Genomic DNA, 133,350 nt, shown 5'->3' with positions numbered 1-133,350 from the left:
TGTTGCTATTCAACAGTGCATTAATGCATTTATTCATTAATTTGATAGAGCAATGAACAAATATCTGCAATAGTGCTACATGGTATCTTGAGGGATTTGACTGTTATATTTAGGGATAATCATAATGTGGTTCTTAACCATAACCTAAAGATATGCTGCTTATGAAGAGTCCATGATGTGATCGTAGTATTATAAAAAATACAGGATCAGCACTATCTCACAGTTTGGATACCTTGCCACCATGATCAAACATTTCAAAAATGATCTCCGGTGTAGTCAAGATTTCCTGATGAAGGGCTTTTGCCCGAAACGTCGATTTCGCTGCTTGTTGGATGCTGCCTGAACTGCTGTGCTCTTCCAGCACCACGAATCCAGTACCAAGATTTTACCCTTCTTGGCCATGTTTTAACCAAGTTTCCCATCTGTACAACGAGTTAAAAATCCAGAGAGGTAAATTCCATTACTCTAGTCCTTTCCATTTTGCTTCAGAAACGCAGAGTCAAATCTTGGAGCCGTATGTGATCTGAATCTAAATAGAAGTGACACAGGGATTTAGTTTATTGGCTAGTCACAGGTTTTACATACTGCAATCTGTTTTTGTAAGGCTTCATTACCAACCAGTCATTTTCATAGTTGTTTCAGTTCCTAAAATGCAATGCTTACTGCTTTCTTTCTGTACAAGCAGCTGGCTAAAGCAACAGAAATAAAGAGAGATAATTATCTAGTCATAAGACAAAATAATTATGCTTTTGTTTAGTATATTTTTGCTGTTTTAACAGAGCAAGAAAGCCATTAGCCCAAATTGAGCTAGAACATGGTATTTCACCCCATTGCCTTCCTGTTTCTCTCAAAGTATTTTGCCCTGGAAGTGTGAACTGAAACAATGTGACAAGAATAAGAGGTAATTGGGGATCTTAGGTAGATGGCACCAACAGTCTATCTCCTTCATCAATGAGACTTAAAGATTGAGAAATGGGCAAGGAACAATGGAAAACAAAATAGAGTTAATTGAGTTGAATTAGGCATAAAAAAAGAAGAAAGAAAGATCCAAAAGAGTGGGAAATAAAAAAGACAAAGATAAAGCAATTAACAAGTTAAACATCCAAAGTTTTAAATACCAAAGAAATCTAAGAATAATTTACTACCTATAGAAATGAGACACCACAGTCTGAGTTATTCCTGTTCTGGGTTAAAGAAGCTGAGTAGAAGAGCTGAGAGAAGCTGGACAGAAATTTCATAATTAAATGGTTCCTTCTGCTGTTAAGAACTAGTCCTAATTTTATGTAGCAATATTATTTGGAAACTAATGTGCGAGGGAAACAATTTCTTGAAAATCACATGGCTGGTATTTTTGCAAGGCTAACAGTGGAGTGGTGCAAATCATTCAGTACCTTATGGTGTTTCACAATTCATAGGGTGACTCCTCCGTGTCATACGTTGCTGGGTGCCCTTAAACTCATGATTACTTTGGCAGCAAAATCAAGCAGGAGAAAGTGAGGACTGCAGTTGCTGGAGATCAGAGCTGAAGAATGTGTTGCTGGAAAAGCGCAGCAGGTCAGGCAGCATCCAAGGAGCAGGAGAATCGATGTTTCGGGCATAAGCCCTTCTTCAGGAATGAGGAGGGTGTGCCAAGCAGGCTAAGATAAATGGTAGGGAGGAGGGACTTGGGGGAGGGGTGTTGGGAATGCGATAGATGGAAGGAGGTTAAGGTGAGGGTGATAGGCCGGAGAGGGGGTGATGGCTGAGAGGTCGGGAAGAAGATTGCAGGTCAAGAAGGCGGTGCTGAGTCTGAGGGTTGGGACTGAGATAAGGTGGGGGTAGGGGAAATGAGGAAGGTGGAGAAATCTGCATTCATCCCTTGTGGTTGGAGGGTTCCTAGGCAGAAGATGAGGCGCTCTTCCTCCAGGCGTCGTGTTGCCATGGTCTGGCAATGGAGGAACCCAAGGACCTGCGTGTCCTTGGCAGAGTGGGAGGGGGAGTTAAAGTGTTCAGCCACGGGGCGGTTGGGTTGGTTGGTGTGGGTGTCCCAGAGGTATTCTCTGAAACGTTCCGCAAGTAGGCAGCCTGTCTCCCCAATGTAGAGGAGGCCTCATCGGGTGCAGCGGATGCAATAAATGATGTGTGTGGATGTGCAGGTGAATTTGTGGCGAATATGGAAGGATCCCTTGGGGCCTTGGAGAGAAGTGAGGGGGGAGAAAGGGGCGCAAGTTTTGCATTTCTTGCAATTGCAGGGGAAGGTGTTGGGAGTAGAGGTTGGGTTGGTGGGGGGTGTGGACCTGACGAGGGAGTTGCGGATGGGAGCAGTCTTTCCAGAACACTGATAGGAGAGGGGAGGGAAATATATCCTTGGTGGTGGGGTCTGTTTGGAGGTGGCGGAAATGACGAAGGATGATACGATGTATCTGGAGGTTGGTGGGTGGTGGGTGAGGACCAGTGGGGTTCTGTCCTGGTGGTGATTGGAGGGGCGGGGTTCAGGGGCGGAGGAGCGGGAAGTGGAGGAGATACGGTGGAGTGTTGAAGGTGTTCAACATATTGTCTAGCTATCACTATTCTTAACAGCTAACCCGAGAATGCAACTTTTTTTTAAAAAGGTTTTGTGATTTACACATGAAAGAAGTGAAACTATCACTGTATTCTAACAGATGAAAGGCTTAACAGACAATCGATTTTTCAATGTATAATTTCAGTTACATCACACTGTAAATTTTTGCTATAAATTCTGTGTTAGGATTGAGCCCTCCACTATCACCTGATGAAGGAGCGTTGCTCCAAAAGCTATTGTGCTTCCAATTAAACCTGTTGGACTATAACCTGGTGTTGTGTGATTTTTAAACTTGGCAGAATGGGAGGGGGAGTTAAAGTGTTCAGCCACGGGGCGGTTGGGTTGGTTGGTGCGGGTGTCCCAGAGGTGTTCTCTGAAACGTTCCGCAAGTAGGCGGCCTGTATCCCCAATGTATAGGAGGCCACATCGGGTGCAGGGGATGTAGTAAATGATGTGTGAGGAGGTGCAGGTGAATTTGTGATGGATATGGAAGGATCCTTTGGGCCCTTGGAGGGAAGTGAGGGGGGAGGTGTGGGCACAAGTTTTGCATTTCTTGCGGTTGCAGGGGAAGGTGCCGGGAGTGGAGGTTGGGTTGGGTGTGGACCTGACGAGGGAGTCGCGGAGGGAGTGGTCTTTCCGGAACGCTGATAGGGGAGGGGAGGGAAATATATCCTTGGTGGTGGGGTCTGTTTTGAGGTGGCGGAAATGACGGAGGATGGTACGATGTATCTGGAGGTTGGTAGGGAAGTAGGTGAGGACCAGTGGGGTTCTGTCCTGGTGGTGACTGGAGGGGCGGATTCAAGGGCGGAGGGGTGGGAAGTGGAGGAGATGTGGTGGATTGCATCGTCAACCATGTCTGAGGGGAAATTGCGGTCTTTGAAGAAGGAGGCCATCTGGGTTGTTCAGTACTGGAATTGGTCCTCCTGGGAGCAGATGCGGCGGAGTCAAAGGAATTGGGAATATGGGATGGCGTTTTTACAGGGGGCAGGGTGGGAGGAGGTGTAATCTAGGTGGCTGTGGGAGTCAGTCAGTTTATAATAAATGTCCATGTTGAGTTGGTCATCCGAGATAGAAATGGAGAGGTCTAGGAAGGGGAGGGAGGAGTCTGAGACGGTCCAGATAAATTTGAGGTCGGGGTGGAAGGTGTTGGTAAAGTGGATGAACTGTTCAACCTCCTCGTGGGAGCACGAGGTAGCACCGATATAGTCATCAATGTAGCAGAGGAAAAGGTGGTACCAGGGTAGCTGCGGAAGATGGACTGTTCCACATATCCGACGATGAGGCAGGCATAGCTGGGGCCCATGCGGGTGCCCATGGCTACTCCTTTGGTTAAGATAACTGATAAATCTATATCAAAATAACTCAAGTAGGGCTGCCATGTCTTATAAAAATTGTTGTTGTGTGGTGCACCATGTTTGTGAAAAAGTCCAAGAGAATGTTGTCCATAATTAATTTCTGCCATCCCAGCAAGCCCGGCGGGTTCTCAGACACCCAATTCATCAGAATATTCTTCCGTGCACAGTGTGCAAGAATATTAAATAGATTCTTCCCATGCCTGTCTAAAGATGCTAAATTTGGTAGTCCTAAGAGGAGAGATATCTGGTCTACTTTGACTTCAGTTCTCAATATCCTCCCTATCTCTTCTGCCACAGCACTCCAATAAACACGGAGCCTGTGGCATGTCCAGAAGCAATGGGTAAGAGTACCTACACTTATTTTATTGAAGATGCCCCTTTTTTAAACTTCACTAGACGGTCTGATGCCAAATGAGTCCTGTGCAGAACTTTTAACTGTGTAGCGCATGTCCTGTTACAGATTGAGATCATTCGAGTATTCTCCCATATGTTCTCCCATGTTTCAGAAGAGATCTCCACTCCCAGCTCTTGCTCCCAGACCTCACATAACCGGTTAATATCCTGCCAGGCCCTGCCACTCAGCAGGCGATAAAGGGCACTAACTGAAAGGGTGCATATGGAGCATAGCAACATCCTCTCTATATCGGGCTTATAGGGCTTAGTGAGAAGCGTAGTCGTCTTCTGGATGAAATCCCTAACCTGAAAAAAACAGAAAAGATCTCTGCTGGGCAACTCGTATTTGCGGCTCAGTTGTTCAAAGACATCATAAACTTCCCCTCAAACAAGTCTCCTGAACTAGAAACTCCTCTCACTGTCCATAGTTTGAACGCTGAGTCCATCATCCCTGGTCAGAACCCTGGCATGTCAATTATAGGTGCAAGTGGCGAAGTCTTGGATAAACAACCCTCCATGCCTTGACTGTACTAATGACAATGGGGTTCTGGCAGTGGTCCATAACTGTCCTCATCTTATCCATGAACAATAGGTTAATAAGAGAGCACTTTGTTTGGAGGCCTCAATATCCAGCCATATTGAGTTTGGACTGTTACCTAGCCAATCACAGACAAAGGACAGTAGGGAACTCAACTGATACCTTCTGATGTCTGGGAAATCAACTCCTCCCCCTCCTTGAGGCAACTGCAATTTAGTAAGTTTGATGAGGGGCTGCCCATGATGCCAGACAAAGGAACCAAACCACCCCATAAGCTTCCGCAGCATTGACCTAGGAAACATTATAGGGAGCATACATATGGGATAAAGCAAACGAGGAAGAACATTCATCTTAATGAGAGATATTCGGCCTAGCCATGAAATTGGAAGAGCCTCCCATCCCTGGAGATCTTGACGAATATTGTCGTGCAAATGAGCAAAGTTAGTCCGAAATAACAGATCAAACTTGGGGGTAATAAAAATGCCTAGGTACCGGAACCCTGCCCGTGACCAATTAAAAGGGAACTTAGAGCCACCTTCAACTTCTGGCACATCCTTAAGGTTCCCCAAAGGCATAGCCTCCGATTTTGAAAAGTTAATCTTATATCCTGAAATAGCCCCAAATGAATTGATACATTGTATCAAATGGGGTACAAAGGTGATCGGGTTCGAAAAAAACAGAAGGACATCCTCCTCTCATTGCCCATAGTTTGAACCCTGAGTCCATCATCCCTGGTTGGAACCCTGGCATGCCAACTATAGGTATAAGTGGCGAAGTCTTGGATAAACAACCCTCAATCTGACGCATCGCCCTTCATGCCTTGACTGTACTAATGACAATGGGGTTCCAGCAGTGGTCCATAACTGTCCTCATCTTATCCATGAACAACAGGTTAATAAGAGGGCACTTTGTTTGGGAGGCCTCAATATCCAGCCATATTGAATTTGGATCGTTACCTACCCAATCACAGACAAAGGACAGCAGTGAACTCAATTGATACCTTCTGATGTCTGGGAAATCAACTCCAGAGGGTGGCGATATAAAACCTCCACCTACCGAGCAAAGACTCCACCCAACCCAAACTGTTCTAAGACATAAAAAAGATACAGCCATTCCACCCGGTCAAATGCTTTCTCTGCATCTAAGGAAATTACCAACCCCTGAATCGATCATTGCTGACAAACTTGGACCACATTCAGCAACCTTCTAATATTATTAGAGGACCTACGGCTCTTTATAAAGCCTGTCTGGTCCTCTTTAATAATATGGGGTAACACCCTTTCCAATCTCAGTGCCAGGATCTTGGATAGAATCTTGAAATCTGAATTTAATAGAGAGATGGGCCTGTATGAGGCACAATCCTCAGGAACCTTCCCTTTCTTAAGAATTAAGGAAATATTAGCTTCTCTCAAAGATGGTGGTAGGCATTCATGCATATAGGAGTGATTGTACATCTCCAACATCGGCCCTGACAGAATCCCTATAAACTCCTTATAAAACTCACCTGGAAGACCATCAGGGCCAGGTGCTTTCCCACTCTGAAGTTACCTAGCTGTCTCCTGTATTTCCTGAACTGTCAAGGGGGCATTAAGGGGAGAGGCCTGTTCCAAGGTTACCCCTGGGAGGTCCAGGTTCTTAAAAAAGGTCTCCATTTTAGCACTCCTGTCTTCGCAACCTTTAAACCGATACAATACAGAGTACAAGCCCCGAAAAGCCTCATTAATCTTTTTAGCATCGTATGTAAGGACCCCGGCGCTGTCTCTGATTGCAGTAATGGATTGGGGAGCACGCCTTTTCCTCGTCAGGTATGCTAAATACTTCCCTGGCCTATCCCCATATTCGAACAGCCTCTGTCTAGCAAAACCAAGTTCTCTCTTTGCGTTTTGTGTCAGTATTGAATTCAAGGCAGCCCGAAGGGCTGTGATCTGCTGTAGCTTAGTCACCGAAGGCCGTGCAAAATGTGCTGCCTCCGCGGCTTTCAACTGCATCTCAAGTAGACGCTGCTGTTCCTCCTTCTGACGTTTCCGGCTAGCCGAATAGGAAATAGCAAAGGCCTTAGCAGTCTCCCATAGCATGGACGGACTGCTAGCCGTGCCTGAGTTGATAGTCAAGAATTCCTGAAACCCCTTCAAAAGGTATTCCAAACATTTGGAATCCTTAAGGAGAAAGGGGTCCAAATGCCAGTGCCGCAAACCTAGCCCTTCACTCTTGGCCTTAACCTTCAAATATACTGCCACATGATCAGAGATAGCTATATTCCCAATTTTACAACCCATAATCGAATCCAGAAGGGCCGAGGGAGCCAGAAAGAGGTCAATCCTCATGTGACATTTATGTGGGTTTGAAAAAAGGTGAAGTCCCTGCTGGTAGGGTGAACACATCTCCAAATATCCACCAGCCCCAACTCCTTGCATAAGTCAACCACCTGCTTGGCCTGCGAAGAAATAGTTGGGGGCCCACAAGGCATCCTGTCCACTGTCGGATCCAAAAGACAATTAAAATCCCCCCTTACAATAATATGCTGTGTTCCAAAAGCACTCAACTTAGAGAAAGCACTAATCTAAAATTTGAGGGGATGTGCCAGAGGATAGTAGATGTTTATAATACCATATTCCTCCCCATGTATCAGGGCTTTAAGTATCACAAACCGTCCCTGCTCATATTTCACCTGCTCTAATAATGTGAATGGAAGATTTTTCTGGATAAGTACCGCCACTCCCCTTTTTAGTAGTAAATGATGAAAAGAATACCCGGTCATAACCCCCCTGTTGTAATTTCAGGTGTTCCCCATCATCAAGATGGGTTTCCTGCAACAAAGCGACATCAACCCTTTCCCTCTTAAGACTAGAAAGCACTTTTTTCCTTTTAATTGGCGAATGACTTCCCTTATGTTCCAGGTGCACCATTTAATAAGACACTTAGCCATATCCCCTTTCAGACACCCTTGAACCCCTCGGAGGGAGAACCCTGCTTACAAAGCGCTGAACATAAGTAAATAAAGACCCACAGGATCGAAAAACCATATATACAAAAATTACTCTATCATAACTATAAACAACTATTACTACCAAATAACTACAAAGAAAACCAACTATAGAACCTTGAATAGAAGACTCTTCCCCCTGCCCAAAGGGGGCACTCACCCTACCCATCCCCTTCTTCACAGCTCCTTCAAACCTGGACAGTGCCCCAGCCTTAGGCCAGAAAAAAAACAAGGAGATGATCCTTAAATCAAAAGACAAAGTCAGGATGAGTACTCCAACCATCCCTGGTTTCATGATACCCCTACTTGTGACTAAAAGAAAAGCAGAACAACAAAAAAAAAGGAGAGAGACAACAAAGAACATCCACAAAACTTCCCATCAGAAAATCCAGTTATTAAAAAAAAGGAACAACTTATTCCAAAGTCTTTTCCCCCCTTTCCAAAAAGGAAATTATTAGGGAGAAAGAAAGGAATAAAAAAGGAAGGGAAAACATGGGGAAATATAGAAAAGAGAATAAACATGAACCATATTCTTCAGGCCAACCCGGCTATTTTAAAGTGTCCACAAAGTTTTTAGCCTTATCCGCCAAGTCAAATGTATAAACTGGGTCCTCGTGGCTGAAACGAAGTACTGTGGGGTGTCTCATGGAGTACTGGATGCTCAGGTTCCTCAGCCTCTTTTTAACTTCATTGAAGGACTTCCACTTTTGGATTACAGCTACTGAAAAGCCCTGGAAAAACATGATTTTTGACCCCTTGTACAGCAGCGCCTGCGTATCTTTTCCCAGGGATCTGGAAGCTTCTATGACTTTTTGCTTGTCCTTAAATGAGTGGAAGCGCACTAGGACCGGGTGGGGATGCTGCACCGGCCCTAACCTGTGCACTGTAACCCGATTCGCCCTTTCAATCTGAAGCCTGCTGGACTCCATGTGAAGGCCCCAAAACTTTGGCAGCCAGTTTTCAAAGAAACTGACTGGCTGCTCACCTTCCTCACCTTCAGGGAACCCGACAATTCAGAGATTTATCCTCCAACCTCGATTTTCGAGGTCATCGATATTGTTTCGCAAGGCCCACATCTCTCGCTCCCGCACCTGAATCCGACTGGATGAGGACTCCATCGCAGCTTCCGTCTGAGGTCTTAGTTTGACCCTCCACCTCCTCCAGCCTCTCCCCAAGGCCCTGGATCTCCTGCTCATGCTTCTGCAGCATGGATGCAATAGGTTGGACCTGGGCACAAATCTCCCCACGGATTTCCTCAATCCCAGCCGTAACCTTCAAAGGTAAGTCTCTCCATCGCCGCTGCCAATTCCTGTGAGTCTGTCAGGTCCCCGGGAGGGTTCAGGAGAGGCTGCTGCTGCTGCAGTCTCTGGTGTGGTAGGTGCTGCAGGGGAGTGTCCTCCCTGCTGCTGTTTGCTTGCTCCTTTTCCCTTTGGCATCCTTCCCACTCCCAAATATTAACAAATATGTGTTCTGTAAGGTTTTAAACTAATATTTCCACCACATAAGTTGGCCAAGGATGGCAAAAAACATCAGTTTGCCTTGGCTGTTAGGCAGAGCTGTCCACAGCAGTCCTACAGAATCGCCACCATCTTGCTGAGTCGGTTCAAAAGTGAAGGATATTTGAAGGAAAAGGTTGTTTCCTTGCAGAGATGTTAACAACGATATGGCATAAATTTAAAATAATTGACAGAAGGATTAACGAGAGCTAAAGATAAATTCTTACACCAAAAATGGTGGAGACCTGGAATGCACTACCTAAGTCACATTTTAAAAATATTGCAATGTAGTTAAAGTATTGTATCTTACAGGATTACAGACCAAAAACTAGAAATTGGGATTCAGCTGGATTTGCCTTTTTCTTTAAATTGGCACTTACAAGATGGACAGAATGGGTTTCTTCTGTGCTCTACTAAGGGCTGGATAATCTAATTTATTTGGCAATCATGGTGGATGGTGCGTTATGGCCTATGTTGACTTATCCCACACAATCTTGCACTTTACGTCTCATTCATTATCCAACCAGCCACTAATAATACTGATGGAATCAAGTGGCAGGACAGGTGGTATTGCTAGTTGCTACCAAGCGTTGGCAACCTTTCCACTGCTGGTGCTATATTCAAACACCTGTCTCTAGCATTTTAGATGCTGCAAGCCAGGAACTGCCCCTTACATGATGCTCCTGCACTTTTATAACCTAACCAATGGCTCAGAAAGGGAAGCTAGCACCCATTCATAGACAGGGACTGAGTGGTGCCAGTAGACAGGATGATTGAGAGAAGGGCAGTGCTTTGTCCAGCAAACCGCCAAAGGAGGCTATGCCACCTGTTCCAGCCAATCTGATCAAAGATAGTAGCCTGGGACAGTGTGGCATCCAAGGTAAAAGATACTCCACAACAGTGCCGAAAGAAGGGTAATAAACTTCTGTATTCCAATCAGGGGATATCCTAAAATGGAGTTAAGGAAACACAGACCTGAAGAATGAGTGTCTGAAATCCCTGTTGGAAATATCAGAACTCCTACTGAGGCTATTGATTTTAGAAGTGGATCAAACTTCAGTGCCAGAGAAGGACAGTGTTACATTTGAAGACAGTAACATTCTTCCCAAAGATATCAACCAGACTATGATTAATCACTAAAAATAGCCAAGTATGATGTTTTGCTACTATATTATTTAATCTTTCTTGTGTTTCAATGTGTAACAATATGTTTCATAGTCTGACTCACATAAAGATTGATATGAGGCCAGAAAGCATTTACAGGAAAGGGCAAGGGATACCACATCAATCCTGCACATTAGAGGACATTATTAATGCAGTTCAAAGAAATATTACCATAAGTTCTGTTTTAATTGATTAATATATATCTTTAGTGATAGATTGGAATTAATCAAACCCTGGGGTTCTAATATTCCAAGTAAATAATTATGGTCATTTTGAGGTTATGTTATTCAGAAATGTTTGTCTGTGTGACATGGTAACACGAGAAAGCTTTCAGTCCAATGTTTACATTTGTGGTTGAGTACTGAAAACTATGTATATTTAAAAATATAAAAAACACATTACAGTATCACTCCTCTTGGCTAAGATAAGTTGTCCAGCATGCAACATATACTAGTCATTTTGGATACTTGGCCACAATGGTGAGGAACTAGTCCATCTAAGTGGCTAGGGCAACAGAATAATTGCATTATTCTCTTTATGGCATATCTCACAGTATATCATGTGATGGCAATTTGTTACTTACTGCTACGTAGCTGTAGCTGAAAATTAGACTCATTAACTTTTGTGTCTTCAAATACAATAAGCATCATATACACTTCTTGGATAAACATGTGGGTAGACATCAGTGAACATTCATGGAGTGATTACTTTCTTTTCATTGTTATTTTCCATTTCATTACAAATGATATTTGGATATCTGATGGTTGTGTGGTTTTTATCTATTCCATAGGACGTTTGGGTGGCAAGTGGTTAGCACTGCTGCCTCACAGCACCAGGGTTTGAGTTCAATTCCAGCCTTGGGCAACTATCTGTGTGGAGGTTGACGTTCTCCCCATGTCTGTGTGGGTTTCCTCCAAGTGCTCTGGTTTCTTCCCACAATCCAAGATGTGCAGTTTAGGTGAATTGGCCAAGTTAAATTGCGCCATTGTGTTCAGGGATTTGTAGGTTAGGTGCATTAGTCAGGGGAAATGTAGAATAATAGGGGAGGGGAATGGGTCTGGGTGGTATACTCTTCAAAGGGTCAGTGTGGACTTGTTGGGTGAAATGGATTGTTTCCACACTGTAGGGATTCTATGACATATGAGTAGAAGTAGGTCATTCAGCTCATTGAGTCTGCTCCACCAATTAATGAGACTTTTGGCTAGGTTGTAAAATGTAGCCTATCATCTTATTGCTATCAAGAATCACACAATTTAAATGAGATTCCTGCTTCATCCTACCCAGCAAAATTCTGCCTCTCAAAATTATGCTGTACTGTGAATTAGGTACTTGAAGATGTGTTCAGTTACCAATGGGTATCAATTAGGTTTCATAATGCCAGAAAAGCATTGTAATATTGTGTTTATAGATTACTGATATTGTGATTCCATTGCTAAGGTATTTCTGTTAGTGGATGGTCCTTATACCTTACAATGGACATTTTAAAAATACTTCTCTGAAGAAATCAACTGTGGGGAACATACTGGAAAAAAAGTGTCTAAAATTAAGTGTGGCATGTGGAAAATGTGGTGGGCTAGAACTGTACATACATGTCCAGTTTTATTTTAAATTGAATTTTTCACAAAGTTTTATGAGGACAGAATTGCTAGATGTTGCTTCTCCTGCAAAACATTTGCACCTTGATTAAATTAAAAATCTATATGTCCCTCAACTAGCAACTGTGGCAAGATAAGGTGCTTCTCAAATAAGAGCCCTCAGTATTGGTGCATCAAGCTTTCTTTTCATTTGTGTATAACTACAAGTAAAACAATGATCTGGATTTTGCAGTCAGCACTAAATTGAGGATAATCACTAATGACCCAAACAAAGCTGCCCACAAAGTCTAAGGATCTCGGGTCCAGTTTATATCTGGCACTGAATCAAGGGATGTCTCAGTGAAACAATTTTGATAACTGCAAGCAGAAAAGGAGCCAATCAGATTGAGATTTTCACACATGGCAAACCAGCAAGTTAACAAGAGTAGCCTTCACTTTTAAAGTCAGTTTTTAGACAGATAAATACACTATTCATATTAAGATATATATTAAATTAAACAAACTTTAAAAGCTGAGAGGAAACTTCTAAAAAAATGTGGAATTTTAATGTTGGGTTGAAGTTTAGTCCTCCACAAATTTTTCAGGGTCTGTGAGAGTGTGAATCAATAATTATGGATTCTGCATAATGTTAAAAATCCAGTTATATATCACTTAACAAAATGTAATTGTTTTGAAGTGCAGAGTGAAAGAGTTGAAGATTTTGTTAATTCTCTGATTTCTAAGTGATTACATTCTGAGAGGGAGCATCTTATGGAGAAGTATGATGCAACTGATGCAATTTGTGGTTTTCTGACATTCTGCACATGTATGAACTCCAGACGTTGCTGATAGTTTTGGTGAAGTAATGATGGCAAATAGTGACAGTTTCAATATCAAACTCTGGGCTACAGTTATACAAAATGGATCATTCGGGAGGCTGAGGGGGTAATTGAGAGGAGTTACCGGGAGTTGGTCACTCCTAAGGCTCAGGACAAATATAAATGGGTTACAGTTAGGGGGAGGAAAGGGGACAGTCAGACAGTGCAGAGATCCCCTGTGGACATTCCCCTCAGCAATAAGTATACCGTTTTGGATACTGCTGGGGGAGATGACCTTCCAGAGGAAAGCCATAGCAGTCAGATCTCTGGCACTGAGCCTGACACTGTGGCAAAGAAGTGAAGGGGGCAGAATAGAAAAGCACTTGTGGTAGGGGACTCGATAGTTAGGGGAATCGACAGGAGATTTTGTGGTCAGGATCGGGATTCCCGGAAGGTATGTTGCCTCCCTGGTGCCAGGGTCCGGGAGTCTCCGATCGGGTGTATAAGGTTCTAAAAGGGGACGGCGGACAATCAGAAATCTTGTTACATGTTGGCACTAATGATATAGCCAGGAAAAGGATCGAAGATATAAAAAGTAATTTCAGGGAGTTAGGATGGAAGCTGCAAAGCAGGACGAACAGAGTAGTGTTCTCTAGTTTACTACCGGTGCCACGAGATAGCAAGGTGAGGAACAGGGAGCGGGCGCAGCTTAATACATGGTTGCGCAGCTGGTGTAGGAGGGAGGGCTTCAGATATGTAGATAATTGGGATGCCTTCTGGGGAAGGTGGGACCTGTACAAGAAGGACGGGTTGCATCTGAACTGGAAGGGGACCAATGTCCTGGGTGGAAGGTTTGCTCGAGTTGTTCGAGAGGGTTTAAACTAGTATGGCAGGGGGGTGGGAACCTGAGCTGTATACCAGAGGTAAGAGCTGATGCAGATGAGGCAATAGCAAGAGGTAGACCAGCTAGTGGGAAGGATTTTCCTGGCAAGGAACCTAGGTATCAGTTAAAGTGTGTTTGCTTTAACGCAAGGAGTATCAGGAATAAAAGTGACGAACTTAGAGCATGGATCAGTACCTGGTGCTATGATGTTGTGGCCATAACAGAGACATGGGTTTCTCAGGGGCAGGAATGGTTGCTGGATGTTCCAGGGTTTAGAGCATTTAAAAAGAATAGGGATGGGGGGGGAAAAAAAGAGGAGGGGGTGTAGCACTACTAATCAGAGAGGGTATCACAGCTACAGAAGCTTCCATTGTTGAGGAAGATCTGCCTACCGAGTCAGTATGGGTGGAAATTAGGAACAGCAAGGGAGCAGTCACCTCGTTAGGGGTTTACTACAGGCCCCCCAATAGCAGTAGGGAGATGGAAGAAAGCAGAGGTCGGCAGATTTTGGAAAAGTTTGGACGTGGTAGGGTTGTTGTAATGGGTGACTTAAACTTTCCCAATATTGATTGGAACCTCCTTCGAGCAGAAGATTTGAATGGAGCTGTTTTTGTAAGGTGTGTTCAGGAGGGTTTCCTAACTCAGTACGTTGACAGGCCGACGAGGGGAGAGGCCATTCGAGACTTAGTGCTCGGAAACGAGCTGGGCAGGTATCAGATCTTGTGGTGGGAGAGCATTTTGGTGATAGTGACCACAACTGCCTCACATTCTACATAGCTATGGAGAAGGAGAGGATTAGGCAAAATGGGAGGATATTTAATTGGGGAAGAGGAAATTATGATGCGATTAGACATGCGTTAGGAAGCATTGATTGGGAGCAATTGTTCCATGGTAAAGGCACTATAGACATGTGGAGATTGTTTAAGGAACAGTTGTTGCAAGTGATGAATAAATATGTCCCTCTGAAACAGGCAAGAAGTGGTAAGATAAAGGAATCTTCGATGACGAGAGCGGTGGAGCTTCTCATCAAAAGGAAAAAGGTAGCTTATATAAGGTGAAGGAAGCTAGGGTCAAGCTCAGCTCTACAGGATTACAGGCAGGCGAGGAAGGAGCTTAAAAGTGGTCTGAGGAGAGCCAGGAGGGGGCACAAGAAAGGCTTGGCAGAACGGATTAGGGAGAACACAAAGGCATTTTACACTTATGTGAGGAATAAGAGAATGGTCAAAGAAAGAGTAGGGCCGATCAGGGATAGCATAGGGAATTTGTGTGTGGAGTCTGAGGAGGCAGGGGAAGCTCTAAATGAGTTTTTTGCTTCTGTCTTTACAAAAGAAACAAACTTTGTAGTGAATGAAACCTTTGAAGAGCAGGTGTGCATGCTGAAATGGAGAGAGATAGAGGAAGATGATGTGCAGAAAATTTTGTCAAACATTAAGATTGACAAGTCGCCAGGTCTGGACCAGATTTGTCCTCGGCTGCTTTGGGAAATGAGAAATGCAATTGCTTTGCTACTTGCGAAGATCTTTTCATCCTTGCTCTCCACTGGAGTCGTACCTGAGGACTGGAGAGAGGCAAATGTAATTCCTCTCTTCAAGAAAGGAAATAGGGAAATCCCTGGCAATTACAGACCAGTAAGTCTCACGTCTGTCGTCTGCAAGGTGTTAGAAAGGATTCTGAGGGATATAATTTATGACCATCTGGAAGAGCATGGCTTGATTAAATGCAGTCAATACGGCTTTGTGAGGGGCAGGTCATGCCTCACAAACCTTATCGAGTTCTTTGAGGATGTGACGAGAAAGGTTGATGAGGGTCGAGCTGTGGATGTGGTGTATATGGACTTCAGCAAGGCATTTGATAAGGTTCCCCATGGTAGGCTCATTCAGAAGGTCAGGAGGAATGGGATTCAGGGGAACATAGCTGTCTGGATACAGAATTGGCTGGCCAACAGAAGACAAGTGGTAGTAGAAGGAAAATATTCTGCCTGGAAGTCTGTGATGAGTGGTGTTCCACAGGGCTCTGTCCTTGGGCCTCTATTGTTTGTAATTTTTATTAATGACTTGGATGAGGGGATTGGAGGATGGGTCAGCAAGTTTGCAGATGATACAAAGGTTGGAGGTGTCGTTGACAGTATAGAGGGCTGTTGTAGGCTGCAGCTGGACATTGACAGGATGCAGAGATGGGCTGAGAGGTGGCAGATGGAGTTCAACCTGGATAAATGCGAGGTGATGCATTTTGGAAGGTCGAATTTGAAAGCTGAGTACAGGATTAAGGATAGGATTCTTGGCAGTGTGGAGGAACAGAGGGATCTTGGGGTGCAGGTACATAGATCCCTTAAAATGGCCACCCAAGTGGACAGGGTTGTTAAGAAAGCATATGGTCTTTTGGCTTTCATTAACAGGGGATTGAGTTTAAGAGTCGTGAGATCTTGTTGCAGCTCTATAAAACTTTGGTTAGACCGCACTTGGAATACTGCATCCAGTTCTGGTCGCCCTATTATAAGAAAGATGTGGATGCTTTGGAGCGGGTTCAGAGGAGGTTTACCAGGATGCTGCCTGGACTGGAGGGCTTATCTTATGAGGAGAGGTTGACTGAGCCTGGACTTGTTTCATTGGAGAAAAGGAGGAGGAGAGGGGACCTAATTGAGGTATACAAGATATTGAGATGCATAGAAAGAGTCGATAGCCAGAGACTATTTCCCAGGGCAGAAATGACTAACACGAGGGGTCATAGTTTTAAGTTGGTTGGAGGAAAGTATAGGGGGGATATCAGAGGTGGGTTCTTTACACAGAGAGTTGTGAGAGCATGGAATGCGTTGCCAGCAGCAGTTGTGGAGGCAGGGTCATTGGGGACATTTAAGAGACTCCTGGACATGCACATGGTCACAGAGATTTGAGGATGCATACATGAGGATCAGTGGTCGGCACAACATTGTGGGCTGAAGGGCCTGTTCTGTGCTGTACTGTTCTATGTTCTATGTTCTAAAAACCAAGCTTCTTCCAGTTGTGTAATCTGCTGGGAATTGCTCTGACCTGATATTCAAGGACTCTGAAGAGACTGTGGCTCAGTGTTCCACCCATTCGTGTCCACCAGATGGAAATTTCACAATTAACAATTTAATATCCACACATCACTTGATCTGTTACATTTACTGAAGATGCAGTAATCTTTATTTGAGTTTGTTGATATAATTACTCAGCAAGAGTGTATGAGGTTGTTTTGTGTTACCTTTCTCAAGTTTGTAACTTTGAAACATTTTCTCTTTGGTGGGTTGCAACCAATGCCAAAGAAACCCATTTATCTTTTGTGATGAGTGTGTAACTCCCACCAAACAGGTACAAATATCACCAGGGATACCTCTCCAGAAGTTAGAGCAGGGCTTCAGTCATAGTGGGCAGGTGCTGTCTTCAGCTATCCAATCATTTAAGACTCTGTAGCAGCATTGTCCCATAAGCCAGTGGTCACTACATCCAGAGGTGAATAGCCTCCTAAAAGGTAACACAATATTTAAAAGCCATAATTTAGTCTCTGTATACCAGGGCTATCTAGAATGGGACTTGACTACATGAATATTGTCAGTCAAATGTAGAAATGCTATGCTTAGCCAAAGAATCACTCCAAAAAGCAAGGCCAGACATTTTAACATGGGAATTCCCAAAGGAAATGTTTACACGGTTTTCAGTGGAATATGCTACACATTCAAAGTTTGGGAGAAGATTTGTAGCTTGGGTGCTCGTTGTTGTGGTTCTGTTTGCGGAGCTGGGATTTGTGTTGCAGACGTTTCGTCCCCTATCTAGGTGACATCCTCAGTGCTTGCGAGCCTCCTGTGAAGCGATTCTGTGATGTTTCCTCCAGCATTTATAGTGATTTGTATCTGCCGCTTCCGGTTGTCAGTTCCAGCTGTCCGCTGCAGTGGCCAGTATATTGGGTCCAGGTCAATGTGCTTGTTGATTGAATCAGTATGTTATATATTTATGGTTATTGGTTGATCGGTTATGACATTGCAGATTCTGCAGCATTTCTAATTTAGGAAGGGAGGCTTTAATTACAAAGTCAGAAGTTAACATAAGTTGTTTCCATTATAAATGTGACATAGATAATGGAAAATGTTGGCAGAAATAGATTCAGGTTTATAAAAATATTGTAGATAGCAAGATACATTTGTAAAAGCACTGAAGGCATTCCCATTACCTGTTAAGAATTTTGCAGGGAGCCAAATGTAGAAAGTGTATATCTGCACATATCATTAGAATGAAACATATAGCTATTGTCCTAAGGATACAGCAGTGTTGATAACACAAAATCTTATAACCTGCCCTTTTCCACAACCTATTTCTGCCACACAAAATGTCATTGTTTTGAAACGATTTAATAACTAACTCAGTTTTACATGTCTATTTATTCTGTATTGAACCCCACAAAGACTTCCATCAACATGCATCCTTTGGTATATTGAGGTATAAATCTGTGCTGGGCACAAACATTTTGCATTGTTGTTGCCAGTAGTACATGAAGTCGGCAATTTCAATTTTCTTTCATTATTTTGAAATGGAAAATGCATTCCAGGCTCTAAATCTTATGAATGAACTAAAATTCTTAAGAAAAACTTCTACTCTGGATAGCTGATTTGGATGGATTTCTAAATATCAAAGACATCATGGGTTATTGGATGATGTGGGAAAATTGCATTGAGGTAGGCAAATAGGCAAATTTTGTTTACAGTAAAGCAGGCTTCAGTGGTTGTGCCGAATGGCCTCCTCCTGATCTTATTTGCTATATCCCTTAATCATCTCATTGTGAAGGAATTATTGACATTGTTGTGCTGCTACCTGCATAGCTACAAGCTTAGCAAAAGGACTCCAGACAATCCAAGTACTAACTAGGATATGTGGTGGAATGCAAAACTTTCCAGCCTTTTTGTATTTTTAAACATTTTATTTAATTAATTTCTGTAAAACTTATTGAAATCATGGCAAAAAAACTTTATTCACATTTCAAATTATTATAACTTTCAGAAACATCTTGAAGTTTGATATTTAGCAAAGATTGAATTATTTTTAAGTATCAGTGACTTCTGCGTTAAAAGCAAAAACTACAGCTACTTTTGTGTACTGCATGTTCCCAGAAAGAGCAAAATAATTAATATTTAATTTATTTTTGTTAGTGTTGAATGAGAGAGGAATGTTGGCCATGACACCAAGAAAACATCCTGCTCTTTTCAAATCATGCTGTGAGATCTTTTCACATTCTAAATAACAAAAGAAGAAAGCTTGGCAGTGCATCTAAATGATGGTACCACCAACAATTTATACACTGGATTGTCAGTCTCATGTTTCAGTCATGGGGGGGATATTAATCCCACATTCTCCAACTCACTCACCCATCAAGCCTGACATGCTCAAAAAATTGTGTAAGTCATCTCGCTGTCTTGGATGAGCTTGACATGTGCTGGCAACCTTGCTACATAGGCCTCAATGCAAACTGCAAGGAACATGACTTCAAAAGGCCCAAATATCACATCATCATTGTACAGACAGTGGATTTTCAATGTGTATAATATTTTCCTTGTATGGGAGAACTTGCAGGCTGGGTCAAAGTTATTCCCTGTGGTGTTTCCATCAATGTGTGTACCATTATTAATGTTGTAAGAGTTAGAGTTGACTTGTGGATTTTCTTTCTGGCAACAAAAGTGATGGGTAAGGCAGCCTCTTTGGTGAGAATAGACTAATTAATTTTGCAAGAGTGAACCATTTTGAAACAATTATCCATGTCCTACACATTTGTTGGCCTGTTTTTGTACAGGGGCAACACGACAGTTGGAGGAAGAGCACCTCATCTTCTGCCTGGGAACCCTCCAACCACAAGGGATGAACTCAGAGTTCTCCAGTTTCCTCATTTCCCCTCCCCCCACCTTGTCTCAGTCAAATCCCTCAAACTCAGCACCGCCTTCCTCACCTACAATCTTCTTCCTGACCTCTCCGCCCCCACCCAATCCAGCCTATCACCTTCACCTTGACCTCCCTCCACCTATCGCATTCTCAACGCCCCTCCCCCAAGTCCCTCCTCCCTACCTTTTATCTTAGCCTGCTGGACACACTTTCCTCATTCCTGAAGAAGGGCTGATGCCCGAAACGTCGATTCTCCTGTTCCTTGGATGCTGCCTGACCTGCTGTGCTTTTCCAGCAACACATTTTCAGCTCTGATCTCCAGAATCTGCAGTCCTCACTTTCTCCTGCTGTTTGACCTGCTCCATATTTCCAATCCATATTTTATTATCTGTGAATTACAGACATGGATGGTTTATGGTCATCTAACATTCAAGTGTTTATTTAATATGCAGAACTTTATAAACTCGGAAAATCTCTGAAATGAACCCCAATCTGTCCTGAATAGCTGATTCTAAAATGGTGGTCAAGATGCTACAATTGATTTCTTGAGGCCTGGATTAACTAAGGGAAATTGGCCACATATCTTTCATGAACCTGCACATAAAGCTTTTCTCGATGTATTCATTAGCAAAAACAAGGTGCAGTGATGATGTGATGCTTCTGTGGTTAAATATTTCTATTTACATTAATGAATAAGGATTCAATATGAATAATATCCAATTGTTATTATCTGTACTCCCATAACTCACGAGAGGAAGAAACCAGGTGAAAAAATATTTTACAGAATTAAATCTACAGTGACCTCAAATTTAACCCAAAGAAATTATTTATCGTAGAATCAACATCATCCTTTGAAATAAAAGAAAAATATCAGCAGCCAAAGTCTGATTACAATGCTTGAAGAGCAGAAAGCATGACATGGCTAAATGGAAAGCACATGGGTGAATGGGACAAATTTGCTTTCTCCTCCTAACACCAGGCAGACAAATGAAAGGCCTCCTTTTGCACTAGATAGTTCTGTAGCTTGAATCTATAAACACAGTGTAATATTGGCAACAGCAGCATGTACAATCACCATTACTTTATATTATAAATGGTCATGCATTTGTACAACAACTCATGAATCTCCCACTCCTTTGCAACCTGGCTCCATTACATTCGCTGAACTCCTTGGATGTTAGAACAGGGGAGGTGATGGTCAAGTGGCATTATCACTAGGAGAAAGTGAGGACTGCAGATGCTGGAGATCAGAGCTGAAAATGTGTTGCTGGAAAAGCGCAGCAAGTCAGGCAGCATCCAAGGAACAGGAGAATCGACGTTTCGGGCATCAGCCCTTCATTCCTGAAGAAGGGCTGATGCCCAAAACGTCGATTCTCCTGTTCCTTGGATGCTGTCTGACCTGCTGCGCTTTTCCAGCAACACATTTTCAGCGCTGGCATTATCACTAGACTATTAATATAAAGACTGTGGTTATTTTGTAGGGACCTGAGGTTTAATCCTGCCATGGCAGATGGTGGAATTTGAATTAAATAAAAATTAAGATAACTATGAATCAAATGTTGGAAAACCCACCTGGTTTACGAAAGGCTTTTAGGAAAGAAAATTGCTGTCTTACCTGGTCTGGCCGACATGTGACTCCAGGCCCACACCAATGTGGTTGACTTTTAACTGCCTTCTTAGCAATTAGGGATGGACAATAAATGTTGGCCTGGCCAGTGATGCTGACATCCCCTGGATGAATGTAAAAAAAGGGTTGGAAATAGGATGGGTTGGGACCAGGTGCCCAAGTGATAAACCAGGGAGTGTTAGGACAGATGGATGGGTATTTTAGGAATCAGGGAGTGATATGTACTGGAGGAATAGGTTGGATGTTAGGATCTGGGATTATTGGAACACGGTAGGGAGAATCGGCTTAGATCAAAAGTGTAATACTAGGGGATGATGTAGAGAGCTGTGTATCAGTCATTAGGACCCAGGAAGAATGAATTACAGGTGTTGGGGGTGTGTGATAGAACCCAGAAGGGAATGAGCACTGAGCACTAATTTTGGGGGTGAGAACTATAATAGAACTCAGGGGGGAGGAGATGAGTTCTTGGCTTGAGAAGGGGTGAATACTGTGATTAGTGTGCTGGAGGGAGGCGTTTTAGGTTCTGGGAAATGGGATGAGCCCTAATGGGCTCATGGTTAGTACCTGGGTAGAAGTGTTTGCTGAGCATTAGGACACAAGGAGGAAGATGTGACCTCCGAATGGACAAGGGAATGAATACAGCAGGGCTGGTATTTGGGGCATTAGGACAGGGGAAAGGGGTGACTGCTGGGCATCAGGATCTGGAGTTGGGGCATTAGGACATAGACAGGAGATGAATGAAAAGTTTTCGGACTTAGGCATTGGAGTATTAGGAGCATTGGGAGGGCATTATGTCCAGGGGGTATAGGATCTGGGTGAGGATAATGACTGGGTGGGCATCAGGATGGAGAGAGGGCTTTAAAACATCAAAAAAAGAAAGACAGGAGCAGGAATAGGCCAATCGTCACCTCGAGCCTGCTCCACCATTTAATACGATCAAAGCTGATCATTGAGCTCAATATCCTAATCTCCCATATTCCTTGATCCCTCTAGCAACAGGGACTATATCTACCTCTTGAAATGTTGGATCTAGGTAGGGCATTAGGATTCTGGGGGGACGGGTATTGCTCCGGGCATCAGGAACTAGGAGGAGGTTTTTGGACCCTGCGGATAGGGTTAAAGAAGGGAGGTATTAGAAAACGGAAAGGGCATTAGGACCCTGAGGAGAGGGACTATGCCCCAGGCATTAGGCCCCAGGGATTAAAAGGGTGTGGGTCTTTCTACCCAAGGGTATAGTGACCTGGTAGGGCAGTTTAGGACCAGATGTGGGTGGTTTTTGGGGCCTGGAGTCCATATGATAGAAGTTGGGTATTGCGATGTAGGAAGTATTGGGAATTCTTGAGGGTGACTTAACTACCAGGGTGGGTTTTGGAACATGGCTGGGGACGTTTTCAGGATTAGAAGATGTTGTTGAGGGTCTGGGGTCTTTAGGACCTGGTAAGGGGTATAAAATGATCATGGCAGGCATTTGGGTCTCTTTTGGGGGGTGGAGGAGGGTTTCCAGAATCAGAAGGGTTTGTTAGGCTCTTATGAATTGCAGAGAGGTTGGGGGTGGGGAAGAACACTCATTCCTCTCCCCTCATTCCCTGCACCGTCTGCGCCTGCGCAGTGTAGCTTGTTTGTTGGAGGCTATTTTTCTTTCCTCCGCTCAGCTCCGAGTAAAAGAGCCGAGGGATCGGCTTCGAGTCCCCCCCCCCCAAAAAAACAAAACCAAACACTAGTTATCGTTTCCAAAAACAAAAAAAAATCGGATATTTTTAGTTTGACTTTGAGAGGCGAAGGGAGCGCCTTCCGGGCAGGGAGCGGGATAACGATGCGCCAGGCACAGGGAGAGCACGGAGCTGGGCTCGGGGTCGAGTCGCTTTGCTGAATAATCCCCAGGCGGGGAGGAAGGGGGGGGGGGTCTGGCTGAGGCCTGTGGAGCGGGGGAGGGGGTTGGAGGAAGGAAGAGAGGGGGGGGGGGACGCGCAGCTCGCTCCCGCGGGGGGGCCGTTGAGAACCTGCGGCCTAGTCGCCGTGCGTGTCCCCCCCCCCCCTCCCTCCGCGCGCCCAAAAAAAAACCTAACCCCCCCCCCTCACCCTCCCCCTCCCTCTTGCTCAACTTGCTGAGACCTTCCCTTTCCTCCTCCTCCTCCTCCTCCTCCTTCCCCGCTGCTGCCGCCGCCGCCGCCGCCGCACCACCACCACCATCACCATGGCAGAGGAGCAGCCGGAGCCCGGGCAACAGCCTCGCAAACAAGAGGGCACCGCGGCTCTGCCGTCTCTGGTGCCTGGGCTCTCACAGTCGGAGGCGAGTGCACTGCAGCAGAAACTGAAATACTTGATCTGGTAAGCGAGCAAAAAAAAAGAGGGCCTGCTTGATAAACAAGTCTGTGCCTGCCCATATGTAAAAATGAGAATGTATGTTAATATCGCACATACGTCTTTCATTGACAGGTTATATTTTATAGCTGTTTGATTATGGCGTTTTCTTTAGAACACATTGTTTTGGCTTTAGTTTTTGATCCGCACGTTTTCTTAGGTTTTGTTGTTCATTGGATTGGAGGGGGGATGGGTTTTTTTCGTCTGTTTCAAAGACGTACCATCCTACATTTTGTAAATGACACAATAGAGATTGCTAATGTTTTGTTGCATTTGTGTTAAAATGTCAAGACGTTACCGCTCTGGTGTTGCTTTCACCCCCTCCATGTAGGGTTTAAAAATTGTTGATGAATGCGTCTGTGAACGTTTGTTTGAGTAAAAAATGAGTGAGTTCCAACTTGTTAACTTGTGATTTGGAAAGATGTTCCAACGAAGAAAAACAGGCTTAAGCTGGAAGTACTGCCAGATGTCTGCATTTCCCATCATAACAGATCAGTTATATACTGACACAACCTACGTTTAAAGATTTTGATCTTGTGTTTGACGTTCATGGGTGTTAAAAATTCAAAAATATTTGGGTGTTTCATTTTGTTGCACAGATAGTTCTTAAGTTCATCAATTGGTTGTGTATTTTTTCAGCCAACAAATTATTATTTTAGTCACACCAAGTTGCCTCACTGTGTGCTTGGTGGTGTAAGTTGACTCAGTCCAACAATGCATTGACTAACAAAATTCCCACCCTTTGTGTTCAAATTCCTCCATTGCCATTTTCCATTATCATAAACCCCAGTCCTACAGCCTCTGAAAAATCTGCATCGTTCCAATTCTGGTCTCTCGTGAATCCTTGACTTCCTTTTCTCCATTGCTGTGGCTATGCCATCATCTATCTTGTGTCTGAATTCTGGAATCCATTCTGAAGCCTTTTAACCTCTCTCTCCTTTTTAACATGCTATTTAACAGCTACTGCTTTGGCCAGATGATCAAGCTGTAGTCAAATGTCTCCTTACACAGCTCATTTTTCAAGATTTGCCATGTAATGTTGCTATGAAATGTATGTGGGGGGGGGGGGGGGGGCATTGCAACATGTTCAGTGCCATATAGATGTTAGTTGTTGTGAGATTTATTAATGAGCAATCCCTGAAAATCTCCTTGGTACTCTATCTTTATCAACCATCTAACAGTTTCTAATAATGCAAGTTTTTAACATTTGACTTAGCTGCTATTTTATAGTATTTGTTGTGAGAGTGTATATTGAATGACCACACTTCAGTCACTTGCAAATTCCATTGAATCCCCATATGGAAAAATCTACTATATACCAACATCTACAACCTTTTAGATTTGATCCTAATTTCATGCAACTGACCGGAAATGATCTATAACTAGCATAGCACACTGAAGTTCTTCACTTCTTTCTTCTCCCCTTAGAAATTTCTGTTTGATTTGTGTGTTGTAATTTGTTTGTACTTGCGGCTTGTAGTTAGTCAGTTAGTTGGTTTCTAATGGGTTCATGTGTTGGAGCTGTCTAATTTGGACTGGAAGATAAATTTTGCCAGCTCTTGGTTGGACTATCAAGTAGTGGAAACTGCTGAGGTGAAATGGATATTTTTGACCTAGTCAGCTCATCTTGCTTTGCTGGAAATACATCTATTGTTTAAGAACAGAACATTGATAACAGTTTAGGAGTAATTTCTCACTAATGGTAATTTGCGCTTCTGAATTGAGTTGATTTGTGAGAAATAGTTTCAAAACAAATGTCTGCAGTTTTCTATGTCTGTGCAAAATGTCTATTTGATGTGAATTAATTTAAAGCTGGAGTATTTTTCTTTCATATTAAACCAGACATTTGAATCAAAATAAAAATGGCACTGGATCTGTATTTTAAAAAAAATGCTCACTCAATTGCAAAGGCAGAAAAACAATTGCTGCGCTCGTTCTGTTGTGACTGTATTTGGCATATTTTAGGATGAAACTTGGTATTTTTTAGAAGAACTTCAGATTAAAATACATGATGGGGAGGGGTTCACAAATAGAAATTTTTCAGTTGTCAGGTTATTTTAACTCCTTTTACTCAATGGAAAAAAAAGACACAATAATCAGTTGTATGGGATAGTCATGATTAGTAATTGGCTGGTTAGGTAAACAACAGCAAGCAGTGGTACACAAGGAGCCTAGGTTGCAGCTGATTTTCTTTTAAGCTGGCACAAGGGTTGACATTGGAGTGTCTATTGTTTTCAAATGTTCCAGTGGATAGAATTATGTTTTAAGATTTCTGAATTTGAAGATAACACCAAACTTAATGGTGGCAAATCATAATTATCAGTGTGCCAATCCAAAAAGCTCCTTTCTGTCAACAATCTTTTTTTTTAAGAAAAGTGATTTAGTGCTGTTTGATATAAATAATCTAGGGGTGTAACCTCTAAACAGAGAATTCTAAAATTTTATTTTGACCTTGATTAAGCTAAATCAGTAGTACCGTCTGGAATTTAGGTTTCTCTCTTTTCCAAAAAAAAGTACAGGGAGTACAAAGGAAGATTGTCAGTGATTGGAGTTAAGCCTTCAGAGCTGTGAGGAATGACTGTGGGACTCTTCAGTCTTGTGCAAAGACAAGGATGATTTAAAAGAAGTGTTTAAGATTGGTGTTTGCAGTATTTAAATTTCAGACATTTTCTTTCCAGTGCATCAAGTGCAACGCTAAGAAGGCCAGCATTTCAAACTAAGGAATTTTTTAAAAAAATGGAAAGTTCAGGCAAGACTACAGTTACTATAGTGATGCTTGAAATGAATTCTGTATTTGCAAAGGTGGTGAAACAAAATAATGTTAATGTTTTAAGGATTAAAACAGGAGCTCACTAAGTTTATGTCAGCTAATATGATCCAGGGTTATTAAACATTGAAATGTGTCGAGGAAGTCTTTTGGGAGTTGAATGGACAATCTAGATGGAATGTTCGTATTATGAATTTATGGTTAGCATCTACCAGTGCCTTTCCTGTAGTGTTATCCATGGAAAATTGGAATAAGGGGATATTTCTCCGTGGTGCTAAGAATGGGATCAGCAAATAAAAGATTGTAAAGCAAAATATGGATTACTAGTTGATCTACAGTCATGTTGCACATAAGAATTTGGGAGTAATTTTATGGGAATTAAATTTAGGCACCTAATTGGAACAGGGTGTGGTGGTTTGATAAATTTCTTTTAAAATTGTATTTGTTTTGTGTTCTGAGTCCCTGGATTCACACTTATGCTGGCAACGTTTTCGAAACTTGTTATGCTGTAATTACATGTTCCTACCACTTATAACACAATACCTGTAGTGGTTGGAAAGAAATGTGTAAAAAGTTTACACAGGCAGTTTCATAATAATGTGAACATATGAATTTCCAGTACAAAAATTTAGACAGGCATCTGGCAATGTAACAATCTTAATATACATGGTTATATAACATTTTTGAAAACTTTAATTTATCGGTGTGTTTTTCTTGCGGTAATACCTTTTAGATTTTGACTAACCATTTGGATTGACAACACCTGGGAAAACAGTTGGGTGCAAGTGTTTTATTCTGCTTTCATAATTTTTCGTATTTGCATAGTCATGTTTAACTCTCAATGGCATTCTAATGTTCAGTAGACTAATACCTTGTGCATGAGGTATTGGAATAAATGGGGAGGAACTTGGAATAATTAGAATAATATTATCTATATTTATAATTTACATGGTCAAGTTAATGAAACCTGGAGGAAAGCTTTGAAGGGAGGATTGAATGAAAGGCCAAGGAGGTGGAGGGCAGAATTGTCAATGATTGATATGGGTAAATGAGGAGATATCACATCACATGACTATGCATCTTAAGCTTGTATTACAGCCGTTGGAATATTTGCTCCTAGCCTGTTTGTATTATGACAGCAGTTGTATCCAACAACATCTTTTAGTTACAATCCGCATCCTTGCTCTATCTATGAAGACAGCTGCTTTTAATGCAAAACAAATAATCATTATACTTTGTTATGTAACCAGATTGATTTTAAATATAGGTACTCAACTTGCAGTTTAGATTTCCTATTGTACTTATGATGAGTGACAATTTTCCCTCTGCCCTTGTCTGAGTGTTGGTAGTTATTTTATTGGTAGTTGTAATAATTGTTTGGTTTTGGATATTGTAGCTATCATAGTTATTAAACTATTTATTCAATTCATGGCTGTGCTGTTTTCCTGTAGCAGTTTCCATTTTGTACACCTTAAAATTCTCCTGACAGTGGTATTCCCATAACATTACTGTATTATGTATGACGCAAATTCTATCTTTGCCGCGTGTTGTCTTTGCAACCTAATGTACCTCTTTTTAAAGAGAAAATTGTAACTTTAAAGAGAAGTTTAATCCGTGTGCAATGGAAAATATTTGGGTCTGATATAAAGCCAAATTATGGATGCTTGAAATCGGCAATAACAGCAGAAGATACTCTAAGAACTCAGGCCTGTGGAAGGAGAAACCGGATTAACATTTCAGATTGGTGATCTTTCATCACAGTTCCAGTTCAGAATTTAGTTCTGATGAGAAGTCACCTTCCTGAAGCACCTACACTCTTTGTATCTCTATGGATGCTGTCAAACCTATTGAGTATTTCCAGTATTTTCTGCTTATGTGTTTTGCATCTACCAAGATAGCATTAGCTTGAAGTTGTGTTCTTAAGACCTGACCCTACCTTTTTAATACTGCCATTGTTCTAAAAAGAAATTAGCTTGAATGCTGCAGTAAAATATTTAATTTTACTCATCACATGACGTTAATGAAAATACTTTAAACTTCAAGGAGCTCTTAATATACCTTTTTAAAGAAAATGGTACGTGGGCAATCTTGTTCTGTTTTCCCAGTAGTCCAGAGGATAGAATTGAAAGGGAAAGCAGTGAAAGCAAAGAAAATGGGATTCGTCTATATAAACAAAAATTTAATATTGATTTGTAGCCTCTGTAAAGGGTTTTTCTTTTGTTATTGGATGTGGGTGTCAGTGGCTACACTCTCAATTTCCTGGAGAAAATGATGAACTGTTCTCTTGACCTACTGAGGTGTAAGAACACCCACAATGTTTTTTAAATTCATTTGTGAGACTTGGGCGTCGCTGGCCAGCATTGATAGCCCATCCCTGTTTGCCCTGAGAAGGTGATGGTGAGCTGCTTTCATGAATTGTTGCAGTCCACTTGTTGTGGGTTGATCCACAGTACCAGTAGGGAGGGAATTCCAGGATTTTGACCCAATGACTGTGAAGGAACAGCAGTATATTTCCAAGTTAGGGTAGTGAGTGGCTTGGAGGGGAGTGGCATTCCCAAGTACCTGCTGCCCTTGTCTTTCTCGATAGAAGTGGTCGTGGCTTTGGAAGGTGCTATCTAAGGATCTTTGGTGAATTTCTGCTGTGCATCTTAAAGATAGTACACACTGCCACTACTGAGTGCCGGTGGTGGAGGGATTGAATGTTTGTGGATGTGGTGCCAATCAAGCCGGTTACTTTCACCTGAATGGTGTCAAGCTTCTTGAGTGTTGTTGGAGCTGCACCCATCCTGGCAAGTGGGTAGTATTCCATCACGCTTCTGAATTGTGCTTTGTAGATGGCGGATAGACTTAGGGTGAGTAACTCACCACAGTATCCCTAGTCTCTGACCTGCTTTTGTAGCCACTGTGTTTATGCAGTGAGTCCAGTTGAGTTTCTGGTGAATGGTGACCCCAAGGATGTTGACAGTGGGGTATTCAGTGATGGTAATTCCGTTGAATGTCAAGGTGCAGTGGTTAGTTTCTCGTATTGGTGGTCATTGTCTGGCATTTGTGTGGCGCGAATATTACTTGGCACCTGTTGACTCAAGCTTGGATGTTGTCCAGATCTTGTTGCATTTGAGCACGGACTGTTTCAGTACTTGAGTCGTCGTGAATGGTGCTGAACACTGCAATCATTGGCGAACATACCCACTTGAGACATTATGACAGAGGGAAGGTCATTGATAAAGCAGCTGAAAATTGTTGGGCTGAGAACACTACCCTGAGGAACATCTGCAGAGATGTCCTGGAGTTGAGATGACTGACCGTCCACAACCACAACCATCTTCCTTTGTGCCAGGTATGACTCTAACCAGCGGCATGTTTGCCCTCCTGATGCCCATTGATACCAGTTTTGCCAGGGCTCCTTGATGCCATACTCAATGAAATGCAGCCTTGATGTCAAGGGCTGTCACTCTCACTTCACCTCTGGAATTCAGCTCTTTTGTCCATGTTTGAACCAAGGCCATAATGAGATCAGGAGTTGAGTGACCCTGGCGAAACCCAAACTGGATGTTGCCGAGCAGGTGCTGTTTGATAGCATTGTTGTTGACCCCCTTCCATCACTTAATTGATGATGGATAGTAGACTGGGTGGTAATTGGCTGGGTTGGATTTGTCCTGCTTTTTGTGTACTTAGGCAATTTTCTATATTGTAACTGTGCTGGAAGAGCTTGGCTAGGGGAGCGGCAGGTTCTGGAGCACACGTCTTCAGTATTATTGCCGGAATGTTAACAGGGCCCATTGCCTTTGCAGTATCCAGTGCTTCCAGTCTTTTCTTGATATCATGTGGAGTGAATTGAATTGGCTGGAGACTGTTATCTTTGATACCACTGAAGGAGCCTGAGATGGATCATCCACTCGGCACTTCTGACTGAAGATCGTTGCGAATGCATCAGCCTTATCTTTTGCACTGATAAGCTGGGCTCCTCCATCATTGAGGATGGGGATACTTGTGGAGCTGCCTCCTCCAGTGAGTTGTTTAATTGTCCGCCACCATCCAAGACTGGATGTGGAAGGACTGTAGAGCTTAGATCAGATCCGTTGGTTGTGGGATTGCTTAGCTCTGTCTATTACTGTTTATGCCATTTGGCACACAAGTAGTCTTGCTTGGTAGCTTCACCAGGTTGACACCTCATTTCCAGGTCTGCCTGATGTTGCTCCTGGCATGTCCTCCTGCATTCTCCCATTGAACCAGGGTTGATCCCCACTTGATGGTCATGGTTGAGTGGAGGATATGCCAGGCCATGAGGTTGCAGATTGTGCTGGAATACAGTTCTGCTGCTGATGGCCCACAGCACCTTATGGATGCCCAGTCTTGAGCTGCTAGATCGATTTGAAGTCAGTCTCATTTAGAATGGTGATGGTGCCACACAACATGATGGGAGGTTATTCTCAATGTGAAGGCAGGGCTCTGTCTCCACAAGGATAGTGTGGTGGTCACTTTTACCCATACCGTTATGGATGGCTGCTTCTGCAGCTGGCAGATTAATAAGGATGAGGTCAAGTATATTTTTTCCTCTTGGTTCCTGCACCATCTGCCACTGATCTAGTCTAGCAATTATATCCTTGAGGACCTGACCAGCTTGATTAGTAATGCTGCTACCAAGCCACTCTGGACATTAAAATCCCCCACCCGGAGTACATTTTGCGTCCTTGTCGCCCTTGGTGCTTCCTCCAAGTGTTGTTCAACATGGAGTATTGATTCATCAGCTGAAGGAGGATGGTATGTGGTAACCAGTGAGAGATTTCCTTGCCCATGTTTAACCTGAAGCCATGAGACTTCATGGGGTCTGGAGTCGATGTCAAGGAATCCCAGGGCAATTCCCTTCCAACTGTATACCACTGTGCCACCAGCTCTGCTGGGTCTGTTCTGCCCGGTGAGATAGGATATATTCAGGGATGGAAATGGTGGTGTCTGGGTGTTATCTGTCAGTATGATTCTGTAAGAATTACTATGTCAGGCTGTTGCTTGACTTGTCTGTGAGACAGCTCTCCGAATTTCGGCACTAGCCCACAGGTGTTGCTAGGAAGGGAGTTCCAGAATTTTGACTCCGTGACAGTAAAAGAATGTTGTTATAATTCCAAATCAGGGTGGTGTGTGGCTTGGAGGGGAACTTACAGTTGGCAATGTTCCCCTTCATCTGTTTTCCTTACCCTTCTCTAGGTGTTCGAGGTTGTGGGTTTGAAATGTGCTTTCGAAAGACAGTGTTGAGTTATTATGTAGAATTATTTTATAGTTCAAATATAACATTCCATTTAAGTGAGTACTTAAAACTTTAATCTTATACTAATTCTGACTAGCTTGGTGTACATTATTACTTTAATTTTTGACGTGGCAGTGTCTAAAATATCCATATTATTGCCTGAACTGTGTAAATGGTTTTTCAAATATGATTCAGACAAAATATTTAAACTAGGACAGTTGCTGAATGTGTTGGTAGTTTTAGATCCAGAGGTGATGCGAGCCATTTTGACATGAACATGATGCATTAAAACAATTTTAAAGCCATTGACTAAACTATGACAAGTTATATAGGAGCAGGAGGAGGCCATTCGGCCCTTCGAGTCTGCCTCGTCATTCATCACGATCATTGTTGATTGTCCAACTCAGTCGCCTAATCTTGCTTTTTTCCCATAAATTTTGATCCCATTTGCCCTAAGTGCTATATCTAGCCACCTCTTGAATATGTTATGATTTGCCATCAACTGTTTCCTGTGGTAATGAATTTCACAGTCGAGAATGTTGTGCTGCAAAAGCATAGCAGTTCAGGCAGTATCTGTGGAGCTGGAGAATCGACATTCGGGCATAAGCCCTTCACCAAGATGATGAAGGGATTATGCCCAAAACATTGATTCTCCTATTCCTTGGGTGCTGTTTGACCTGCTGTGCTTTTCCAGCACCACACTCTCTCGACTCTGATCTCCAGCATTGCAGTTCTCACTTTTTCTCTGAATGAATCTCACCACTCTTTTTTGGGTGAAGAAATGTCTCCTCATATATCTGTCCTAATTAGTCCACCCTGAATCCTCAGACTGTGACCCCTGGTCCTAGATGCACCCTCCATTGGGAATCTCCTTCTTGCATCTACCCTGTCTAATCCTGTTAGAATTTATAAGTCTCTGAGCTCTTCCCTCATTTGTCTGGACTCCAGTGTAAACACTCTTAACCTAGACACGCTCACCTCATACGTCAGTCCTGCCATCTCCAGAATCAGCCTGGTAAACCTTTGCTGCACTCCCTTGACAGCAACAGCATCCTTCCTTGGGAAAGGTGACAAAAGTGCACACAATATTCTAGGTATAGCCTCACTAAGGCCCCGTGTAACATGCATGTTCCTATACTTGAAACCATTTGCCATATTTACTGCCTGCTGCTCTTGCATACAACTAGTGCACAAGGATACCCAGATATTGCTGCACGCTGCCCTCTCCCAATTTACAGCCATTCAGATAGTAATCTGCTGCCTTGTTTATGCTTCCAAACTGAATAACCTCCCATTTGGCCAAATGGCACCATTTGAGGCTGCTTTTGGAGCCTTTATACAAAAATAAAGTGTTGTCGCCTTGGCTGTAATCTGGATGCACTTTTGGAGGTGGGAAGTGATTCTTGTTCATGTACTCATATTTCAGAGAGCCATATTTTCATACTCCGGTTTCTCACAAACCAATGTTTGCTCATCTTGGATTTAGACCATTCCCTTTATCCTTCTTTTGTTAATCCTGTGTTCACTGCACTTGTCACGAAGTTGCCAAAAGACAGAAACAGTCTTTTGCTGTTTTCATTCTCAAAACCTTTTGTCATTTTGAAAGCTCATTTGGTCTCTGTAAACCTACTTGGATCCACTGAAATTTAAATTTTTCAAACCTTCATTAATTGCAGATATGACAAGTCTGACTATAGTCTAATGAGTGGTTTCCAATACTTTTAATAACCGACTTAAGATAGAGTACTTGGAACTGTATTCAGTAATTGTTCTGTTGTATTTTTAATAGGCGTTCAACATTTTGTTTTCAGTGTCCAAATATTAAATCCAGAATCCCACTTTTTTGTTTCCCATTTGGCTCTTGTATGTTTAAAAATCAGTCTATATATGCTTAGATTTCCAGTTGGTTGCACGATCTTATTCCTTTCATTGCTTGTCTTTCCCAAAATGTAAATTCATATATTTCTGTATTTATCTGCATTTGCCCACTCTTCCAACATAGTTTGTACCTTAGAGCTCCCTTGGAATTTGCCATGTCCAGTGAAAGTGTCATCAGTAACTTTTGATATGATTCCTCGTGTCTGTCAGAGACCCAGGCATCTCTACTTGAGCAATACTGTAATCACATCTCTCAAAGCTCAACTACATCCATTTAGCCCTGAACACCCATTATTTCCACCTGTAGTTAGGGTTTTCAAGATTGGTTAAATGTTGGTGGTTGAAACTGTCATTTGGATATTTTAATACTGGCAGAGCAAATATGTCGTTATGAATAATGTTGGACCCTTTAGACTCTCATAAACAATTTTATTAATCCCTGTTGATGTTAGTGTTTAAAAGTGTGTACTTCTAAATACAACCCGATTCCCAGGTCTGGCAAATTTCTTGTAAAATTGTATCTGTCTTGTATTCTGAATTCCAGCCTGGTTTTCCTTGTCAGTTTGTAACTAAAATCTCTCGGCTTTACAATGCAGATATTCTGAACAAGACGGGTAAAAGCAAGACTTATGCCCTGTTTTTTATTGTGACAGGCTTCATATTAGGCTTTACTTGTCCACAGGAAGTAAATTATGTCTTCAAATCTTAGTTTTATTACACATCTTGAATTAACCTGAGAAAGGCACGGTGGGTTGTCTGGAAAAGTAACAGTCCTTGTGAAGATGCCCCAATTATGGCATTAAATGGGGAATGCAAGGTCTTTTACCCAGTGATAATGAAAAAACGAAATCTATAGTCACATCAGTGCAGTCATTATTTTTGTTTTTGGACATATTTCCCTTTGCTGTCATAAGGGAAAGATGAAGATTCACCAACCATGACCAGCAGCATACAATTATATCTTTTAAATGGCCTGTTTCTATTTTAAATTCTGCCAGTGGTTTACGATCATTACCTTCATGCAAGTGTTCAAACCTTACAATATCTGGCCTGAAATGATACTGTAGCTGACAGGTAATGACATTTTTTTTCTAAATAGATTTGCTGTAGCATTTTATTTAAATAAAAGTAAAATCTAATGTCAATTTCTTTACACGATTTTAAAAAAAGTTGATTATTTCTTTGATACAGCAAAAGTGTTTAAATAGAGTCAGAGATGTGCAGCATGGAAATAGACCCTTCAGTCCAACTCATCCATGCCACCCAGATTATCCTATCCTAATCTAGTCCCATTTGCCAGTACTTGGTCCATATCCCTCTAAACCCTTCCTCTTCATATACCCATCCAGATGCTGCTTAAATGTTGTAATTGTACCAGCCTCCACCACTTCCTCTGGCAGCTCATTCCATACACGCACCACCTTTGCGTTTTAAAGAAAAGTTTGATTTTAATGCTTTTAACAAATTTAAAACCATGGTGTGGTACATTTCATCTGGGAATGCAGTAAGGGAGAGCAATGAGAAGCACAGTGAAAATTAGCATCACTTGTCCAAATGAATGACAGCATAGATGATTGTTCCTTATAAACATCATTATGCAAGCCTTGCATCCTCAAGCAGATGCCCTGCATATAGAGCACTAATCTTAAATTTCATCTAAGGCAATTTATTTTTGGCATTGAAACATCAGAGTTCAGCCAAAACTTCACTCTAGAAGACAGTGGTAAGAAAGAAGAGACAGTGTATATAGTTTTTGATTTATTGCCATGTGAAATTATAATTTTAGTTTCTAAATGTTCACTGGCTCATTTGGACCTCCTGGTAAACTGACAAAATTATCTGAGAAAAAGGCACCCACAGAAATCTACAGTGTGTGTTGAATTTTTCTGTCTGGGGACCAGGCTCTTTATGTATGTAAAGTGTGCATCTGCAAAATTGTTTGCTGGATCCTAGAGTCTGATTTGCAGTTTGGTGGCATAAGCAAGTTGCTGTTGGCTGCTATTCAAAGCTATAGTTACCATCATCTTGCTTCAGCTGCAGTCCTGTTGTTTCACAGCAGGAAAAAAAAATTAAGATATTTACTCATTTGTAACTAATTGTTAATCATGTCAAAAAACACAAATGTGACATGAGTCAATGTAGTATCACTGTTTTGACTAAATTCTCATTGATATATGTGTGTCACTACTTTGTGTGCTTTCTGTATTTAAGTACAGTATTTAACATGGCATCCCATATGTAGAGAATTTGTCTGCAAGGGGCTTTTGTGGAGATTATAAATTAATCTTTGGGTGTGAGGAGGTGAAGTCAATGAGGATTGCAAAAGCAGTCAACTGAACATTCAAGCGCTACACTGAATGATTGGGCCTTGGCTTGTATTTAAATTACAACTGTTCCAGTCGGATTTTGAAAAAATCAAATCAATCAGTAACTAATCTGAGGCTGTGTTACCAATAATAAAAATAAAGCTAAATTCAGCACGTGGTGGAGAAACCCACGACCTTAGTTCAGCTCTTGCTTTGTAATTTTTATAATGATAACCTTGTATTGGGTCAAGATCCCATTAAATGGCAGCAACACGTCCAAAATAATGAGGAAGTTTTGACTTACTTTTACTTTCTAATAATCTATTCAAAGGTAATTTCGTTCCTCTGGAACAGGTGGGACTTGAATGGGCCTCCTTACTCGGAGGGAGGGAGGGACATTCACCGCTGTCCCACAAGAGGCCTATGTTTTGACTTTTCTTTGAGCTAGTGAAGTACTAGTGAGTATATTTCCCCGATAGTACTGCATGCTGGCTGCTTGACTGGCTACTTCGAGTGATACAGATCCATGATGAAGTGTAGCAGTCCTCTAAGTTCAAAGCGTTTGAGGTTGTATATCTTGCAAAATATGTGTATATGCACAAACCATTCTACAATTGAAGAAACTTGTAGAAAACAAGTACTTTCATAACATAGTGCAGCTTGATGCTGTGGTCATATGTCTGTGTTTTTGTCAGGATAATCTGACTGCCATACTATTGCAGCAGTGTGCAGTTCATGGTGACAAGCTGGGTGCCTTCAGGATGTGATGCATTCTAACAGGCTTAATTAAGTCCGTTATCCTGCTGATTTTTAGGTGGAGCCTTTGCATGAATGGGCAATCAAAGTTATGATGAGAGAAAACTTGCACTTGATCTTTTTTAAATAAAAAAGAAATATTCAGTGAGTAGGATCTCATGATTAAAGGAAACCTACGGTGAGTGGTATTTCCTTTTACCTGTTGCCCTGGTCTGTTTACATGCTGGTAATCATGGGATTTGGAGATGCTATCACAGAAGCCATGGCTTCTTATGTATCCTTTTGTAAGATGCAGTCCAACACTGCTAATATGATGTGCTGATGTTTGAGGGAATGAACATTGAAATGTGGAATAAAGTCCCATTTGAGAGGTTGCTTTGGCTTGGATGTGTTGAGCTTTTTGCCTGTGGTTAGAACTGGTAAATGAAGAGCATTCCATTACACTTGATTTTTGCCTTGCAGATGGTGGAAAAATTGAGGAGCCAAGACATGACTCGTGTGGCAGACAACTGAATCTCTGGTAAAAACAATGACTGCAGATGCTGAAAACCAAATACTGGATTAGTGGTGCTGGAAGAGCACAGCAGTTCAGGCAGCATCCAACGAGCAGCGAAATCGATGTTTCGGGCAAAAGCCCTTCATCAGGAATAATATACTGAATCTCTGGCCTGCTCTTGTAGCTGCAATATTTATGTAGCTAGTCTTAAGTTTCTGGTTGATTGTGATCCACCAGCACTTCTGTGATGCTAATTGTCATTGAACATAAAGTGAAACTCGTTAAAGCTCTATGGAAGTTGTCATTGCCACAGGAGAGATTGGATAGACTAGAATAGTTTTTCCTTGAAACCGAGGAGATTGAGAACACGACATGATTGAGATGTATAACTTTGAGTGGCATAGATAGGGTTGACTGAAAGCAACTTTTCCTTGGTAGAGGGATAAATGATGAGTGGTCTTTGATGCTCTCATCCTGTGGATGAATAAAAAAAAATGTCTAGGCCAGCATTTATTGCCCATCCCCCAATTGCCCGGAGGGCAGTTAAGAGAGCGCCACATTGCTGGGAGTCTGGAGTCACATGTGGTCAGACAAGATAAGGATTGTAGTTTCATTCCCTAAATGAGAGTCTATAAGGTATGAGCAAGTAGGAAAAGAGTTAAGTTTTGGGTTGTATAAGACACAGGCTCAGCTGGCATGACATGGATCAGATAAGAACTTGCATTAAACAATGAGTTGCTGGATGCATGGTTGACAAGGTGAAAAAGCATTCCTTATGTAAAGCCATTTAGCAAGATGAAAAAGCAGTCATTATGTCAAGTCAGTTAACAAAGTTAGGAACATCTTTTGCATAATGCCAGATGGCTTAATCTTTACTGTTGATACTTGATTGGGTGACCTTTGTAATCAAAATAGATGTTGCCTTATTTGGAGGCTGCTCTCTGTAAGTGACTATATAATTCATCAAGAATCTGCTGTTTGACAGAAGAGCATTACTCATGTCCATGGGTGATGGTTTTCTCTCTCTCCAGGGCCCGGAATAAAGGAAGATAGAACCCATACTGTGTCTGAGTGTTTGCTTCGGCTGATACTGGGAAAGGGAACTGGGACGACATAAAGTGAACCAGATGAGTTTTTCCTGATAATTGGCAATGATTTCATCATTGTCATTAAATTCTTAATTCTAGATTTTTAGTGAAATCAAATTCCACCATCTGCCTTGACAGGATTGGAACCAGGGTCCCCAGATCAGTACCTGGGTCTCCGGATTTACAGTCCAGCGATAATACCACTTGGCCATTGCCTCCCCCAACATAAGTTAAGGTAAGGGATAGAAGATTTAGGAAGGATGTGATGAAAATCCTTTCCACTCGGAAGATGGTGGGAATTTGGAACTGACTGTCTGAAAGGGTGGTAGAGGTACAAATTCTCATAACCTTTGAGACATCTTTAGATGTACTCTGGCAATGTCAAGACATACAGGGCTATTAGCTAAGTACTGGAAAATGGAAGTAGATTAGTTAGGTAATTGGTTTTGACTGGTGTAAGACACACAGTGGACTAAAGAGCCTTTTTCTGTGCTGGAGACCTCTGCCACTATTGGAGAGATTCCTTCCAGGTTTCCAATTACTTCAAGATTTCTAAGGCTCCTTGATAATGTGCTCAGTTAAATGTTGCTTTAATGTCAAGGACTGTTGCTGTCAAATTGCCTCTGGAATTCTGCTCTTTCAATGATATTTGGACCATGGCTATAGTGAGGTCTGGTGTTATGTACCTGATATAATCGAAACTGGGTACTGCTATGGAAGTTTTTGGTAAGTGTTTCTTAAAAACAGTGTCAGCAAGATCATCCATTACATAGCTGATTGAGACGAGATAAATGGGATAGTAATTGGCCAGATAGGATTTCCCCTGTTGTGTTGACAGACAAGATCGCAATTTTTACAGCACAGAAGGTGGTCATTTGGCCTGTTGGCTTTATTGATTCTGAGAGTGAATAATTAAATAATGCTGTGCTAGTGCTGTAACTAGATTGGAGTAACTTGAATAGAGGTACAGCTAGTTATGGATTCCATTCTTCATTGGAATGTTTTGAGTATCTAAAGTGCTCAGACTTTGTTGTCATCACATGAAGTGAATATAATTGACTGAAAGCTGCCTTCTGAGGTCAACATCTTGGCAATTCTGGCTGGAGAAATCGACTTTAGTCTTACCCCTTGTATTCACCTGCTGCGCTGCTCCGTCTTTGAGAGCATGCATGTTCTTTGAGCCGAATTTGCCTGCTAGTTGTTTGTGTATCACCATTCACCATTGATAATAGAGTTTTGATCTGATGTGTTAACTTTGTGTTGTCTACTGCATACTGTTTCTGCTTTTGGTATTGTCTGGTAGCAGCACCTGGGTGGTGCTTCAATTTTGTGCTCATAATGCTGCTCCTGGCATGCTGTTCTGTGTAATTCTTGAAAGGGTTGGTGTGCTGGCTTGAAAGTGCCAGGATATCCTGGGTCAGGATTTCACTGATTTGCAGGATATAATTGTGCTGATAACTTAGTGCCCTGCTGATGCCCGGGTTTTGAGCTGTATGATCTTTTCTTCATTTATCCCTTTTGGCATGGTGAAGTAGCCTAGTCCAGAACTTGCTTTTGCTTGTAATTTTATTTTATGTTCCAATTAACTTAGTTTTGCAATTGTTTTTCATTCTCCAGTACCCAATAAAAAGCTTCTTTGGTTGGAATAAAAAAAAGCAATGTTGGTTTTGGTGTTTGCAATTTGCAAATTGTGTTTTAAATAAAAGCAAAAGACTTACATTTGTGCAGTGCATTTCATGACCTCAGGATATTTTGGATGTACTACTGCCATTTACACACAGTGATTTAGATATAAATGTCAATTCAACTCGGTCAGATATTGGTTGAGGGTTGAATGTTAACTGGGATACTGGTATTTCAACAATGCTCTGGAATACTGCATTCCTGGATGCAACATTACAAGCAATGTAAGGTTCTTTGTTCGATTTAGAAGATCGAACAGCACAGTTCACAGAGAAATAGTCAGTTCTCATGGTATTTTGCCCAGCATAACATTGCCAGAATAGATTATTTGATCATGTTGTCTGCCACTGAATGTTGGGAGAAAGTGAGGACTGGATATCAGAGTCAAGAAGTGTGGTGCTGGGAAAGCACAGCCAATCAGGCAGCATCCGAGGAGCAGGGAGTCGGCTTTTCGAGCATGAGCTCTTCATCAGAAATGTGTGGGGGCAACCTCCGGATACAATGCATCATCCTCTGCCACCTACAAACAGACCCCATCACCAGAGATAAATTTCCCTCCCCACCCCTATCTGCATTCTGTCGAGACCATTCCCTCTGTGACTCCCTCGTTAGGCCCACGGCCCCACCAACCGACCCTCCACAATCGGCACCTTCCCTTGCCTCTGCAAGAGGTGTCGAACCTGTGCCCACACGTCCCCTCCTCACCTCCATCCAAGGCCCCAAAGGATTCTTCCACATTGTCCTGCACCTCCACACGTGTCATCTACTGTGCCTGTTGCCCTTGATCTGGTCCCCTCTACATTGGGGAGACAGGATACCAACTTGCGGAACATTTCAGAGAATACCTCTGGGACACATGCATTAAACAACCCCATCGCCCAGTGACTGAACTCCCCCGCCCACTCCACCAAATTCTAGCAACTAACACCTCATCTTCCACCTTGGGACCCTCCAACCACATGGTATCAATGTGGATTTCACCAGTTTCCTTATTTACCTCTTTCCCCCCCCCCCCCCCCCCCCCAACCTCCAATTGAACTCTCCGCTTCCATGGGCCACAAACATCATTGCTGATGAAGGCATTATGCTCGAAGCATCAGTTCTCCTGCTCCTCGGTTGCTGCCTGACCTGTGCTTTTCCAGCACCACACTGTCTACTCTGATCTCCAGCATCTGCAGTCCTCACCTTCTCCCTGTCATTCTACCTCCATACAGAACATAAAGCTGAACAGCACAGAAACAGGCCCTTCGGCCCACATTGTGTCGAACATGACACCAATTAAACTATTCCTTCTGCCTGCCCTTGGTCCATATCCCTCCACTCCTTGCATATTCGTATGCTTATCTACAAGAATTCAATGTCTTTAAATGTTTATCTTTCCAGTCACTTCCTTTGAACTTTTCATGCTTCAGCAATTTGTTGAGTAAAGACCTTTTTGTTTCCCTCTTTTTTTTCTTTCCTTTGTCACAAGTTTGAATTATATTACTAACTATTTTTTTTCTCTACTCTTGGATTGTGTGACCATGGGAGGGCTATATTTATTGTCTAGTCCTGGTTGCCTGGCGTTGCAGAGTCTGCAAGTCAGCTTGCACCTTTTGAAGGCCTTGTGTGATAAACCAAAATTAGGTTATTGAAGTTTGAGTTGCCAGAATCTGGCAAATTGTTCAATATAGGTGAAGTAGTTTGTTGAGGCTTATAAATTGGTGTTGCAAAAAATGTTTTATCATCTTTTATTGTGATGCACAGAACAAATTTAGATAATAGTCATGACTAAATGTTGATGTTTTTAGGCTACAAACAATGTATGTGTTTTGCACACCTTTTTTAAAGATGTTGTAAATTAATAAAGCTAGTTTGAATTTAAAAAAAAAATTGAATATTGTCTGTGACACAGAATATTAATCTACTGATCTGTTAGCTGCTTGTCCACAACAAGACCAGCAGTATATTTTGGGGGGGGGGGGGGTGTGAAGAGGAGGGAGGAAAATGTTTTGATGTTAGAGGGACTCAACCAGAATTGCTATCACCCATGGCTAGCTGTTTTGTCACTGTCTGTGAAGCAGCTAAGGATCAAGTTTGATTTAACACTTGAACTATTGAGTTTTGAAAAAAATCACTCGTGAGCTGGGATGTGCATATGTTTTGCTGGTCATCCCTAACTGTCCTGGATGTCTTATCACTTTGTCTTTAAATTCTACTTATTCCCACAATTGTTGGACTGATACATGCATCTCTTTATAATTATCTGAGTTTAATTATAAACATGAACTCTGAAAAAAAACCCTAGAAAATTTGGTTTTGTCCCCTGCAATTTTTAATCCGAACGAGATGAAACTTCAATGTGACTGTACTTCAATTAAGTTGTTTCAGAAAATGTTCTTGGCCTTCTGACATTCTTCTTTAACTGTAACATTACCACCATTAATAGGTTTGTTGCACCTTGTTGTCCTCTCTTGTGCCCTATTATGGGATGTTTACAAGAACCTATCTCTTTTTCCAATATGTAAAAATGTCCAGGCTGCAATGGTAAAATGAAATGTAAAATTTCTAACAGCCTTTTCCAGAAACAGTGTTTTCTTGGTCCATATCCATTCCTTATCTCTTCTGAGGCATTTTTAGTGGGACAGGCAATCTATTACTCTGTATTGGTTGGGAGGGAAAAGGCAGACAGCATACGATAAAGATAAAGGAAACGTTCTTTGACTGCAAGTTTGCAACAAATGTTTCTTGGATATTCCTGAGATATCAAATTTGTATTGTGCAAACAATTTGAATGAATGTACAGGCAGTTGTGCCTTCAAATTTACAGCTGAAGGTTTTTAAACTGTAAAATACATTGCATAGTTGGAAGTGGAAGGTTACAGAATTATACAGAGCATGAACCAGTGGAGTTAAGTAAGGTGGGTGTGAGGTTATCCATTTTGGTTCTGAGAAAGGCAAGTATCAATGGTGAGAGGCAAGCAACATAGACAAATTACAAATTAAAATGGAAATTGCTAGAAAAGCTCAGCAGGTCTGGCAGCATCTGTGGAGAGAAATCAGAGTCAACGTTTTAGGTGGAGACGATTCTTCCTCCGATTGCTAAAATAAAAATTACAAAATTAATGCATAGATAGAAAATGCCATCAATATATCTTTTTGAGATGCCTTTATCTCAGAAAGATACAAGACAAAATCAAGGACTAAATGACATTACAGGTTCTAAAGAGACAGTATAAGATAGCAGATGATGACACACCCATCTCAGATTGTCTCGACGTCTTCTATGATTGCTTTGAGCAGAATTTTGGCGGAGAGGTAACACCTATTCCGACAAGTCCTGATGAACCTAGCCAACAGTCACTGCATCAGAGGTCAGATCAGTTTTCCTTCATGTGAATCCAAGGAAATCGATGAGACCAGACGGAGTACAGGCCATGCACTCTGAGCATGCGCAGATCAATTCTCGGATATCTTCAACCTCTCCCTGCAGCAGGCCACTGTCCCTGCCTGTTTCAAGAGGGCCAACATCATCCCTGTGCCTAAGAAGGCTCATGCAGCACGTCTGAATGACTACATCCAGTGGTCCTAACCTCAGTGATCATAAAGTGCTTTGAAAGGCTGGTCATGGCATTAATCAACTCCAGCCTCCCCACTACTCTTGACCCATTCCAATTTGCCTATCAGACCAACAGATCCATGTCAGATGCCACATCACTTGCCCTTCACTCCTCCCTAGAACAGTTTGACACCAAGAACAGCTATTTAAGAATCCTACTCATTGACTACAGTTCAGTCTTCAACACTATTATCCCCTCGACTGATTACTAGACTTGGTGATCTCTGACTAAGCCCCACTCTTTGCAACTGGATCCTCAGTTTCCTCACCCACAGGCCACAATCAGTGAAGATTGGGGACAATATTTCATCCTCACTAACACTGAACACTGGAATCCCCGGGGTGTGTACTCAGCCCCCTACTGTACTCACTGTATACCCATGACTATCTCACCAAATGCCATTTACAAGTACGCTGATGACACCACCATAATCGGTCAGATCTCAGATGGTGACAAAACAGACTACAGATGGGAGGTGGAAGACCTGGAAAAATGGTGCACTGAGAACAACCTAGCTCTCAATGCCAGCAAAACCAAGGAACTCATTATTGACTTTTGGTGGGATGTTACTCATGCCCCCCTACACATTAGCAACAGCACAGAGGTGGAATGAGTGGAGTAGTCATCCACAATAAGCTTTCTTGGACTCTTCAAGTGGACGCATTGGTTACAAAAGACCAACAACGTCTCTTCTTCTTCAGGCAGCTGAGGAATTTGGGCATGACAGTGATTACCCTTGCCAACTATTATAGGTGTGCCATCAAGAGCATTCACTTTGGATGTATCACTTCCTGGTATGCCAACTGTACCATTCAAGATTGGAGACGGTTACAGAGAGTGGTGAACACTGCCTGGACAATCTCGAAGGCCAACCTCCCATCTATAGAATTCATCGACCAGGCCCGCTGTCAAGGAAAGGCAGCCAGCATTCTCAAAGATCCACCCCACCCTGCCAATGTTTTTCTACAACCTTTACCTTGGGGGAGAAGGTACAGAAGCCTGAACACATGCACCAGCCAGTTTCGAAACAGTTTCTACCCGACTGTTGTTAGAATACTGAATGGACTTTCAAACTCTTAGCATTTGCACGTACCTGTATTTAGGTTTTTGCCGCTGTTTACCTCTTATTTACTTATCTATGCGATTTAACTATGTGATCTGCCTGTATTGCTTGCAAGGCAAAGCTTTTCACTGTGCCTCAGTACAAGTGACAATAAATTCAATTCAATTCTTCTGGAATCTTCATAGACCCCATCTGTTGTACAGCATTCAGTTTGAGTACCAAATCTTGAGCTAAGTAGGGATTGGACCTGAAACACTCCTTTTTTTTCTCCACACATTTGGGTCTTTTCCTGTGGTTTTGCATACCAAATGCAATTCGCACACACCAACTTCTGCAAACAGTCAAAGTTTATTGAAGCTAGTACAAACTTGGTGACCTCCTTGGCCCCCTTGCAGGCATGCGAGGTTGAGTCAAAGTGAGGCCCTGAACAAAGAAAACACATCTTCATACAGGTCAGTTGGCCATGCTTACAGATACTCTGGTCACTCTCCATCGTCACATACTACCTAAGACAACCCCCCATCTACTGACAGCCACATGTTACCCCAGGCACAATGGCAGGATAAGATCATCCTCTGAGATGATGCTAATGTACTAATCCTGGGGAATCGTTATGCAAATGATTTCTTGACTCAGTGATTCCCCAAGACGAAGCAGGAAAGCATTTCTGACAATAGCAGGGGAGTAAAACCAAATGACTATCTAAATGAAGTATAAATTACAATGGTAGTCATCCGCATTCTTTTATGATTGTTGTCCCCACCCAAAGACAGTGTAGTTTAACCCTTTAATCTATCAGGCGGCATGGTGACTTGGTAGTTAGCACTGCTGCCTCTCAGTACCAGGGACCTGGGTTTGATTCCAGCCTCAGGCGATTGCCTGTGTGGAGTTTGCACATTCTCCCAATGTCTGCATGGGCTTCATCTGGGTGCTCCGGTTTCCCCTCACAGTCCAAAGATGTGCAGGTCAGGTGAATTGGCCATGCTAAATTACCCATAGTGTTAGATGCATGAGTCAGAGGCAAATGGGTTCTGGGTGGGTTACTCATCAGCAGGTTGGTGTGGACTTGTTGGGCCGAAGGGCATGTTTCCACACTGTAGGGAATCTAATCTAATCTAATTATATTAATGTCCAGAGAGAGATTCCCATTTAATCTTTTAACATCACATGCAGATGTTGCCAGACCTGTTGCATTTGTCCAACAATTTGTTGTGTTTTTGTTTTTGATTTCCAGCATTCACTGTTCTTTTTTTTAAAGTAGGTTAGGCCTATAATCTCTAGAGTTTAGAAGAATGAGAGGAGATCTAATCGTGCTATACAATATATAAAGGGAATTGACAAATTCAATGTAGGATGCTTCCTGATGTGGGACAATGCAGAATAAGATGTAACCTTTTAAGGGTAAGAGCTAGCAGATTTAAACGGGGTGAGGAGGAATTGCTTCTTTTAAAAAGTGATGAATCTGTGGAATTCACTAGTGTAATAAATGCTGGATACTGACTTTATTTAAGGAGGAGATAGAATTTTAATAAGTAATGGATTAAAAAGTTGTGGAGAGCAGGTAGGCTGGTGGAATTGAGGCAGAGATGAGATCAGCCATAATTATGTTGAATGGTGAAGCAGGTGTGGGAGTTTGAAAGGGCTGCTCCTGCTCTTAGTTCTTAGGAAAATAGAATAAATTTCATCAGTGTGGTCCAAACCCATTTTTTTATTTGTAGCATTGTCACAGAGCATAAGTTTATATTGTGTTTTCTGTGATTCATGACTTTCTTTGAGCACCAGCCAGCTGTTAATAAGGAAAGAATGAAAATGATTTTGACAAAGTAACCTTGCTACTACAGGAAAATTGGAAACTAGATTGAAGGGACTCATAAGGAAAGTTGGAAACATATGTGCAGCATCACAACTCACTCCAGAACTTCTGAGGGGAAAGATTTGAGCTATAACATTGTGAGCTGAATAACTTCCTGCCTATTTATTATTTGTCTTTGAGAACAATATTTGACCCTTCTTGCTCTGTAATGTTGGTGTTGACTGTTACGCTTGTTTTAATACTATTGCATGATGGTGTGACACCTAGAAAATAATTTATTCAGGAAAAATGAGATTTGAGCAGTTCCAGTAATGACCACAAGAATAAGTAGGTTTTGCATCATTGCTATCTGTCGATTTTTGCATAAAAATAAGTTTTGTACTTCTTCATAATGTTTTTCCAAAGGCATGTTTCAACAGTATATATTTGGGGATAGTTGATGATCAACTTAAAACTCTTACATAATTTTACATCGTATTTAAAGAGTAAACACAAAATTGATAAAACCTCGGGATCTCTCTGGCATTACCTTCAAATGTACATTCACCATTTTCTTAGTAATGTGCGTCGTGAGAACAGTATCATGAACAGATATTGTAAAATTGGCACCACATTAGTCAAAATGTTTCACCTCTTAAGTGGAGCAAACATGAATGCACTACTGTAAATTTATACTCTTTTTTTTCTGTAAAGGTCAGTAATTCAACATTGCAACATATTTGATCATTTTCCAAATGTTAGCTGCAATAGCAATCTGTTATTAATGAATTTTTTTTTCTTCCCACAGCAAAACTGTACAATCAAAAGTGGACTGCATTTTGGTGAGTGCTAGATGCAAATTAAACCTTTTTTCAATATGAATTGTGAACTCATATTTTATGTAACTGTAAATACCTTTTAAGTACAACATTCCTTGGTTGTAGATGTGCAGCTATAATAGGAGGAAGCTTTGATGTTGGTGCAAGCTACTTCTATAATGAAAGTAAGAACAAATGTATAATGATCTTTCCAGATCAACCCAGAATACTTTAAATATATAAAATAATTTAATGTGTTGAATCGTTTGAATGCTAACACATAAGTAATTTTGCCCACAATATCTGATGAACAGCAATGAAATAATTGGCTGATTATGATGTTTCAGGGAGGATAATTGATCAAGACTGTGTATGAAGTAGTTTTGCTGTTTAGATTATGCGCTAGACTCTTTAACATCAGTGCAAACCATTTGCATGGCTAGATAAGATTTCAGTTTATCTACAACCGTACAGCACCTTTTCAGTGCTGCTTTAAATTGGCTGCCTCTGATAATCTGTCCTGAGTAAAATCTAGTACGCACAGAGATTTTTAAAAATGCCATGCTGAATGCCATGACTTGGAGATGCCAGTGTTAGACTGGTGTGGACAAAGTTAAAAATCTCACAATACCAGGTTATAGTCCAAAAGGTTTACTTGGAAGCACGAGCTTTCGGAGCCCTGAAGGAGTGCATTCCAAATAAACCTGGTGTTGTGATTTTTAACTATGTTGAATGCTAGTTAACTCCAGATATGTTCACCATTCACACTTGCATTCTAAACATCCATGTACAAACTAGAAATATCCCACTTCTCAACCCAAACTTGCCTGCCTACCTGCCCTTGCCCAGGAAAGTTCCAAGATGAAACATAACCTCCTTTGGTTGGATACCATTCCATTTTTGACCTTGTTTTGAGAAATTTGGTTGACTATTAGGTGTGTGAACTGTTAACTTTGTCCATTGCATAGTCCTTCAGAATCATGCTGAACTATTTTTCTTTCTCCTACCTGCCAATTTAGTCCAGCGTTTCGCTCCTCCTCACCTGATGTTTTGGATCACAGATTCATGCTTGCTGATCATCTTTTGGTACCTCTTCAAAGTGATTGCCATTCATATTTGAATGGTAAATGTTGGCAAACCATTTGACTGCTTTGGGCACCATAGCCAAACCTGATCCTCCTTTCATGCAGTTTTCTGTATAATGGTAGTTGCAGGAGAGCAATGGATTATAGAATAATAAAGTTCCGAGGGATACCGTTTGTCCTACTCTGCCTTTACTAGCTGTTTGAAAGAGATAGTCATGCGGTTTTTCTTTCAGGCATTTATTGAGCTTGATGTTGGCAGTTAACATTGAATTTGCTTCAACACCATTTCAAGAAGTGCATTCCACTTCATGCTTCTGGTTGAGAAGAAACCTCGCATAACTTTTAAATTCCTATTTCAATTTTTCATAACTCCAAAGTGATTGAAGATCAAATCTGAAATTTTGTTGGCTAGTATTAATTGTCTACACCTGTTTAAACTTAGTGAAACCTAAATCATTTTTCAAAGGAATGTCACTATTTCAGCCTGGAAGGGATGTGTACTATCACTAGCTTTCCAACTGATCCTGGATAAGCATTATTTAGTTATTAATCCATATGACCTTGCTGAAATTTTGGAATCATAACTGCATAGTTCCCTTTTTGACTGGAGCTTTGTGTGGAACTTGACCGAGAAACCTTACTGGAGTAAGGCCATTGGAAGAATTTACTTTGACTTGTATTATTGCCTGTAATCAACAATAACTTTGGAGTTCCTTGGCCCCATATTGTGGTTTGAAATTAGTTTTTGAAGGATTTATCTATCTACTGTTTATATTAAAGTGCTAGTCAAGAGAAACAACACCTTGTGAACACCACTAAGAGAATATGTTCTGGTCCAATAAGGAACCTTTTTTTTTCTTGCTACATTAACAAAGCCAGCAATAATTCTAATGCATACTCCATAATTAGAATTGTTCTCTGTTCCTGCTGACATGCTTCCCAAGGAACATCTGACTGTTCCTTTTTGCAGACAATATTGTTCTTTGTCAACCCTCTTCTCCCCTCCTAGTGTACTGTTTCTAAGGCTTCTTATGCCTTCATGGTGGTGCCTACTGAGTAATGGAGCTGTAGAACGGAGGATGTAGATTTAGATTATTAGATTAGATTCCATTACAGTGTGGAAACGGGTCCTTCAGCCCAACAAGTCCACACCGACCCGCCGAAGCGCAACCCACCCATACCCCTACATTACCCCTTACCTAACACTACGGACAACTTAGCATGGCTAGTTCACCTGACCTGCACATCTTTGGACTGTGGGAGGAAACTGGAGCACCCGGAGGAAACCCACGCAGACACTGGGAGCACGTGCAAACTCCACACAGTTGGGGGGGGGGAGGTGTTTGCATAGACAGAAGAAAACAAAGAAGTACAGCAATTTGTAAAGTTGTAATATCTACTAGAAAAAAAATGTTATGCAATGTTTTGAGACATTGTTTACTTGCATTCTTGTTGATGGGTTATTCTCACAATTGCACTTTGTGATATCCTTGTTACTACAAGCTGTTGGAATCTTTAAAAACTGAACTGTGAATGCTGGATATCAGAAACAAAAACAGAAATTGCTGGAAAAGCTCAGCAGGTCTGGCAGCAACTGTGGAGAGAAATCAGAATTAACATTTCAGGTCCAGTGACTCTTCCTGAGAACTGACGGTATCTCGGCGAAAGTAGGTTTTTATGCAGAAGGTATGGTGGGAGAGTGGGTAAGGTATAAATGATACCTTATATGATAAATGGAAATAGAGCCCAAAGAGAGAGAAGAACAGTTGGATGGAAAAGCAGACCATGTGATAACAATACCTGGTCTGTGGAGTTTGGGGTAAGGACATTGAGAATGTACCTCCAGTCCTAAAATTGTTGAAGTCATTATAGGAAGGATGTTGTGAAACTTGTAAATATTTTCTGAACCCTTTCAAGGATATTGCCAGGTTTGGAGGGTTTGAGAGGCTGAACAGACTGGGGCTACTTTCCCTGGAGTGCTAGAGGCTGAAGGGTGACCTTTTATAGATGTTTATTAAAATCAAGAGGGACCTGGATAAGATAAAGAGACAAGGTCTTTTCCCTGGGGTGGGGGAGTCCAAAACGAGAGGGCATAGGTTTAAGGTGAGAGAGGCGCCTAACTGGCAAATTTTTCACGCAGAGGGTTTTGCAAGAATGGAATGAGCTGCCAGATGAAATGGTGGAAGCTGGTTCAATTACAACATTTAAAAGGCACCTGAATGAGTATATGATTAGGAAGGGATTTGTGGGATATGGGCCAAATACTAATAAATCTAGGGACTAGATTTATTTAGGATATTCAGTCGGTATGGACAAGTTGGATCGAAGGGCTTGTTTCTGTGCTGTATATCTTTATGACTGAGTCCAGAAGGCTGTAGAGTTCCATTCTTTGTTCCGTAATGATGGGAGAATTGTGTGATGCAGCACACCACTAGACATTGTAATTTACACCTTAGGGAATTGGTAAAGTCTAAAAGATACTAGGCTGAAACTCCCATTTCCAACATACTTATCTTTGGGTCCCAGTTTATGTGTCTCTGTTTAATAATGATAAGAAGTTAAACTCTTGATAGTTATTATGGATATGTTATTTTGAGTCACGAATACATATTGTGCATCATTGCAGTTGTTTGCACTGTATGCTTCGCACTGTGGCATTGGCCTTCCATGACTGAAGTGTGATCAAGAGAGTGATTGGTTGGCTTTTCTATAATCTCGTGTAAATTACAATTGCCATTTTACGCACCATGCTAAATGCAAGCCTGTATCACTTCTATCAACGTGTTATATTTTATTAGTTCCAATTTTTCCCTATCAACCTATCCTACATTGCTGCCTTCATTGTGTTTTCCTACTACTCATTGTTTCTTTTATATTTGTATTTTATTTTCTATATTCCTGTTATTTTCCTCCATTCCCACTAATTAAACTCTGGCTTCCTGTCATTTGGTAGTTTGGGTCACTATATTTGAAGTCTACAATATACATAGGCCCCCAAAAAACTGTTTTCACTTATGAATGGAGCCCCAAAGAATTTCAAAGTATAATAAATAAGCTGGCGAGGTGGGGATATGATCTGTGGTTCTACTGCAGAGGACAAAGGGAGTTGCTGGGAAAGGCTGGGACCTAACTCATGAATATAAAAAGTGGCATTTGCGAGCTGTGGACAATATGCAAAAACCCAGAACCAGCATTGAGTCACTGTGCACATGTAGAGCTTGAAGATATCAGCAATGTAGGTATAGGGAAGACTACTTCTGGAAATGGAAGTGAACTTGGGTTCTTATCTCCAAAATGGAGAACTTGTCTGTAAGGCAACATCTGTTCTACGGAATTGCGGAGTGTAGTGCATAAGCTTGTCTGATTTGAAATTTCAACTCTTTCTCTCAGATATTTCCAGACTAGCTGTGTATTTCTAATATTTTCTCTTCCGTTTATCTTAGGCTTAGAACAATTTTTAAAAAACTTTCTTTGATTCTGAAGTTTAATCTTTTATGACATGGCAACAGACAGCAGAATCAAATCAGCGTTTCAACTTCTGTATTCACAACACAGTAAAGTTAAAACCTACAAAGACCCTGAAAATTGACCCCAGTGGTCCCTAACCAGATGTCTTGCATCACCGATCTCTGATTCTTCAAAATGATTAATTTCAGACACTGGTTTGTAACTGAAACAAAAAACTTCGCAGTTTATTAACAAAGTAATAATGTTTGCAGAGTGAAACTAAACAACAAAGTAATCTAATTGACGTCTGTGTTTCAACCCAAACTTTGTTTTCAGCCCCATTAACACAGTTAAATAAAATAATCTGGCTTGTTTTGTTATTTAAGTGGCTTTCAAGAACCAATCTGCAATTAACTTGGCCTGGCCTCTGTTTGTTTGTGCTTCCTTTTTTAATAACAAGCTGCTGCCCACAGTCCAAAGGACATTTTCAACACTCAGTTCTCAGTTCACAGCTCCAAACCAAAACTGATGATAGAATAAAACAAATTAAAAAAGAGAATGAAGAATTATTGAGAGTTCTAGCAAATTATTATGAAAAGTAACGTGACCAAAATAACTAAAATATCATTTTCATGATTTGCTGAGGGTTTTCCAAAGTTGCCAGTTCATAGTATATCTTTATCTTTACTTATGCTTTTCAAAGGTGAAACAAAGATCTGAAACGAAGATCAGAAACAAAATCCTATCCCTGTTTTGATAATTTTGTTACAAAACTAACTTGATGTTAACCCACGAAAGTATACGTGTATTTTTACCTGGAATATGTGCACTCCCTCATGCTTTCCAAACAGCAAAGCTATGTTTAGTTTCCCTAAAAGAGTACAATAATCTATTAATAATATTCTCCCATGTACTTTCTGAACAGGTGAAATGATGATGAAATAAATTGACTAACAGTAGATTTGCAGTGATTGTAAAGAATACAAGTTGTGTTGAGGGTACAGTTAAAATACACAATGTGAAACTAGTTATATAGTAGAATTTTTCTTAACTACTCATCTGAAGTTGCGACTATTACTAAATTCTCAACCGACAGATGTGTAACAACAATTAGTTTGAATTTATTCAGACTCTTCTTTATGACATGAACTTTATCTGGCCGTGTCAGTCATCTGTATCCGTGTTTGTGACAAATCTTTGTCGCAAATGGTGTTGAGCTTTAGAATGTTGTTAATGATGCACAGCAAATTGAGTGTATTCAATCACACTCCTTACTTGTGCCTTGCAGGTGGTGGTCTGCATTGGGGAAGTGAGGTACTCAGTGCAGAACTGTTTTTGTAGCTGCAGTATTTTTATGGCTGATCCAGCTGTTTCGGGTCAGTGGTAACTTTCAGGATGTTGGTAGTTAAGATTGTTAGGATTAGATTAGATTAGATTACTTAGTGTGGAAACAGGCCCTTCGGCCAACAAGTCCACACCGACCCTCCGAAGAGCAACCCACTCAGACCCATTCCCCTACACTTAGCCCTAACTAATGCACCTGTTACTATGGGCAATTCAGCGTGGCCATTCCACCTAACCTGCACATCTTTGGACTGTGGAGGAGAAACCGGAGCACCCGGAGGAAATCCATGCAGACACTAGGAGAATGTGCAAACCCCACACAGACAGTTGCCTGAGGTGGGAATTGAACCCGGGTCCCTGGCGCTTTGAGGCAGCAGTGCTAACCACTGTGCCACTGTGCTGCCCTGTTATGGTAATGCTATGGAATGTCAGAGGACAATGATTAAGCTTTCCCTTGTTGAAGTTGTTCATTGCCTGGCACTTATTATTCCAAACAAACATCCCCACTTCTGACCTGCATAATGGGGGAAAGATCATAAATTGGCCTTCAGCAATCTCATCTATCTTTCTTTGTGTTTATGTATGATTCCAATCCCCTGATTCCCATTGACCCCACTTTTATAGAGCTCCTTGATGTAACACTGGGTCAGGTGCTACCTTCATATCAAGGGCACTCCCTTTCACACCTTATTGGAGTTCAGCTCTTTTCAAAGCTGTCGTGAAGTCAGGAGCTGAGTGGTCCTGGCAGAACCCAACATGAGCAGTTTGTCACATTGTAAGTGCTGCTTGATAGCACTTGTGTAGATTAGTAGGATGGTAATTGTTTTTAGATATGCTTGTGCTGTTCCTAATATGCCCTCCTCCACTCATCATTAAAGTAGAGTTTATCACTTGGCTTAATGGTAATGGTAGAGTGGGGGTATGCCAAACCATGAGCTTATAGTTTGTGATTCAGAGTATAGTTCTGTTGTTGGTCCATAGTTCCTCATGGATGCTCAGTCTTGAGTTCCTGTTCAAAGACTGTCCCATTTAGCAACAGTGGTAGCATCACCCAACACTATGGAGGGTATTCTCACTGTGAAGGTGTGACTTTGTATCTGCAATGCGAGTGCAGTGGTCACTTCTCCTGATGCAGTCATGACAGAAGCAACTATGACAGGTTGATTGAGAATGAGGTTGAGTAAATTGTGACGTCTTATTGATTCTCTCACTACCTGTCGTAACTAGTCATGCCCTTTAGGAGTGAGTCAGTTTGATCAGTTGTAGTGCTACCAGACCTTGGTGAAAGTCCCTCACTCAGAGTACGTTTTCTGGCTCTGCTATCTTCAGTGCTTCCTGCAAGTCGTGTCCAGGATGGAGTAGTGATTGAGGGTACAGTTAAAATACACAATGTGAAACTAGTTATATAGTAGAATTTTTCTTAACTACTCATATGGAGGGTATTCTCACTGTGAAGGTGTGACTTTGTATCTGCAATGCGAGTGCAGTGGTCACTTCTCCTGATGCAGTCATGACAGAAGCAACTATGACAGGTTGATTGAGAATGAGGTTGAGTAAATTGTGACGTCTTATTGATTCTCTCACTACCTGTCGTAACTAGTCATGCCCTTTAGGAGTGAGTCAGTTTGATCAGTTGTAGTGCTACCAGACCTTGGTGAAAGTCCCTCACTCAGAGTACGTTTTCTGGCTCTGCTATCTTCAGTGCTTCCTGCAAGTCGTGTCCAGGATGGAGTAGTGATTCATGAGCTAAGACAGGTTGCAGTAGATGCTAATTAGCGGGGAATGTTTGACCTGGTGCCACAGGACTTCATGATGTCTGAAGTCAATGCTGAGGATTCTGACCATTGTATAGTTGTCCTTGGTGGATTTGTACTGTTGGGACAGGATGTATCCAAAGATGGAGATTGTGGTATCTGAGACTTTGTATGTTGGGTATGAGAGTGTGATTCTATCAGGCTGTTTTGGTACAAGCCCTCTGATGTTCATAAGTAGGTTACAGTTCTAGATATCATACTTTTAAGAAGGTTGTCAAATCTTTCCCAACAGTTCAGAGGTGACTAATCAGAATTTGTGGTAGTGTTGCAAGACTTGCATGGTGAGACAGAAGAGGCCAGGTTGCTCTTCTGAGAGCAGAAAAGATGAAAGGGAATAATAGACCTTTTTATAAAAAAGTAAATTGAGTAGATGGAGAGGACTTATTGCCATTAGGAGAAGTGCAATGCAAATTTAAAAGAATTGACAAAAGATCTAGGGGGCAGATAAGGGGAGTTATGATCTGACTGCACAGGGAGATAGCCGGGTTCAATATCTGTTTTTGAATGGCTTCTTTCGAGATTTTCTTGGGCTGCGTTTTCATTCTCTCTATCAATAATTAGGTAATTCAGTTGTGTGGTTACTTTCTATATAGACTGTAGGGAAATAAATGGTGACCATCTTGCAAAATGTCCAGATTAGAGGAGGAAGTGCTGGATGTCTTAAAATGGTTTAAGGTGGATAAATCCCCAGGACCTGATCAGATGTACCCGAGAATTCTGTGGGAAGCTAGAGAAGTGATTGCTAGGCCTCTTGCTGAGATATTTATATCATCGATAGCCACAGGTGAGGTGCCGGAACACTGGAGGTTGGCAAACGTGGTGCCATTGTTTAAGAAGGGCGGTAAAGACAAGCCAGGGAACTGTAGACCAGTGAGCCTGACCACAGCGGTGTGCAAGTTGTTGGAGGGAATCCTGAGGGACAGGATGTACATGTATTTGGAAAGGCAAGGACTGATTCGGGAAAGCCAACATGGCTTTGTGTGTGGGAAATCACGTCTCTCAAGCTTGATTGAGTTTTTTGAAGAAGTTGTTGAGGGTAGGGCGGTAGATGTGATCTGTATGGACTTCAGTAAGGCGTTTGACAAGGTTCCCTATAGGAGACTGATTAGCAAGGTTAGATCTCATGGAACACAGGGAGAACTAGCCATTTTGGTACAGAACTGGCTCAAAGGTAGAAGACAGAGGGTGGTGGTGGAGGGTTGTTTTTCAGACTGGAGGCCTGTGACCAGTGGAGTGCCACAAGGATCAGTGCTGGGTTCTCTACTTTTTGTCATTTACATAAATAATTTGGATACGCGCGTAAGAGGTACAGTTAATAAGTTTGCAGATGATACCAAAATTGGAGGTGTAGTGGACAGTGAAGAGGGTTACCTCAGATTACAACAGGATCTGGATCAGATAGGCCAATGGACTGAGAAGTGGCAGATGGAGTTTAATTCAGATAAATGCAAGGTGCTGCATTTTGGGAAAGCAAATCTTAGCAGGACTTATACACTTAATGGTAAGGTCCTAGGGAGTGTTGCTGAACAAAGAGACCTTGGAGTGTAGGTTCTGGTGTCCTTCCTATCGTAAAGATGTTGTGAAACTTGAAAGGGTTTGTAAAAGATTTACAAGGATGTTGCCAGTGTTGGAGGATTTGAGCTATAGGGAGAGGCTGAACAGACTGGGACTGTTTTCCCTGGAGTGTTGGAGGCTGAGGGATGACCTTATAGAGGTTTACAAAATTATGAGGGGCATGGATAGGATAAATGGACAAAGTCTTTTCCCCGGTGTTGGGGAGTCCAGAGCTAAGGGCATAGGTTTAGGGTGGGAGAGGAAAGATATTAAAGGGACCCAAGGGGCAACTTCATGCAGAGGGTGGTACGTGTATGCAATGAGCTGCCAGAGGATGTGGTGGAGGCTGGTACAATTGCAACATTTAAAAGGCATTTGGATGGGTATATAAATAGGAAGGGTTTGGAGGGATATGGGCCGTTTGCTGGCAGATGGGACTAGATTGGGTCGGGATACCTGGTCGGCGTGGACAGGTTGGACTGAAGGGTCTGTTTTCATACTGTACATCTCAATGACTCTGGGGTATTTGGATTTGTACAGAAGCACAATTAGAGTAGTTAATCAATATCCTCAATAACCATACCACACAAGAAAAGCATTAATTTTCTGGACACCACTACTTAAATTCATACAACACCAACATGCATAAGTTTGCAATAATCTTTTTTGAAATAACTTTCTCATGCATACAAAAAAAGTTATCCTCCAAAATATTCGTCACAAACCAGTGAGATCACCGCTTCTGTGTTCTTGTCACATATGCACAACACTGGAACATTTTAACCAGACAGTTATTCTCCTTTATTACTGCATGTCAAATATGGAGCTTGGATTTAACTTTAACAATTAACACTGTTCATTATAGAAGGATCCACTGTATTCTTTCTTTGCTGATATCTTCTGAACATAAGCAGCCTTCGTCGAGCGGTTCCATATCCAATTGCAAGGAATTAATTAACTTGGTGATTTTAATGTTTCCTTGGAATGGAACCAAGTAGCTAAGTATTCTGTTGTTAGATTTCAAGCCACCTTATCCCCATGGTAGACCCCCTTCTCCCAGCACAACCCTCGTGAAGCCCTCCTCCCACTCATGACCCTCTTACAGGTTCCTTCTGCCTCATAACTGGATAGGAACCTCCTTCTTACCACACAATTCTCTTGCACCTGCCTCCTCATCTTCTGCCCACTATGGCAATTATCTTACCTTGGACCAGGCTGACAGATTTTGTGGCCTCCAATCCTGACCTTTACAAATTGTATACTTGAACCCAGCCCTTATTAATTGCACACCCAATCCTGGCCATGTTGAAAGGTATCCTCCATGATTTCCTCACTGCAGTCACTTAATTGTTCATTTCTCCTCAATTCATAGACTGTTCCTCTTTGATTGGAGGAGCAGCACCTCATCTCTTGTATTCTATCGTATTTACAGGGCTATCTTTTCCTGTTCACTGCTGTGATTGGATTTTTGTGGTAATTTGGGGATTTTTAAAGGGTGTATCTGCCTGCTCTCTGTATGTATTTTGAAAATGGCAGAAAAATATTAACTTTAAGTTGGTTAATACTTGTTTAAAAAAAAATTGCAAGGACTGTGGTAAAAGTGATGAAGCAGACAAATCCAATAACTATGTCAAGAAGTCTTCAGTGGTAGAATTCTCACCTGCCACGCAACAGGCCTAGGTTTGATTCCTGGCCAATGCGTGGGCGGCAAGGTGGCTCAATGGTTAGCACTGCTGCCTCACTGCACCAGGGACCCGGGTTCGATTCCAGCATCAGGCAGATTGTGCAAACACCACACAGACATTCTCCCCATGTCTGCGTGAGTTTCCTTCGAGTGCTCCGGTTTCTCCCACAGTCCAATGATTTTCACAAAGAAGTGCAGGTTAGGTGAATTGCTAAATTGCCCATTGTGTTCAGGGATGTGTAGGCTAAGTCCATTAGTCAGGGGAAATGTAGAGTAATAGGGTAGGGGAATGGGTCGGTGTGGGATATTCTTCGGAGGGTTGGTGTGGACTTCTTGGACCAAATGGCCCGTTTCCACACTGCAGAGATTCTGTGAAGTCACTTTAGACATGCTGTGCCAAATGGCCTCTTTATGTATAACATGACATGGAAAAGGATCAAATGCAAAAAATCAAAGAAAAACACCGATCGTTTGGATATGTTTCAAGAGTGGGATTTGCTTGAATATCTTTAGTGACCCTGAATACAGAGTTATGTTGAATTGAAACTGAAGGATGAAGGGAGTGCTATGCAAACATTGTTTCCAGTGACTTGTCATCAAAAGGGATACAAATGACTGAAGTGGCTAGATAAGTTCAGAACAATGAATGAATTCAAACCCATTGTCATTGCAGACCTATCGATTGGGACCTTTGTAGTAGCAACTATGGCAGATTAGTAGGCATGAGAACATTTTAAGTAATTTTGATTAATTTTATATTGAATTCACTTTGAATTTTTAGTAAAGCTGGCTTTGTTATGTGTTCCAATCTCCAGACCAGTCCCTAAGTTTTGTTCTGACTTGATGAGGGGCCAGGATCTTTTAGTGTTGAGCAGGGGCGGCACGGTGGCTCAGTGGTTAGCACTGCTGCCTCACAGCACAGGGTCCCAGGCTCGATTCCAGCCTCGGGCGACTGCCTGTATGGAGTTTGCACTTTCTCCCCGGGTCTGCGTGGGTTTCCTCCGGGTGCTCCGGTTTCCTCCCACAGTCCAAAGATGTGCAGGTGAGGTGAATTGGCCATGCTAAATTGCCCATCGTGTTAGGTACATTAGTCAGAGGGAATTGAGTCTGGGTGGATTGCTCTTCGGAGGGTTGGTGTGGACTTGTTGGGCTGAAGGGCCTGTTTCCACACTGTAGGAAATCTAATCTAATCTATATAAGAATAAAAGGGTGGTTATGGTAGTGGATTTTAACTTTCCAAACATCGACTGGGACTGCCATAGTGTTAAAGGTTTAGATGGAGAGGAATTTCTTAAGCGTGTACAAGACAATTTTCTGATTCAGTATGTGGATGTACCTACTAGAGAAGGTGCAAAACTTGACCTACTCTCGGGAAATAAGGCAGGGCATGTGACTGAGGTGTCAGTGGGGGAGCACTCTGGGGCCAGTGACCATAATTCTATTTGTTTTAAAATAGTGATAGAAAAGGATAGACCAGATCTAAAAGTTGAAGTTTTAAGTTGGAGCAAGACTAATTTTGACAGTATTAGGCAAGAACTTTGAAAGCTGAGGAGGCAGATGTTCGCAGGTAAAGGGGCAGCTGGAAAACGGGAAGCCTTCAGGAATGAGATAACCAGAATCCAGAGAAAGTATATTCCTGTCAGGGTGAAAGGGAAGGCTGGTAGCTATAGGGAATGCTGGATGACTAAAGACATTGAGGATTTGGTTAAGAAAAAGAAGGAAGCATATATCAGGTACAGACAGGATAGATCGAGTGACTCCTTAGAGTATAAAGGAAGTAGGAGTATAATTAAGAGGAAAATCAGGAGGGCAAAACGGGGACATGAGATAGCTTTGGCAAATAGAATTAAGGAGAATCCAAAGGGGCTTTACAAATATATTCAGGACAAAAGGGTAAGTAGGGAGAGAATAGGGCTCCTCAAAGATCAGCAAGGCTGCCATGGTGTGGAGCCACAGAAAATGGGGGCGATACTAAATGAATATTTTGCATCAGTATTTACTGTGGAAAAGGATATGAAAGATATAGACTGTAGGGAAATAGATGGTGACATCTTGCAAAATGTCCAGATTAGAGGAGGGAGTGCTGGATGGCTTGAAACGATTAAAGGTGGATAAATCCCCAGGACCTGATCAGGTGTACCCGAGAACTCTGTGGGAAGCTAGAGAAGTGATTGCTGGCCTCTTGCAGAGATATTTGTATCATCGATAGTCACAGGTGAGGTGCTGGAAGACTGGAAGTTGACAAACATGGTGGCACTGTTTAAGAAGGGCGGTAAAGACAAGCCAGGGTACTATAGACCGGTGAGCCTGACCTCTGTGTTGGGCAAGTTGTTGGAGGGAATCCTCGACAGGATGTAGATGTATTTGGAAAGGCAAGGACTGATTAGGGATAGTCACCATGGCTTTGTGCATGGGAAATCATGTCTCTCAAACTTGATTGAGTTTTTTGAAGACGTAACAAAGAAGATTGAGGGCAGAGCAGTAGATGTGATCTATATGGACTTCAGTAAGGCGTTTGACAAGGTTTCCCATGGGAGACTGATTAGCAAGGAATACAGGGAGAACTAGCAATTTGGATACAGAACTGGCTCAAAGGAAGAAGACAAGGTGGTGGAGCATTGGACAAAGGAAGAAGGTGGTGGAGCATTGTTTTTCAGACTAGAGGCCTGTGACCAGTGGAGTGCCACAAGGATTGGTGCTGGGCCCTCCTCCTTTTTGTTATTTACATAAATGATTTGGATGTGAGCATAAGAGATACAGTTAGTAAATTTGCAGATGACACCAAACTTGGGGGTGTCGTGGACAGCGAAGAGGGTTACCTCAGATTACCACAGGATCTGGACCAAATGGGCCAATGGGCTGAGAAGTGGCAGATGGACTTTAATTCAGATAAATGTAAGGTGCTGCATTTTGGGAAAGCAAATCTTAGCAGGACTTATACACTTAATGGTAAGGTCCAAGGGAGTGTTGCTGAACAAAGAGACCTTGGAGTGCAGGTTCATAGCTCCTTGAAAGTGGAGTGGCAGGTAGATAGGATAGTGAAGAAGGCGTTTGCTATGCTTTCCTTCATTGGTCAGAGTATTGAGTACAAGAGTTGGGAGGTCGTGTTGGGACTGTACAGGACATTGGTTAGGCCACTGTTGGAAATTGCGTGCAGTTCTGGTCTCCTTCCTATTGGAAAGATGTTGTGAAACTTGAAAGGGTTCAGAAAAGATTTACAAGGATGTTGCCAGGGTTAGAGGATCTGAGCTACAGGGAGAGGCTGAACAGGCTGGGGCTGTGTTCCCTGGAGCGTCAGAGGCTGAGGGGTGACCTTGTAGAGGTTTATAAAATTGAGGGGCATGAATAGGATAAATGGACAAAGTCTTTTCCCTGGGTTCGGGGAGTCCAGAACTAGAGGGCATAGGTTTAGGGTGAGAGGGGCAAGATATAAGAGATGTAAGGGGCAACTTTTTCATGCAGAGGGTGGTACGTGTATGGAATGAGCTGCAAGAGGCAGTGGTGGAGGCTGGTACAATTGCAACATTTAAAAGGCATTTGGATGGGTATATGAATAAGAAGGGTTTGGAGGGATATGGGCCGGCTGCTGGCAGGTGGGACTAGATTGGGTTGGGATATCTGGTCAGCATGGGCGGGTTGGGCCGTAGGGTCTGTTTCCGTGTTGTACATCTCTATGACTCTATAATCAGGTGAAATTTGGGGCTCCCAAGTCATTATTGCAACATTAAAGCACAGGCTTGAACAAAAACCTCATACTTTTGATGGGTATACAGCATAGAGTATTTATCTTCTATTCTAATATACAAGGTTAATTTGAGGTAAATATGAATTAACCAGAATGCAGTCAAAACAGTGCCTTGCACATTGCTGGCAGATGTGACTGAGACCAATCCCTTGCATTTGTTAGCAACCCTATAAATGTTATAAATCATCAAGAGTCACACCAGTCTTGTTAATACCCAACCATCCTCCTGAGGGATTTTCATTCTTCACTCTCAAAGATCTTGCTTCTAAACTTCCTCCAACATCTCTCCCGTTGGGACATTTCACGGTGGTACAATGTCATTTACCAAGATTTCATTTCAAAAACTGATTCATCGGCAAACCTCTAGCTCCTTCTGAGCTTTCGTATTTACGTGGCCCAAGCATATAGGATCACTTGCCTGTAGCCTCTTCTTTTGGATTGTTTCTTCCCAGTAATTGGGTACTTCTGTCACCACCCTCTCCTTCAGGTTATCTTTGTGTCTGGATACCTAGCAGAATTTAAGCAAAACAATACTGTGTATGTTTAGCAGCAAAGTTACTTTTTTTTATAATATATTTTTATTAAGAAAAAGATAGATTTTAAAATATTACAACAAATACAAAACAATGCAATTCAAAACAGTGCAAAAATTGTACAAAACTAAACCCAAATAATAATAAAAATTCCCCAACTCCCCCTCCTATACAAATGTATAAACATATAAAGAGAAGTATAAAATTTAAAAAAATCTAAACTAGCAACTTAACTAACTAAATAAATACCGAACAACAAACAAATAAATAGTACTAACTCAGCCCAGCCAAACAAAACACTCATACATTCACAGTTCCTCCTCTCTGGATATTGGACTGATGAAACACAATCGTTACGGCTATATAAAAGCCCTTGTTAGTGTGGCAGATAAATCTGTGTCCAGGTATTTCAAAAAGGGTTGCCATGTCTTGTAAAAATTCTCAGTTTTGTGGTGTACCATATTTGTGAGAAAATCCAGGATAATATGCTCCATAACAATCTTCCGCCAACCCGACAGGCCTGGGGGATTTTCTGATATCCAACCTAGCAAGATATTCTTCCTTGCACAGAATGTAAGAATATTGAAAAGTTTTTCCTTATGCGAGTCTGCAGGAAATACAATGGGTAGGCCCAAAGGAGTGAAATAGGGTCCTTCTCCACTCCACACCTAAAATCCTCTCCATTGCATCCACTCCAGCGCTCCAATATGTTTGAAGCCTGTCACAAGACCAAAGACAATGGGTAAGAGTACCTGTACAGACCTTGCACTTGGGACATGCTGAAGATACCCCTGGTTTAAATTTTGACAAACGGTCTGGGGCTAAGTGGACCCTGTCGAGAATCTTCAACTGTAAAGCATGGGTCCTATTGCAAATTGATATCTTCCTTGCATTCTCCCAAATATCCTCCCATGCCTCTGAAGAAATTTCAACACCCAGCTCTTTCCCACATCTTGCAGAGTCGATCAGACTCATCTGAGGTGGCACCCCCCAATTGGTGATATAAAGTCCTGACAGAGAGTGTACTCTTAGCCCTTAGTACCCTTCTTTCTACGTCAGATTTGAAGGGATCAGTCAAAAGTGTGGTCTTTTTGTTGAATAAAATCCCTAATTTGAAAAAAAAACAAGAGAGGTCTCTATTAGGTAACTCTTACTTCCGTACTAACTGATCGAAGGATATCATTACAACTCCCTCAAATAAATCACCAATGCAAGATATACTCCTAGCTGCCCAACGTTTAAATCCTGAATCTATCATACCCACTAAAGGTGTAAACAAAGATGTTTTGCCAATATTACCTTCCCTCTGCCGAATTGCCCTCCATGCTTTAACAGTATTGATGACTATTGGGTTATGGCAATATTCCCTCACTGTCCTCACCTTATCCAAAAACAGCAAACTGGTAAGGGGTCACCTTGCCTGGGAGGCTTCGATATCTAGCCATATTGAAAGAGGGTCCCCACAAAGCCAATCACTTACCTAGGTCAACAGGGAGCTTAATTAGTAATTTTTAATGTCTGGAAGGTCTACTCCCCCCCAATCTGTGAGGCAACTGCAGTTTGGCTAATTTAATGGGCTGTTTACGGTGCCAGATAAAGGAGCTGAACCAACTGTTCAGTCTCCTAAGTGTTTGTTTATTGAAAATCAGGGGGAGCATCCGTACAGGGTATTGCAAAGGAGGGAGAATATTCATCTTGAGCGCTATCCAACCCAACCATGAGACTGGAAGTGCCTCCCATCTTTGGAGATCTTGTTTAATTTTTTCGAATAATTGAGTAAAATTGGCTTTGAACAGCCAATCCAGAACTGGAGTAATGAATATGCCCAAATACATGCAACCCCCCTGTGACCACCTAAATGGGAATCTACAGTCACTCAAGAGCCAACTCTTTCATAAGACCACCAATAGGCATAGCCTCTGATTTAGCAAAATTAATCTTTTCCCCTGAAAAAGCACCAAACGTCTGAATGCATTATATCAGGCAAGGCACTGAGACTGCTGGAGTTGTCAAGAAAATTAGAGCATCATCTGCATACAGCGAGATCTTATGTAATTTTGACCCCACTTCTGGAGCTGATATATTGAGATGTCCACGAATGGCCTCTGCCAACGGTTCAATCACCAACGTAAAAAGTAATGGTGAAAGGGGACAGCCCTGCCAGCTGCCCCTAGAAATATTAAAATTGCTTGATCGTACCCCATTGGTAATGACCGCAGCGCAAGGTACACTGTACAAAACCTTTACCCATCTTATAAAAACTTCGCCCAGACCAAACCGGTCTAGAGTATAGAAAAGGTACGGCCACTCAACTCTGTCAAATGCCTTCTCTGCATCGAAAGAAATCACCAATCCCTGTATTGACTGCTGTTCGCATGCTTTAATTACATTAAGCAGCCTCCTAACGTTATTGGAGGATCTGCGATCCTTTATGAAGCCCGTCTGATCCTCTTTAATAATGGAGGGTAACACAGTCTCCAGCCTTAATGTGAGAGTCTTAAGAGAGGATCTTAAAGTCCACATTTAAGAGCGAGATGGGCCTGTATGAAGTACAGTCTTCTGGATCGTTCCCTTTTTTTAAGGATAAGTGAAATATTGGCCTCTCTGAGATGGTGGGAGACAAACGTGACCGTATGAATCATTAAACATATTCAGCATCAGGCCTGACAGTATACTTATAAATTCCTTATAGAATTCACTGGGAAGTCCATCAGGACTGGGCGCCTTTCCACTCTGAAGCTGTCTCACAGCTTCCTGCACTTGTTGCTCTGATAATGGGGCATTGAGAAAGGACTGTTGTTGGGGAGTCACGCCCGGGAGCTTCAGATCTCTAAAAAAGGATTCCATTTTGGCCTGCCCCTCCTCCATTCTCAGACTGATATAACTTAGCGTAGAATCTCTGGAACACCGCATTAATCTTTTTAGAATCACATGTTAGGTTCCCAGAAGTTTCCCTAATTGCTGTGATGGTTTGTGGGGCACTTCTCTTTCTGGCAAGGTATGCTAAGTATTTGCCTGGCTTGTCACCATGCTCATATAACCTTTGCTTTGCAAAAGCCAGCTCCTTCTTTGCAGTCTGCATGAGCATGGAATTTAGTGTAGACCGCAGTGCCGTCATCCTCTGTAGTTTGACCAACAAGGGTCTGTCAAAATAGGCCTTCTCGGCTGCCTTCAACCATGCTTTAAGGAGACTTTGCTCACCCTTCTGCCGCTTCCTACTTGTGGAATATGAAATAACTAACCCTCTGGCATAGGCTCGGTTGATAGCTCATCTGTTCTCTGGGAAACTGCCAAAGCTTATGTTGATGTCTAGGAATGCCCGAAATTCCCTAGAGAAATACTCCACAAACTTGCTGTCCATGAGAATAAAGGGGTCCATTCACCAGTACCTTGAATTCACTGCAATATCCTTAATTTTAACCATGATGTACACTGGAGCATGATCCGAGATGGCAATATTACTAATCGTACAAGATGCCACCAGATCCAGGGTTACCGTAGGGGTCAGAAAAAAATCGATCCTCATGTGACATCTGTGCGGATTGGAAAAAAATGTGAAATCTCTACCTGTAGGGTGGAGACACCTCCATTCATCCACCAATCCTAATTCCCCACACAAACCCAATAACTGTTTAGTTTGTGCAGAGGGTATCGAGGGACCTTTAGGCAACCTGTCTACTGTGGGGTCCATGAGGCAGTTAAAATCTCCCCCTATAATGATGTGCCTAGACTTGAGACTTATCAGTTTAGAAAAAGCATCTACCAAGAATTTAAGAGGATGAGCTGGGGGACAATAAACATTTAAAATGCCATATTCTTCCCCATTTATCAAGGCTTTAAGAATTACAAACCTCCCGTAAGTGTCTTTAACACATTCCAACAATTTAAATGAGAGATTTTTCCTAACCAATATAGCCATTCCCCTACTTCTGGTATTAAATGATGAAAAATAAACTCAGTCAAAGCCATTCTGCTGTAACTTCAGATGCTCCTTGTCATCCAAATGTGTCTCCCGTGACAAAGCAATATTCACCTTCTCCTTTCTAAGACTCGAGAGTACCTCTTTCCTCTTAATTGGTGAGTGACTTCCCTTGATATTCCAGCTATACCATTTAGTCAAATCATTAGACATAATCTTCTGCAGTTACATTTAAATTCCAGAGAGGAGGAACCCGAACCACAAATTGTTGAGCCTTAGTGTCGCATGGTCCACGAAATATAAAAACTACATAAACTAAAACCACTCCATTTAGCAAACATACAAAATTATTAAAAATAAAAAAACCACCAAAACCAGAAAACAAACTAACATATAAAGCACCAACAGCGCTGAGTAGGGGAACTCACCCCCTGTCCGGAGGGGGCAACTCCCTGTCCCGAACTGCCCATAAATAGGCATCTAACCATTGCAACCACCTTCTCCCAGCTAGAGCCGCATCGCAAGCACAAACTAAAAAAAAACACCCCATAGAATATCAATATGAATAAAAAAAATTCTTCCATTTAAAAAAAAAGGGGAGTAAATACCCCACCCATCCTTTGGTATGTCCTAAGTTAGAAATTTAAAATGTACATCTTAACCACCGCCAGACATAATTTGGTTCAAACTATTATCAATAGAGTGAAAAAAAGGGGAAAAACAAAGCTCCAACTGGATTTCCTCCATTTCTTTTACAGAATGATAAACGCATACCCAAGCAACAATATTTATACATACTACAATTGTTTAAATTAGGTTAGTTTGTCCACAGTCTCTTGCCTTCTCCGTTGTGTCAAAGAGATGCATGGATCCATCTCAGGTGATCCGAAGCACTGCCAGATATCTCGGATTACTGAATCCCAAGCTCCTTCACTCTATTCTTGACACCATCATGTGATTTTCATTTCTGGATCACCGCCGCTGAAAAGTCCTGAAAAAACATGATTGTAGACCCCTCGTAAATTAGGGCCTTTTGGATCCTTCCCCTGGAGTCTGGAAGCCTCCATGACACACTCTTTTTATCCCTGTAATGATGGAACCGCACCAGCAAAGGCCGAGGGCGTTGACCCAGACCTGACCTCCGTGCTGCGACCCAGTGAGCCCTCTATCTTCAATCTTCTCATGCCAGTCTCCAAGTCAAGGAATTTCGGAAGCCAGTCTTCAACAAATTCCGCAGGCCGCTCACCTTCCTTACCCTCAGGCAGACCGATGATCCAAATGTTTTTTCTCCTGCCCCTGTTTTCAAGATCATCCACTTGGTCACGCAAATTACGAACCTGCGTCTTCAGGGCTTGGATCTCTTCCTTAAATGAACTGGCATCAGCTTCCACCACTGTGACCCTGTGCTCCACCTCATCCGTCCTCTTCTCCAGGTCTCTCAGCTGCTGCTCGTACTTCTGCAGCATGAGAGAGACTGGAGCCAGCTTCTCTTCAATCTGTTTCCCCAACATCTCGCGAGATTTTGAGAGCTGGTTCACCAGGTCCTGGAGAATAATCGGCTCCCAGGCTGAGCTGCAGGCCTGGCCTCAGATGCTCCTCCTCCCTTTTTAGGCATTTCTGGACAGCTGAAAATACAGGTCAGTCAATTTTTAAATGTTTCTTGGGGCTCCACAATCTTTCCAACGCCCCAAGAAATCTTGAAGACCTGGGTTGGGTGGGTTAAAGGACCGTCCTGCTCCTGCTGCGATGTGAAGCTCTGCAGTGCGATCTTCTCAAATCGCCGTTATCTTAGATCCCCAGCAAAGTTAGTTAAACTGGTTGCAAAAGTATTACGTGCTTTTCCATGCTTGTCAAAGATATATTAGTTGGAATATGCATGATCCTGAGAGGTCCTGCTAGGATACATGTGGAGAGAAAGTTTCTTTTTGTGGGAGATCTTGAAGTAGGGGTCCCTATTTTAAAACAGTTTCTAAAAATAAGGTGAGGCACTTCTTAAAAATCTTGTAAGTTGCTGGAACTGTCCACATGACAAACAGTGGAAGGAGAGTTTTTGAAGCAAAGATGGATAGATTTTTGGTAATCAAGGGGGTAAAGGTTACCTGATAGATTTGACTGTAACCTGAAATCCACATCCCTATCATGATCTTAATAAATGGCAAATCAGTCTTCAAAAGACTTTTTCTTGTTATCACGTGCGAAGTGATCTATATTCAATATTATAATTGTGTTACTGTTAGGGAGGTTCTGCCAGATAATAAGCCATTGGTTTAAAATTAGAGAAAACCATAGAGGTTTCATTGTTTACTTCCAGAAGTTCATTCTGATTTGTTTTCGGTATTGTTGACAAAGCTGTGTTTTGTGTTCAAGGTTGTATGGCTTTGCATTGCGAACTTTCAACAATATTGCTAATTCGTAGTGAAGTTTTTTTTATCAGTGGTGAATTTTGGCATATTAAATGTGTTCATCTAATTTTTTTGTCAAGTGCATTTTTGGATTTGAAATTGTCTGGCGTAGATATTTTGAGTGTTTGCTCTTGATTATTTAAAAATCATTCATGGGATGAGGACATTGCTGCCTGGGTCAGCATTTGTTGCCCATCTCTAACTGCCCAGATAGCAGTTGAGTTAACCACATTGCAGTGGGCCTGGAGTTACATGTAGACCAGACTAAGTAATGGTGACAGATTTCCTTCTCTGAAGGACATTAGTGACCCAGATGGGTTTTTCCAACAATCGACAATGATTTCATGGTCATCATTAGACTCTTAATTCCAGATTTTTAAAATTGAGTTCAGATTCCACCATCTACTGCAGTGGGATTCAAACCTTGGTCCTCAGAGCATTACCTGGGTATCAGATTAATAATCTGGTGTTAATAGCACTAGGCCATCGCATCCTTTTGTATTTTCCTGATCTTGAACATGTTCCTTATTCTATTAATATTCTGAGTAAATGGTGGGGATTAGGGGGCAAATGTTCTTTCTCATGCCTTCCATAAACAGCTAAATAAGCTCCCCAGTTGGAAACTTTTGAGTTCTACGATTGAGGTTTCTAAACTTGGAAATATTTCGAATGATCTGTTACTCTGTTGTGATGCACATTTGTGTATTCTAGTGCTCCCTGACTTTCTTTTTTGGAAGAAGATCACTTTTTGAATTTGAGTGCATCCAGGATCTACTGCTGAAAAATGTAGAATAAACAATTTATTTTTCGTGCTATATTAATCTAAAACCAAATTTATTTATTTTTGTCCCTTACTCATCAGGTCTCAGTGTGACACCTATGACTGCAAATTATCTGTCAGTGCCTTGAGGTCTGGGCTGTAATTTGAGACTGCTACTTACATAGGGCCAATCAAATTGTTATCTGTAATGTGGGTGCAGTGTATGAACTTGATTTTTTTTCATTTGAGACAACACCGTAGCAGTGGTATATGAAGCCAAAATAAACCATCACTTTAAAAGCAGAGGGTAATGGAAGCCGTATTTTCCTGCTGAGTCACCAAAAATCACTATCCCTTAATAATACTTATCTTCAGGTCAATTCCACTTCTTTCTAAGTGAAACATCTGATGGAATTTGATAGGCCACCAGAATGTTTACTTGAAGGATTGGATTTGGGGCGCATGATGATTTGTTCTTTTACAAGTGGGCAGCACAGTGGCTCAGTGGTTAGCACTGCTGCCTCACATAGCACCAGGGTCCCAGGTTCAATTCCAGCCTCGGGTGACTGTCTGTGTGGAGTTTGCACATTCTCCCTGTGTCTGTGTGGGTTTCCTCCCACAGTCCAAAGATGTGCAGGTTAGGTGAATTGGCCATACTAAATTGCACCATAGTGTTAGGTCACTTAGAGGGAAATGGGTCTGGGTGGATTACTTTTCGGAGGGTCGGTGTGGACTGGTTGGGCCGAAGAGCCTGTTTCCACACTGTAGGGAATCTAATCGAAATCTAAATCTAATTCCTGAAATTGCCTGTTGAGCTCTTCCAGGTATGGCCAGAGGTTTTCTGGGTGGAACCATTTTTCTTTGATTATTTGACCATCTTAGTTGATCATCTGTGAATGTATTTTTTATTTTGTGAGATATAGCAAACACAAAATGATACTTCATTGCAGGCCTAGCCTTTAACAGCTGATTATGAAAAAACTAATGAGCTTTCAAAATGGCTTCAGCTCAGCAACTTTCTTTGTCTGAAGCCTTTCAAGGAAAACTATCCTTGATTTACTGTGTATCATTTAGTTATTGTTCAAAATTTACCTTTTCACTTATTGATATACTTGTGTGGCATACAAGGCAAATACTCTCGTATAATTGAAGAGCATGGTGCTGGAAAAGCACAGCTGGTCAGGCAGCATCTGAGGAACAGGAGAATTGATGTTTAGACCATGAGCTCTTCATCAGGAATGAGGGGGTAGCCCAAGGAGGCTGAGATATAAATGGGGGAGGGGTAGAGATGTGCGGGCAGGAGGAGAAGGTAGTTGGGATGGTAGGTAGATGGTGGGGGATGATAGTGATAGTCAGAGAGGAGGGTGGAGTGGATAGGTAGCAAGGAAGGACACTTCAAGAGTTGGAAGCTTAGATCTGGAATAAGATGGGGGTGTAGGGGAAATGAGGAAACTGGTGAACAGAAATTTTGTTTTCCTGTTCTATCTGAAAGTTGTACATTTTCGGTTTCATTTAACCAGGAATGTATTTTTAGCTAAATTAAAATCCAAGATAGCATTAGCTACTGACCTTCAATGGTGAACACAACTTCAGTTAGAGATACGACCAAAAAGCCAAGTGTACAGACTTTTTTTAAACTAATTTTTTTAAACATAAATTCTGCACTTGAAATGAATAATTTCTAAATGTGGATGTGGAAGCTGCATTTGCTCACCTTGTGGTTTGTGACATCATTCTGCCACTGATCATGCTGCAGGTTTGTCTCTGGATTCACACCTCAGGAGCAGTGAAATATTGCTGGCTGCTTTCAGGTGTGGAGGGATGGGGTACTCCTTCTGTAATTCATGTTCTGGCTTCTGTCACTTTGATATTGAATGTGGCTTGATGTTGTATTCCCCGTAATTTTTCTTTGGGTTGTGTGGGACTCTGAGCATTGTGCATGGCAGTGCTTATGGAAAGCGAAGTCATGTAGCTGCATAGCAATTAATATACACACTGCTTCAAGGTTAACACAGACAATGTATGAGGGACTGAGACTTGGATCGACTCTCCGAGATTGTGGTCAACCAATCATTTATGCTGTACCTATTGGAAACCATAGATGCAGTCCATAGCATATGGTAAGGTGTCCACTTCTTCCAACAATTTTAGCTTGTGCTTATGGTAGGAAGATAGCTTTCACAAATAGACAGCTTGTCTGATGAACTGAAATCTGAACCTTTTCATATGCTTTTCGCAAGGAAATCTCCTTAACTAGTATAATGTGCAAAAGCCTACTATGTTTTGCCTATTTGAGAAATAGAAAAACCACACTGGAAAGCCATTGTTCTCTGACTTTTGCTGGGTATTTTCTTATTGGGGTGTACTGAATGGGATCTCTATCCAACTTGGTACAATGCTTAATTTGAAAGGCTGTTTTAGAAGTGGAAATTTCACTACCTTTCTTAACTTTTGTCTACTGTGGTTTTGATTTACTTGTAAAAGGTATTTGCACTTCTAATAAAACTTATTTTTGATTTCAGCAAGAAGTGATGAAGTTTACAGATCTAGAAAAACTCTACCTCTACCTTCAGTTGCCTTCTGGTCCTAGTAACGGAATCAAAAGGTAAAACTGCCATTGATATTCTGTTGCTCTTTATTTAGAGCTTCAAGGAACTCTGTTTATAAATAGCAACTCATTGAAAATGTGCAGCAACAAATGCTGTAACACTTTTGGGGGACAAATCCATTATTTAAGTGTTGCAAAATGGAGTCCCCATGAATTATGAAAGCCATAACCTAAATAAAGTAATATATTGCTAAATAATTTTGGCAAATAAATGTTAAAAATTTCCAAACACATTGGTTAAGCACCACAAGATTGTTAATTTTAGCTAACTATATTTATCATGCTCTCATACATTCTTGGGATCCTTAAGTAAATATACTTAACCTTTTGAGACTCTAGTAGCTCTTTATTATGAAAAACACTTTGTTCTGAAATTGTTTCAAGTTGATTCTGATAAAGCTAGATTATGAAAAAATTTAGCATTGTGTTGATTGGCTAACTTTCAGGGTGAAAAGGACTTTCAGAACAGCACCAGAGTTTGAATCACCGTTAGTATGCTTTGACAGGGTTCACTCCACAATTTTACCAATCTCAACCATGCTGCTGCAGAAAAGAGAGATACTTAAATTAGATGAAAAGCCACCTTTGTCATTTGCAGCTGAAGCAACCATTTGAGAGTGATATGGATTAGCTAGGAATAGGTCACCTATCATGATTTCAGTTTTGTAGAGACACAGCTTCAGGGACAGTAATCATGGAAAATGATGTGTGTTTTCACCTGGTTAGCAATATGTCATGCAAAATTGCAGTCGGGGAAAAAAGGGGCAAGGGACATTTTGCATTTTCTCGTCCAAGGTTCTGATTTTATATGGCAGTAATGTTGATTTCCAATTAATATTTTCTTAATTTGGCAGGAAACATTCAATAGGTCATTATTCTTGGTCATGTTCCATGTGAAAACTACAGCCTATTCTTCTTGTTATGCTTTTGTCTAGAGTCACTGTGCAAAAGGTTTTTCTCGATGCTGTCTACATGGCAGACTGGTGTAATTGAGCCTTGAAGCCTTACTCTAAATGTTTGACATCACAGATCATCAAGTAGCCTTATACAGTGCTTACTAGCTGGCCTCAATATTGTTTCCTCTCAATATTAAGTCAAGAGACCTATACCTTCCTATTTAATCAGCTGAATTAATTTTGGTTTCTTTTATGGAAGTTTAATATATTAGGATAATCAGTTGCAATAATCTTGGAAGTTTTTCTTTGTACATTGTAATCGTTTAGTTGATTATCTAAACTATAATGTAAACATGAACACATTTGAAGAATAATCATTATCCTTCTGCTCAATAGGGTACATCCACTACAAATTTTTAGTGTTCTCTAGTACTTTTTTTGTTTGAAATAATTGGATTAACTTGTCTGAGAAACTGTGATTATGAAGCTTTTATATTTAGGTAGTCTATTATCTGTGCTAATCCTTTTGCATCTCAGCAACTATTGAATCCAGTGGTACACTACTATTCAAGAAAGGAGGGAGAGAGAAAACAGACAACTTACAGGCCAGTTAGTGTGCAGTTAGTTGTTAGGAAAATGCTGAAATCTATCAGGATTTCTTAATACACTTAAATTATAACATGATCAGATAAGTCAACATGGTTCTGAGAAAGAGAAATCATATTTAACAAGTTCATTAATGCTGTGAGAATGCAATTTTTTTAGATATATGAAAGGAAGCCAGTGGATGTAGTATATTTGCATTTCCAAAAGCCAATCCATAAAGTGTACCACAAAAGAGCGTACCTGAGGGTTTTGGATTTATGGATAATAAGATGAAAGGAGGATTGACTCATGGGGACAGGAAGAGTGATGGATAAATATCATATTTGTAATTTGGTTGTCTATAATGAATGGTGTGCTGCAGAGTCACTGTTCGGGTTTTTGTTATTTACAGTCTAGTAATGATTTGTATGAGGAGATAGTGTGATGTACTTTGTGTTGCTGCCAATACAAAACAATATGAAAGTATAAGCTGTGAGGAGAATGCAAGAAAACCTGCAAAAGAGAGGGGGGCTAATCCTGTTAGAAGATAAAATGGCAGGTCTCTGTGTAGAAAGTTTGTAGAAGACGTTAATCCATGTGACACAACTATGATTTACACATGTAAGATAGGAAACCTCTTTTGAAATCCCTTTTGAATCTTGGGCCTGAATTTCATCAACCAGGTGGATGACCCACTGCAGCAGGGTTATTCATGGTGTTTTAGTGATAAAATAGTTGATACTTCTAATGCTATTCTAACAGCTCACAATAAGTAGGGCTGATGGGGATAACCGTGCAGCTGACTGGAGAATCCAGCTTTCTTTTAGTAAGTTATTCCACAGATTTTTCATTCCAAATATTTCTAAAAACTGAGTTGAATATGTTGTGTTGATGTCATTCTAACATAAAATACAATAGTGACCAATGAGAATTATTTTACTGATATAGTTATGCAGAGATCTAAATGAATTTCTGTATTAAATTTGAAAACAATGTTGAATTTGTATAACATTTTAGAGCCGGTTTTCTTAGGGCTGTGATCTATCTTTTTTATTTTGGTGCATTCCTTCGTGTATTTTTATTGGATCACAGAATCAATAGTTTGAACATCTGTTAAACAAAAGAGGTCGACTACCTTTTGAGAAAATTATTATAGTAATTGCTGCTGTTGTCTCAAATCTGTTGACTTTTGAGCTTTCAGCAACTAATTTTACTGATGATCATAAAATGAAGTCTAAAACATGTTTTTGGTTTATCAATATACGTTGAGTCATCTGTTATAACAACGTTTGTTTCATTTACAATAGATGATCATAAAAAAGTTATGATTTGAGTAATATTTCCTTCTTTTAATTCTTTTACTGGGTGAGAGTGTTGCTGGCAAGGCCTGCATTTGTTGTCTATCCGTAATTGCTCCTTGAGAAGGCAGAGGTGAGCCACCTTCTTGCAATCATTTGGTGGAGGTATACTTTTCATACTGTTGTGGAGTAAGTTCCAGGATTTTGATCTAGTTACAGTGAAGGAATTGGTTATAGTTCCAAGTTGAATGGCGTGTGACTTGAAGAGGAACCTCTCATGGAGATGTTCCCGTGGATCTGTTGTCCTTGTTCTTCTAAGAAGTAGAGGCAGTATATTTGAAGGTTCTTACCAAAGGAGACTTGCTGAGTTGTCGCTATGCTGTTGATAGGGTGATCGAATGCTTAAGATGTAAATGGTGAGAGTCAAGTGACCTGGATAGTGTCAAGTTTTTTGTGTTGTTGGAGTTGCACTCATCCGGACTCCTACAGAATACCAAGTCTCTGACTTGCTTTGCCAAGTTAATAATTGGAGAAGGTGAGTGAAAGTAATTCTATGTATTTTTAAAAAAATCAATTTTCAGAAACCTTTCAAAATGGAAAGTGATCGTAATTATGAGGTGTGTGTGTAGTATTATATATATCATTAGCAAATTTATGACTTGGTAAATATCTGTTTAGAGTTGTGGAATAGGTGCAGCAGTTCAAGTTTTCTTTACCGAATGCACATTTTGTTTTTGCAGTAATCCAAGTTCTTTGTCATCCAGTCGTACGCAACAAATGCATGCTTGTAACTGGATCCGAAATCATTTGGAGGACCACCCAGATACTTCACTGCCCAAACAAGAAGTCTATGATGAATACAAGTAAGTATTGCTATAGAAGACCTGACAAACAATGCTGTTTTCATCTGAAACATAATTCACAAGGACAATTTAATTAGGGTATCTTAACTCTGCATTAATAAATATTTATTTCTGTGATTATATATACTTTCTATCATTGTTTTATTTTAATTAGTTGTCATTTATCAACAGACTTTTCTTGATTTTAACTATGATTTCAGATTAATTTGGAAGTTTACAGACTGATTTTGTAATCATTAATCATTTTTGGGTTTTATTTGTGACCGTGGAAATTATTTCCATTTTTGTTTGCTTCCATATAACTGGTCTAAGTCATAATTGCAAATATCTCTAAGTTCCTTCAGTCTATCAATTTGTTTTTTTTATTCAAATAAAAGTGGGTATGATAATGTTAAGGGATACTCTTCTGGCATAGTATATGCAATATTTTAAAATTACAAATTGTTGCGCTTGGCTTCATATATAGCAATAGTTATACATTTTATAAGTACAGCATATTTTGGCTTCACAATTCCTTTGTTAACAAAGCATTTTTTTTAAACGTAAGTTTTTGATATCAAAGTTGTTAAAGTATGGAACACACAAAACAAATGCCTAAAGGAAAGTATCGGGAAACACCGATTATAATGTCAATGCATGCAAACACATTCACTTTTATCCTCTAAGATCTTGGTTAAATAAATGAGTTAATTTTGAAGCCAAGTTGAATACTAGAATGTTGAGATCATTTAGAAAATGTAACTGCCTCTGAAGGTGATGACAGTTGTTGAAAGATTGCTATCTGCCCAAATGACATCCCAATAGTTTTCAACTTTCTCTTGTGAAAATAGTAATACATGGGCAGTATCTTGGTCTTCAGTATAATTAAACAAATAACATCAGAAACTTATAATTTTATATCTGAGCTTTGAAAATTTTATGGAAGAATTTTTTTCAGCACTTTGCTGGACTGAAGAAAGTCATGGTGTATGCTTTCAGGAAAAATTGTATTTTCCCTCTTAATTAGTGATATCTTGGTATCCTCCTTTAATATGGCAACTTTTGAGATTGAATCATCTTGTAAAATAAATTGACAACTTTTAAGCCAAGTGGGAAGTGTCTTTTCTGGTGATAACTGAAAAGACAGGAGTGACTGGAAGGACACCTCTTCAAATTTGTATCCGCACTACACATTGGAGTTGATTATCTGGAACATTTCACCCAACATATTGAAGTTTTGCAATATATGTACTAACATTTTCCTTGCCATTGTTAATTTTGGATCACGTGTAGTTTGCTGTAGACTTATGCAAGTAAACTGGGATGTCAAGCTATTTGTTTGCTTGGTTAACTTATATTCAGGGTTATAATTCTGTTTTGAGGAAGAACATCAGAATTGTGAACCAATAGCCGGTTGTCTTGTTAGTGCTGATTTCAGTAGGAAAGATTAGAGATGTGCATTTTGATAGACTTCCTAGGTCTTGTTTTGCACACAAAAGGATTGCAAAAACAGAATCTTAATTTTAAAAAAATCACTACCTTTCATCTTTATTAAAGAACTTCAGAACTGAGATTCTATTTCTCTTTCACATTTCTTCCAGTGGAATGAAGTGGCATCTAACATGTCAAGTGGGACTGCCATAAGTGTTTGGATGGAGAAAAATTTTGAGTGGATAAGAAACTTTTCTTGATTCCGTGGATGAATCTCCTAGAGAAGGAACAAAACTTGACTTCCTATTGGGAAATAAGGCAGGGGAAGTGACTGGAGGTCTAAATGGGAGAGCATTTTGGGACCAGTGATGAGAATTCTATTCATTTTAAAATAAATGATGGAAAGGATAGACCTTATCTCAAAGTTAAACTTATAAATTAGAGGAAGGCTATGTTTGATGATATTAGGCAAGAGCGTTCAAAAACTTAGTGGGAGAGGCTATTCGCAGGTAAAGGGCCGGTTTAAAAAATGGGACCTTCAAAAATGAGATAATGCAAGTCCCGAGGCTTTATGTTCCCTTTAGTAAGAAGGGCAAGTAGGTGTAGGAGATGCTGGATGACTAGAGAAATGGGGGTTCTGGTCAAGAAAAAGGAGGCATACGACAGGTATAGACTGTGATAGAGTGAACTCTTCAGAGTGTAGGGACAGAAGGAGTTTACTTGAGAGCAAAAAGGGGACATGAGATATCTTTGGCAAATAGAGTTAAGGAGAATCCAAAGGGATTCCACAAATACATTGAAGAGTTAACCGGTAACAAGGAAGAGAATAGGGCTCTTAAAGATCAACAAGGCCGTCTGTGTGTGGAACTGCACTGGATGGGGTGAGATACTAAACAAATATTTTGTGTCAGTGTTTACTGTGGAGAAGGATATGGAAGCTTGGGAACTTGGAGAAATAAATAGTGATACCTTGAAAAGCCTCTACGTTACAGAGGAGGATGTACTTGACATCTTAAAAGACATAAAGGTGGATAAATATCTGGAACCTGATCAGATATATCCCTGAGCTTTGTAGGAAGCTAGGGGAGTGGTTGCTGGGTCCCTTGATGAGATACTTGTATCAACAAAAGCCAGGAGTAAGGTATCTGAAAACTTAAAGGGTGGTTAATTTGCTATTACTTAAGAAAGATAAGGAAAAGCCAGAGAGCTGTAGAGCAGTGAGCCTGATGTCAGTGGTGGTTAAGTTGTTGGAGGAGATTCTGAGGGACATGTATTTGGAAAGGCAAGGACTTATTAAGGTTAGTCAACATGGCTTTGTGCATGGGAAAACATGTCTAATAAACTTAATCTGAGTTTTTTGAAGAAATGACAAAGAAGATTGAAGGCAAAGCAATGGATGCTGCCTGTATAGCTTTCAGCAAAGCATTTAAGGTTCTGCATGATTGACTGGTTAGCAAGGTTACATCACATGGAATCCTGGGAGAGCTAGTCATTTGGATACATAATTGGCTTGAAGGTAGAAGACAGAGGGTAGTGGATGTAAGGTTGTTTGTTGGTCACAGGCCTGTAGTCCAAAAATGTGTCACAAGGATCAGTGCTGGGCCCATTGCTTTTTGTCACTTGTATAAATGTGAATATACGAGATTATGGTTAGTAAGTTTGCTGATGTTACCATTATGGATCAGGTCATACCCCCTCAAAACATTTCAAGAAAGTAGCCCGGACGCTAACTTTTCTAGTTGTTTTGAGTGGGTGTAAGGAGGATATTCCAGGAGTGATGCAGCTGGTCAAAACCCCTCTGTTTTAAACAAAAGTTTATTTTCAGCCTATCAAATGAAACACAAACAAAAGAGAGCAGAATACAGAATAACCTAACTGAAAACCGAACAGACAATCCCAACTTAATGATGTTCTAAATTTCTGCAACAATCCCCATAAACACCCCTTGGCAAAAAAGGTAAAATTAAACACAGGGTCTTGCAGGAGGGGGGAAAGAAAGAGAAATGGGAGAGATGTTCAACATTGAACACCTGCTTCCATGTGGCTGTTTCATTTGGGTTTCCAGCTAACAACTGACTGCTTGCTCAAACCAAGCCATAGAAAAGTTGAGCTGGGAGAACCAGCCACTCCTTTCATTGTCCAAGCATTTGTTTAAAAACTTAAAAGCTTCTTCAAGTAGATAAACCCAGACATTTTGGAATCTGTCTTCATGACCACTTTTTGGGGGTTGGAGGGAGAAACCAAGGACAACCTCACCTTGCAGCATTATCACAACACCAAAATTGGTGGTATAGTACACAGTGAAGAAGGTTGGCTCAGAATACAATGGAACCTTGATCAGATAGGACAGTGGGCCGAGGAGTGGCAGATGGAGTTTAATTTGGATAAGTATGAGGTGTTGCATTTTGGACAGGCAAATCATGGCTTGTACACTTATTGGTAGAGTTCTGGGGTGTGTTGCAGCACAGAGACCTGGGAGTGCAGGTTCACAGTTCTTTGAAGGTGCAGTCACAGGTGGACACGGTAGTGAAGAATGCATTTGTTTCAATTGCTGTTGTTGGTCAGTGCATTGAGTATAGGATTGGGGATGTCATGTTGTGGCTGTACAGGACATTGGTTAGGCTATTTTTTTGGGAATACTGTGGTCGATTCTGGTCTCCCTACTGTAGGAAAGATGTTGTGAAACTTGAAAGTGTTCAGAAAAGATGTACAAGGATGTTGCTGGGGTTTGAGTGTTTGAACTGTAGGGAGAGGCTAAATATGTTGGGGCTATTTTCCCTGGAGCGTTAGAGACTAAGGGATGACCTTTATAGAGCTTTATAAAATCATGAAGGGCATGAATGGAGTCAATAGTCAAAGTAGAGGAGACCAAAAATTATGGTTTGGAGATAGGTTTAAGATGAGAGGGGACAGATATAAAAGGGACCTGAGGGGGGCAACATTTCCATGCAGAGGGTGGTGTGTGTATTGAATGCCAGTGGAAGTGGTACAATTACAACACTTAAAAGGCATCTGGGTGGGTACTTGAGTAGGAAGGGTTTAGAGGGATATTGGCCAACTGTTGACAAATTGGGCTAGATTAATTTAGGATATCTGGTGGTCATGGATGAGTTGGACAGAAGGGTCTGTTTCTGTGCTGTACGACTAATCCTGTGAAGAACTTTGTTCTTTGAATCTATATGTGGTATATGCCTAATCAGTTTTTTTTAATGGAGCAAAGGCTCAAATTGATTCATCATAGATGAAAATTCGACTATTGATTTGTGTTACTCCATAACAAATCAAGAAACCATAAAATCTTGTGATTTTTCAACTAATGTCATGTGGAATAATTGTCCTTTGCAGTTTTCTCCCTTGTCTTGTGCAGCTAGTTTGTATTACATTGTTTACATTGCTGCTAATTTATTTTTCTACCACTTCAGTCATTCTGACTGAGGGCATAAAGGTTCTTGCAAATATTCATTCGTTAACATCACAAGCAAATTAATTGTTCTAATTTGGCACACTGATGTGGGCACCTTCAAAGTCATGACACAAAGATTTTAATTTCTGTGCATAATTTGTCATCAGGTGAGTTGTCATTCTAATTGTTGTCTAATGGCATTTTAATTGTCATTAAACAGGAAAAGACCTTCTCGACAATGAAGAAGTGAACTGTGGCACTGTGAGTCATCCACTGATGGCTAGCAATTGAGAAGCAAATGGCTAGCTTGTTTCTTTTTAATGTAAGAGAACAGAGATCACAGTTTTATCGTTGCAGTGTGACCAAATAGAATTTCACATTTTATTTTCCAGAGGCTATTGTGACAATCTTGGTTATAACTCTTTAAGTGCAGCTGACTTTGGGAAGGTTATGAAGAATGTCTTTCCAAACATGAAAGCTCGACGCCTAGGCACAAGAGGCAAATCAAAATATCCTTTGAGTTGTTTTGAAATTCGAGTGCTAACGTGTTCATTTTTAGTTTGAGTAACAACATGCCTGTTTGACCCCAGTGAATGATCCTATTAAGGACTCTAAATGTTTCAAGCAGAAATTGGAATAACCTGCAACTATGACAAAAGTTCAAATTTAACTAAAACAACCCTGTAATATATACAAAAGACTTCAACACAGCGATAGCTATTAATTTAACACTCTAGGTTATCCTACAGAACTCAGTTCAACTTTTTATTTCCCTTGAGAGCTGCCTTCTATTATCACATCTTTAAGATTCAGTTATTTTCGTGGGCCCAACTCGGGTAGAACTTTGCTGTTCAGAATTCAATATTTCTCTTCAGTGTTCCAGATACTTAGCAAGGTAAAAGATTTAATCAAGCCCCTTCCATTAGATTTTGTATAAGCAAACCTACAATTTCTTTACTGACCTCACAGCTTCAGAACCACCCTTCCTGCAGCTTTTGCACAGTGGCTTAAAACATCTGAAAACATTTCTGGTAACACACAGTTCTGGTCACAAACTGCAATCAAACTGATTATTTTGTCATGATTATAGCTGATGGTAATACTAAATAAGTTAGATCCCAGAGTGAGACCTAGCTTGATGGATTGCAGGTTTTTTTATTTTTTTCTTTTTGCTTATGTTTAGCAAAATAAAACACAAATAATATTACACAATCCAAGAACTATTTGAAACTGTCTTATTATAAATATCAGAAAAAAAATCAACGATTTTCCCCATAACCTTACAGACAGTCAAACCTCAGTGAAGGATTATCCCTGTCTCCACACTGTAGCTCCAAGATCGGTTTGCTGAATTATAATTGTCTGAGATTTGTGCAGTTACCAGCCTGTAGATAGCTCAGTGGTTAGCACTGCTGCCTCGCCGCCAGGGACCCGGGTTTGATTCTAGTCGCAGGTGAGTGACTGTGTGGAGTTTGCATATTCTCCCTGTGTCTGTGTGGGTTTTCTCTGGGTGCTCCAGTTTCCTCCCACAGTTCAAAGATGTTCAGGTTTGGTGAATTGGCTGTGCTAAATTGCCCATAGTGTTTAGGGATGTGTACGTTAGGTGCATTAGTCTGGGGAAATGTGAAGTAATAAGGTAGCGGAAATGGGTTGGTGTGGATTTGTTGGGCCGAAGGGCCAGTTTCCACACTGTAGGGATTCTATGATTCTCTGAGATGTTTACCAGTGTTTTTCTTACTGAACTTGCATTTAAAGTTCAATTCTTAACACTGAAAGGTCATGCTTTTAAAATACATGAATTATGATATTAGGCATTTATAGCAATACACAGAAAATTATTTTTGAATACATCATTGCAATTTAGTATGTAGCTAAGCAACTAGTCCTGAATTCCTCCTTGTTTGGTCTTGGAGAACATTACTACAGTTTCCCTTTACATCTATAAAAAATTGTTAAATATAAATTACTCAATTTAAACATTCAAGACAGAACAAAAATTTCATTTTTGTAACTGTTCTATTGCATGAATTGTCTGCTATAAGCTATTAGCTCTTGACAGTCTTCTTGAGTTGATTATTATGATAAAATAATATTTCTATTAATTTTTAAAGTAAGTGTGACTCAGTTATTGGACTTAAAAATTGATTTAAGCTTTTTACTGCAAATGAATGTCAGTCATCTAACATGAAAGTTAGAACAATGATATGCAACCACGGAACAGTGAAGGAATGCATATTATTCCTCAGATTTTGTTGCAGTTTTTGCCAGGATATGGCAAAATTTGATGAATTGACATTTAGGTTCTGGCGCACACCTATGTATAAGATGGACTGATATCTTGGAGCAAGCCCTTTTGACCTTGGAACTGTAGAATGTTTATGATGTGTAGTAAAACAGCGCACAGATGAGAGTAGAAGTGATCAAATACTTGAAAATGAAAAAATTCAATGAACAGGGATAGATTTCAGATCCATAATGCCAAAGAATTTGTTACTGTGAAAAGGCAACATGCAGATTGCATATTTTGCTCTTTATTTTTGGGGTTGTCTTCTATTTTGCATTTATCATTTCTTCATCTTTGATGCACTTAAGTTTGAATTCAATGAATTGGAACCTTTTCGTAATCTTTTGTTGTTAATTCTGTATTCTACTGTTGTCATGGTTTTATTCTAAGTAAAATAAATAAGTTATTTGACCTTAACTCCTTAAAACATATTGTTATAGTGGTCTGAGGAAAAAAGCTTTTGTTCACATGCCATCGCTACCAAGTCTGGATTTTCACAAAACTGAAGGGGTAATTATATTCTGTAATCGAGGCTATTAGGACATGAAATATAAACAATACAGCACATTGACAAGTCTAATAAAAAAAAAACAATGGCAGGATTTACAGATAGCGAACCTGAAGTTTCTACAACACTGAATGAGATTTATAGTGACCGTCTCCATTTGTTCTATGGTAAAATTACAATTAAATTCTCTCTCATTCACCATGGATGGAGAGTTATTTTCTCTTTCCACAGATTCTGACAGACTTATTGACTTTCCCCAGCACTTTGTTTTTGTTTCAGATCTCCAACATTTGCGATATTTTGCTGTTCTTATTCAGGGAATCATTTGGGTTCCTAGATTTATTGGCTTAATTTTGTGGACTCTTTTACCCCCATGCTCCGTATAATTTCCATTATTCACAACAATATCAACTTTCACTTTTCTAGTATTATCTGTGGAACACCTACCTTCATCTGCACAACTGCTAAATACTCACGCATTCTTAAAATCCGCTTCCACAAACCTCTAGTCTATTTCACATAACCTCTAGCACAACCAGAATTCTGCCAAGGCTTACACTTGTGTCCTAATCATGTTGAGAAATGCACGTTGTTTTTCATGCTGGAGCAACAGGTTCTTTTCAGGTTTTCCAGTAATCTCTCTATCTTTCACGTTTAACTTCCCATGCTTTCGGTTTAGAAGTTGTGCATCAGCTTCCTCAGGACCTATTTAAACTTTGACTTAGAGCGTAGTAGGAGACCTTGTGGTCAGCTTCATTGGTCAGCATGTTGAAAGTTGGGCTTCCATCATGAATTTAAGAATCCCAGCAGAGAGAGTGCAGGCACTATCTTCCAGTGAAATCAGTTCAATTTTATTTGCAATACCACCAAAGCTGTTTCAGTGCTATCAAATTCAGATGTCCCAGAAGAACTGGAACTGAAGTTTGATACTGCTTGTGAAATATCAGGGTACTGTTTCTTCATAATTTCATAATACAGACAACAAGACTGTTAAGGAGATGGGTATAAAGGGGATGCTTTGGCATTATGGTATTGTCACTGAACTAGTAATGGTGAGCACCATCTAATATTCTGGAGACATGGGCTCAAATCCACAGTGTTGGAATTGAAAATTTGAATGTCCGTCAAATTTGAATTGTGAAATCTAATTAAATCGGTGTTAATTGCCAGATTTTTTGGTAACCACTTAACCATTGCTGGTTGTTGTGTTATGGGCCAGGCTAAACCCCCTCAAAATGTAAAAAGAAGATAGCCTAAACCCTAACCTTCTTTTATTTTAAAGGTAAGTGTAAGGCGTTGTATTCCAGAAGCAATTTGATTGGTCAAACTACTCCACTTCCAGCAAGTGGAGTGTTTATTTTCACACTCCAGTTAAAATACGGACCAAAAATTGGATTGGCTTAACGGTAACTCTGTTGCAATGCTTAATAAAATAATATATATTAACTATAGGTAGTTCTTCTATAATGCGATGGGGTTGCATTCTTGTGCAACCCCGCATTATAGAAAGATCGCACTTGAGACACAGTGCTTCAAAGTGTTGGCGATGTAATCGCATTATAGTGAATACATGTTTTAAAAGTTTGCTCTTTAGAAGCAATCGACAATTGACGTTACAGCAAATTTGCATGAATGAAACACTCGTTATAACAGAATGACCTGTACTACTAGTTAACTGTTCCAATATAGCAATTTTGCATACGCACACTCTTCGTAAAAGCAAATTCAATAAAATACATGCAATTCTAGCAGCTTTTTAGCAGTAACAGAGAGAGGAATGAGCGTTTCCACATGCAGTTTCAAGACCCCAGCAATCGCTGAAAGCGGAAACTAAACATTCTGGTTTTGTGGGAGCCTGACTCCACCCATTCAGGCTGTTTCTGTTGTTCAAAGTTTTTTTTAAAAAAAACATAAGGCATCAGAGGCTGTTTATTGACTTTGCACAGATTGCTCAGCCCCTCTGTCTCAACCTTTACCATAGTGTTGTGTACCCCCCCCCACAAAAGAACCATCATTATATAAAGATGGCTTCATTTTTAAAAACATTTAGTCTTACGCTATTAGTACACTACAATGCATATATATAATATTGACTCTAAGCATGCAAACATTCATTACTATAGTTGATTCACTCTGTTTTCTCCCACTATCGAATGCCTCCATCTTCATTCATCAAAGTCGTGCTCGTACATTAGCAATTACATTGTCTCACCCTGCCATGTCTAGAATTTTCATACTAAATGGCTGCAATAATAAGCTCCAACAGAACAGTGTGGAATTTTTAACCTTAAATTTTTCCAAAGCCTTTAAACAATTGTCTCAGACTACTGGCAATATAAACGTTGGAATGTTGCAGGCTTAAGGTCCGCTCAATCATGGAATATTTCTGTTGATGGTTATTCAATTTTCTGGAAAAATACCTAAATATCTAATGGGGCTTTCTATCTTCTTGTCAGGCTCAAAGGTAGTAAATAGGGGTGGTGGTGGAGGGATGTTTTTCAGACTGAAGACCTGTGACCAGTGGAGTGCCATAAGGATCAGTGCTGGGTCCACTACTTTTTGTCATTTTATATAAATGATTTGGATATGAACATGGGTATAGTTAGTAAGTTTGCAGATAACCCTAAAATTGAAGGTGTAGTGGACAGTGAAGGAGGTTACCTCAGATTACAGTGGGATCTTGATCAGATGGGCCAATGGGCTGAGGGGTAGCAGATGGAGTTTAATTTCGATAAATGCAAGGTGCTGCATTTGGGAAAGCAAATCTTTGCAGGATTTATACATTTAATGGTAAGGTCCGAGGGAATGTTGCTAAGAGACCTTGGAGTGCAGGTTCACAACTCCTTGAAAGTAGAGTATCGGGTAAATTGGATAGTGAAGGCGACGTTTGGTATGCTATCCTTTATTGGTCCAAGAATTGAGTATAGGAGTTGGGAGGTTTGACCACAGGCCATTGGTTAGGCCACTGTTGGAACATTGCGTGCAATTCCGGTCTCCTTCCTATTGGAAGGAAGTTGTGAAACTTGAAAGGGTTCAGAAAAAATTGATAACGATGTTGCCAAGATTGGAGGATTTGAGCTATAGGGAGAGGTTGAATAGGCTAGGGCTGTTTTCCCTGGAGCGTCGGAGGCTGAGGGGTGACCTTAGAGGTTTATAAAATCTTGAAGGGCATGGATAGGGTAAACAGACCAGGTCTTTTCCCTGGGGTGGGAGAGTCCAGAACTAGAGGGCATAGGTTTAGGGTGAGAGGGGAAAGATATAAAAGAGACCAAAGGAGCAACGTTTTCACGCAGAAGGTGATGCGTGTCAGGAATGGGCTGCCAGAGGAAGTGGTGGAGGCTGGTACGATTGCATCATTTAAAAGGCATCTGGATGGGCATATGAATAGGAAGGTTTTGGTGCGATTAGATTGAGTTGAAATATCTGGTCAGCATGGACGAGTTGGACCGAAGGGTCTGTTTCCATGCTGTACATCTCTATGACTCTATCTTCGATCAGTACACTACCAGTACCACACATCACTTGCATCAATAGCCATCTTGAATGGCTTAATATAATTAGATGTGGCTAACACTGCAGCATTGTACATACTGCTTTCAGGCTGTCGAATGCCTTCTGACATTCCTCCATCTGTTGAAATTTTCACGTCAGTGGAGCGAGCACAATGCTAAAATTTGGTATGAACTTCCGATAAAAACCACGGAGCTTCAGGAATTGCAGTACTTCCCTCTTCGTCGATAGTATGGGAAAACTCCAATAACTTTTTGTTTTCACATCCCGTGGGGTCATTTGTCCTTGTCTAAGGACACGGCCCAGGGATGTGACTTGGGCTTTTGCAAACTCACTCACAAGTTGTTTATTGGCTTACGAGAAGGACAAAAAAACCCTCTTTAAAGCCAGAGTATCATCGCAGTCATTCAAAAAAATCATATGCCCCCATGTGGTTTGAGACCCAAAACAACTTGCCTGCTTAAATGAGCTGCCTGGCATTGACCTAGGTACTGGAGATGACATTGGTAGACTTAGCCATGTTAATCCTGCAAAGCCCTATTTCTAAACAGTTACTGGGTCTGGAGAGAGTGTCCCACTGATTAGTGAAGCAACTACTTGCCATAGACATAGAGACTCATCTTACACACAGTGACCCTGGTTATGACCTGTCCCCTTGATAGGACAGACTGCCAGACACTCTTGAACTGTTCAAGATTCCCCACAGGAGCAACTTTGCCCATTACCTTCTATCCTGCCCCCCCGATTGTAGGTGGCAGAAATGACAGAGGATAATGTGCTATATCCGGAATCAGTGGGGTGGAAGCTGAGAACTGGGAGAGGTTCTCTCCTTGTTGCAATTGGATGGGTGGGGTTCAAGGGTAGAGGTGCAGGAAGTTCTTGCACCTCTGTACTTGAACCCAACTCTTCCACCTGCAACAAGGAGAGAGGCCCATCCCCCAGTCCTCAGCTTCCACCCCACTAATCTCTGGATTCAACGCATTATCCTCAGTCATTTCTGCCACCTACAATCAGGCCCCACCACCAGAGATATGTTTCCCTCCCCATCCCTATTGGCATTGCATAGAGACCATGCCCTTTACAACTCCTTTGTTAGGTCCACACTCCCCACCAACTTACTGTCCCCTCCCAGCAACTTCACTCGCCACACCCCCCAACCTCCATCCAAGGCCCAAAGGATCCTTCTACATGCAGCAGAGATTTTCCTGCGCATCTAGAACCTCATCTAATGTGTCTGTTGCTCTCAATGTGGTCTCCTCTATACTGGGGAGACAAGGTGCTAACTTTCGGAACATTTTAGGGAACATCTCTGGGACATGCACCGAACAGCCCACTGCCCTGTGGCTGACCACTTCCACTCCCCTTCTCCCTTTGCCAAGGACATGCAACCCCTGGGCCTCCTCTGAATCCAAGCCACCTAACACCTGGAGGAAATATGCGTTATCTTCCACTTTGGGATCCTCCAACCACACTGCATCACAATCGACTTCACCAGTTGCCTCCCCTCCCTTCCCCCACCTCATCCTCGATCCAATTCTTCAATTCAGCACTGCCTCCTTGAACTGTCCTACCTGTCCATCTGCCTTCCCCCTTACCTGCTCCACCCTCCCCTCTGACCTATCACCATCACTCCCCACCTGCATCTAGCTAATGCCTTCCCAGCTACCTCATTCCCTACTTTCACCATCCTATTTATCTCTCAGCACCCTTCCTCCTCTTCTCTCTCCACCCACCCCCCCCCCACTCCTGATGAAGGGCTTATGGCCGAAATGTCAATTCTCCTGCAACTCAGATGCTGCCTCATCTGCTGTGCTTTACAGCACCACAGGTTTTGAAAATTTATACCTTGTTTGACTACTCTCGATCAGCAGTTAAGTAATGAAAGCAATTTGTCAACAGCTCTATTCAAGCACCAGTTTCTCAGAATAAACTACTCACTGCTCAATTTGGGTTTAGCCTGGACTACTCAACATGACCTCCTTATCCTTGGTCCAAACACAGACATAAGGGCTGAATTATAGAGGTGAGATGAGAGAAACTACCCTTGTCATCAAAGTAATATTTCACCCAGTATAGCTTCATGGACAAATAAAAAACTGGAATTCTGAGTCAGGGAGTACACGGTGTTGGTTTGAGTCATACCAAGCAGAACAGAAGATTATTGTGGTTGTTGGCAGTCAATCATTTGGTCTAAGAATATCATTGCAAGAGTTCCTAAACAGTCCTACGTCCAAGCATTGCTAGCTGCTCCATCAATGAGCTTCCCAACTCATAAGGTCAGTCCTGTGCGTTTTTGCTGCTTATTATCCAATGTTCAGAATCATCCATACCACCTCATACTGACACAATCAGTATTCACTTGCAGCAAGACTTGGATAATCGGCAAGTTGGTTCTAATGTGGCAAATACCACGCCAGGCAATGACCAACTCCAACAAGAGAAAATCTAGCAATTATTTGTTGCAATTCAATGGCAGTACCATTTACTGAATCCCCCACTATGAACAGCTTGGGGCTGATCGTTATCCAGAAACTGAACTGGACTAACCATATAAATACCATGGCTACAAGAGCTGGTCTTTGGCTAGGAGTACTGCAGTGAATAACTTGCCCATTTCCTCAATACTCGCTCATTATCAAGAATGCACAAGTCAGGAGTTGTGATGGAATACTCTCCCCTTGCCTGGAAGGGTTGCATCTCCAATAACCCTCCAACTGTCCAGTCAGTCTAACTTAGTGGAGAAACTATTAGAAGCAGTTATTATGCACCAGACCAGACCCCCCCAAAATATTTTTAAGAAGTTAGCCTAGACCTAATTTTTTTTTTCTGATTTCAAAGACAGGTGTAAAGTGCTGTGTTCAACTGGTCAAATTACTTAACATTAAGCAAAGCACAATTTATTCAAACACTGTATTTAAAAGGCAACAAAAGAAAGAAAAACTTAGAATAACTATATTGGAAAACTTAACAGAGTAACATACAGTAACTATTACTAATTAACATTACAGTATAGTAATATCCCATAAGTACACCCTTTGGCAAAAAGGCAAACTCCACAAAACAGATTTTGTCTTACATGCAATCCAGCAGCCTAGGAAGAGAACCCCCATCTTTTGGCTGTCATTGAGAAAGGAAAAACCGTTTCTACTACTTACAGCCCAAAACAGTAGTTGCTGAAATTAACTAAAAATCCTTGGTCTGTGAGAGTTTGACTACACGCAGTCAGGCTGCCTGTATTATTCCAACTTTAAAAAAGAAGCAAAAGCCTGATAAACTTATTGTTTATTTTCTCATAGACTTTTCACTACCAGTCCCCCATTCTCTCTAAAAGAAACCAGGATAAAACATGCCTCTTAAAGCCATAGCGTCATCATCATCATAATTCAGAGGGACAGAATTAATCTGTATTTGGGGAGGCAGGGATTAATCGAGAACAGTCAGCATAATTCTGTTAGAGAAGTCATGTCTGACCAACCTGATTTAATTTTTTCCACAGGTAAAGTGGTTTGTAGATGAAGACCATGCTTTTGATGTAGTCTTCTTGGACCTCAGGGAGGCTTTTGATAAGGTCCCACGTAGAAGACTGATCACAAATTTCAGAGCACATGGGATCCAAGGAATTTGGCAATTTGGTTCCATAATTTGCTGAGTAGTACGAAGTAGAGGGCAATGGTTGAGGGTTTTTTTTCGACTGGTAGTCAGTGTCTAATGGAGTCCCACAGGGGTCACTGTTGGGGCCCTTGCTCTTTGTGCTTTCTAGAGATTATTTAGACTTGCATATAGGTGTGTTGATCAGTAAATTTGCAGATGACATGCAGATTGGTAAAGTGGTAAACACTGAGAACGATATAAATAGGCTGGTCAAAGGGGCTGATCAGTGGCAAATGGAATTCAATTCTGATAAATGTGAGGTGATGCACTTGGGCAGGACAGACAAGGCAAGGGAATGGATGATGGGTAGTAGGACCCTGGGGAGCACCAAGAATCAGAGGGGCTTTAGTGTATATGTCCACCCATTCCTTAAGGTATAGGAGTAGGTGAAGAAAGTGGTTAAGAAGGTGTATGGCATACTTGCATTTATTAGCGAAGGCATACAGTTCAAGCACAGGGAGGTTATGTTGGAACTGATTAAAACATTGGTTAGGTACAGAGTATTGTACGCAGTTCTGAAATCCTGAAACATTATAGGAGGGATGTGATAACACTGAAAAGGGAGCAGCGAAGATTTACTTGGATGTTGTCTCGGCTGGAGAATTTTATTTGTGAAGAGTGATTGGACAGACTGAGTTGTTTTCCTCACAGCAGAGGTGGATGAGAGGGGATATGATTGAGATATATAAAATTGAGGGGCTTAGATAGAGTAGACTGAAAAAAGCATTACTCTCAATGGAAGCATAGATTTTAAGGTAAAGTGCAGAAGATGTGAGGGAAACTTTGTCACCCAGAGACATTTGGAAAATCATGATTTTCTGATGCAAAGTCAGCATGATTTCATGAAAGGGAAATTGTGTCTGACTAATTTATTCCAGTGTTTTGAAGATGTCTCAACCAAAGTGGCTCAAGGGGAGCCAGTAGGTGTATTGTGTCTGGACTTTCAGAAAGTATTCGACAGGATTCCTCAAAAAGTTAAGTCATAAGAGCTGATGATGTTGGAGTATATAGGTGTGGACAGGGAATTGCTTAATGGGCAAGAAACACTGAGTGAGGGTGAAGGGTTCTTTTTCAGATTGGCGACCTGTGACCAGTGGAGTTCAAGTGATCAGTATTGGGATTGAAACTGTTTACAATATATGCAAATGATTTGGAGGAAGGATGCGAATGTACTGTAGTGAAATTTGCGAACTACACAAAAATAGGTGGACTTGTAAGTTGAGAGGAATACAGACAGAGAAATATGATGAATGAGTGAACAGGAACTTGGCAAGTGCAGTTTAATGTCGGAAAATGAAAAGTTTGGAAGGGACGATAACAGTATTATTTAAATGGAGAATAACTGCAGAAAGCTGTACCGCTAAAGAACTTGTGGTACTTGGTGCTCGAAACACAGAAAGTTAGGCGCATGCAATCAGGAAGGCTATTGGAATATTGGCCCTATTTCAAAGGATTTGGTTTATAACAGTAGGGAAGTTCTACTTCAACTGTACAAGGTGCTGCTGAGACCACACTTACTTGGCAGTGTTGGTCTCATTTAAGGAGGGTTATCATTTCATTGGAGGCAGTTCAAAGAAGGTTCACTAGGACAATTCCCAGTATGGAGGGATGGTCTGATAAACATAGGTTAAACAGGGTGGTACTCTATTTGTTGGAATAGAAGAATGAGGGGTGATCTAATTGAAACATATATATATAGGATTCATAAGAAGCGTGATGGTAACTGTTCAGAGGATGTTTCCCCTCGTGGGAGAGTCAAGGACGAGAGGGCGTAGTCTCCGAATTAAAGGTGCCAATTTAAGACTGAGATGGGGAAGAATTTCTTCTGAGTTGATGGTGTTTGGAACTACTTTCCACAGAGAGCTTTGGGGAGAGAGTCCTTGTGTACATTTAAGGCTGAGATAGTTTGATTCTTGATCAGTAGGGGAATCAAGGGTAAAGGGAGAAGGCAGTAAAGTGGATGTAAGGAATGTCAGATCAGCTATTGAACAGTGGAATAGGTTCGAGGGACTGAATGACTCCTCCTGTTTCTATTTCTTATGATCTTAATGTTAGAGGATGGTGGGAATATTGAGCTCTCTACCTGTAAAGATGGTAGAGACAAACTAACTTAACAACACTTGAGAAGTATTTAGATGAGCACTAATAATACCGAGGCAATACAAGTGTATGGGCCAAGTGCTGGAAAATATTATTAGAATAGTTAAATAGTTATTTTTGACTGGTACATACATGATGGGTTGAAGGCCCTGTTTCCGTGCTGTAGAGCTCTGTGACACTGACCATCCAGGACAAAAGTAGCCAGCTTAATTGACAACCCATCCACTACCAGCAATATTTATGCCATTCATCACTACTTTGTGGCAACAGTACTTACTATCTAAAATGTGCACCGCAACAACTCAGCCAAGGTTTGTTTGACAGAACCTTTCAAAGACAAGGGGGCCAGATGTGAGAACATTTTACTGGTTTCCCTTCAAGCCACAACCTGACTTTCATATGTACAGTATATTGCCTCCATTGTTGCTAGGTCAATATCCTTCCTAATAGGTGTCCCTACAATCTACAGACGGCAGTGGTTTCAAGAAGGCAGCACAGCAGCAACTTCTCCAGGGCAGTTGGGAATGAAAATGAAAGCAGATCTACATCCTATGAACAAATATATGATGCATGGCACTGAAATGAGGACAATGAGATGAGCAAGATGTGACTCATGTAATTAAGAGAAACGTTTTGATTGTTAACCTGCTTGCTTACAGGAATGAATTGGTCATCTTAACGAGTTGAACTTGGCATGCAATTTATTTTTTAGTTGGTAGTGATCTTTTCCTTTCTGCTGGCAATATTGACTATTCTTTTCATGAAGCTGCTTTGTAATATTAACAAGTCTATTTCTCCAGTATAAAAAAGACCAGAACTCTAAAGTTAGACAGAGCTTTCAGCTACCCTGGAGTAGTTTACACACTGGTGTCAAAGGAATTTTGAAACCTTAAATTGAATGTCCAAGGAACAGCTCCATGGACATCATGGACTCTATGTATCATTTTGATATGTTTTTGTATGTTATTTGTCTCTAATCCATTTTGATGTAGTCTTCTGTCGTCTCATTGCCTGTTTAACCACCTGCAAGGTACAAGTCAGGAGTGTGATAGAATACTGCCCACCTGCCTGAATGAGTGCTGCTCCAGCAACACTACAGAAGCTTGACATTGTTCAGGACAAAACAGCCTGCTTTATTAACGTGGTGCCAGACCTGCAAAAAATCACTCCCTTTTTACTGCCATGCGCAGTATCAGTAGTATGTATCATCTAAAAGATACACTGCAGAAATTCACAAAACTCCTTAAACAGTACCTTCCAAACCCATGACCACTCCTGTCTCAAAGGTCAAGGGCAGCAGATGAATGGGAGCACCACCAGCTGCAAGTTCCCCTCTAAGTCATTTACTTTTCCCACTTGCAAATACATAGCTTTTCCTTCAGTTTTGCTCTGTCAAAATCCTTGAACACTCTCCCTGTCAACACTGTGGCTATCCCTTGCAGCACATGGACTGCAGCAATTCAAGAAGACAGATCACCATCAGCATCTTGAGGGCAACAAAGGATGAGCAATAAATTTTGTCCCAGGTCTCTCAAAAGAATAAATAGAAAAAGTTTTTACAGTATAGGATTTCCATGAAACATTGCCCAAGTAAAGAAAATTAGTTTCTAATTGCCTGATTTGCTTAATTGTGCAATAAATGTGTGGATTAATATAAGCTGCTGAGTAATTCCTAGAAATAGTCTGTCTTTCTCATCTCCCCCACAAATTATTTTTTGGTGCCATTGCACGACTTCCAAAAGGAATATCTAATCTGTTAACCTTATGAAGGCAGAGTGCATTCTCTCCAAACTGAACTGTTTCCAAACCTAACTGACATCTCCATGCCAATTTATGGCAGGATTCCCTCTACTTAAATTTGTAATGAAGTTTTTAAAAAATTGTTTTTTTTTTTGTTACTTTCAAAACAAATATTCACTACTTGAGTAAGACTTTTATAAAATTAATCATCTGTTTAATGTTGACATTTTTTTACAATTCCTTGCCTTTATTAAATAACTGCCATAATTTGTGTTGGTACTTTACATTCAAAGCAGCTGGGATTGGGATGTAATAGTCTTACAGTCAAAAGCAGTTTATGTTGAAACATTATTATTTCTTCAGAAATAGACATTTGACTTGTTTGCATAGTCAGTTATATTTATGGTATTACTCCAATCCTTGCATTTTGTGCTATCAAGTGAAAAATGTTCGTTCTTTTTGATTAAATTGCTTTATCAGGTTGTACTCCTTTCACTGAATTGAGCCACATTCAAATGGTTTGGGGTGGAAAGTAGCAAAAATTGCCTGTTGAATTGCTGCTTTGCTCAACTAAAATTTTAACTGTACTTGTTTTTAAGTATAGTTTTGTTTGCAACAATTATAATCTAATGTTGGGTTATGTTGCTTTCTAGCCTGAAGGGTCACACTCTGCAGACCACCTGCAGAGCATTGAAGAAGAGGTCAGATCTGCAGCTTGCAGTCTGGTGTGTGAGTGGGCCCAGAAAGTATTAATCCGAAAATTTGATTCAGTGACTGATCTAGCTCGCTTCCTTGTTACCAGTCACTATATTGGCACAAAGTCAGTTGCTGCATTGTCAGTGATGGCAGGTGCAACTTCAGGTGAGTAAATGATTCATTGTAATATTACCCAGCCTATCTCCGTTTGACTTCTTCCTTAAAATTAATACTGCTGTTTTATTTTATTTGGATAGGGGGGTTAAGTATGCAGTTTGCTGCAAAGATGCTCTTGATTTAATATTATATAGGAAACTTGCATTTTGATGGATTATAGAAAATGAATTTACTTCAGGTTTTGTGGTATTACCTGGTGGAATTTATTTAAACGTGGTCATGGAAAGTTCATTGTAGACACTAGAGATTTATTTTAAAGCTTCCTGAAAATTGCATGATTGGTAAGTATTTTGGTGTAGATGCCTTGTTGAGTCTGATTTTGTTACTTGATTTAGTAGAAGGAAAGTCTGCTGAAAATAAGTTTGTGTCAAGCTGATCTCTCCTATTTGAAAAGAACATCTATTGAGATCAAGGTGAAACCTATTTGTTCTCTTTAAAATAATAATTGAAGAAACATCTCAAGATTATTTTCTAAGCTGTAAGACTTGAACGTCAACTATGCATGATTAGAAACTTGACAGCATATGTCAATGTAAGAGCAACTGTCTGTGGAACATTCTACATTTTATCCATTTCCTTTCACTGTTAGCTCTTTCAGCAAAATTTTTATTTTCAGAAAGCCAACCTTCACAGAATTTCTTTCCTTTTTGTAAGGGACCACATTGTTTCCCTTTTTGGTCTATAAACTGGAGTGGAAGTTGGACTGCTATGCATCTGAAATACTAGGAGTTTTGCATCTGAGAATTTGGTACAAGATAGTGTTACTTCTCAAGGCAGTGAGAGATACTTGGAGACAGAATGGCACCAAAGAGTCTACGAGTTTAAGAAAAACTCCTTGATGACAGTCCTCCAATTGTTTGAGCTGCAGTTTGTTCCAAATACAAAAGTACAGGGCATTACGAGACATCCAGAGACTGCAAATTGAATAAGTCAATCTCCCTCACTTTCTCTGCCTGCCAGCCTTTCTCCCTGCCCCCCTCACACACTCTCTCTCTTGCGTGCTCTCTTTGTCTCACATATGCAGAGTGGAAATTATGGAATATAATCTAATCCACCCTGTGATTCAGACTTTTGATCTCTAGAATTTTGTTTTCCCTGTTTACTTTTTAAAACCCATAATGTATCGAATCATTGTCTTTTGTCTTAATTGTGAATTTGTGTGCGTACTTGGGGTTTCTGAAGAGATGTAGTTTTAAGTTACATGATGATACATTAGAAATCCTTTTGTCTACAACTTGTTAAATAAATTAATAAAAACAGAAGTTGCTGGAAAAGTCCAGCTGGTCTGGCAGCATCTGTGAAGAGAAAGTTAACATTTTGAGTCTGGTGACCTCAAAATGGCTTTTGTCCTCAATAGCAGTTAGTCAAGCAAATTGGTCCTCTTCATGATTTGAACAGGATTTTGTACAATTTGTGATGACTAGATGGTTGTTGTGTTGCAGCATAATAACATCTGTGACAGACAAATTAGGAAATAATTACATTTTGTGATGACTTGTGGAACTGTGGGGTACAATTACTGTCACACTCTTCCCAGTAAAGTTGCAACATTTTTTCATTCTCACCGATTACTTTGGAGATCAGACATCCTGGAAACCATAGGTGCATCAGATTGCATGTCTTGAAAATGTCATGTATTTGAATATTAACCTTTCACTTGTCAACAACATCTAATTTTCCAAAAAGGACACGAAAGGAAACACACAATGGCAGTTATGCTCCTGGTATTTGTACCTCCAGACTGTCTCTCAATTGCAAATTGGAACTGAATAATCTCAAGGCGTTCTATGGAAGAGAAGGGGCAAAAATCATTTTTTGTTTCTTTCTTCTCAACTTGATAATGTGCCTCCCTGCATAATGGTTACGTTTATGTCATCTATAAACCAATTTCTCTCAGCAACAGCAATTATCTTTTCATGTAGTTATAAAGCATTTCCTCTATCGAGAACTGAACTGGTAGAACTGGTTTCTACTCTGGTTACTGTTTGTAATCTTAGAGATATTTCAGATAAATAGATTTTGATGTTTGTAGCGAAGAACTTTACTCATGACAATACATTCACACCTCTTCAAAAAATAATTATGGAGACGCAAATGCTTCACTTATTCTATAATAGATTTTTTAACATGTTCTAAAATCATCCTTATCCTGGACTTTGTCACTACTTATTGTGAAAATTATTAGTGAATCATCAACTGGTTTATTCTACATAAAACACATGCTTGTCTATTTATAGTTTGACTTGTATATATTCCATTTTGCCATTTTTAAAAAATAAACAGTGCTAGTATCCTTTCCTGCTGCTGTTGAGGTTTTATTGCTTAAGTGCAGTTTAAACTTATTTTGGCAAGAGCGCTACATCTGCTTTGTATTTGATGTCTGATGCAAAAAGTGGCATTGTTCTATTCCTAGCATTGACATCCTTATTAAACATTAAAAAAGGTTATTTCTTAGTATGTACAAAAATATTTTGAAGAATCAACAAAAACCCAACACCTTGTCAGTATGACTATGCACTGAAGAAACAACTAGTATGTGCAAACAGGCACTACACCAGTGTAGTTGAAAGTCTTGAGTAAAGGGGCTAATGTTAATTATGACAGTGGGTGGTGAGCAAGTAGTGCTGCTCTCTGTATATCCTGAGTAAGGACTTCAAAAAATGGACAGGTGGAGCATTCTATAGGGATCAGTGGAACAATTATTTGTGCAATGTATTGCAGAAATAGAGATTTATATGACCCTATGACACACAAAGGAATAAATGGACTGGTAGAACTAGGGTCTTGTTTTCCACAATCATAACATCAGGTTTCCACTTGTGTTCAAGCTGAAACAAAGAGAATAGCAGGCATAAAGTGAATGAAGTTGTTTTTTATGAAACACATTTTCAATAACCTGTAAATGATGCCAAAATCTCACTTTAGAAACTGCATATTTTAATGTTAGTGATGCTGCTGATATTTAAATGACCTACAATGCATCTGATAGTCATTCGTGTTTTTTCACAGATAGTGTAATTTTCTTTCTTGCAGGAACAAAGCAACCTTCTGCTTTTGTGCCCATGACTGAAAGCAATTCCTTTCAGCCACAGGTAAAGACTTTGCTCTCCCCATCAGTCGATGCCAAACAACAATTGCAACGTAAAATTCAGCAGAATACACTGAAGAAACAACAGGAGCAGAAACTTCAGTCTCCACTACCAGGCGAGCAACAAGTAAAGAAACTAGAAGGTGCCACTGTTGGGCAAGTAACGAACATCCCCAATGGAAGCCCTGCTCTTCTTTCTCCTCAACCTACTATTGGCATTGTGGTGGCAACTGTTCCCAGCCCTATCCAAGTAAGTCATTCATTGTTCAATATCAAAATTGAATACTCAAGAAATAGCAAGTCAAAGATTATGAGAGTTGTCAATACTAAAGTTCATTTTCTGACTGTGAATTGCTTGTTGACTTTCATTAGCCAAGCTATGTAATTTTTGCACATTGCACTTAATTGATTATTCTTGGTTATTTTGATGTAATGTTGCACTTCGGTGGTTGTAAGCCTTAAACTGCCTTTAATCTGTCTTAATTTTCATATTTTATCTGCTAAACTAGGGAGTTCATATGAAGAATTGTCAGATTCAATAAAGCCTTTCCCTTCACAGAAATGAAACAAAACAAACCACATTATAGTCTTCCCCATGCCTTATGGAACAGTATTATGTCAACAGTATCAAAACTGATTTTGATTACTGCTCATGTTATTCTGCTGTGTGCTCTCCCCTGAAGATGGTATAATGATCTGCAAATCATTAGAGAATGAGTCCTATTACACTTTTAAACCAATAAAATGTCCCAAGAAAGTTCACAGGAGTGTTGGCAAGCAAGATTGGACTCCAAACCAATATGCAATAAACCTGATCTTTCCAAAGCCATAGGAAGTATACATTATGTTAAATTACATTATGGCCTTTTAAGCCATAAGAATATATATTGAGTGCCTGAATTTTTTTTTTTTTTTTTTTTTTTTTTTTTTTTGGAGCATAAATGAGTTGCACAGATCAGATTATGTCTTCAGCTTGTGATCAGTTAACTGAGAGCAATATGAGTGACCGTGGTGTGCAAGAACTACTTTATTTGTTCAGGATTCAGTTAGGCCTCAATTAAGGTTCTCATTTCTAATTGCTTCCAGTCTGAAGGTTTTGGGAAAGGCAGCTTTAGGCTCAGCTGTAATGCTTTTTCTGGTCATGTCAGTGACGCTTGCTGACTTGTTCTGGTCATGGTAACTTAGGTCTGCTGATATTCATGAACTACAATCACAGCACAGATGATCAATTTCAGGGAGAGGAGTAGAAAATTGACAGAAGGCTGATAAATGTGCAAACATATTAGAGTAATAAATCAAATTTGGGAAATTAAATCTTGATTTACGTCCGATGTTTACAAATGAAGGACTGTGTAATATAGCTTTGATTTCTGATTCCCATTTAAAATTTGAGTTATTAAATATTGGCCTTTGTTTAGTGCTAGTACACTTTTGAGACAGAAGGTTGTGGGTTCAAGTCCCACTCCATAGACTTGAATGTTATCTAAGCTGATGCTTCAGTCTGAAATACTGTCTTTTGCATGAGACATTAAATCGATGAATCAGCTGCCCTTCAGATGGTTATTAAAGATTCCATGGTACTGTTTAAAGATGAACTGTTTGTTGGCCGATGGCAATCAAAATCCCATCACTAAAGTGGACTGTCTAGCTGTTGTCCTTTTAAGAGACATTTTGATGCACATATATCTCCAAAATAGTTAATTGGATGAAATTTGCTTTACATGGCCTTAAATGGTATTATATCAATGCAAGTATTTTGGTTTGGTACCAAATGCTATTAATGTAGTCACCAAATATAAACATTTAGCTTTGTATCTTGAAATAGGGAAAAATCCAATGTATTTTTTTCATTGTAGCTTGTTTCTCTTCTGATTCCAAGATAGTTGATTCCGTATAAGCATGCTATTGAGGAGAAGGAATATTGTGTTCTGTGTTAAGAAATGACTTTGTGCACATCCAGTTTCCTAGTAGCCATAGTCATTGAGTACAGAAACCAACCCTTCAGTCCAACCAGTCCATGCTGACCTTAATTCCAACCTAAAGTAGTCCTATTTGCCTGCGCTTGGCCATATCCCTCTGAATATTTCTTAGTCATGTACTTATCCAAATGTCTTTTAAACATTATACCGTACCTGCATCCACCACTTCCTCTGGAAGTTCATTCCACCCACAAACCACACTGTTTAAAACAAACAAAATTGCCTCTTGTGTCTCTTTTAAAATCTTTCTCCTCTCGTTAAAAATATGCCCCCTCGTCCTGAAATCCCCCATGCTAGGGAAAAGACACCTGCCATTCATCATATCTATATCTCCCATTATTTTATAAAGCTCTTAAGGTTATCTCTCAACTTCTTGTGTTCTGTTGAAGAAAAGTCCCAGCCTTTTCCAGTCTCTCTTTATAGCTCAAACCCTCTATCACCAGCAGCCTCCTGGTAAATCACTTATGAATCCTCTCCAGCTTAATATCATCCCTATAACAAAGATCAGAACTAGAAATTTTTTGCTGAAAATTAATTCTCCAGTGAATAAGATTGATATTGATAACTTTGAATTTCCTTTTTAAAAAAAACATATACTGAATTAGATAGGTTTCATCTCTGGAAATAAAAATGGAATCTTTGTACCTTAGTTTATTTGGATTATTTACCCTATTCATTAATACTTTACACATTAAAGGAAAGTAGTATGTATCAAAACTGTTGATATTAGTCTTCTGTTTACATTTGGTAAAGTACAAGCAAAACAACACTAGCTTCCAGCTGAGGCACTTGTAAATAGGTTTATATATAATTTTTATAGGTCATCTGTGTTCAATTTTTCAGATGCAAAGAAGCAGACAGATGATGACGTCACCGAGTCCATTAGGCTCATCAGATAGCAAGGTCCTTCCTTTGAATGTTCAAGTTGTTGCACAACACATGCAGTCAGTCAAACAACAGCAGAAGACTGTCCAAAATGTGCCTGCCAGTCCACAGAATGATCGCTCAAGACCTCGTTATCATCAAATTTTGCCTAAACCAGCCTCAACCAGCACACTTACCCTTAATTCTCCAACTACAGTACTTTTGGCTGGAAGTCCAATTAAAAGTGTTGTTTGTGGAACGTCCCACGCAAGCCCACTGAATATGGTGAAGATGGCAGCAATATCTCTTCCTCCTAACACTGGCACATCTCCCAAACCTACATCATTAACAAGTAATAATACTGGAACAACAGACAAATTGAAAACTCCAACATTGAGGGGTGGCTCGACTTCTTGTCTTCCTGCTGCAGGCACCAAAACAAGTTACGTTACAACCACACCTACTGCAGAGATAATTAAGTCTGAACATGAGTCAATATCAAGTGATGAAAAGCAGATTCAGTGCCACGAGAATTTAAGTCACGTGAAGGATCTTAAAAGAACAGTTGGCCACTCACCTTGTGGGCAGAAAAATAATAGTGAAGCTATTGTGAAAGTGAAGCCATCAAATGGGAAAACAGCTAATGAGAAGACAGCAAAAGTCTGTAATGGTCAGAAAATTGAAGTAAGAAAGACCAAAAATGAAGGGAAATTTGTACATAATGATAATCTGACCATTTCAATAGCAGGAAATAACCAAAATGCTTTTTCTGTTTCCTCTACTTCAAATTTCACAAACACCAGCATTAATGCAAAATCCATTACTGATACTGCCAGGTCTCATAAAGACAATGGGCTATGTCCAAAAAGTCCAAGAAAACGTTCTCCCTCAACTTCTGCATTTGAACCACAGGTGACTCCTGTGAAGAAAGCTCTACTTGTAGAACGCACTGTAACTAGTGTAGAACATCAGAAGGCCTGCCATGGCACTATAGTAATGACATCTCCAAAACCAACTGCAGCTTTACCAATAAAAAGCGAGAATGCAACAGCAGTGGTTCAAGCACCTGGTAAAGTTACTGTTAAACTGAATGCAACAGGAATAACCCGTATATTAGCAAATCCTTCATCTAATATTCAAGTAGTGACCTTAGATTATCCAGAGACTACTGCAGAACAAACAAATACCTTTAAAGAAAACAAAACAATAGACTTGGAAATGGATTCAACCAGTTTGCATGGAAACACAAGTACAAAGCCAACCGCCAATCATACTGACATGCAGCATATCAAAAAGGATCATCAGTGTTTTGGGACTGCGGAAGGACCACAAGTTTTAAATGCTAATGTCACTGGGAATTCAGGGACCATTGATTATCAGGTGTCTAAGTGGGAGCCAGGACAACATAATGGGTTGGATCAACAGTCTTATGATCAGCAAATGCAGAATCAGAACCAGCTACAAAGTTCTACATCAATTCAATTACAAGACCTAAATCAAGCAACGCTATCAAACCAGTTACCTCTGCAGGATAACTTGATGGAGCTTGCACCTTCAGGTTCACAAAACAATGAAAACTACTTTCAGTTTGATGAAGATCTTACACAGGACAGTATTGTAGAAGAATTAGTATTATTTGACGAGCAAATGTCTATGAATGTTGGTTATGGAACTGGTTTGGGAATATCTGCTCATTCCACAACAGGTCAAAGTACGATACTGTCATCTCATCAAGCTGGACAATTCTATCATCCAATCCATAGCAGTGGCACTCCAACCCCAACTCCTACACCAACACCAACACCAACTCCTACACCTAATCCAACACCTACGTCAGAGATGATTGGCTCTCAAAGTTGTTCAAGTCCAAATTCCAGAATGGCTCAAACAACGCCTGTAGATAGTGCGCTTGGCAGCAGTAGGCATACACCAATTGGCACTCCTCATTCAAATTGTAGCAGCAGTGTGCCTCCTAGCCCTGTTGAATGCAGAAATCCTTTTGCTTTTACTCCCATAAGCTCCAGTATGGCATACCAAGATGCCAGTGTTATTTCTAGCAGTCCCGTTAAACCAATGCAGAGGCCCATGGCTACTCACCCAGACAAGACAAAAATTGAATGGATGAATAATGGATACAACACTGGAGTAAGCAACTCTGCAGTTTCTAACAATGGTGTTGGTATTCTTCCTAGTTATCAGGAGCTGGCTGAGGACCACTTTAGAAAGCCACATGCCTTTGCGGTTCCTGGACAAACAATGCAGTCATATCACCATAATGCCATGCAGTTACAGTCCAGGCATCATGATGCTCAGTTGGGTCGTTTGACTCCAGTTTCACCTGTAGCACACCAGGCAGTGTCAGTGGCTAATGGCAATAAACAGGAGGGTTTTGCAGTTCCAGCACCACTTGATAACAAAGGAATGCATTCATTAATCAGTAATTTTAGGTGTCGCAGTGTCAGTCCTGCTGTTCATCGTCAGCGTAATCTTAGTGGAAGTACTTTAACTCCTGTGATTAACTTGCCAAGAACAAGTTTGGCATCTTTTGGAAGCCCAGTAACACCTGAAGTTCATAATACATTTGCTAACAGTCTTTCGGACAACAGTGCCAACAGTATGGCTCAACGAAGCCAGTCTGTCCCTTTGTCTGTTATGATGCAGACTCCTTTCCCATCTTACCAGAAGCAAGCCAACACTAAGAAAATTACAAATGTGTTGTTAAGCAAACTTGATTCAGACAGTGATGATGCAGTCAGAGGTCTAGGAATAAACAATCTACCCTCCAATTATACAGCAAGGATGAATCTTACTCAGATATTGGAGACAACATCTAATTGTAGTAGTGCCAACCAGCAACCAATGATTAGTTCAAGCACTTCTGTCTTTGAATTCCAGAAGCCTAGTTACCTCATAAAACACACCAATAATGATCAGTTGGGTTATATTTCTGAGGATAATCAAGCACAAACAGAAGCTAGGGAGCAATCATTGGATTTCACCAGTACAGTCAAAGACTTTCTGTCTGAAGACAGCCTACAACCAAACCAGCAAATGGTTGGTCAAGTAACATCAGATCTCAATGTTGCCTCTGATTTCTCCAGTGATCTCAGGTTGTCCACGGAGTTTTCAGGCAGCATAAATGATTTGAGCACTTTAGACACAAATCTGCTGTTTGACCCAAGTAAACAACAGGGACAAGATGTTGATACTACACTGGAGGAATTGAATGATGATGCAATGTTCCAGCAAATCTGTAATGAGTCCATGAATTCCATGCAGTCTTCAGGTTTTGACTGGATGGAAAGTAAAGATCATCCTGCGGTTGAAATGTTAGGTTAAATCAAAGAGTACTGTTAAACATATAGCACACACTTAATGTTTTGACACATCCTATTTGACCTAATAGATGTGCCTGCCTTAAGAGAAACATTCTTCCCTTAAAAACAAAATGGTGTTACAGGAGAAAACCAACTACTTTTATATACTTGGCATTCAATAATCTTGTGTCCATAATTTTATTTTAGGTGCCAATATCTGACATCTTCCTGTATGTATGTTATCCCATTATGCAAATGGGTTCATTTATAAGCTAGTCTGTCTCCGGTGGATTGCTCTTGTAAAATGTAAATGCAGTTAGTCTTTTTAAGATCAGTGGTGAGATTTCCATCTTATTCAGTTTAGTTTATCTTGTGTACAGAAACATTTTAACTCATTGCCCTTCTGACTTTAATATTCACTATATGATTTTGTTGACTCTAAGTTCAGTCCAATATTAAAAAAAAACTAGTCATAGTGTGAAATGTAGCTACTGTTATCCTGCACATTAAGTTAATCCATTTGGTTTGCAATGTTTGCTACTGAATTTTCAATAACTCTTGAAAGAAGCTGTTTATATATGGATATTAAAGTCTCCTTTTGTTGTTTTTGTTCTCTGCTTAATTTTACTCATTGGTGGCATCTGGAACATAACATGTACAAGAAGTTGTGCAACGACAAGAAAGGAAATATAGGATACATTCTTCATTCATGAGATCATTCAAACAGCTAAAGCTAATCACAAAATTCGAGGTCGATGGAGATACTGACTTTAATGGACAAAACATTAGTGAGAAGTCATTGGGAAACTGCAGTAAGAGTGGAGATATATCTACCTTTTGGCATTTTGAGTTATGTGACAGTTAAGTCAGATACATTTCTTCTTCGGTTGTCAGCAATGTAGGATTATCTTTTAACATGGAATATACAAATCCTTACATTTGTAATTTGGATATGACAGCATATGCGTTGTGTTTTATCCCTTTTTAATGTTCCTTTAGAGTCATTAACTTGTTCTTGCTTGCTACATTCCTCTGCAATATTAAACTCATTTATATTAAATAGGTAAGCAACTCTATTGAAATAGTGCATACAGGAATTGAACACAAGCTCATTAACAAGTGCACTAAAATAATGCATTAAGCTCGTTGCTGAGAGTCTAAAATACACAGTCAATGGGCGACCTCTTTTAAAAATACAACAGATATATTTCTTTGTTTTAAAAAATATGCTGTAATAAGTATTTTAAATAGAAGGCTATCACATGGAAAATTATTTTCATCATTTGCCCAAAAGAAAGGGAAAATGTATCAAAATACCTGAATGTTAAAACCTTCAAAAGAGAAGAAAACTAGAAGTTATATGTATTTTTCTATTGCAGAACATACTCCTAAAAGGATGAAATTATATTTTCCTGCACAGTATCTCTCACACAGCAGGGAATGAGTTAAAACATCTGACAGTAGAATATTGTTGAATAAACTCAGAAGAAACTCACTATATTCAAAAAGGAATTGGTTTTAATTAGTCTCTGGTATAATTTTATTGACCATTTTCTCCCCCTTGAGAATATATCTAATCAAAATCCACAAGTTTTCCTGATTGTGCTTCAGATAAATATTAAATAGAATATGATCCTGAAATATATGTTTTACATTGTAAGTAGAGATTAGAAGAATTTTGATCTGCGTAGAAGCAATATAGAAATTGGCAAATAGATTGAGCATGTTGACAATAAATACAACGCAGACATGTTGAATTGAATGCCGTATTTCTGTGTTGTAGGTTTTGCCTAATTCAATGTTAAGCTTGGAATGCCCCATTTAAAAACAATAGTGCAAAGATAATCCATAACAGCTTTTAAAAGAGAAAAGGATAAATTATTGAACAAGAATTACTAAGAAGTGAAGAATGTTAGGAAAATGATGCTAAGTAGATCACACATTTTCAGAGAGATTAGTTGGGCACAAAGCACCAAATATTCTCAGATGAAATAAATGTTTTTTGCTTTTCTGGTTGGCTACATCTCTAAAGTAGATGTTGGGAAATCGAATAGGCTTCTGAATGCAATTTAGTGTTTTTGCTGGATGTAGTTATGTATATTTCAGTATTTTTCTTTCTTAACTGGGAATGGTTAAAAGCATAAATAACTAATTTGAATCTTAAACCTTTTTGAATTGTAAAGTTCTACATCACATTGCATTAATCCATGGAGCATTCACTGGAACTTCTAAATTTTTGGAAAGAGGATTGAGTTTGACTGCCCCTCACAGTTGAATAGCCATCTTAATCCAAACTTTCACCTGGAGAATATCAATTTACTTAAGAAAACCTGAGCGCTTCACAAAGCATGGAATCGTAACCAGATACAAAGTCACTTTAAGAAATAGGATGGAAATTTGATTGGAAAATTGGAATGATGAAGAAAAACTAATGCTGTGACAAAGTCCATAATAAATTTATGTAATTTGATCCCAGTAACAATTTGTCTAATGTATATTTCCCAATATGTAGATTATCGATCATCCTGAATCAATAGCTAAGCACTTTAAACAAATGATCGGCAAACTGTAAAAGAATTTTTAAACGACACTGATAGAAGTTTTATTTCCAAATATTAAGCCTCTAAGTATTCCATGAAAAATTGAAAATGTGAAAAAAGAATCACAGTTGCCAGAACTCTAGTTTCAATAAATTAAATATTTTACAAGTTTAATAATATGGCCACCTTGATAGGTTTGTGACAAATATCTGTCGAAATTTTAATGATCGTAAGTAATTAGCACTTCCACAAAATTCACAATTTAGCAGTTGTGCTAGGACTTGATGAACACTTGGAATTGTAATGTTTCCCAAACCATTCTGTTGCAATTTATAAAAATTGATTTTATTTGCATTTTATTGATTCTGCCAGTTTGCACAGTGCTGACATACTTAATCCATTTTCCAAATATGTAGTCTGTTATAGAGAACTCTGACTACCAAACTATGGTTATTAAAAACCTATATTCCATTTTAGTTCTGACTAAATATATGAAGCATAACTAAAATAAGAATTTGGAAATTTATCATTTTAATAATTCTACACAAACTGAAATTTTGATTACAGGATTGCTAGTCAGTGACACCAAATCTTTTCTAATATTAACTAACATTCTTAACCATCAGAATTTTATTCTAGTTGTATAAATATTTTTAACCTTGCACCTTTAATTTGGGGCGTATGGAATTCAAACACAATATCTGCAATGAGCAGTGAAACAAGTGCTGATAAACATTTGTTAGCAACTTCTAGCCATCCAAAATCTTTCTCGTAGAATGAATAGAGTTTTGATGTTAAAAAATCAATTTCAAAGCATGGACTTGTCCTGAAAATCTCTCTTTGAACTCGAGTGCAGTTCAATTTATGCACATGTGTGGCCATAAGATGGTGCTCTATTCCAATCTATCTTTCTAAAACAAAACTGTACTCTGGAGTAACTAAGAACTAGTGGCATCTGCAGAGAAACATTTTCTCAATACAGATGCTGCTGTTTCTCTGGCACTCTACATTTCAGATTTCCAGCGACCACAGTTCTTTGTTTAATCTTTTTAAAATTAATTTAAACTTCATTATAAATTCATTTTAAACGTTGATATTTCTGCTCTATGTGAAGCCATGTGAGCAACAGTTCGCCCTTTGCTGATTTATAGCATATTATCAAATACAGTCAGTAATTTCAAAATTCTTAAGTCAGAGCTTAAACTGAATTTTGTCTGCTTGCTTAATGACAGTTAAGGGAAATATTAAATATTTTTTGAAGATGCTAGTGTGACACTCGGTGATATCTGGCTTTGTCAGGCAATTTGTCTTAATCAAATTATAGTTGATATTATGAAATTAGATTTTTGGCCATTGACTTTTTTTGGTTTTTCAATTTTGTTTGAAACCACTGTGTTGTGTTGATGGAATGAAAGACATGTTCCTAAAAATTTTCAAACAATCATTTGAAAACCGTTTATTTCTGTTCTACTTCAATTGTTTATAGTCATTTGTCAATCATGAATGCAACCACAAAGATCAGAAATAATGACAGTGAAGAAATGTGTCAACCTGGCAGTAAATTTCACATTTGCACCGATAGAAACTGAAAAACAAGTCTGCAGAAGTAGATGTGTGTAGTACAGGAACCTTAACTCTTTCTCTTTTGTCATTGTGTTTGGTGTGACTTAATAAATTGCATTTCTAACACTCGAACAAATAGTGTTCATGACATCTATAACTTCAGAATCATGATTCAACAAAATATACATTTAAATAATTACAGATATGTGATTAATTTTATATACAGTGACTATTTTTCCCTTTCCTATCATTGTTCTATCATCATCTATATCTTTTCCACCTCCCTTCCCAGACATCCTTCCAAAACCAAACAAGAGGTAGCAAAAGTGGTATCAGTTTTTTTTTTGCTTCTTTCTTTTAATAACAAGGTTGAGATCAAAGAAATTAAAATTGGCAAATAAGTCTGAAAGCACCAGTGCAGTATCTGAAATGTTTTTACATTTTACCCAACATATCATTTTCCACTGTGTTTCTGAAAGTTCTTGTCAATGTTACTTCATCTTTGCATTGATGGATTTGAACAAAACTTTAAAAACTTGATTTACTGTTATTCTCACTAGATAATGTATTTTCCTTCTCTTGTTTTCTAACTTCTGTCTGTGAATTCTGAAGCCCTTTTTGCTTTGGTTATCCTAATAACTTTTGAAGCATATTATCATTTTCCTTAGCGCCTATATTTCAGCTAGACATTAGACATCAAAATTAATATTAATTACATTGCATGGGTCAACAATACATATTTAAGCTCTGCTGTTTGTTGTTTCTTGAGTCAAAAAATATAGAGGGGCGTAAGAATACATTTAAATATTTGAATGATCTCAATTTTGAGTTTTGAATTTCAATAATGTATATACAGAACCTAAACATATTGTTTATTGTTGATATATATTGTTTCTTTGAAATTCTAACAGAATTGTTGACCATTGTTTTAAGCAAGCCAATACTTTGATTAAACAGGTGACTGGAATGACGTCCAGAAATGTTTGTGTATTTGTAAACTCTCAGTGCACTACCATGTCTCCGCTCTAACTTTACTAATGTTTACAAAAAAAACTACTCAAATCTAATTTGATGTAAAAGAAAATGCTTTGTAGCCAATTAACCAATTTGAGCACAGCTGTATTCCATACAATGTGGTTTTTGATATTCTTCACACCGCAAGTATTTTTCTCATAGCATTGTGTTGTAAAAAGAGAAGTGCGGCAATCACATATGATTGTGGAACATAACCAAAAAAAAATTATTTCTTGCTAAAAGAGGCAGAAGAGGAGATAAAAGCACAATGTAATTCTTGCTCATTATGCTGTCAAAATTTGTTTCCCTATGTAGTTGACACAGCAATTATTTTTAGTCAATAATAGAAGAATCAACTTTTATGCACTTTTAACATTATCACGAGCAATTTGGTTCCATCCAATGTCGTTTGTCTTTGGTCAGAACTTTAGTGTTTGTTATTCAGCATATAAATACTGATAACTTCTGCTAAAATTAAGCTTGTTTTGACTTGTTACTTGATACTAAAAGATTAACAATATCACTCTTTTTGGATATGTTAAAGGTTATTTTAATCTGTGAAAAACACAGTTTTTTAAATAGGATCTGTGGTGTACTTTTCTGAAAGGTGTAATTTGTAGCAACAGTTGAAACCACCTGGAGATGATAGCTTGGGTCCAGTGATGAAAATGCTTGAGATGGCCAGTGCATTCTGTTCAAATTAAAATAGATCTTTCAGGTAATTACATGCAGTGGTTACATGCAATACCAGACATTACTGTTTTATTTAGTTTTTTAAAGGTATTTTAAATGTTTTCTATGAAACTCCAGCTCTGCATGTGTAGGAATTAGCCAATGGGTGCATTAGAAAATCTTAATGAAAACTTTAAAATGTTAAGTTCTGATATCCTGTATCTGTTGTATAATTGCGTCTTTTAGGGTAATCATTTTTTCTTTAATGAGTATGTTAGGTAGTACATAAAAATAATCATTTTAGTAACCTGTCATCACTTATATCCTTTCAGGTTAACTTGTGGTTGCTCAATTTCTTCTGATTCATTGTTTCAGCGGCTCCATCAATATTTTAACTCTTTACAGATGTCTGCTTTCCTCGAGATGTTGATTAGTTGTGGTCCAGTTGATCCGAGCTGGCCAGTATAGTACAGCTGAATTTGCTTAGTCCAGCTCAATCAGTGTTGAAGTTACCACTGCACAACAAAATATTGCAGTAAAACTTTTAAACATACGTTTGCACCTTAAGTATAATTGGAGATGTATTTTACTTGGAATTGAATACAAACATCTATTTTAAAGTGGACATTTTGATTATTTTTGCACTAGATGCTTAAAGGGAGTTTCTGGCCTGGCACATCTCTTAGGACAAATGATAACAGTCGCAGGCAACAAAACTTTGATAAGGTTTTAGGAAATGAGTCAATATACAAGAAGTGAAATGTCATCTGCGAAGTGACAGATCTTGATTGTTTTATGTAGCAATGTACATTGATCTCAATGAGATAATTGTTTTACTTGATTCTCTTGTATGAGAATATTAAAACAGGATGAAAATTTTAAAGTTCAGTTTGCTTCACTATGTTAACAAATGATCACAGGTGTGCATGTGTGTTGGATTATATTGTACAGTGCTTGGTATATTCCTGTAACCACTTTTTGCTGAAATGAATCTGGTTCTTTAACAGCCAGGAATGCGCAGTTATACATATTACATGTTTGTTATGTACCTTTTTGGAAGTTTACTAATTCACCTAGAAGCATTGTTGAATATGTTCAGTTTTCAGTTTTGTTCGGTTGATTTTGAACATTAGTATTTGGTAAAATATTGTGGAAGAAGTTCCTACAGTAATTTGCTATACGTATGCTTTTGCAAAGTAATTGCCATTATGAAAATGAGCTGATGAGAAGGAACTGGTTTCAGCAATCATAACTAATGCACATTGTGAAGTTACTATAAATAGCAAACACACCCAACTCTTTTCTACATCACAAGATAATGCTTGCCTGTACCACAATTTTATTTAGTGTAGAACATTTTTTTAAAAAATGATGATGTTTGTCTATTGTACTGCTGGAGAAAATCAGTAGTGCAATAATGTTGGAATAGTATTTCAGCTTAGTTTTTTTTTCTTATTAAAAGTGCTCACGGATATTGTTGAAGTTTTGTAAATGGTTTGAAAACCAATAAAAAAGGTTTTGTACTACATTCTGGTCTTGAAGATACATACCCATATATTGTGCTAATTTTCTGGTAATGTCAAATCTACTTCTTGTTCTAGACATTATTCATTCCCACATGGGCAAATTCACTGGTATTACTATTTATGTAAAGGTTTAGGTATTGACCTCAGTTGCAGATTCTAATACTTTCAATACCAATGGAACCAATTCCTCCGGGTGCTCCGGTTTTCTCCCACAATCCAAAGCTGTGCAGGCCAGGTGAATTGGCCGTGCTAAATTGCCCATAGTGTCAGGTGCAGTAGTCAGGGGTAAATATAGAGTAGGGGAATGGGTCTGGATAGGTTGGTTATGCTTCGGAGGATTGGTGTGGATTTGTTGGGCCGAAGGGCCTGTTTCCATACTGTAGGTAATCTATCTAATGTAGCCGGTATCCTACCAGAGTCCCATATGAAATGCATTCAGCAGTCTTAATCTTGTAGAGCGACATTCCAGATCTATCTGTGGTATTGCTTTAGAGTCACAATAATGAATTGCTTATCTTGAGAAAATACCATTTTTCAAGTGCATTACCTGCAATCTTAAGTCTGAGTCAAAAGTTCATTTTTTTTTCTCCCCAGCCACACCTCCCCCCGCCCCAAAACCAAGAACTTCCAAAATAGTCAGTCCGAAACAAGTTATTCTGCTTTGTAATAAATTAACCAGCCAATGCTTCAAAACATGAGCATTTTCAAACCTTGTTAATTTGCTTCTGAAGCATTTGAACAAATTGGAGCCTATTATTTGTTAAGAGCTGAGAAATGTAAACTATGCAATTCCCAGCAAATGGAACTTTTGTTTTGAGGTATTGTTTCACAACCTATCTAGGGTTGATTAAGCTCATTTTGCATGCACAGTCAGTGTATCTCAAAATTAATTAAAGTAAACTCTGCTATACACACCACAATGTTTGAAGAATGTGTTTTGTAAAATACACAATTGGAGCAAACTGTAAAAACATGAGACAGTTATTGGTGAAACAGCCAATCAACCTACTTCAATCTGATATGATTGTCAACCCTCTTAAGATTGTTTTATTCATTTGTAGCATGTGGGTGTTGTTGGTGAGGTCAACATTTATTAACTAGCCCTACTTGATCAAGATATTTATGAATCAACCACATTGACTCCAGGTTCACAGCAATGTGGGCCAGACTATTGGGCTAGCTTTTTAGACTGGATTTTGTTGAATTCAAATTTCGCTGACTGCCATGGTGAGATTCAAAGCAATGTCTCCAGAAGATGTTTGCCTGAAGTTTTGTTTCCTAGTCCAGCAACATAATCACTACTCCAATACCTTCATCTGCGTCTCCAGGAATTGGAGATCATGCTTCAAACTCTGTGAGCAACCTTATGGATTGTGCAGTTCGGGGAAGGGACGGGGAGGAAGAGAACATATTGTAGAGTTGTTATGCTTTATTTCAATTCTTGTTTATTTATGCAAACTACTGGAGTTTGGGTTGGGGGGAGAAATGACTGTGTAATTGAGCAAGTTGGTGGTGAAACCTTGGGATGATGATCAGCAAAATTTGGCAACCCTGGTGCTAGATTATGACAATTTATCAGTTTCTATTTAATGTAAAGTGGAATTCTCCAGTCTTCACATTGGTGTGGGTCAGACTCCAAGATAACCTGTTTATGATTAGATTGCAATTCTAATACTCGCATTTTTTTTTTTTGCTCGTTATTTCAGGGAATGTGGGGTTTGGCTAGACCAGTGTTTCTTGCCCATTCCAGTTGCCCCTGAAAAGGTTGTGGTATGATGTCTACTTGAACTGCTGTAATTCATTTGGGTCTAAGTACCCAGAATACTTTAAGGGAGGGAGTCCCAGGAGTTTACCCAGCCACAATGAAAGAATAGGATATATTTCTAAATGGTGAATGGTTTGAAGAGGAACTTGCAGATGATTGTTCCCATTTTTCTGCTGCATTTCGTCCTTAGAGATGGGGTGGCTGTGGGTTTGGAAGGTACTGTCTAAGGAGCTTTGGTGAATTTCTGCAGTACATTTTGCAGATGGTACACACTGCTGCTACTGCACTTCAGTGCTGAAGGAAGTGAATATGGTGTCAATAAAGTGTGCTGCTTTCTCCTTTTATGGCATCCAGTTTCTTCATTGTTGGAATTGCACCCATCCAGGAAAGTGGGGAGTATTCCATCACACTCATGCCTTGTAAATGGTGGACAGGCTCTGGAGATTCACAAGGTGAGTTAGTGCAGAATTCTTAGCCTTTGACTTGATCTTGTAGCCGCAGTACTTGTGTGGCTAGTCCTATTTCCGTTGAATGGTGATCCCCAAGATATTTATAGTGGATGACTCCCAAGATTAATGCCATGGAAAGTGAAGATTAGATTGTCTTGGTGATGGCCATTGTGTGGCACAAATAGTTTGCCATTTTATCAGCCTAAGCTCTGATATTGTTCTGTTTGTCACTAAACTGTTGTTTTTTTTTCTTGCAATTTCTACTTTGTTAGATAAGGCATAAGCCATTCAACCCATCAGATCTTCTGATTCCCTTACTGATGAAAAATCTGTCAATCTCAGTTTTGAATATACTTAATGACTCAATCTTGACAGACCTCTGTCGAGTCCTTGTTTAAGAACCTTGTATGTTTCAATGAGGTCACACCTCATTCTTTTTAAATTCAAATGAGTACAAGCCTAACCTATTTAACCTGTTGTCGTCTGAGAATCCCTCTATCTGGGTCAGCCCAGTGAATTTTCTCTTGACTGCCTCCAAAGCTGGTAAATCATAGACAAGGAGCCAAAACTGTTGACAGTATTCCAGCTGTGGTCTAAGTAATACCTTGTATAGTTTTAGCAAACCCTCCATACTTTTATACGACACTCTTCCCTTTTAAATAGAGGTTAACATTCCATTTGCTTTCCATAGTACCTGCTGAACTTGGATGCTAGGTTTTTTAGTGATTAATGGACGAGGTCTCCCAAATTATTATTCTGTTCTGTAGCTTTCTCCATTTAAATAATATTCAGCCCCTCTTTTTCCTGCCACAGTCGGTAATCCCTCATTTCCCTGCATTATATTCCACATTCCAAGTTTTTGACTGTTTGCTTATATTCCTCTGCAGATTTTGTTCATCCTCACATTTCCATTGTTGTGCCATCCGCAAACTAAAAAAAAACCTGGCTATAATACGTCCTCTTTCGTCATTGAAGTCACTGTATTGTAAATAAATGTGGTTCGATCACTGACCCCTATGATACCCTACTAGTTACTGGTTGCTACCCAGAAAATGCCCCTTATTCCAACTCCATCTTCTATTAGTTAGCTAAACCTCTCTTCATGCTAATATACTACCTTATCAATTGCCTTCTGAAAATCCAAAGTTATTATGTCCATTGCTTGGCCCTTATCCTGCTTATTATGTCCTCAAATAATTCTAATAAATTAAAAAAGGGTTATACCGAAATGTCTGACTTCTCCAACTCCTGACGCTGCCTGGCTTGCTGTGTTTTTCCAGCCTCCAGCATGTTTTACCCTTCATACTTCAATTGATTGCATATTCCTATTTGGAGAATGAAGTTGAGTGTCACAAGTGCCCAAAAAATGACTTGTGTCACAATGCACCTCCATGCATCCATTTCCTTTTTAATATTATAACGTTCCCACAATGCTGAGGACTAGAAAGCACTGCAAGCAAGATTAATTTGCTGTAAGGTTATTGACTGCAAAGGATAGCAGGAAAATGTAAATTAAACTTTTTTTTTCTCTCTTGTCCTCTGCACGTAATCACTTGGCTTTTGTTTAATTACTTCATTCCCACTGAATTTACTCATCAGCAATTGTTTTGCAACAAAATACAGATCTGTAACAATTGCCCATCAGCAATCTTCAGAGCAGAAAAAAGTATCTCCTCTAGATTATAATGCAAATAAGCAGGTCTGGGTGCATTGAAAGAGTTGGCAAATTAGACTGAATTTTTGTATCAAATCAAAATTAAACCTTACTTAAATTTTGCAGTTCACATTAGTATACTGATTTATTGCAAGTAATTGTTTAATGAACAGAAATAGCATGTCAGTTCAATATAAAACAGGACAAATACATTGAAAATAACTCCTAAATTGATCTTGGGTGCCATTTGTTCACTTCCAACTTATATACAAATATTAGTAATTAATTACCCAACCTGTTATATCCCTGCCTCTGGGCTGGAATGCACAGTTCAAATCCCACTGGCTCCAGAGATGTCTTGATCTGTCTGAACAGGTTGATTAAAATTATCTATTTTAGGGTTTTGTAGTGCAGTGACAGGGTCCCTACCCTTGAGCCAGAAGGCCCAGCTTCAAGACCCACTTCTCCAGAGATGTATGACCACACATCTGTAAAAGGGTAATTAAAATATCTGTAGTACACTGGATGAGAAGAAAGGGTGTATGATTCTTGAAAAGAATGCAGTGGATCCCTGTCCCATGTGATACAGAGAATGCTATGCAAATACAATTATGGAAGTTATTTCAAAAATGAATTACCCCAAATAAACAGCAAAACCTTGCTTATTGATGATCCAATTTGGTTCTGACTTGGCTCCTTGTCATGTCTACCATAAAGGAAGATGATGAAACCCATTCATCATCTTTCTATAGGTAGTGTTTTGGACCCAACCAGCAGCTGCTTCATTAATGATCTTCCATCATAATGCCACCAGTGGGGCTATCTGCTGATGATTATATAATATTTAGTATCGTGTGTAAGACCTGGACAGCATTCATGTTTGAAGATAAGTTGCAAGACATGTTCTGACACAAGTGCCTGATAATGACCATGACAATCCAATCATCTCTCCTTGACCTTCAATGGCATTACAACCTGAGGACTGGAGAATATCACTTTATTTGTGCACAATGAGAATCGGTTAGGGACTGGGCATGAGTGAAAAAGTTTTGAGCAGCCTGAAAGTGAGATATGTGTTTTGAAATATTTTCTGGTCACTGGATGGGTGTAGCTCTCAAGAAGCTTAATACGTCCATTAAACATCCCACTTAATTGGCACCTCTGCATAGTAGCAACAAGGTAATGTTCTGCTGACTGCAACTTGCAAGTCTATGCTGTTTACCATCTTGATGAATGGTGTATGTTTGAAACGTCAATTCTCCTGCTCCTCAGATGCTGCCTGACTGGTTGTGCTTTTCCAGCACCATACTTTTTGATCTTCAGCAGCTGTAGTCCTCATTTTTCTTATGCTGCTTACCCTCTAGAAGGATAAGGATACCAGATGAATGGGAACACCACCACCCACAAATTCACCTCCAAGCTCCGTATCATCCTGACTTAGAATTATGTAGCTATTCCTTCAACATTGCAGCACCAAATTTCTGGACCTTTCAGCAGTACTGTGGTTGTACCTGTATCAGATGGACTACAGTAATTCAAGAACACATACTGATCATTATCTTCAAGAGCATTTGGGGATGGGGAACAAATTAGCCTTACAATGTCTGTTTTCTATGAAAGAATACTAAAGAGAGAATGCACAAAACAAGTATTAACACCGCTCTGCTGCTGTCGATTTAACCATTTTATCAGATTATTGATGGTAGTATTGAATACACTTTAAAAGAATTTGTTTCCTAATGCTCATTTAAGCTCCCTTGTACATAAAAATGTCTTTGAGTCTCAAATTTTGTCATGAGCTACATTATTTGATTATTTTTGACAATGTATTTTTCATTGGTTAATGTGTTTTATAAAGGATAGGATCATTGTTCATGTAATGCATTCGGCTTCTCTATTCAATTCAGACTGCTGCTTTAAGTTTATTGCTGTATATGAATACCTCCTGAGAGCAATTAAATGCTACATCCTGTGATGAACATATAAAGTCAACTACAGAAACTAAGTTTCTGTAGGCTACGAGTTGCATGGTTTCCTCTGTGTGAGTCAAAACATGGGCAAAACATGATCGAAACCCCAGAAGGCAGATCATTTGAATATTTTTAATGTGAAGGTAGATGGGTTCTAGATAGGTTTGTGTTAGGCAAATGAATCAAAGATTATCTGGAATAATTAGGAAATGGTATTCAAAACTTGAACAGATCACTAACTTATTAAGTTCTGGAAGGCTCGAGAGTGAATGGCCTACTTTTCCTAACTTATGTTCCTATTGCAAAAAGTTAAATCACTGACAAAAAATGGAGGCTTGGTGGACACAAGTTGTATTATCCATGTAGAAAGATCTTTAAAAATCATAACCACAAAAAAGCGTAATTATATTGCTATCAAATATTTAAGGATCCATCTGGCATTATTACTATCCAACTGAAAGTCTCACTGTCAAGTGTGTATGAAAAACTGTGGTCATAGAACACAACATAAAGAACTAGGAGCAGGAGTAGGCTATCCGGCTCTTTGAGCCTGCTCTACCACTCAATAAGATCATGGCTAATCTTTTTGTGGACTCCAATCCCCTTACCCACGCTCTCACCATATCCCTTAATTCCTTTATTGTTAAAAAACTACCTTAACTTTAAAAACATGTACTGAAGTAGCATCAGCTACTTCAGAGGGCCAGGAATTCCATAGATTAACAACCCTCTGTGATGAAGTTTCTTCTCGATTCAGTCCTAAATCTGCTCCCTCTAATTTTGAGGCTATGCCCTCTTGTCCTAGTGTCACCTGCCAGTGGAAACATCCTCTCGAAGTCTGTCTTATCAATTTCCTTCATAATTGTATATGTTTCTATATGGTACCCCTCTCAATCTTCTGAATTCCAATGAATATAATCCCAATCTACTCAGTCTCTCCTCATAAGCCAACCCCCTCAACTCTAGAATCAACCTAGTGAACCTTCTCTGCACCCCTTCCAGTGCCAGTACATCCTTTCTCAAGAAAGGAGACCAAACTGCGCACAGTACTCCAGGTGTGGCCTAACCAGTACCTTGTACAGCTGCAACGTAACCCCTCTGCTTTTAAACTCAATCTATTTAGCAACGAAGGACAAAGTTACACTTGCCTTCCTAATTATTTGTTGTACCTGCAGACCAACCTCCTGTGATTCAGTCAAAAGGAAACTCCGGTCCCTCTGCAAAGCAGCATGCTGCAACCTTTTACCATTCAAGTAATACTTTTTACTATTACTCCTACCAAAATAGATGACTTCACATTTAATAACATTGTATTCCATCTGCTAGGCCTTTACCTGCTAAGTCAATGTATTTATGTTCCTCTGCAAAGTTTCACAGTCCTCTGCACACTTTGCTCTGCCATTCATCTTAGTGTCATCTGCAACCTTTGACACACTACATGTGGTCCCCAACACCAAATCATCTATATAAATTGTAAATAATTGAGGTCCCACCACCGATCCCTGAGGCACACTACCGGTCAGGATCATGTTTTCTTTATGTCAGTGTTATGATTATGATTGATCTCAGTTTTGCACATCAATTATTTAAATCTGTATTTTGCTCTTTTTTTGGGAACTATGGAAATAAAGGGAGATTGTAGAGGACAAATCACTGGAGTCGAAATCCAGAGGCCTGGGCTAAAATTCATTGGGATAAATGTTCAAGTCCCACTGTGGCTGCTCATAAAATTTGCATCCAATTAATAAGTCAGGAATATAAAAATAGTTTCAGTAATGATAATCATGAAATGAATCAGTTATGGCTATGGCTGTTTTCTCTGTAGCATTGGAGGCCCGAGGGGTGACCTTTGTAAAGGTTTATAAAATCATGAGGGGCACGACTAGGCTAAATAGACGAGTTTTTCCCCCCTGCAGTGTGGGGGAGTCCAAAACCAGAGGGCATAGGTTTACAGTGAGGGAAAAGATATAAAAGAGACCTAAGGAGCAACGTTTTCACGCAGAGGGTGGTGTGTACATGGAGCTGCCGGAGGAAGTGGAAGTGGTGAAGGCTGGTTTGGTATCTGGATGGGTATATGAATAGGAAGGGTTTGGAGGGGTATGGGCCGAGTGCTGGCAGGTGGGACGAGATTGGGTTGGGATATCTGGTCGGCATGGACAGGTTGGACCGAAGGGTCTGTTTCCAAGCTGTACATATCTATGACTATGACTCATCTCAGACAATGCATGAAAGGTGTGAGGTCCAAGTCTGTCTGTATCCCAATCTTGTGTTAGACATGTTCTATTTTCAAAGTGGAATTTACAAAATATTACATGTATTGACTGCCTGCAGATTGTTATAAAACCTTAAGTTATCTCGAGAAAGTGACTTAAAACAAGTTCTGGGGTTTAGATATTCATGGATCTAAACTTGCAACCCATTCTAAAAGACTTAACAATCCAGTTTTGTTCAATATATCATTTCAGTTGCATGTCACTAATCTTTTGCTGTAAGTTCTATGTTTTATGATCTTACACTCCACAACCATCTGATGAAGGAGCAGTGCTCCGAAAGCTAGTGCTTCCAAATACACCTGTTGAACTATAACAACCTGGTGTTGTGTGATTTTTAACTTTGTCCACCCAACTCCAACATTGGCTCCTCCACACTACTGTATGTCCTCATTTGCTATGATCTGCCTGTACTACTCACAAAACAAAGCTTTTCACTGTACTTGGGTACATGTGACCACAATAAATCAAATCACATACTTTGAACATTGGTGGTGTGGAAGACCTTTCGTTGATGGATTTAGCAGATTGATGATTGGATATTCTTAAAGTAAGTTGGGTGCAATCTATTGCACCCCTGCACCTGGGGGAAGCCAAAGATATTAGATAATCAGTGTCCAGGCTGTCGACTCTCCCTGATATGGCGAGGTGCTTAAAAACTTGGGTAATCTTTGGAAAATTGTATCAGTGACACCCAAGACCACATTTGTGGCCTGCAGATTGGGAAATAGTATTCAGGTTTCTTATTGATTGTTGAAGATTGGACTCAATCTCAGATGTGTGAGCAAGTATGCCAGGGTTGAAAAGCAAATCAATAATGGTATTCCCATCATGAATGATTAGGAAGTGACATATTAATACCCAAACATACACTGCCACAAGTCAATGTCATGCTCCCATAATGAAATTTGCGCTATGTAACCTTCCCAAGATGTATGGCACAGAACCAGAATGCTAATGCTACATTGGGAGAATGAACACCAGGCACATCATAAGCTTTGCGTCCCAATAACGGGAGTGAGAAGTAATAGAGAAATCCAGGTGAGACTTTTCCATTCATATTGGCATGAATTTTATTATCTGATATAATGGGAGGGGGAGGGGGCTTCAGTGTGCAGATGATGTCAAGTATGTAATGTTCATGACTGCTTCAGGCCATAGTTTTTAATATTCATTCTTGCAAAAAAAAAGAGCTGCCAATGTAGTAGAGTTTGTTTCCAGATCGTTGGCATTACAGAATACTATAGCCCCTAAGCAGCAGGGCCTCACATTAAGAGTTGTACTCTGATCCCAGAGAGAAAAACAGAAAGTTATTCCAGACACATTGCATATAGTTGCAGCCATTTGCTCGTCATTGTATAGTTAATTTTGGTGGAAAGAGACAAGGTTTCAACTTTGTGGCTTTGTGAGTTGCAGGTTCTGCCTGAGATGTTACTGATCCTACATCCCTGATGACCTTTTAGCTGAGCCCATTTCCAATTTATCACCATCACCATCACCATTGCCATGCCTTTGCTGTCCTTATGTTGAGGATAGTGTGATTGTAACTCGAGACACCCAGCCCCTCATCTTACAGCTTCCTTCCTCTCCTAATCCTACCCTTCAGTCTTGAATTGTACTTCCCCTTCACTATAATTATTTCCTCAGCACACCATTCCCATCCCCAAACTTTAGTTGCTTTCTTTTTCCATAACTATGGAATACTCCCTGACCATGAATCACCCGACCTTCCAAACTGATTGTGGCCAATTAGTACCTGACTGAGAACAAACCATGCCCAAATGCAGCAAAACATGGACACTTGGCTTGGGTTGATAAGTGTCTAGTAACATTGGGTTACACAAATGCCTAGCAATAACTATCTTCAACAAGACAGAATCTAATCATCATCCTTTGGCATTCCATGGCATTTCATTACTGAATTCCCCACTATCAACATCCTAAGGGTTACCATGAACCAGAAATTGAATGGTACTAGCCATGCAATTACAGTGGCTATGAAAGCAGGTCAGGGCCAGGACCCCTGCATTGTATAACTCACTTCTTGACTCCCAAAGCCAGTGCACCATCTACAAGGCTCAAGTCAGGAGGGTAATGGAACACTCCCCACTTATCAGATGAGTGCAGCTCCAACAACACCCAAGAAGCTGGACACCATCTTGGATAACACAGGTGCTGATTGGTATCACATCCACAAAATGTGCACTCCCTCCACTACCAACACTCAGTAGTAGCAAGTAGTGTAGAAGATCCATTACAGAAAATCAGTAAGAAGCCTTAGCCAGTATTTCCCGAACCCATACCACACCTTCCAATCACTTCCATTTAAATAGACAATAGCAACAGATACATATGAAAACACCATCACCTTCAAGTTCCTCTCCAAGCCATTCATCAAATTGACTTGGAAATGTATTGTCGTGCTTTCAGTATCACTGAGTGATACTGGAATCCTGGAATCCCCTCCCTAGTGGTATTGAGAGTCTACCAACAGCACATAGACTGCAGCAGTTCATCAAGGCAGCTCACTACCACCTCAAGGGCAACTATCGGAATGGACAATAATAAATGCTGGCCCAGACAGTGATTTCCACATCCCCCTAAGCCCAGTCACTGGATGTGTGTCTTTACAACACCCATACTGATGGATCAGTAATCCTTGGCCTTGTTGCAATTGACTTGCAGGAATGACCATGACCTAACCTCAAGACTGCAATGACGTTAATCCATTGACTCTATTTGGAGGCTGACTGTGGTGAACTTCCTGATCTGAGATCAAACAAGTTATTTAAATGCAGCAGCATCCCCTGACTGACTGTTATCTCCCTTCACAAAGGAATGGGACCCCTTGGTTTTCTAACATGACCATTTGGTTGAAGCCCATACAGTGGGATTGTCTCATAAGCTGCTGTTCTATGCTGCAGATACAGTATTGCTTTACGGTGTTATGATTCTTCAGTGTGTTCATTCCCTTGACTGTTCAGTTTGGGATGGCACGGTGACACAGTGGTTAGCACTGCTGCCTCACAGCACCAGAGACCTGGGTTCAATTCCCGCCTCAGGCGACTGACTGTGTGGAGTTTGCACATTCGCCCCGTGTCTGCGTGGGTTTCCTCCGGGTGCTCTGGTTTCCTCCCACAGTCCAAAAATGTGCAGGTTATGTGAATTGGCCATGCTAAATTGCCCTTGGTGTTAGGTGAAGGGGTAAATGTAGGGGAATGGGTCTGGGTGGGTTGTGTTGGTGTGGACGTGTTGGGCCGAAGGGCCTGTTTCCACACTGGAGGGAATCTTAAAAAAAAAGTTGCTTGCTTCTCACTCTGTGCTTGAAAGCAACATGTGCCAGAGAACCTGACAGCTTTCAAGTCCTTGCAAAATCAGTGAGTGGCACTAAAGTGAGCTGACAGCCGTAAGATACATTTGTGGTGAAGCACATGTGCCCGTGTGCAAAGTGACAGAAGAATGCAAGGCAGAAGTGTCCCTGAGTTCCAAAGTTACATCCAGCTGGGCTGAAGTGGTGTGCAATTGTGTTGAGAGCCATCATAATGATGTGGTGGGGCTATTGACAAAAACAGAAATTGCTGGAAAATCTGAGCTAGTCTGACAGCATCGTTGGGAGAAATTAGAGTTAACATTTTGGGTTGAGGTGAATTTCCTCAGAACTGATGAGGCTAGTGGTTTGATGATGCTCCCTTGCATGGCTGAAGTGTAGAAGAGGAATGTGTTCTTGGCATGCAGGAAAATAGTGATGGTGGAACTGGATGATGGCCTGGAAAAGCCAGCAGCAACTGGTACCTGCTATAAATTTCATATCAGGAATTGTGGCAGTTTGCTTTCATGGGGAAGGATGCAAAGATATGAAATGAGATTAGCTAATAATGAGATGCAAGTACATGGAAATAAGGTAGCACTATTCATTGATCTGTACAGTTGCCAAAACAAAAATAAGCCTGAGGATAAGGGGGGGGGGGGGGAGGGGGGGGGGGGAGGGGAGAGGGGGAAAGGGGGGAGAGGGGGGGGGGGGGGGAGGGGAGAGGGGGAAAGGGGGGGAGAGAGGGGGGGGGGAGAGGGGGGGGGGGGAGGGGAGAGGGGGAAAGGGGGGGAGAGGGAAGGGGGAGATGGGGGAGAGGGGGAGACGGGGGAGAGGGGGAAAGGGGAAAGGGGGAAAGGGGGAGACGGGGGAGACGGGGGAGACAGGGAAGAGACGCGGGGGAAAGGGGGGAGACGGGGGAAAGGGGAAAGGGGAAAGGGGGAGACGGGGGAGGACGGGGGAGACGGGGAGAGAGCGGAAAGGGGGAGAGGGGGATGGGGAGAGGGGGAGAGGGGGGATGGGGGAGAGGGGGAGAGGGGGGATGGGGGAGAGGGGGAGAGGGGGAGAGGGGAGACGGGGGAGAGAGCGGAAAGGGGGAGAGGGGGGACGGGGGAGAGGGGGAGAGGGGGGATGGGGGAGAGGGGGAGAGGGGGGATGGGGGAGAGGGGGGATGGGGGAGAGGGGGGATGGGGGAGAGGGGGAGAGGGGGAGAGGGGGGATGGGGAGAGGGGGATGGGGGAGAGGGGGGATGGGGGAGAGGGGGAAAGGGGGAGAGGGGGAAAGGGGGAGAGGGGGGATGGGGGAGAGGGGGAAAGGGGGAGAGGGGAAAGGGGAGAGGGGGAAAGGGGGAGAGGGGGAAAGGGGAGAGGGGGGGATGGGGGAGAGGGGGAAAGGGGGAGAGGGGGAGAGGGGGAGAGGGGGGGATGGGGGAGAGGGGGAGAGGGGGAGAGGGGGAGAGGGGGGATGGGGGAGAGGGGGGATGGGGAGAGGGGGGATGGGGGAGAGGGGGAAAGGGGGGATGGGGAGAGGGGGGATGGGGGAGAGGGGATGGGGGAGAGGGGGGATGGGGGAGAGGGGGGATGGGGGAGAGGGGGAAAGGGGGAGAGGGGGAAAGGGGGAGAGGGGGGATGGGGGAGAGGGGGAAAGGGGGAGAGGGGGATGGGGGAGAGGGGGAAAGGGGGGAGGGGGAGACGGGGGAGACGGGGGAGACGGGGGAGACGGGGGAGAGAGCGGAAAGGGGGAGAGGGGGGATGGGGGAGAGGGGGGGATGGGGGAGAGGGGGAGAGGGGGGATGGGGGAGAGGGGGAAAGGGGGAGAGGGGGAGAGGGGGAGAGGGGGGATGGGGAGAGGGGGAGAGGGGGAGAGGGGGGATGGGGGAGAGGGGGAGAGGGGGAGAGGGGAGAGGGGGGATGGGGGAGAGGGGGAGAGGGGGAGAGGGGGGATGGGGGAGAGGGGGAGAGGGGGAGAGGGGGAGAGGGGGAGATGGGGGAGAGGGGAAAGGGGGAGAGGGGGGATGGGGAGAGGGGGAAAGGGGGAGAGGGGAGAGGGGGGATGGGGGAGAGGGGGGATGGGGGAGAGGGGGGATGGGGGAGAGGGGGAGAGGGGGAGAGGGGGGATGGGGGAGAGGGGGGATGGGGGAGAGGGGGAAAGGGGGGAGAGGGGGAGAGGGGGGATGGGGGAGAGGGGGGATGGGGGAGAGGGGGAGAGGGGGGAGAGGGGAGAGGGGGGAGAGGGGGGATGGGGGAGAGGGGGGATGGGGGAGAGGGGGGAAAGGGGGAGAGGGGAAAGGGGAGAGGGGGAAAGGGGGAAAGGGGGAGAGGGGGAAAGGGGGAGAGGGGGATGGGGGAGAGGGGGAAAGGGGGAGAGGGGGGATGGGGGAGAGGGGGAGAGGGGGGATGGGGGAGAGGGGGGATGGGGGAGAGGGGGAGAGGGGGGATGGGGGAGAGGGGGGATGGGGGGAGAGGGGGGATGGGGAGAGGGGAGAGGGGGGATGGGGAGAGGGGGGGATGGGGAGAGGGGGGAAAGGGGGAGAGGGGGGATGGGGGAGAGGGGGAGAGGGGGGAATGGGGGAGAGGGGGGATGGGGGAGAGGGGGAGAGGGGGGGATTGGGGGAGAGGGGGGAGGGGGAGACGGGGGAAAGGGGGAGACGGGGAAAGGGGGAGACGGGGGAAGGGGGAGAGGGGGGAAAGGGGGAGAGGGGGGAAAGGGGGAAAGGGGGAGACGGGGGAAAGGGGGAAAGGGGGAGACAGGGGAGACGGGGAGACGGGGGAGACGGGGGAGACGGGGGGAAGGGGGAGACAGGGGGAGACAGGGGAGAGGGGGAAAGGGGGAGACAGGGGAAACGGGGGGAGACGGGGGGAAAGGGGGAGACGGGGAAACGGGGGAGACGGGGGGAAAGGGGAGACGGGGAAAGGGGGAGACGGGGGGAGACGGGGGAGACGGGGGGAAAGGGGGAGACGGGGAAAGGGGAGACGGGGAAAGGGGGAGACCGGGGAAAGGGGGAGACGGGGGAAAGGGGGAGACGGGGAAAGGGGGAGACAGGGGGAAAGGGGGAAAGGGGGAGACAGGGGAAACGGGGGAGAGGGGGAGAGGGGGAAAGGGGAGACAGGGGGAAAGGGGGAGACAGGGGGAAAGGGGGAGACAGGGGAAGGGGGAGGGGGGGAGAGGGGGAGGGGGGGAGAGGGGGAGGGGGGGAGAGGGGGGAGGGGGGAGAGGGGGAAGGGGGGAGACGGGGGAGAGGGGGGAGGGGGGGAGACGGGGGGGAGGGGGGAGACGGGGGTGACGGGGGAGGGGGGTGACGGGGGAGGGGGGAGACGGGGGAGAGGGGGAGGAGGGGGAGAAGGGGAAAGGGGGAGAGGGGGAGGAGGGGGAGAAGGGGAAAGGGGGAGAGGGGGAGAGGGGGAGAAGGGGAAGAGGGGGAGAGGGGGAGAAGGGGAAAGGGGGAGAGGGGGAGAAGGGGAAAGGGGGAGAGGGGGAGAGGGGGAGAGGGGGAGAAGGGGAAAGGGGGAGACGGGGGAGACGGGGGAGACGGGGGAGAGGGGGAGACGGGGGAGAGGGGGAGAAGGGGAAAGGGGGAGACGGGGGAGAGGGGGGAGAGGGGGAGAGGGGGAAAGGGGGAGACGGGGGAGACGGGGGAGACGGGGGAGACGGGGAAAGGGGGAGACGGGGGAGACGGGGGAGACGGGGGAGACGGGGGAGAGGGGGAAAGGGGAAAGGGGGAGACGGGGAGAGGGGGAAAGGGGAAAGGGGGAGACAGGGAGAGGGGGAAAGGGGAAAGGGGGGGAGGGGGGAGACGGGGGGAGAGGGGGAGAGGGGGAGACGGGGGAGGAGGGGGAGACGGGGGAGGAGGGGGAGACGGGGGAGGGAGGGGGAGACGGGGGAGAGGGGGGAGACGGGGGAGGGGGGAGACGGGGAGAAGGGGAAAGGGGGAGACGGGGGAGAGGGGGGAGGGGGAAGGGGGAGACGGGGGAGACGGGGGAGAGGGGGAAGGGGGAGACGGGGGGAGAGGGGGAAAGGGGAAAGGGGAAAGGGGGAGACGGGGGAGAGGGGGGAAAGGGGAAAGGGGGAGACGGGGGAAAGGGGAAAGGGGGAGACGGGGAAAGGGGAAAGGGGGGAGACGGGAAAGGGGAAAGGGGGAGACGGGGGAGAGGGGGAAAGGGGAAAGGGGGAGACGGGGGAGAGGGGGAAAGGGGGAAAGGGGAGAGGGGGAAGGGGGAGAGGGGGAGACGGGGGAGAGGGGGAAAGGGGGAGACGGGGGAGAGGGGGAAAGGGGAGAGGGGAGAGGGGGAGAGGGGGAAAGGGGAAAGGGGAGAGGGGGAAGGGGGAGAGGGGGAGAGGGGGAAAGGGGAGAGGGGGAAAGGGGAGAGGGGGAAAGGGGAGAGGGGGAGACGGGGGAGAGGGGGAAAGGGGAGAGGGGGAAAGGGGAGAGGGGGAGAGGGGAAAGGGAGAGGGGGAGACGGGGAGAGGGGGAAAGGGGAGAGGGGGAAAGGGGAGAGGGGGAGACGGGGGAGAGGGGGAGAGGGGGAAAGGGGAGAGGGGGAGACGGGGGAGAGGGGGAAAGGGGAGAGGGGGAGACGGGGGAGAGGGGGAAAGGGGAAAGGGGGAGACGGGGGAGAGGAAGGGGGAACGGGAAGGGAAGATACAGGGGAGAGGAAGGGGAAAGGGGAAAGGAAGAGAAAGGGCAGAGGGGGAAAGGGAAAAGGAAGAGACAGGGGAAAGGAAGAGAAAGGGGAAAGGAAGAGACAGGGGAGAGGAAGTGGAAAGGGGAAAGGAAGAGACACGGGAGAGGGGGAAAGGGGAAAGGAAGAGACGGGGAAAGGAACAGAAAGGGGAAAGGAAGAGACAGGGGAGAGGAAGGGGAAAGGGGAAAGGAAGAGACAGGGGAGAGGAAGGGGAAAGGGGAAAGGAAGAGACAGGGGAGAGGAAGGGGAAAGGGGAAAGGAAGAGACAGGGGAGAGGAAGGGGAAAGGGGAAAGGAAGAGACAGGGGAGAGGAAGGGGGAAAGGGGAAAGGAAGAGACAGGGGAGAGGAGGGGGAAAGGGGAAAGGAAGAGACAGGGGAGAGTGGGACAGGGGAAAGGAAGAGACAGGGGAAAGGAAGAGAAAAGGGAAAGGAAGAGACAGGGGAGAGGAAGGGGAAAGGGGAAAGGAAGAGACAGGGGAGAGGAAGGGGAAAGGGGAAAGGAAGAGACAGGGTAGAGGAGGGGGAAAGGGGGAAAGGCAGAGACAGGGGAAAGGAAGAGAAAGGGTAAAGGAAGATACAGAGGAAAGGAAGAGACAGGGGAGGGGGGAAAGGGGAAAGGAAGAGACAGAGGAAAGGAAGAGACAGGGGAGGGGGGAAAGGGGAAAGGAAGAGACAGGGGAAAGGAAGAAAAAGGGGAAAAGAAGAGACAGGGGAGAGGAAGGGGAAAGGGGAAAGGAAGAGACACGGGAGAGGGGGAAAGGGGAAAGGAAGAGATGGGGAAAGGAAGAGAAAGGGGAAAGGAAGAGAAAGGGGAAAGGAAGAGACAGGGGAGAGGGGGAAAGGGGAAAGGAAGAGACTGGGGAAAGGAAGAGACTGGGGAAAGGAAGAGACTGGGGAAAGGAAGAGACAGGGGAAAGGAAGAGACAGGGGAAAGGAAGAGACAGGGGAAAGGAAGAGACAGGGGAAAGGAAGAGACAGGGGAAAGGAAGAGACAGGGGAAAGGAAGAGAGACAGGGGAAAGGAAGAGACAGGGGAAAGGAAGAGACAGGGGAGAGGGGGAAAGGGGAAAGGAAGAGACTGGGGAAAGGAAGAGACAGGGGAGAGGAAGAGACGGGAAAGGAAGAGAAATGGGAAAGGAAGAGACAGGGGAGAGGGGGAAAGGGGAAAGGAAGAGACAGGGGAAAGGAAGAGAAAGGGGAAAGGAAGAGACAGGGGAGAGGAAGGGGAAAGGGGAAAGGAAGAGACAGGGGAGAGGAAGAGACAGGGGAAAGGAAGAGACAGGGGAGAGGAAGGGGTAAGGGGAAAGGAAGAGACAGGGGAGAGGAAGGGGTAAGGGGAAAGGAAGAGACAGGGGAGAGGAGGGGGAAAGGGGAAAGGAAGAGACAGGGGATAGTGGGAAAGGGGAAAGGAAGAGACAGGGGAGAGGAAGGGGAAAGGAGGGGAAAGGAAGAGACACGGGAGAGGAGGGGGAAAGGGGAAAGGAAGAGAGAGGGGAAAGGGGAAAGGAAGAGAGAGGAGAAAGGGGAAAGGAGGGGAAAGGGGAAAGGAAGAGAGAGGAGAAAGGGGAAAGGAGGGGAAAGGGGAAAGGAAGAGAGAGGGGAAAGGGGAAAGGGGAAAGGTGGAGAGAGGGGAAAGGGGAAAGGGGAAAGGAGGAGAGAGGGGAAAGGGGAAAGGGGACAGGAGGAGAGAGGGGAAAGAGGAAAGGAGGAGAGGGGGAAAGGAAGAGACAGGGGAAAGGAAAGGACAGGGGAAAGGAAGAGACAGGGGAGAGGGGGAAAGGGAAAGGAAGAGACAGGGGAAATGAAGAGACAGGGGAGAGGAAGGGGTAAGGGGAAAGGAAGAGAAAGGGGAAAGGAAGAGACAGGGGAGAGGAAGGGGAAAGGGGAAAGGAAGAGACAGGGGAGAGGAGGGGGAAAGGGGAAAGGAAGAGAGAGGGGAAAGGGGAAAGGAAGAGAGAGGGGAAAGGGGAAAGGAAGAGAGAGGAGAAAGGGGAAAGGAGGGGAAAGGGGAAAGGAAGAGAGAGGGGAAAGGGGAAAGGAAGAGAGAGGGGAAAGGGGAAAGGAGTGGAAAGGGGAAAGGAAGAGAAAGGGGAAAGGGGAAAGGAGGGGAAAGGGGAAAGGAAGAGAGAGGAGAAAGGGGAAAGGAGGGGAAAGGGGAAAGGTGGAGAGAGGGGAAAGGGGAAAGGTGGAGAGAGGGGAAAGGGGAAAGGAGGAGAGAGGGGAAAGGGGGAAAGGGGACAGGAGGAGAGAGGGGAAAGAGGAAAGGAGGAGAGGGGGAAAGGAAGAGACAGGGGAAAGGAAAGGACAGGGGAAAGGAAGAGACAGGGGAGAGGGGGAAAGGGAAAGGAAGAGACAGGGGAAATGAAGAGACAGGGGAGAGGAAGGGGTAAGGGGAAAGGAAGAGAAAGGGGAAAGGAAGAGACAGGTGAAAGGAAGAGACAGGGGAGAGGTGGAAAGGGGAAAGGAAGGGAAAGGGGAAAGGAAGAGACAGGGGAGAGGAAGGGGACAGGGGAGAGGAAGGGGAAAGGGGAAAGGAAGAGACAGGGGAGAGGAAGAGACAGGGGAGGGGGGGAAGGAAAAAGGAAGAGACAGGGGAAAGGAAGAGAAAGGGGATAGGAAGAGACAGGGGAGAGGAAGGGGAAAGGGGAAAGGAAGAGACACGGGAGAGGGGGAAAGGGGAAAGGAAGAGACGGGGAAAGGAAGAGAAAGGGGAAAGGAAGAGACAGGGGAGAGGAAGGGGAAAGGAAGAGACAGGGGAGAGGAAGGGGAAAGGGGAAAGGAAGAGACAGGGGAGAGGAGGGGGAAAGGGGAAAGGAAGAGACAGGGGATAGTGGGAAAGGGGAAAGGAAGAGACAGGGGAAAGGAAGAGAAAAGGGAAAGGAAGAGACAGGGGAGAGGAAGGGGAAAGGGGAAAGGAAGAGACAGGGGAGGGGAAAGGGGAAAGGAAGAGACAGGGTAGAGGAGGGGGAAAGGGGAAAGGCAGAGACAGGGGAAAGGAAGAGAAAGGGTAAAGGAAGATACAGAGGAAAGGAAGAGACAGGGGAGGGGGGAAAGGGGAAAAGAACAGACAGGGGAAAGGAAGAAAAAGGGGAAAGGAAGAGACAGGGGAGAGGAAGGGGAAAGGGGAAAGGAAGAGACACGGGAGAGGGGGAAAGGGGAAAGGAAGAGATGGGGAAAGGAAGAGAAAGGGGAAAGGAAGAGAAAGGGGAAAGGAAGAGACAGGGGAGAGGGGGAAAGGGGAAAGGAAGAGACTGGGGAAAGGAAGAGACTGGGGAAAGGAAGAGAAAGGGGAAAGGAAGAGAAAGGGGAAAGGAAGAGAAAGGGGAAAGGAAGAGACAGGGGAAAGGAAGAGACAGGGGAGAGGGGGAAAGGGGAAAGGAAGAGACTGGGGAAAGGAAGAGAAAGGGGAAAGGAAGAGACAGGGGAAAGGAAGAGACGGGAAAGGAAGAGAAATGGGAAAGGAAGAGACAGGGGAGAGGGGGAAAGGGGAAAGGAAGAGACAGGGGAAAGGAAGAGACAGGGGAGAGGAAGGGGAAAGGGGAAAGGAAGAGACGGGGAGAGGAAGGGGAAAGGGGAAAGGAAGAGACAGGGGAGAGGGGGAAAGGGGAAAGGAAGAGACAGGGGAGAGGGGGAAAGGGGAAAGGAAGAGACAGGGGAAAGGAAGAGAAAGGGGAAAGGAAGAGACAGGGGAGAGGAAGGGGAAAGGGGAAAGGAAGAGACAGGGGAGAGGAAGGGGAAAGGGGAAAGGGGAAAGGAAGAGACAGGGGAGAGGAGGGGGAAAGGGGAAAGGAAGAGAAAGGGGAAAGGAAGAGACAGGGTAAAGGAAGAGACAGGGGAGGGGGGAAAGGGGAAAGGAAGAGACAGGGGAAAGGAAGAGAATGGGGATAGGAAGAGACAGGGGTGAGGAAGGGGAAAGGGGAAAGGAAGAGACACGGGAGAGGGGGAAAGGGGAAAGGAAAAGACAGGGGAAAGGAAGAGAAAGGGGAAAGGAAGAGGCGGGGAGCGGAAGGGGAAAGGGGAAAGGAAGAGACAGGGGAAAGGAAGAGAAAGGGGAAAGGAGGGGAAAGGGGAAAGGAAGAGAGAGGGGAAAGGGGAAAGGAAGAGAGAGGGGAAAGGGGAAAGGAGTGGAAAGGGGAAAGGAAGAGAAAGGGGAAAGGGGAATGGAGGGGAAAGGGGAAAGGAAGAGAGAGGAGAAAGGGGAAAGGAGGGGAAAGGAGAAAGGAAGAGAGAGGGGAAAGGGGAAAGGGGAAAGGTGGAGAGAGGGGAAAGGGGAAAGGGGAAAGGAGGAGAGAGGGGAAAGGGGAAAGGGGACAGGAGGAGAGAGGGGAAAGAGGAAAGGAGGAGAGGGGGAAAGGAAGAGACAGGGGAAAGGAAAGGACAGGGGAAAGGAAGAGACAGGGGAGAGGGGGAAAGGGAAAGGAAGAGACAGGGGAAATGAAGAGACAGGGGAGAGGAAGGGGTAAGGGGAAAGGAAGAGAAAGGGGAAAGGAAGGGAAAGGGGAAAGGAAGAGACAGGGGAGAGGAAGGGGAAAGGGGAAAGGAAGAGACAGGGGAGAGGAAGAGACAGGGGAGGGGGGAAGGAAAAAGGAAGAGACAGGGGAAAGGAAGAGAAAGGGGATAGGAAGAGACAGGGGAGAGGAAGGGGAAAGGGGAAAGGAAGAGACACGGGAGAGGGGGAAAGGGGAAAGGAAGAGACGGGGAAAGGAAGAGACAGGGGAGAGGAAGGGGAAAGGGGAAAGGAAGAGACAGGGGAGAGGAAGGGGAAAGGGGAAAGGAAGAGACAGGGGAGAGGAGGGGGAAAGGGGAAAGGAAGAGACAGGGGATAGTGGGAAAGGGGAAAGGAAGAGACAGGGGAAAGGAAGAGAAAAGGGAAAGGAAGAGACAGGGGAGAGGAAGGGGAAAGGGGAAAGGAAGAGACAGGGGAGAGGAAGGGGAAAGGGGAAAGGAAGAGACAGGGTAGAGGAGGGGGAAAGGGGAAAGGCAGAGACAGGGGAAAGGAAGAGAAAGGGTAAAGGAAGATACAGAGGAAAGGAAGAGACAGGGGAGGGGGGGAAAGGGGAAAAGAACAGACAGGGGAAAGGAAGAAAAAGGGGAAAGGAAGAGACAGGGGAAAGGAAGAAAAAGGGGAAAGGAAGAGACAGGGGAGAGGAAGGGGAAAGGGGAAAGGAAGAGACACGGGAGAGGGGGAAAGGGGAAAGGAAGAGATGGGGAAAGGAAGAGAAAGGGGAAAGGAAGAGACAGGGGAGAGGGGGAAAGGGGAAAGGAAGAGACTGGGGAAAGGAAGAGAAAGGGGAAAGGAAGAGACAGGGGAAAGGAAGAGACAGGGGAGAGAGGGAAAGGGGAAAGGAAGAGAAAGGGGAAAGGAAGAGAAAGGGGAAAGGAAGAGACAGGGGAAAGGAAGAGACGGGAAAGGAAGAGAAATGGGAAAGGAAGAGACAGGGGAGAGGGGGAAAGGGGAAAGGAAGAGACAGGGGAAAGGAAGAGAAAGGGGAAAGGAAGAGACAGGGGAGAGGAAGGGGAAAGGGGAAAGGGGAAAGGAAGAGACAGGGGAGAGGAAGGGGAAAGGGGAA

The 133,350-nt window shown here is 41.8% G+C and overlaps 1 protein-coding gene and 1 long non-coding RNA gene across 4 annotated transcripts; one reads left to right on the top strand and one right to left on the bottom strand.

Moving 5' to 3' along the window:
- Window positions 1-12,229: 12,229 nt before the first annotated feature.
- Window positions 12,230-23,549, bottom strand: LOC140468902 (uncharacterized). 3 transcript variants are annotated; one of them, XR_011955878.1, is made up of 4 exons: window positions 23,449-23,549; window positions 21,244-21,359; window positions 19,812-20,016; window positions 12,230-17,683 (listed from the first exon to the last, which is right to left on the bottom strand). It is a non-coding gene; the product is annotated as an uncharacterized lncRNA (long non-coding RNA). The 3 variants fall into 3 exon arrangements; XR_011955876.1 differs by lacking the exon at window positions 23,449-23,549 and having other exon boundaries at window positions 21,244-23,174; XR_011955877.1 differs by lacking the exon at window positions 23,449-23,549 and having other exon boundaries at window positions 12,230-17,228; window positions 21,244-23,174.
- rfx7b (regulatory factor X7b) lies at window positions 23,342-111,685 on the top strand. The gene is made up of 9 exons (XM_072564987.1): window positions 23,342-23,583; window positions 47,095-47,128; window positions 71,914-71,996; window positions 75,519-75,641; window positions 80,847-80,967; window positions 83,171-83,248; window positions 94,901-95,108; window positions 98,154-98,458; window positions 101,031-111,685. Exons 1-9 carry the CDS (start codon window positions 23,450-23,452, stop codon window positions 104,388-104,390), a joined length of 4,446 nt encoding a protein of 1,481 aa, XP_072421088.1. The 5' UTR covers window positions 23,342-23,449; the 3' UTR covers window positions 104,391-111,685.
- The last annotated feature ends 21,665 nt before the right edge of the window (window positions 111,686-133,350 follow it).

This window comes from Chiloscyllium punctatum, chromosome 48 (assembly GCF_047496795.1).
Source record: "Chiloscyllium punctatum isolate Juve2018m chromosome 48, sChiPun1.3, whole genome shotgun sequence".
In the NCBI taxonomy this organism is placed as follows: Eukaryota; Metazoa; Chordata; class Chondrichthyes; order Orectolobiformes; family Hemiscylliidae; genus Chiloscyllium; species Chiloscyllium punctatum.
The sequence above is the reverse complement of the archived record's forward strand: the minus strand, read 5'-3'. Positions and strand labels throughout refer to the sequence as shown.

Excerpts from the sequence above, each read along its gene's own strand:
- rfx7b (XM_072564987.1), top strand. The coding sequence starts at position 23,450 with ATGGCAGAGGAGCAGCCGGAGCCCGGGCAACAGCCTCGCAAACAAGAG. Across the intron at positions 71,997-75,518 it reads CCTAGTAACGGAATCAAAAG|TAATCCAAGTTCTTTGTCAT; the intron begins GTAAAACTGCCA and ends TTGTTTTTGCAG. Across the intron at positions 80,968-83,170 it reads CAAGAGGCAAATCAAAATAT|TGTTATAGTGGTCTGAGGAA; the intron begins CCTTTGAGTTGT and ends CTTAAAACATAT.